Source organism: Vulpes vulpes, chromosome 15 (genome assembly GCF_048418805.1).
Source record: "Vulpes vulpes isolate BD-2025 chromosome 15, VulVul3, whole genome shotgun sequence".
NCBI classification, from domain to species: Eukaryota; Metazoa; Chordata; class Mammalia; order Carnivora; family Canidae; genus Vulpes; species Vulpes vulpes.
This window is the reverse complement of record NC_132794.1, coordinates 23,711,651-23,855,829: the sequence shown is the minus strand read 5'-3', so window position 1 is coordinate 23,855,829 and position 144,179 is coordinate 23,711,651. Positions and strand designations below refer to the sequence as shown.

Here is a 144,179-nt window from a genome sequence, read left to right as displayed (position 1 = left end):
TCATGTATTATTGCATGAGAAATCACCCCAGGTGTAACAGCTTAAAAATATCATATATGTATGTTCTCATAGTTTCAGTGTGTCAAAATATTGGGTATGGGCTTATCTGGGTTCTCTGTTTTAGGGTTTCTTACAGGCTGAAGTCAAGGTACTGGCTAGAGTTGTCATCTCTATCTCTGGGAATAGATCCATCTGAGCTCACTCACATGGTTTTGACGAGAATTAATCCCTCATAGACTGTTGCTCCTCAGTTTCTTACTGATTGCTGGCTATAGTCCATCTTCAATTCCTTACCACATGGGCCTCTCTAACATGGCACCTTGCTTAATCAGAGTAGACAAGGATAGAGTAAAAGAGAGATTGTCCGCAAGAGAGCAAGGGTACAAGCATGAGAGAAGTCACAGTCTTTTATGATCTAATCTCAGATGTTACATCCTATCACTTTTGATGTATTTTATTTGTTTGGAGCAAGTTACTACGTCCAATCCACCCATAAAGTGAGACTATTACTCAAGCAAGAGAATACTATAAGTTGAATGATTGGGAGATGTTTTAAAAGCAGCTGGCCACAATGTTTGTTTCTGATTAACCATTCCATTGAGAACTATTAGAAATGCTAGTCAAATATTAAAACAAAATCCTTTTGAGGGCATTGGAGAACTTTTAAGGCATCAAAGAGTTGTAGAACCAAGATTCCAGATAGTTGAGGTCAATATTTGGCACAATTTTTATCCTCAAGTCTTTTTACTCAAAATGGCAGCTGAGGAAAGAAAAACTAACCAGAGTGAAAGAACTGGAGGAAATATATTGGATTTCAGGCACTGCCTATGAAGAAGGACCTTGTTACATATCCTAGGCTTTTAGTCTGAATATCACAAAACTATATCTTAGGAGTAAGAGATTATCACATTTAGAATGGCTCAACATAATAAAATTAAAGGATTTTAAATGGCATACTAGTAGGGTGGAAAGAAAAGCTCTGCAAGAAAAGTAAAAGCAAATTTGCAAGAGAGAAATAAAATTGGAAAATCAGGTAAAAGCATTTTGATTACAACACAGGTTACTTTTCCTCAGTCAAAATGTTTAACTGCCATTTAGAAGATCTAAACTTACTCTAAAACTTATAAACTGGGAATACAAACGAAATTAATCACCTAAGAAATATAAATGCCAAAAATATAATTAGAATGAAATTCTTCATATAAAAAAATCTGAAGTATAGTAAATCCACAACACATCCTGATAAACTGAGAAATGTATATTATTGTAGTTCATTATGACAGAAATTCACTTACATAATATTTCAGAGTAAATTTTAATTTAATAATTTTCTTCCATAAAGCCCCAATTATTGTTTGAATTGTTTTTTACATTGATGTAAGTTGTGCTTATATATTCAGATTGTAACTGCTTCACCACATAGACCTGCATATATTGCATATCTAAACAAAGTGGAAATACATTATAAAATATGTAATTATGCTACAATATCTTTTGCAAAATACATATGACACTTCCAAAGAAACAGGCTGAGTATATTAGTCAGTGTGCCATTAAACACTTCATACAATTCAAAACTGTGTGAAAATTACATAATTAAACCTATAATTATACCATTCAGGGCCATTCAATATTCATCTTGCCATCTACACTGATGAGAGAGAAGAGGAATATGTTCTGTTCAAATGAAAAACCAGTATCTTAATATTAACATCAATGCTAATTCTCAATGGTATGTTATAGATATTTCTGAATTATCAGTTTATATTTCTTCCACATAGAATAAATCATATATATTAAATTTAAATTTGCACACATAAGGAACAACCACCTGGCAAACATTCATCCATTTTCAAAAGAAATGCAATCTTTTTCAAGTACCTTCTCCAGTGATTTCTTCAATTCTAAAAAAGATCCTTATCTATTTAACATATTATCGCTATTGATTCACATCAACTGAGCTGCAGTGAACTCCACACCAGAGCTATTCTCATCTTCCACTGATTACTTCATGCTACGTTTTAAATTGTCAAGTCTGCCCATTTAGCTCCATGATGCTTTTCTCCAAGACTAGATATAAGCCACTTCTTCCATCCCTTAATTCCTGAAAACTCAGCCAGCAATAGATTGATTATAAATTAAAAACAGATGAGCAAGCAAATGGCCAAAATAATTAGGAATAAATTATAAAATATCATCTTAAGTGAATAAAAAGTAATTAGTGTTGGAGCTATTATGTTATAGTTGACATAACCAATATCAGAGCCAATTGCTGAACTCACCATATGGAGTTTGTGGAGTTCCTCACAAAGCAATGTGGTCCAGGTTACCTGCCTTTTATTTCCAAATAGAGGAGAAAATTCCTCCCTCAACCAAAGACCTGCTGCTTTTCTCTCTCTGAAGTCTGAATCACTGATGGGGGGAACATAAAATTTCTCAGGTAAAAATCACAATACACTCTCTCCCGAACCCTGCCACCTCAGAATGAATCTGATCTGTGTCTCAGACATAATAATTCCTTAGATTGCAGGGCATCTTCCACAAGCTGGTTTATTCATACTTACACAACATTTGCTGAAAACCAGCAATTTAATCCCACACTTCTCCCATTGCAATGTTGTTTCTCATGTCATATGGAGAAAAACTCAGAGTTGCAATCCTTTCTCACATTGAATGGAATCCCAATTTACTGTGAGCAAGCTCTTCTACAACAATGCAAGTCCTTCCCAAGAAACATAACGCTCGCTAGTCTACATCTTCAATTCGGAGGAGTTAGCAAAATACAAAATAAAACAAAACAAAAAACCTTCTTTTTCTCTAACTCACAAAGGAAGTAGTTGGCAATATATCCAATTTAAAATAAAAGCAAAAAAAAAACACTTTTGATTAATCTCCTTATTTTTTGACCTACATTAAATTTTCTTAGCCTTTAATATCTAATAGAGATTATATAAGTTACAAGAGTGCCTCAGTAGCTTCCTGGAACAGGACTGTTTAGAAACAAGGCTACTGGTAAGTCAATATTCCAATTAGCTATGATCCCATTTTGGATAGAGACTCTTAAGAAATTTTAAGGAAGAAGTCATCACTAGAGATTTAATATGTGAATTATCTTTACAGTGTTACACAGTAGATCATTTCTTATTAAATTAGCCTTTGTATTGTTACAAAGGAGAAAGAATATTCCTTAGGTAAAGATCTGAATGATAAACAGGGAGATAAAGGAGGTTGGGCATTTTCTTCATAATGGGAAATAATTTGCCAAGGAAGAAGCTGCGACTATGGAAAGAGGTTATGTTGAATGTGCCTGAATCAGTCAAAATTTTCAAGGTTGTCTTTCAACATGTAGGGGGAAAATGATCCTTGTGAATTTAGGATAAAATGAGAAAATGAGTGCCTCACTTGGAGAAGCTTCATTTTTCATAATTTTTTTCTTCAGCTTTTTAGCTAATGCAGGTTAGCTGCTTTTTCAATATTCTTTGAGTTTAGTATCTATACGTGTCTTTTTTTAAAGATTTTATTTATTTATTCATGAGAGACAGAGAGAGGCAGAGACACAGGCAGAGGGAGAAGCAGGCTCCATGCAGGGAGCCCGAGGTGGGACTTGATCATGGGACTCCAGGATCACATCCTGAGCTGAAGGCAGAAGCTCAACCACTGAGCCACCTTGGTGTCCCGTACATGTGTCTTTAGTAGGAGATTCCCCACTCTGGTGTTCATAAACTAGAGTAGGAATATCCGGTTATTTTACCTATAGGCCATTAATTTATTCTATGCCTTGCTTTCCTTTCTTTTGAGGTTTATGAAATGCTCAGCCAGGGGCTGGAAATCCAGCAATGGGGCTGTTATCCATTCCAGTGTTTGCTTGCCTACCAAATCCCCTATTATAGTATAAAGTCCATTCATAAAAAGTGCAGGGAAAGTGGGTCACAATTGCTTAAGGATAGACTTTTGACTGTTGTCCTCTTAATCTATCCTTAAAATCTCCACTGGTTCCATTCTTTGTTTGCTTAGAATAGGGGTCTTCCAACTACACCCATTGGCTTTCTTTGTGAACAAAGTTTTATAGAGATATGGCCATGCCCAAAACAAATGAATTTGTTTTGTTGGTGTCTGCTTTCTCTCTACCACAGCAGAGTTTAGTAGCTATAACAAAGACCATTTGATCCACAAAGCCTAAATTATTTACAATCTGGCCCCTTATGGAATAAGTTTACTGACTGCTGAGTTACAGAACTGAATTATACACTAACCTAGTTTCACAGAAAAGACCTTAGGTACAGCCTTGAAAAAAATCTTGTCTAACATCTAGGATTTTTCTAAAATCTTCTGGTTTTCTATACAATGCAATGTGAGGTCTCTTGACAAATGATCGAGTTATTCCTACTCTTGTCTTTCTCATTTAATCATTTGTATCTGAGACTCCAATGACATACAAAGTAATGGATCCATAGCTGGAGACCTAGTATTGTATTTCTAGACCATTCTGAATTTCTGTCTTAACTAGTCTTTGGAATGTCTTTCTCAAAGGCTATTAGTTGAGATTAGGGCTTATACTTTCTGAGAGACTTTCCCTGTTCTGGGGGTGTTTTACTTCAATAGATAATGGAGGTTCAGGTCTTTTTGGTCATCCAGGAGAGAACACAGGCAGGCCAAAATGAAAAGAGCAAAGAGAAATAAAGGAGCATCACATGGAGGGATAGAAATAGTAATTTACATTCCTAGTGACTACTTTGAAGAATTTTTGATATTAACATTTTTCCCATTTGAAGGGCTATAGGTTTTTAACATTTTTTATTTGTTTTGGACAATGAATCTTTTAAGAAATCAATTTGGGGGATCTGTAATATTTTTGGAAATTGCTTCATACCAAAGCAGATACAAACACAATTGGCTATTTGGCTCTCTTTTTATTCTAAAATGACCTTCAAATAGGAAAAATGTTAATATCAAAAATTCTTCAAAGCAGTCACTAGGAATGTACATTACCATTGGTGAAATCATGATATATAGAATGAAGAATACAGAAATGTGGATAATAATGTGAATATATATACTGAGCAGAAGCACAAGGCTATACACCCAGAAACTGAATCAAATCTCTGAGAATTTGGCAATAGTTGGTTCCAAGTTTTGTTTATGATTTGGGCTCCCAAACTAACAGCTAGTTGTCTTGAATCCCAAACACAGCAATCTCTGAATTTCAGGAGATGGAAATTATGCAGAAGAGATGTTTCCCAGAATCAGACTCCTACCAACAAGACAATATAACATTGAGGAATATTTTTGTAATTCTGATATGGGATTCAAAGCAAAATGCTGCAGTGATTCTGACCTGAGGGGGTCTCCTGAACACACTGGTCTTTGAAGCTATGCTCTAGATAAATTTCTTACTGTTTTCATCCATCCTGCTTCCGATGAACTTGTTCTGATAGATTCAGGACAAAGATAGCAAGGAAAACACAAAAGCAGGGTTGTGAGCAATGAGACAGGTTTCCATCAAGAATTAAAATAAATAAATTGTTAACATAATAACAGATTTCCTGTAAAGTATTCTTTATTCTTAAAAGTAAAAGTGAACTTTACTTTGGAAGGCCTCAACAAAAAAATGCTAGAGACCAGAGCCAACAATGCAAGATGTTATTTTTTTACTGTGACTAGGAAGATTCCTGAGTGGTAGGTTCAAAAACTTCAAAAGAGTGTGGTGTTTCTGAAATGGAATTTAGGCAAAGAGTTTTCCATTAGTTCTCGCTGGAAATTCAAATTATTGATAACTGTCTCCCTGAAAAGGCTCTTTTATCCCCATCCCCACAGATAATAAACAAAAAAAAAAAAAGAAGAAGAAGAAGAAGAAGAAGAAGAAGAAGAAGAAGAAGAAGAAGAAGAAGAAGAAGACTGTGAACCCATTGGTGTTACTTACTATAGTTAGTATTATCAATATAGTATGTGAGACCACTACCTTGACAGATTCTTAGTAGGATCTTCATAAAGGGAGGTCAAGATTAGGATATTCATAAAGTTTTCAGGATTTACCTTAAAGTGGAGTCTTCCAATGTAGAAGTCTGATTGAGATTTGATATATAAAAGATATAATAGCTTAACAAGGGCAGCCACAGCAAGATAAGCATTTTGAAGTGGAACAAAGAATGAACATTCATTTTTATGAGGTTAGATGGGCACTTCCTCATTTGGAGAAGAGGGCTTTAACCCATATGAGAACTAGGGGGATAATCTAAAGTTCAGATAAAGAGAGTTTCTGGAAGTTCTTGAACCAAATAATAGTTATTTGCAACTTTATTTTCTTGGACATGAAAGTGATATCAAGACTTAGAGTTGAATAGCACTCATATTAATTTGAATGGTGTTAGTTTGTAATTCAATTATGCTATGTGACCAAATATATGTTCTTATGTATCAACTGGACATACATGACTTAACTAAGCAAATACTTAGAAAATATATTTGAAAGATAGAGACATACCTGAACAACAAGGGTAGTTACATCTTTGGCAACAAAGATGGTGATCAGAAGGAAATTGTTTTTATCTTTATTTTTTGAAATATGTACGTTGGTAATATTTATATTTTGAATGTGTAAATATGCAATATATTTTTAAAGGTATATTATTCAAATGTATTATTCCTTTGCAGTGTCCTATAGGAAATTGCAATTCAACTATGCACTTAGATTTTTTAATTAAATAATTTAGTGCTTCGCAGAACTCATTCTCCCCATAAGTTATTTAGAATTAAGATCTAAACTTAATTGTCTAAAATGTATGTGACTAAGACAAAATTTAAAAAATAATAAAGCATATTCAAAATCCAAAAGCAACACAAATGCTGGTGAATGATTAGATATAATATAAACATATTCAAAAACAAAATTTAATGTTTACATACCATGTGGGATATGAATCTGGTTTTTCTTAACCAAGTAGGCAAAATAACGGCACCTTAATTTCTTAATCTCTTTCAGTGACCCAAATGAGTTCAGAGAAATTTTGGGTTGTTTCCTACTATGTTATATTAACAGTATTATATATACCTCTAAATATATGTCTGTGTGTATAATCTGTATGTCTTTATTTTGATATATGTTTTAATATATAAGTGTTTTATATTAATAAAGCTTTATATGTGTAATAGTTTGCTAGGGCTGCCATAACAAATCACCAGACTAAATGGCTTAAACAACAAAAATTTATTTTGGGGATTCTAGAGGATAGAAGTTGAAGACTAAGGTGCTAGAAGGAAGGTTGGTTTCTCTGAGGTCTCACTAGTTGGTATGCAAATGACCACATTCACTCTCTATCTTTTCCTCTCTGTGTACTACTAATTCCTGGTTTACCTTATAATGACAAGATAGCTAAAAAAGCGGCTACCTGTGGTGTAGGCAACTCCTCTTCTTCTCTTCCAATGAAGTGTTTCTAAATTTACAGGTAAAGTACCATAAAGCATGTTGCCCATTATTGACACATTGAGGGTTATTTCCAATGTATAGAAAGTGTAAAGCATACTATGACAAACTCTCATGGATTCATCATCCAGAATTCACACATTTAATGATTTTTTGTCATATTTGCTTTAAATACGTGTTACTTAATTTAACAACAACAAAAAACAAAAACAAAAAAACAGATAGAGCTCAATCTCTAACATTTTATTCCATTCCTTTCACTTCCTGAATATGATAAATAATGTAAACATGGTAAATATTCATCTGGTAAAAATAAAGGTACCAAAGAATGCCAACTGTAGAAACCTATTAGCTAAACACTACTGGACCAGTTCTGTAGTTGAACTAAATTAGCATCTGCAAAAAAGGAGAGTCATCTCACTAGATACCGAATCTGCTTGCTCCTTGATCTTGGACTTCCCAGCCTCCAGAATAGTGAGAAACAAATGTTTGTTGTTAAAACCACCCGTTCCATGGTATTTGATTATAGCAGCCTGACTTATTGAGACAGTGTCTGTATATAATATAGTTTTTAAAATAATGATACCTGAAGTTGGGCTGACATGACTAGAATTACAGTTCCAGCAGGAACTGTTAGAGTTTTTCCTTTTATTTTTTTTTTTTAAGATTTATTCATCTATTTTAGAGATGAAAGAGTTTCTTCTGTAGGCTCTCAAAAAGGAATGTAGTCAAATTCTTAACTTTAACCCATTAAGACTGATTTTGGACTTCTGACCTCCAAAACTATAAGCAAATAAATTTATGTTGCTTTAAGTCACTACGTTTATAGTAATTTATTAGACCAACAGTGGAAATTAATACAATTTTTCTTTTATTTTTCATATTACCTTGAGTACTTGAAATATATTCTTCTCTAATACCAAGCATGCTTATGTACACACATGAGGAAATGAAATACCAAGTGTCATTGCTATGTATTCTTTTCTTTCATTCTTCTCTTACATATAATTTGTTTTGTAAATTTTCTACAACATTTCTGAAAGTAGAATTTTTTTTTCACTATTCCTTTGAAGAAAATCATATGCAGAGGAACACTACAGAGTTGGGGAGTAGAACAAAACATTTTACTGAAACTTAGAAATTGAAAAGTATAATGACCTAAGCTATAATTATTATTTAAAAGGATTGTACTTTCTGTGAAATAGATAAATATTGCAACCAGACACTGGCTCTAAAGCGTAAGTTGGGAAGCTAACAATATTTTTGTTTTTAAAAAGGTTCTTACTTATTAACTGAGGATAGAAACAGTAATTATTTAAAAATTTTATTTATTAATGAGAGACACAGAGAGAGAGAGAGAGAAGAGAGAGAGAGACAGAGACACAGGCAGAGGGAGAAGCAGGCTCCACGCAGGGAGCCTGATGTGGGACTTGATCCAGGGTCTCCAGGATCATGCCCTGGGCAGAATGCAGGTGCTAAATCACTGAGCCACCCAAGGATCCCCAGAAACAGCAAACTTTATATGTAGTTTATACAACTGTTTTTCAATTAAAAGTTTTCTCCTCCAATTTAGATAGTCCTCCCAGTATTAGAAAATAACAAATTTCTAACAATGTTTCTCGACTTAATTATTTGTTTACATAATTCCTAAATAACTTATAAATTTAAAAAAAAAGGAAAACTGAAATTGTTAATTGAAAACACATGCCCTAAAAATAAGATCCTAGCATATTCTCATGATTTCTAGCCTAGTATTTTCAATTCATCAAGCACCAATGGATGACATGAAATTTATGTATATTCACTGATATGCAATCAATATGATCTTGGAGAATTCCAAGAAAGTATATTAGTTTAAATAAATGTTTGAATTACCTGAACTTATCTTCTAGATCACCTATCCCCAAATATATTTCTACAGAAGATTAATCCTTGACATGCTTTTCAAAAAAAGTTTTCCTTGGTCAGTTTAGTTAAGGAAAGGTATATACTGTATGACCTTCCCTACTTACAAAGCAGAGTAACATTTTAAAAGCTCTGATAATACTTTCAATAAGGAAAATTTTTTGGCTTCTTTTTTCAATCAATGTTCCAAAAAATGTACCTAACTACAAAATCTTCTTGCTGTGCAACATTTATTAATATCTTAAACCTAAAACTTTCTGAAAAAGGCTTCCCAAGGTACCATTTACCAAAGACATTCAAATTTAAATAGTACCCTTTGGAAGATGTTTGCCAAAATTCTCTCATATATAAAGAAACAAGTCATTTCTTTGATAGTTTATTAGCACATGGGATATGTAAGGTTTTCTTAGATTTGTGATATTAACTATTGTAAAGTCTTTTATAGAATAACCTACAACAATAATAATAGACAATTTAAAAAAAAACAAAAAAAACAAAAAACAAAAACAAAAAAAAATAATAGACAATTTTGAATTCTTGCAATGTGTCAAGAATTATGTTAAGTTCTTTAAATGAAATAATATATGTGATCCTCATAATACATAGTGCTGAATATCATTATTTCCAAGATGTAGAAGAAAAAAATGAGAAAACAGAAAGGTTAAGTAAATCGACAAGTCATATAACAAGTGTGTAGCACAGCTGAGATTCAAAGCCAGGCAGCCTGCTCCAAAGCCAGTGTTTTTAATCACAGCACGATGCTGGCACTTACCATGAGAGCCTGTGCTAGACCCTCCTGATTTTCCCTCCATCTCTATTCATTTGTAGCTTTAGCTTTCCAGGGGCTTCTAGGATCTCAGTGAAGAGGAAACTTACTTTTGCTTCAAAAGCTTAAGACACTTTGCAAACTTTCTGACATATGCCAGCAACAGGGCAGTAATCAATACAAATTCTTGAGCCAGTCAACAGAATAAATTTTTCAAAGGTTAGGCTAACATTGTTTCCAGAAGTAGTATTCTAGCATTCCAATATTTTATGAACATGGTACCAATAAAAATTTTTCATTTTAGATAAGATGAAATAAGAGAAATATCACACTATTTCATCTGCTTTGATATTTACAGTAACTTTATTTAATCTAGCATATTCCAAATTTATTTGAAGAAAAAATACCTTCTTCATGGCACATCTATTAAAATCTTAAAGAACAGTGTTACAACAACCCTAAGTTTGGTAAAAGTGAGTTATGGCCAGTAATATCCTAGTGTTTAGAAACTGGCTGTCCAAGACAAGAAGGAAAAGAAGGAAGGAAGGAAGGAAGGAAGGAAGGAAGGAAGGAAGGAAGGAAGTCAGGGAGGGAAGGAGTGGGATGCGGAGGGAGTGGAAGAAAGAACGAAAGTAAGTAAAAAAGAAAGAAAGACAGACAGACTCCCAATCTGTGGGATACTAAGTACACAGGAAAAAAAAAAAAAACTTGCCTTGGTAAATGAGGAATAAATATTTAGCTTTAGACCAAACACTGTCTCTGGTCCCACTTAATAATACTTAAAAGCAAGACCAGGAAAAATAAAACTTTCCACATAATTTAATTAGGACTCAGAAGAAAGATCAAAAATGCTTGTGGGAATAAAAATGTATTCTTCATACAACTAAGGAAAATGTCCAATGCCAGGGATCCCATTAAAACCTAAAAGGTTTGCATTAAGGCAGGAAAATATGACCAACCCAGAACTGACAGATGCTAAAATTAGTATAAAAATAAATAAAACAGTAATTATAATTACATTGCATATTTTCAAAAAGTTAAAGAGATAATGGAACATATACTAAAAGACTCATCTCAAACTTCTAGATATAACATATCAAATGAGAAATACACTGAAAGAGTTTAATGACAGATTAAATATTACAGAACAAAAGTTTAGTGAATTTGAAGATAAAGCAATAGGAAATATACAAAATGAAACAGAAAAGGAAGGGGGAAAAATCACAGTAGTGAACATTGGGTCAGCCTCAAGCTTCCCTATGCACCAATAGTTCTAACTTCCAAAAAATAAGTGGAAGGATAGAGGGAGAAATGGAAAATATTGGGAAAAAAAACCTAAACATATATAACTATTATAGAATTATATATTATATTGAGCATGGATATTGCTCAATAAAACCCAAGCACAAGAAACGTTTTAAGAATAAATAAAATGACAGCAATGCACATTATCATGAATTTGTTCAAAACCAGTAATAATGTGAAAATCTTTTATAAAGTTAAAGGAAAAAATATTATGCACAGAGAAACAAATAAGAATGACAGCAAGATTTTTTTTGTAGAAATTAGCAAACTGATTTTAAAATATATTTAGAAAAGCAAAGTATCTTGAAAAGCCAAAACAACTTTGAAATAAAGCATATTTAAGAGATAAACACTACAGTATTTCAAATAAGACAGCGTGGTATTGTCATAAAGGTAGAAAAATAGACTAATGAAACAGAATAAAGATTCTGTCTGTTCAACAAATGTACAGGAGAAATTAACCACAAGGGGAAAACTGAACTTCAAATCTTATAACATGTAAAAAAGAAAAATCAATTCATGGGGCAAATTGTTGGCTCAGTCAGTTAAGCTACTGACTTGATTTCAGCTCGCGTCATGATCTCAGGGTCCTGGGATTGAGCCCCATGTCCTCTGGTTTCATCAGCAGGGAGTCTGTTTCTCTCCAACTCCCTTTCATTATGCCCATCTCCTGACTCACATTTCTCTCTCTCAGATAAATAAATCTCAGAAAGAAAAAAAAGAAAAATTCAAATCAAAAGAACTATGTACCGAAATTTAAAATTGTATCCTATGAAATGTGTAGAAATAAAAGAGAAAATCTTTGCATTCTTGAATTATCAAAGATTAATCAGATATAATACAAAATATGATATCCCTAAGAACTGATAAATTAGAATTCATTAAAATTAAAATCTTCACTTTCTGAAAGATACTCTTAGGACATTGAATACACAAGACAAAGATTATATTTGCAAATAATATATCTGATAAAGGACTTGTATCAAAATGTATATATGACTGTCAAAACTCATTAAGAAAGCACATACCCTATTTAAAAACATGGGCAAATAATTGAACAGTCACTTCACCAAAAAAGATGTGCAGATAACAAATGAGAACATGAATAATACTCATCATCATTTATGAAATAAAATTTAAAACCACAGTGAGACACTACTGCACATTTATTAGAATCAGTAAAATTAAAAAGGCTGGCCATGCCAAGTGTTGATGATGATGATGCCAAGTGAGGAAATAGAATTCTCATAACTGCTGATTAAAGGGTACTGGAAAACACTTGGGTAAATTTTTAAAACATTAATTATACATATGATACAGTCATTCAATTTCCAAATGTTTATTGAAGATAAATGTATACATTTCTTAAATAATGCTCTACAAATGGTCATAGTACCTTTGTTTATAATTGAATAGGTAACCAGTGCATGAACAAACAGAATGAGGCATATCTAAATAATACAATACTCTGTAGCAATTAAAATATATGAACTATTGATACACAAACCACAAAAATACATCTCAAAATAATTGTTGAATGAAAAAAGTCAGACAAAAATAGTTTATACCTACCTTATCATCTTATTTACATAATTTTCTAGAAAATTTAATTTCTAGTGTCAAAAAGTAAAACAATAGCTACCTAGGAATGGCAGGACCATGGAAAGAGGGACTACCAAGAGACATAAAGAAAATTTAAGGGTGATCAATATGTGTACTAACTTTGTTGTGTTGATGATTACACAGCTCTATACATATGCCCAAACTTACAAAACTGTACACTTTAAATATGTGAGGCACATTGTATATTAATTGTACCCCAATAAAGTATTTTCTTATAAGTTATAGATAAATGAAGGTGGGATGATCCCCTCAATTTTTCTACCGGACTTAAATGAAAACAGGTCAGTCAAAATTCTATCATCTAAGACAACATTTATTATCAAACAAGCAAGAAAGAGTCACATACCATCTTTTGTATGTGTAATGTGGATCTAGTGGTCTGTCCATTTATGTCTTCTAAGCACACTGTACAGAAAATGTTCACTTAGGAACAGCAACAAAAGGGTGCCTGGGTATCTCAGTGGTTAAGCATCTGCCTTTGGCTCAGGTTGTGATCCCAGGGTCCTGGGACTGAATACCACATCAAGCTCCCTGCAGGGAGCCTGCTTCTCCCTCTGCCTCTGTCTCCACCTCCTGTGTGTCTCTCATGAATAAACGAATAAAACCTTTAAAAAAAAGAACAACAACAAAAAGCTAATATTCTTGAGACAGAATTCAACTATTTTTCTTGCTATCATCAGACAACCAACTAATCCGAGTCCATGAGTAGGCATGGGAATCTTCAGAGATTATGCCCACTAGAGCCTCAAGTGACAGCTAGAGCCTGAAGGCTTACTAGATTCCTTTCCTCCTCATGCCAAAGAGGAAACTATCCTAAAATAATTCATTTGAATAATCTATTTTACTCAATGCTAATATCAATAGGAGCTCATTTCCTACATCCATTATGTCAGCAAGTCACTATTTTCAGCCATGGAAATTGATTAATAAATTTCATTAAAATATTTAGCAATGTCTCTGGCATTAATGATAAGGGAAGACACCACCACTGGTGTCTGGTCATCTTGATTTCAGTGTTGCTGACATAGATCTGAAGTAGAAATACCCAATCAAGATCACTTCGTACACAGAAAGTAGAGCAAACTATTTTCTTAATCATACCACCAGTCTAAATGAAGGTGTATTCAAATAAAAATAAAATACTTCAGCAGGGATTTGTTTTCAATTATGTAGCACATCACCTTATTCCAATATTTCATTTACCAAATATATATTTGGTACCAATCATATGGCCCTGTGGTACTAACAACTAAAGGCTGAGTAAGATTTGGTTGTAGATAACATAAAGAAAGTAGAAAATACACTCCATAATTTTCACCAAGATTCAATGATGATAAGAATTATCTAGAGTATTTGACAATGTAATTTCCTTACCACCTCCACCTCCTTTTTTAGTCAGTTTGGGAAAGTTCTGGGGAATTTTTATTTTAAAAAATTTTTTAAGTAGGCTCCATGCCCGATTTGGGGCTTCAACTCACCACTCTGAGATCAAGTGTTGCATGTTCTATGCACTTAGCCAGCCACTGGCCCCTGGAGAAGTTTTAAGACGTCTTTTAAATGATTTTTATTATTGGGGAAGTTTAGAAAAAACTGCAGAAGTGTTTGATACCACAAATTCCTCTTCAATAGAAAAACTATAATAATTATTTCTCATGAGAATAAAACCTCAGGCTGGTTACTCATTCTTAGTATTTTAATTTATTGTCTATTTGCTCTGGGTTTTTTTACACGTACTGAAAATAAGGCATACAAAGATAATCACTTTTAACTCTACATTCCATGTACATCATTTTCATGCAACGTTTTACAATGACTCTTGAAGTTATAATTTTCTTTAACCACCAGTCTCACTGAAAAATGTCTCAAGCTAGTTTTCTAAGGAAATCATGTCTGGAGAAAGTACTAAGCATTTGGCTCTCTTAACTTCTATTCCACTTTTTTTTCAAGTCTGGGATTTTAGAAAGATAAAAATTACCTTTCCCAATTTTCCTTTTTCTTGATGTTCTGTACCAAAATTAGGGGTTTTTTGTTTTTTGTTTTTCTATCTTGTATTTTTTCTATCTTCTATTATATTTTTAAACTATTTTCTATCTAAGTTAGAAGTGAAATAAAATCAACCTTCCTCCTATTTTTTATTACTCTCAAGCAATACGTGGAATGAGAGTATTCGTATGAATCTGCGGCACTGAGACTTAGTATTCCAAGTCATGGGCATCAAGTGTCAGTAGTGGTAAACGAGACTGACTGAAACAACAGCTTTTCATCCAGGCATCTGCAGAACCAAGAATTAATAGATTACATTCTTAAACAATTCTCATATCAAGAGGTGGGGTTTGTATTTCCTTCACTTGAATCTGGGATAGCTTGTGCCTTCAACTATTGTGGCAAAAATTATCTCAAAACTGTTGTGAACGTACCATTTAAGGGGACTGGGAGTTGTTGCTACATTCTTTTTTAGAGCGCTAAGTCACAGTAGAGAAAACCCACTCCCTTGCCATACTGTAAGGAAGCACAAAACAATGTGGAGACACAGAAGCAGGTATCTGGGCATTTCCCAACTGTTCCAGCTCCCAGCTTTCATCATACCAGCAGTACCACAGATTCTATGAAGCAGAAATGAGTATTACTTCCTGTTGCTTTTTCTAAATCTCTGTCTCATGGGATTGTGAACTATAATAATATACATTATTGTCATAAGCCACAAAGATTTAGGGTGGTCTGTTATATAGTTTACCATAACATAATTTAGGGCTGGAACTAATGTGATACTATAACACCATCTGAAGTTGTATAGCACTGGTTTTGGAACTGGGTGGTAGGCCCACACAGAAAGTTCTTGAGGAAATTGTTTTTTCAGAAACACGTTGAGACACTTAATGAGAACTTGAAGAATAATGATGAAAATGTTAGCTGAGGCTGTTGAAAAGGCTTTTATTGTGGCAAAAGTTTTGGCAAAAACATTGCTGGTGTTAATATGGAAAATAGCAAACCTAATAAACTCATGGATTTGCATGAGTATATTTCTTTTGTTGTGTTGTGTTTTGTTTTGGGCAATGGGTAAATTTCTAAGCAGAATGTAGAAAAGCCAATTAGCTACTTCATGCTTCCTATGATAAGACACAGGTTGATAAATAGGAACTAAAAAGGACCTCTTCACTTTTTAAGAAAAATCTGGAAGAAATATTTCTGACTCAAGACTTGGTGGGATCAAAACTAAAACCATCCTATTCTTTATTTTCTCTACTTAAAAAAAAACTCTCAAAGAAATAACAGATGGGGGTCCTTAGGACAAATATAAATTGTATGGTATTTCAAGATGTCAGTGTAAAACTCCCAGGGGTATAACAGTAAGACACTCTGTTGATAACTTAGAAAGATTTAAGGCAGTGCTTCATTGAAGCTTTCAGTTACACAAAAGGTATCCTAAGGGTTTTATGAGCACTCTTCATGGACCAGGACTTTCTGGGTACAAAAATAAAACTAGTTTTCATCTCAAGTTTCTTTTAGAGGAATGTTCTCAAAATTAGAAAGACCTTCAAGAAAGAGATGAAATATGAAAAGCTGTCCAAAAAAGGTCTCAGGCTAAAGATAAAGCCAAGGTTATGATTGCAAATTCTTAATTAGGACCTCATAGACAATTTGAGAGAAGAAATCTTTTAAATAGTTTTAGAATGTGTCTCACAGGCATATTTTTAAAATAACAGAGCTTCTAAGAACCGAGAAATGATGTCCTCCAGCAGCCTTAGCCCAAAGTAGAGAAGTATCTGTCTCAGAGATTTGGGAGCATAGTACATTGTAATGCAGTGTAACCAGTAAGTTTCATTAGAAACCTCCAAGATTTTAAGATAATTGTACAGGTGTAGTCTTCCCAGTTGAGAATAAAAAACAGAGACAGTTCAATGAAAAGAAGGCATTGGATCTCCAAAACCTAATGCAGGAAGCAAGCTGAGAAAGCTATTCAGTTGTAAACATAGTGCATTTCTTATGGAAAAGGTAGAATGACCCAGAAGGGAACCAGAAGAACACAGGTGGCAGAGCTAGGAATAACCGATGATCATTCTCAGGAAGCAAGATTGGCCTTAACTAATTAATCAATTATAACATGTGCCTTGCTGGAATTCAGAACTTCCATGATGATTATTATGTGTATCCTCTCTCCTGTGCTGTTGAATAAATTGTCTATGGAAATTGTCTTGTGCTGTCTCAGTATAGTACATTGGAATTATGTATGAGACCAGCAGAGAAAACTTTTCTAGGTGGTGATCTTTAGATTGAGAAGAAATGTAGTTGAAAAGTTGTTGCCATAAAATGCACCCAAGGATCCTTATCTGTACCCGGTTCAGATAGTGACATGCTGGAACTTGAGCCTGTGCCAAATGCTATAATAAGATGAGATAGTGACATGCTGGAACTTGAGCCTGTGCCAAATGCTATAATAAGATGAGATTTTGCATATGTGAAAAATGTAAATAATTTGTGGCTGGGGGTAAATTCTGGTGGATAGATGATTGTTGATATTTATCTAACAGTCCTTCCCTTGGAAGCTGGGGTTTATGCACCATCCCTTTTAATCTAGGCTGTCCTATGATGGCTTTGACCAATAGTGTACGATGAAGTGATGCTATACCTCTTCCAAACAGAGATTTTAAAAGAACATTTTCCCACTTTTTTGGAGCCTTGAGCTGTCATGAAAGATGTATGATTAACCAGAAGGCTTCATAGTCAGAGGAAGCTTAAGGCAGCCACATAAAGCATAAGAAAGTGAGAAATTGAAAAATAGAGATAGATCTAGTAGGTCTCCAGAGTTTCAGCCTTAGACTGTGTGAGTGATCTTACCTGAGACCCCTTCATGAGACGCATGAAATAGAAGCAAGCCATCCTTACTGTGCCCATTCTGAATTCTTGATGCACATCATACTGAGATATAATAATGTTTTTCCCTACTGCAAGGACTGAATATGTGTTTCCCAAAAATTCATTTGTTGAAATCCTGTCAAGGTAATAGTATTAGGAGGTGGGGGTCTTTGGAAGGTGATTAGATCATGAGAGTGGAGCCCTTATGAATGGGATTAGTACTCTTATAAAGGGGAGCCCTAAGAGCTCTCTCCCCCTCTTTCTGCCAGTTGAGAATATAATCAGAAGACAGCAGTCTGCAATCTAGAAGAGAGCTCTGATCAGAACCTGACTATAATGATGACCAGATCTGAAACTTAAAGCCTCCATAACTGTGAGAAACAAATTTCAATTGTTTGTAAGTCACCTGTCTGTGGTGCTTTGTTACAGCTACCCAAACTAAAAGAGTTACTAAGTCTTGAGTTAGTTGCTACATATCAATAGATAATATTGATTCTGATGCCTACCTCCAGTTTAAGTACTGAAGTCCTTTAATTTAATAAATCCCTTAAAATTACAGTATGATTTTAGTTTCCTATGCCACATCCCGACTGAAACAACTTCCCAAATCTTTTCTCACTGAAAATAAAACCTTTTCTAAGTAACAGTAATTTTAATGCCTATTCAGTAATGAGTGTTATTTATATATTGGCTGAGTATCACTAGAAAATCTGTGGCATTGACTGAATTGTGCTCCCCTGCAAAATCATATGTTGCAACCCTAATCCTCAGTACCTCAAAATGTGACTGTAGTTGAAAATAGGGCCAGAGAGGTAATCAAGGTAAAGTGAGATCTTCTGGGTGGACCCTAATCCAATACGACTGTTATCCTTTTAAGAGTTTGGAGAGTGGGATACAAATGCACACAGAGGAAAACTCATGTGAAGACAAAGAGAAAAGACAGCCATCTATAGGCCAAAAAGAGAGACCTCAGAATGAAATCAACCCTGCTGAAACTTTGATCTCAAACTTCTGGTTTCTGGAATTGTGAGAAAATAAATTTGTTGTTCAAGCCACTTAGTCTATGGTATTTATTATGGGAGCCCTAAGTAGGCTAATAAAATCTATTTCTCCAGAAATGAGTAATGCGTATGAACTTTTGTACGGCATTTCATACTGTTTACTTTACTACTTATGCAGATCAAGTATCTCAGGGCCCAATACCCATGATTAGCAATCATTCCAATATCTATTAATTATTAGAACACTAATCTCTTCTCCAGAAGTTTATCTATCTATTATCTATCTATCTATCATCTATCTATCTATCTATCTATCTATCTATCTATCTATCATCATCTACCATCTATCTATCTATCTAATCTCTGTATCAATCTGATCTATGTTGTGTATGTGCATACTTGCGTATATATATATATATATACTTAAGCCAGGATATGAAGAGAAAAAGGCCCTTATTATTTCTCAATCTGTTGTAGTTTCTGCTCTTGTTCTTTCTTTGCCCAGTTCCTTTGAAAGCAGAAAAGTCAACTTCCTTTCTTCTGAGTTAGGACACATTAATCAATGTTGATGCTTCAAAGCTTAGAAACTATAAGATTCCTGAGGTCAATCTTCCCAGGCACCAAATAAAGTTATTCTAATGATGTGTCTAGAGTGGACTCCATTTTCTCTGACCACCAACCTGTCCTTATACCCCATTCCTTGGATGGAAGCTGAGGTGATGGTCTAGTTAGGGGTGATGTTAATATATACAAGAAAACAGATGTAGGTCAAGAGAAAGTCCTTGTTAGCTTCTACTCTCAAGGCACCAAGCCCCTCCCTGACTTCTGGTAGGATTTAGGTTAGGTCCTTACCTTGACCTAACCATAGAAAATAAAGGTATTTTGCTTGCTTTTAGGTTCTGGGAACTTATCTTTTTTTTTTTTTCCACTTGGAAAAACAAATGATCATAACTGTGCCCTCACAGGTAAGTAAAGGAAATGCTTTGTTACAGAAACTATCTAGCCACCATCTTCAAGAAATGATGATAAAGTAGGTACAGGATACAAATTCACCTCTGGCCATTTTAAATCACCTACAAAATCAAACAAATACAAAATAGTTTTTCAAAAGGAATCTCATTATAACAATTATTAAATAAATTAGTATAAAACTGTATTACTCTGGTAGATTTATTTTATTTCAAAACCAAACTGCTTCCTAGTTAATATTGGCCATCACCTCTGTATTCTCTAGCCATACTGTGTAGCTATAGAGCACTCTTTCTGGGAAAGGTTCATCTTTGCATTACTCTGTCCTCTGAATTTCTTCAAAATGTGGTCTTCATCTTTTCAGCTCACAGAATCTATGGAGTTAGTTGCACATGTACTGACCCTTCTCATGCTATATATAGCCTGGAAACTCTCTCAGGGTTGTAATCTGGGACACTTGGGCAGTTTACCTGTTTGTTTGTTTGTTTGTTTGTTTGTTTCTTCTCTCTCAAATATCACTTTTGTTGCTTGATGTCTGCTGTTACGAAGACATCTGTTTTATATATTTTATCTTTGTTATTACTTTAGGCAAGTGAGTACATTAGGTTCTTATTCCTCCATGTTGGTCAGAAACAAAAACTCCCTCTTTTATCACTAAGTAGGAAGACCATCTTGTATAATAATTATGTATACTTGATGTACCATGTGACAGTAAGACGTATATGACACACTTCTGTGATTTAAAAAGAAATTTCAAAAAAAATAAAAATAAAAATAAAAAGAAATTTCATCATCTAAACATGGTGGGATAAACAAAGGGTCATATAAACAAAACTACAAAATATAAAACGAAACTAAATATAAACCTCTTGACTAATATATCTCAGATAAGAAGAACAGTATGGATAAAATATGATATTATTATCATCATTATTTTAGTATCATTTTAGTTTCAATTACTTTCACTCACGTTCTCAAATAAATTTGAAAAAATAAATCAGTGTTTGGGGAAAAACAGGTATTTTAATGTGATCTAATGAAGTGAATGAGGAGGTGAAAGTTTCAATTATGGCTGCTGATTCTGTAGAAGGGCATGTGCTTCCCAGTAACCACCTTATCTGTCTATCCTAGAGAATCACTCCTCCAGATAGTGGCTGAGAAAATTAAACCAGATTATGTAAGGGAGCCACAAGTAACCTATATGGTCTTTGAGATGAACCATTCTAATAATTATTCTAAGCCATGGAAATGTGATTGTCACAATGATGTGGGTGGGTAGGTAGGTGCTGCCAGTATTTAATATCCAGGGTCTTGAGATGGCTAAGCATTCTGCAATTTGCCACAGTCCCACAGAATGCCAGAAGCTTACCTATTAAAAAATTAAAAAGCAAAAGACCACTTTCTTTCTTTCCTTGGTTTAGTTTAGAAGTGTCTAGCCAAACAGGAAGTGTGACACTGAAAACAGCCCTCAGCCACTTCTTCACAGGTTATATTCAGGTATATAATAAATTTTTCTTCTAAGGCTAGGAAGTAAAGAGTGAATGATAAAGCAGATATTCTGTGATGTTCAGGATAAGTAAAGGTTACAAGTAAACAGCCATCATTTGCTATATTGTCTGGCATCCTCCTGATAGACGCTGGGAAAAGAGCAGAAAACCAATGGGTTAGGGATCATGTAAAGAAAGGAAGTCCTGAGTGCCCTGTTAATCTTTTGTTCTTTTAATTTCGGCAACAATATCCTACCTTTTTATTTTCTTTAAATTGAAAGTCAAGGCTGTTTCCTCGTTCACAAAGTGCAATATCTAGGCAGAAGGGAAAATGCTGCTAATTAGCACTAGCACAAGATTTTTATCTCTGTGATTTTTTTAAAAATCATGTTTTTTATTGAGTCTTTCTGAGCTCTGTATCTCTGCATCAAAGAAAAGACCTGCCTCAAGGCTGACTCTCCATTCCCTCTTCACTACTTTATCCTGGGGCCAACTAGCAGAAGAGCTTTCAAAGGTTGTGGATAGCAGGATAAAAGCAAATAGAAGTGGTGCAGCCCTGTCAACCACAGGACTGCAATCTCCTCCAGCCCTCTTACAAAGTGAAGCTGTTAATTGACATCTACCAGCATGATCTGTTTGACTTATTTCCAATAACTTAATGTTACATTTTCAGGAGGAGCTGTAAATTGACCTTCACTGTCTTCCAATTTTTTTTTTTTTGCACCTGGAAGGCATCCTTTCCTTTTATTTTACAATGGTAGTGTATGTTTGCCTCTATTTTTTATATTTCTATGGTTATGTCAATTATGATCATGTGAAGTAAGAGAACAATATACCTATACTCAAGTCCTAAATTTATCATGAGATAAGAAATAGTGCATTTTAGGTGATCATAAAGTAACAAAGAAATGGTGAGAGACGTATCCATCACGTCAAGATTTTACAAGTTTCTAAATATCTACTAACATATGCTCTCTTTCTCGATCTTTCCCCCCCTTTTTTTTCTTTCAAATTTATAATTTCCTTATACATTTGTATATGGGATTTTCTTTAGCATAATTCAGTGGAGAGACATGAGCCATTGCTTCCTGGATCAACAGAAATGTACATCTTATTCTAACAGGGAACAGAATAATTTTCTTAATCATTCTTAAAAACTCAGCCTAAAATTGAACTGAGAATAGACTATGATAAACTACACATATCATATAAACTATATTCTTGGGAAACTTTAACAATTCTAATTTCCCTATCTTTGTATATCCCAAGTGAAAACCAAGGTTTTATTTTTTTCCTCTTTTAAGTAAAGTTGTATTCATTAATCAAAAATATTATATAGGTTTTATTCTGATTCAGTTCAATTTTTCTGAATCTGATTTTATTCTGATTCTGATTCAATCAGTCTCCCAGCCTCTGTGTCTCCTCCTTGAAACTGAGGAAACTTTCAGTTTTGCCTGCCACCAATATTGACAGAGGAAATTAGATTCTCCCTCTGTACCCCTCCCTGTGCTAACCTTGACATACTCTCTCTCTTTCTTGCTCACGCACCAAGTTATACTTGATCACCTAGGAAATGAATAAGTTCTTCTAGATGCAGTTTTTCTCAACTAGGTATGGGAGATAATTAAACACTAATGTCCTAAGGCATACATTGTATGTGCTATCCTTGAGAGAATTGAGTAAATAGTCACGGAAATCATTTCCATCAGACCTTTCAAAATAAAGTACTATATCAACCCCATATATTTGGAAGCTTATCCTTCAAGAGTCTTGTCTTTCAGGTTTCAGCCTTTTGAACACGAACGATTTGCTGAAGCGGGTAGATGATGATGATGACCTTGTCTCTAACTAATCCAAACTATCAGTTCTTTGCTGTTTTTCACTGGGCCCTGTAAGGCTGGACCTTCTCTGCTTCTGATAGAAGGAGATTATTTTTTATTTGATCCTTTTGTACTTTTATTCTAAACTTCAATGTAAAAATTCTATGAGGTATGTCAAATCTTATTCTTGATATGTTAATGAAAACATACAAAAATCTGGGAAAATTTCTCTGAAAATGTATTTCAAGTCAAGATCATCTTCTGGCTCTGGCCTCAAATACTCTGTCACAAGATGAGTACTGGTTCCTTTTTTCTCTTTGCATTTTTGTTCCCACCAATTTTTATCATTCCTGAGGCAGACAGATGTTTCAGGCAAAACAGAAATAGAAGAATGAGAGATAAAAGTATATTGATATTTTTTTCACATCTGAACCCAGTTATTCTCATGTAGAAAAGTCCTTTGTCTTTGAACTATTCATTCATGTGGTACAAATATTGATATATGACCCCATGAATTTGAATATACACCTTTCAGATTACTCAACTGAGCTTCGTTGAATCATCTGTCCAAGATACCAAGGTCCTCAGTTCTGAGGTCATATATAACCCTTAATGCTTGGGAATAAAGAATTTCTAACAGTCATCTTGCTTTCTTTACATATAAAAACTACTATTCCTGCAGGCATTCAAATACGTTTACTCCATTCTCTGGTCCAGGTCATGCAAAACCAGCTATAACACTCTTCAAATCACATTTATAAGCTTTAACTGTGTCCTTCAGGAGCAATTTGGCAATAGCGTTACTTTATCAGTCACTTCTTAAGCTGAGGAGAGTTTAACAAGCAGCTTTGCTTTGCCTAATAAGAAGCTCAGGGCTAAATAAAATATTCAAGAACAACATTCAAATTGTGTAGTTTACTGGTTAATTAAAACTAAAAAGAATTTAGTATTTTACCAACGTGACATAGCCATAGCTTCAATTATAAGTCAGAACACAGTTTTTGTAAGCTAGCAAATTATAAGTCATTAAAAATATAAAGGACAAAAATATAAAGGAAAATCACATGCTGTGTTTTATTGTTAGTTGCCTTCCTACCTGCATTATTCTGTTGTTACTTATTTCTATGCAACAACAGCACTTTATTGGCTGACAATGAAAATGTTTTTTGCTTTTCTTCTAATAATCTCTGAAACCGAAAAAGGTGAGCTCTTATAGGAAAAGTAAATCTTATTTTAGAAACTTCATAAGGATATTTTATGAACAATCCTAAATTCTCAGTGTTTCATGTAGAGAATTAGAAAAAGAATTAGGGTAGAAAGTAGAATAACTTAAACTGAAACTATTAAAAGTAATTTAATTAGAAATTATTTTTTTGGTCCCTGATGTACACTTACATTTCTAATGATGTATGATTTTATAATTCTTATTCATGAAAAATATCCCTATTCCCATTAAGATGCAAGTAAATTCTTGAATAGAGAATTAGACTTGTGGGTTTGTTGTTATAATAAGTAATTTAAATTCTGCAAATCTGTGTGAGTTTCTCTTTTGCCCAGTTCTGCATGGGAAAATTTTCACTTTAAGTCTTGAAATAAAAAATGGGGAAGTTTACCATGATTATGTTTACAAACTACTGGCTTGTTTCTTTCACTCCTTTAGCAACTGTCCAAATACAACATTATAATGCAACAGGTCTGCAATTTTTGATGCTACCAAAGGTCTCCATCATTGGTGACAATCAGATGGAATACCATTTGGTAAAAATATTTTATTGTTGAAAGTATCTTTAATGCCATGCCACACTTTATCTATAAGGTAAATGCATCATCATCCTTTCAGTGCTGTACCTTAAGATGATTACCTTAAACAGTTGAGTATCCTCTCCTAAATTTTATAGTCCCAAACACTATATGTATATAAAAGTACACAAATGGTTAGCTCCATTAGGCATTTTTCTAAAGATTTTATTTATTTATTCATGAGAGACACATAGAAAGGCAGAAACATAGGCAAGGGAGAAGCAGACTCCCTGCAGGGAACCTGATATGGGACTTGATCCCAGGAACCTAGGATCACACCCTCCATGAGCTGAAGGCAGAGGCTCAACCACTGAGCCACCCAAGGGTCCCAATCCATGAGACTTTTAACTCACTTTGTAAACTTATGTTTTCTTCAAGATTGTGTACTACATGATTAGTAACTTAATTATAGGCACCTTGTGTGTAATAAACATTGTCAAAAAAAGGTAAAGGAAATTGATTCTGCCAGGGAGCAGGAATTTCTTTTCTTTTCAAGGTCCTTCTAGTAGGAATAAAAACCAAAATGAAATGACACAGATTAACAGGAAAAATCATACCTATTAGTGTATGTTTGGGGAAGCCACAGACTTGAATATTCCACAATTGGGAAAAATTATATATATATAATTATATATATATATATATATATATCACAATTGGGCAAAATGATATATACATATATATGGGCAAAAGACATGGATAAACATATATATATGTGTATATATATATATCTGATGATATATATGATATATGATATATATCATGTATATATATATGTCATCCTGAACTAAGGATAAGGGGAAAGAGGTCTGGGGCTTTAGAAGAAAGAAATGCAATTTACAGGAAGATGAAAAGTGTAAATTTTTGGTGAATGAATGTTTTCTGGGCCACTAAGAAACATGGGGATGAAGAGAGGACTTTGATCAAAGTGGCCTTGTTAGGTGCCTCTGGTCTACCTACCTAGTTCATATCATAATATAGTTATCTATGGTAATAGCTCTCGTCCTGAAGTAAGTCCTCTATCTAAATTCCTTTTAGTCAGGAGGAGGTGAAAAGTTTTCTTGAATCTACTAGATTTTGACTGCTTTATAACTCACAATAGTCTTTATGCCAAAGTTATCCCTCTTGGGCAGCCCTGGTGGTGCAGTGGTTTAGCATCACCTGCAGCCCAGGGTGTGATCTTGGGGACCCAGGATGAGTCCCACATAGGGCTCCCTGCATGGAGCCTGCTTCTCCCTCTGCCTGTGTCTCTGCCTCTCTCTCTGTGTGTTTCTCTCATGAAGTTATCCCTCTTGAGGCCATCTGACATTGGTCTCTACACTTTCTCACTGGAAGTGGTTACAAATATTATCAAAGATTGTGAAAAAGAAGAATTCAACAAAGTTGCAGGATATAAAATCAATGAACAGAAATGTTATATTTCTATACATTACTATGAAGAAGCAGAAAGACAAATCAAGGACTTGATCTCATTTACAATTGCACCCAAAACCATAAGATATCTAGGAATAAACTTAAGAAGTAAAAGATTGTACCCTAAAGACTATATAGAACACTTTTGATAGAAATTGAAGATGACGAAAAAATGGAAAAACATTACATGCTCAAGGATTGGAAGAACAAAAGGATTATTAAAGTGTCTATACTACTCAAAGCAATCTACACATTTAATGTAAACCTTATCAAAATACCATTGGCATTTTTCACAGAGCTAGAACAAATAGTCCTAAAATTTGTATGGACCTACAAAAGACCCCGAATATCCAAAGCAATCTTGAAAAAGAAAACCAAAGCTGGAGGGATCACAATTCTAGACTTCAAGATTATATTACTTCAAGTTGTAGTCATCCAGACAGTATGGTACTGGCATTAAAACAAACACACAGGTTTACGGAACAGAATAGAGAGCCCGGAAATAGACCCACAACTGTATGGTCAACCAATGTTCAACAAAGCAGGAAAGAATATCCAATGGAAAAAATGGCAGTCTCTTCAATGATGTTGGGAAAACTGGAAAACAACAGGCAAAAGAATTAAACTGGACCACTTTCCTTCACCAGATAGAAAAATAAATTCAAAATAGATGAAAGACCTAAATGTGAGACAGGAAACCAGCAAAACCCTAGAGGAGAAAACAGGCAGCAACCTCTTTGACATCAGCTGTAGCAACTTCTCATCAGAAGCAAGGGAGGGAATAGCAAAAATGAACTACTGGGACTTCATTAAGATAAAAATCTTCTGCACAGTGAAGGAAACAATCAACAAAACTAAAAGGCAGCCTATGGAATGGGAAAAGGTATTTGCAAATGACAAAGCTGAGATGGGGTTAGTATCCAAAATATATAAAGAACTTATCAAACTCAACACCCAAAAACAAATAGCGCAGTTAAGTAATGGGCAAAAGACACGAATAGACATTTTTTTTCAAAGAAGATATCCAGATGGCTAATAGACACATGAAAAGATGCTCAACATCACTCATCATCAGGGAATACAAATCAAAACCATGATGAGATACCACCTCACACGTGTAAGAAAGGCTAAAATAAACAACACGGGAAACAACAGATGTTGGTGAGGCTGTGGAGAAAGGGAAACTCTCTCACACTGTTAGTGGGAATGCAAACTGGTGCAGTCACCCTGGAAAACAGTATGGAGGTTCTTCAAAAAGTTAAAGATTGAACTACCAATCGTCACAATGGGGTGATATTCCAGTGGAGGAGGTAAAGTGCTACTGATGGGGACAGGAACACCAACACAGAAAAGAAGTCCATCCATCTTCCCTTGTCCTATATCCTATTTTCTCCCTACTGCCCTACAGATATAATCTAGCATGAGGCAGGCTGGAAAAGGAATTGGGAAAATGTGCTTTGCAGAGTCCTCTTTCCAGTATCATGGATCGTGATGTAGAAGGATAAATTTGGAGCAGGAAGACCAACACACTGCTGGTTTCCCATTACCGGAAAAAAGCAACAAACTAAACATAGATATAGCAATATGGTTCTAGTTTCATCTGTCTTAATGTATTACTACACTAAGTATTAACTCTATTAATGAATTAATGACACCATTAAAATTATTCTTCCCTTTTCCTCTCCCAATATTATTTCTCTAACACATTTGTCATGGCACTTATTTCAGCTTTTTATCTTTGTTGCTTTTTTTAAATATTGGGACATGTGAATTTTATGTGTATATGACCTGAATGCCCATAAGTTTTCATGGTATATAACAAAAATAAAGTGATGTAACATTAGTCTAGGAATATTAGCATCTCCACATTCCACATGTTCCCTAAGAATTAAAGTTACATACTTAGACTTTTATTCTTTCAAACACTGCAGAAGTTCCTGTGAGGTCCTTTTCATGTGCTAACATGTACTGTTCGTAGCCACTCCAAACTCTTTCTTCACTACATGGTTCTGTGGAGAGGAAAAAGTTTTCCTCAACCCTTTTAGGGTCCCTTACTGGGTCTTAAAATTAAACTGACAAAGACTGATTAACAGGAGAAAAACAAGCAAGTTTATTCAACATAAGTTTTGCATATCACAGAGCCTTCATAAGGAAATGAAGACCCAAAGAAACATATCTGGGTGCTTTTATGCTAGGTTGACCAAGAGTGGACAGTTGTGGAAACATATGACAGTCTAAGGAATTTGAAGTTAAGTGGAGTAAATGGGGGAAAGTTAGCAAAGTCCTGTTCAGATTCTTCCTGGCATCCTTTTGTCTTCAGAGATAAGGATATATCTCTCATTTGAACGTTTTGTGACCTCATTCAGGGAAGAAATTTGCGCTGTTTTCTCAAATTCCCTCAGCTTAAAATATTCAATATGGCAAGATGCCATATTTTGGGGGTGGTGTGTCCTGAACCCCACCAGTTTCAATCTGTTATGTGGTGTCTATAACTCAACATATATCCAGCCACTGGCTTTTGATCAGGGTGCCACTGCAACTGGCAAACTTTTGCCAATGGCCACAAAGGGAATATGTTCACCTCTGTGTTACAGCCAGTAATGGGTGAGGGGGTGGGTGGGCAGGGAAGACCATAGGAGTTTTAGGACTCTGAAGTATAGAATTTAGTGAAATGGTTCCCTCTTGCACTTAGCGGAAGTTAGAAGGTGGTTGAATCAAGCCTGGGTGCATCTAACAACCGTCTCACTTTTACCACTGACTGGTCTCCCTCAAACACATAGGGATATTTGGATCATGTAGCTGAATATGACTGGTTGTATGGATATATTGCCTGTGACTTTCAGGCCAGAGGAATAACAGGGATAAAGCAATTAGCTAACTGTAGGAAGAATCAGACAAATTAGAAAGAAAAAAACTCCACAGAAAAATAGGATCACATTCTTCAGTAAATCAAAGCAACCTGAAGAAAAAAGCCTAAAGAAGATTAAAACAAAGAAATTAAAAAGCCAAAGAACCCAGTCACAAAACCTAGTATGGAATTGTAGTCTAGTTTGAACAAGCTGAAGAAGATAGATATATGGGGAGTCAGTGGAGGAGGAAAAATATAAATGTTGGGAAATATCAGGAAGAGAGACAGAACATAAAGACTCCTAACTCGGGGAAACGAACTAGGGGTGGTGGAAGGGGGGAGGAGGGCGGGTGTTGGAGGGGAATGGGTGACGGGCACTGAGGTGGACACTTGACGGGATGAGCACTGGGTGTTTTTCTGTATGTTGGTAAATAGAACACCAATAAAAATTAATTTAAAAAAAATATATAAATGTAATCCAAATAATACATCTCACTAAGGGATTCTTACTAATGTTATTGGTTTTGAAAATATTTCAGTATGAAAACTATTTTTAAGAAAATAATATTGGAGCATTACTGGAGAAGACTTATTTATAATTTACTTTAAAGTGCTTCACCTTAGAGAGTATGAAATGTAATATTTACTTGACTTAAATGACACCTTTGGTATGATGGATTGTCCCTATCAAGGATACACACTCCAGTTCTGGCACCCTGCAGGGACTGGCTAAGATAGAAACATCTGCTTTCTAAATCTCAGGAAATATAGGAAGCTTACTAATTAACCTTAAAAATTTCAAAAAAATGAGATTTAATTGATCAATGTTGAGGCTTAGCCTTCACAAAATGGATGGTAGAAATGTGTTTTCAACTGAGAAATTTGGAAATATTCAAGATATATTGATTAACAGAAATCTTCTAGATGCCTTTCTCACTCTTTCTCAAAAAAATTAGTAAATTTTGTAGCTTGTATACTCAGCATAGAACCTGAGACTTGATTCCTGAAAAGTCAGTGGCTAACCAATGATTCAGAAGATTCTTGTGCAAGTATGCAGTTATTAAGTCATACATCCTACCACTAGAATGCTGCCTTGATAACTTCGGTGAAACTGTTGTAAGGAAAGTCAGATCATCTAAGTGGACAGAGATTTGAGACTTCCATAACCTTAGCAAACATCATGTAGGAACTACTACTACTGCTTGTAATTGTGTGCCAGATTTTGATCTATAAGCTGCTTTTGTTAAAACTTACTAGTGGATTTATTGGGGGCTGGCTTAACGACTGGCAGCTACTTTTTTTTTTTAAGATTTTATTTATTTATTCATGAGAGACACACACCCAGAGAGAGAGGCAGAGACACAGGCAGAGGGAGAAGCAGGCTCCAGGCAGGGAGCCCGAGGGGACTCGAACCTGGGTCTCCAGGATCACACCCCAGGCTGCAGGCGGCGCTAAACCACTGCGCCACCGGGGCTGCCCTGGCAGCTACTTTTGTATTAAAAAAAAGAACATAAGATGTGCCTGACATAACTGATCAAATTTATTTTGCTTGCATCATAACAGGCATCTCATTTAAATTTAATAACTACTAAAAAAATAAAAATTAAATTAACTTAATAACTACTGTATCTCAGAGCAGTTTTGTATCCTATTATGAATACTGTGTATTCAATTTAAAACATGAATAAACTATTCACTAATGTGTATCCTTTTTTTTCTCTTCTCTTTTCAGATTTCTTACTTCTTTACTTACATTACCTTAATTTTTGTATCTCAGTATAAAATGAACTGATTTTTGCTCCTATCACTGCAAGTAATGCAAACCAATTGTTACTAATGATTTCCTGGTTAACAAAGTCAGCAATATGCTTTTAGTACTTGATTTATCTCACTTTTTAAAAGCACTAATAATTTGATACTTTGATATTTGATTAATACAGTCAGCTTCTTAATTTTTTTTTTCTTTTTTCCCTTAAACTTCCTTCAATCTTTCTTGATCTCTGATTTGTCTTCTAACTAGCTAGGGGCTATTTCTCAATATTTTCCAGTTTTTGCATGATTTTTCATATTCTATTCACACTCCATTGCCAATCTCACCCACCCCAATGACATCAACTACATAATCACAAATGAATTTCAAGTGTACATTTTAAGACTGACCAATTCCTCCTAAACCCAGGTACAGATAGTAAGTTATAACACCCCAAGAGGATATCCACAGATGCCTCAACTACAAAATATTTACAATTGAATTTCCCTTTGCCTTAATACTCATCTTCATTACCTGTAGCACATCTTATGCCAGATGCTGATATCTTATCACTTACTGGTATTTAAAAAATAAAGTACATATGGGGATAAAATATAATAGCATTTGGCATTTAGTTGCTTTATACCATTTCTCTTCAGTCACATAGATGATACATATTTAATATGTGGAAATGTTTTCTTTAAACTTAACAACATAGACAAACTTCTGAAGGAAGAACTCAGCAGACACTTCTTTTTACAGAGTTTTACATACACTTCTAATTTTCTTTTCTTTTTTTAAATTTTAGACTAAATAGCCTCAAGCTATAGATATGCTCCTGGACTAAGGATAGATAATGAGTTTGTTACAATGCTGTTCAACTCTGGAATTATGTGTTCCAAGACACAAAGCAATTTTTTTTCCATATATAAGTGCAAATTACAATATCCACCTAGTGGAGGCTCTAATATAGAACCCAAATAGCCTTTGGGGACTAAAATAATTTTTCCCCTAGCTGCAGAGAATGCTGCTAGCTAAGAACTCTCAGCTGCCATCATTCTTTAGAAATTGCCTTAAGTTAAAGACAGCCATCAGACCTAGGTTCATACCCTTTACATAAGGGCAGCCTGCATCCTCACCCACATTCAGAAAAACTCTGAAGAGCTAGCTCAATTTCTGAGCTTCCTGAAGGATCACCTGAAGCCTCTGTTAAGACTACATCAGACCTCAGTTTCTCCCTCTCCAGATCCTGCTTCCTTCTTTTACCCAAAGGCATGGATCCCAAAATTATTCTAACAAACTTCCTGTATGCTAATCTTCATATAAGATCTGCTTCTTAAGGAAAACCTACCAAGCACTAATTGGTTCTCTGAGCGGTTCAAGAAAGAAGTCCCTAAGATGGGATTTTGAAGCTGGGAGTTGGATCACCAGCTTCTGATCACTTTTAGCTAGAGAACACAGAAGCTGAAAATAATGATGATATAGATAGCTGTTTATTATTGATTTTCTTCATGGCTCACAAAACTTAAAATATTTGCTATCGTCTACTTCTTGCCAGAAAAAAGTTTGCTGATGCCTGTGCTAATGCCAACATCTAGCATTAGGTCACAGTACAACCCAGCACTGGAGCTGCTTAAGGAGAGGAAAGAAGACTATATCCATGTACCAAAGGAGCTGCAGAACTTAGCCACCACATATTTGTAGGAGCTGAGAGCTAGAAGATCCTGGATCAAAGGAGCCTTTGAAAGACTTCCAAACCCTGACAAGGGCTATTAGTCTTTGTGCTCCCTTTGCATTAACTTTCTACTGTTGCTATAACAACTTATCACAAACTTAGGGTGTTAATGCAACAAAAATTTATTATCTTATAGTAAGTCTTACAGACTCAAAATCAAGGAGTTGACTGTGCTACAATACTTTCTGGATGATTAGGGAAGAGTACATGTCCTTTCCTTTTCCAACTTCTAGAGACTGCTCACATTCCTTGGTTCATGGCCTTTTCCCTTCATCTTCCAAGCCAGCCGTGTCACATCTTTCTAACCCTGTAACCTATGACACCTTCTCCAGACCAGGGAAGAGTATTCTGTACTCATGTGTTAAAATTGGGCCCACCAGGATAATCCGAGAAAATTTACCCATCTCAAGGTCCTTAATCACTTCTGCAAAACCCTTTTTGCAAAATATAGCAACATACTCACCAATTCCAGAGATTCGAACATGGACATCTCTGAGGACCCATTTTCTACCTACCACATCCTTCCTCGTGTTAGAAGCTGTAAAATGTAGTCACTTGTCCCTTACCCAGAGATAATATATAGGTATGACTCAGATCACTAAAAAATTTCACTAATGTGGCAGAGCTCTAAATATAATTGGACCAGATATACTCATTTGGTCAAAGTGCCAATGATTTGTGACTCTGATAGGACATATGTACTTTAGAAAATGAGAGGAAAATAAAATGTAGTTTCAAAGGTAGGGTACTGGCAGGGCAGTGCTTTATTATCAATGAACGAAGGAAGATAAATTTATCTTCCAGGCTTGGTTCATTAATGAGAATGGGTGAGTTCGATATTCACATTAGAAAAGTAAGTAGGGACGCCTGGGTGGCTCAGTGGTTGAGCATCTGCCTTCAGCTCAGGGTGTGATCCTGGAGTCCCAGGATCGAGTCCCACATCGGGCTCCCCACAGGGAGACTGCTTCTCCTCCCTCTTTCTATGTCTCTGCTTCTCTCTCTGTATCTTTCATAAATAAATAAAATATTTTTTTAAAAATTAGGAAAGTAAGTAAAACGAGGCTGTTGTATAGCCTCATTCAGCTGTGGTCATAAAGAAAGCAGTGAGGAAGGGGAGGGTTTCTCTCAATAGGCAAAGCATTTGGTGGTATACATGACAATCTAATCTGGGTTGAAAGAAAGGTGGCCAGGTGCTGGTCCTGCTATAGCTGGAAAAGCCTGCTGTGTTGCAGCCTATGACTCCTGCTGAATAAAAATAAAACTATGTAAATTAACTGAGGACTCTGAAAAGTTTAAGTAAAATTGGGCAGATTATGAACGGGGTGAATTTCCAGATATATATATTTCCCATTTTAGCTTTCATAACTTTGTTGTAAGAGTGGGCTCCAGTCATATTGGTGCTTAGGGAAGCAGCAATATAGAGGGCTAAAACACTACAGTTCTGAACTGGATAAGAAAAAGAGTTCCCTGTTGGCTAAAGAGTAAAAGGGCAGGGATCCTAGAGGGGCAAGATGGAGAAGGGAGTTCCTTAATTCTGATACAAACCCACATGTCAAGTACATCCCTGAACAGTGCAACAGACAGACACCAAAACAACAGGGTCAAATCTTGGAGAATTGAACTAATATATAATCACTATCCAAGTCTCAGACTTATCTCTGAGTGGCACACATAGAAGACCAACACAAATCAAAATAGTAAAGGCTTGGGGTGCCTGAGTGGCACAGTAGGTTAGGTATCTGACTCTTGGTTACAGCTCAGGTCATTTTCTCCGGGTCCTGGGAAGGAGGACCTGGGAACATTCCCCCCCCCCCCCACCGCCCCCAACTCCCCTCTAAAATCAATCAACCAACCAATCAACCAATCAATCTTAAAACAAAATAGCAAAGTCTCAGGGAATTAAATATGATTTAAACAATGGCCAAAGTTACAATTAATCCCTGAATAACACATGCACACGAGCGATCTAAAGCAGCATAGCTAAGATTCTGAAAACAGAACTGATAATGGAACTATCACTCATAGAAGACAAGATAGAACTTGTGGTCAAATTCTAACTGGATTCATAGAGTAAAAAGAACAAAAATGGGGCAGCGTGGGTGGCTCAGCGGTTTAGTGCTGCCTTCAGCCCAGGGCCTGATCCTGGAGACCCCGAATTGAGTCCCACGTAGTGCTCCGTGCATGGAGCCTGCTTCTCCCTCTGCCTGTGTCTCTGCCTCTCTCTCTGTGTGTGTCTCTCTTGAATAAATAAATAAATAAAATCTTAAAAAAAAAAAAAGAACAGAAACAACAATAAACATTCTTCAGGCTATTGTGACAGGACCCAGAATGTACACAAAATAATATTCAAAATGTTTAAAATATCTAAAATTCAATCCTAAAACATTAGACAAAGAACCAGAAAAATTTGATCAAAGCTATAAGAAATGACAACTGACGTAGGTCAAACACAAGATGGCTCAGCTATTGGAATTATCTGATAAATTCTTTAAAGCAACTGTTATATTTTGTCACATATAAAGTTAAACATACTTGGAATTTTGGAACTGAAAAAAAATACAATAGTTGAAACTAAAAAAAATGAAATGGGCTCATTACAAAAAATTAGAGGAAAAGAAATAAATGGGTTATTTGAAAATAGATAAATAGCATTATCTAAACCGAGGAACAGTTTGATATTGATATATGGGACAGTATCAAATGGTCTAACATAAGTGTGTCATTGGCAACCAGGAAAGAAGAAAGTGACTGAGCCAGGAACAAATGTTTGAAGAAATAGTTGCCAAAAACTTGAAAATTTGGCTTCATGACCATATCTTCTCATGTAAATTAGTGATTTACTTAAATGAAAAAATGGAAATTACTAGAAACATGTTCTTTTTTAAAATTATTACCATGTATTCATGCATTGAACTGAATTGTCTTAGCATCCTGGACAAAATCAATTGACTGTAAATGTGAGAGTTTATTTCTTTATTTTCAATCTATTCCAGTGATCTACATTTCTGTCCTTAGGCCACTAACACATTGTCTTATTTTCATATCATTGTATTAAATTTTGAAATCAAGAAGTATGAGTCCTTCAACTTTGTTCTCTTTTGAAGTTGTTTTAGTCATTCTGGGTCCCTTGGATATTCATATGAATATTAGGATCAAATTGTCAATTTCTGTAAAGAAGTCAGCAGATATTTTGATAGGGGACTGTGTATTGTATATTAAATTGGAAAATACTGCCATCTTAACAGCATTAAGCTTTCTTAGCAATTAACGTGGCATATTTTTCCATTTAATTAGGTCATGTTTAATTTAATAATGGTTTGTAGTTTTCAGAATACAAGTTTTGCACTTCTTTTACAAATTTATTCCTAGGTATTTTATTCTTATTGATGATATTGAAAATGGAATTGTTTAGCTAATTTCATTTTTAGTCTGTATAGTACCAGTATATAGAAATACAAGTGAATGTTGTAAATTAATAATGCATTTTGCAATTTCAGTGAACTAATTAATTCTAATAGCTTTTGAGTGGATTCTTTATGATTTGATATGAACATATCATCAGCAAATAGGGATAGTTCTATTTCTTTCTAATTTGGAAACTTACTAATATCATTTTCTTGCTTCTTTTACTTTGTCATACAATAATATCCATTGTCTACATATACCATAGTTTATCCATTTATTACCCACTAAAGGATTATTGGTTGCTCCCAAGTTTTGGAAAATATGAAGAAAGCTTCTGTAAACATCCATGTGCAAGTTTTTATGTAGACCTAACTTTTCAGCTCTGAGTAAATACCAAGGAACACGATTGCTGTATATATGGCAAGAGCATTTTCAATCTTTTAAGAAACTGCCAAATAGACTTCTAAGTAACTGCACCATTTTTCATTCCTTTCAGTAATGAATGGGAGTTCCTATTGCTTCTCATCCTTTTGCTATTCTAATATGTGTGTGCAGATATCTCATTTTTTCTTTAATTGGCATTTCTCTAATAACACATGACATGAAGCATTTTTTCTAGTGTTTATTTACCATTTGTGTATCTTCTTTGGTAAGGTCTCTGCTAAGGCCTTTGGGCCATTTTTTAATCTGGGATTGCATATTTTCTTATTGCTGTATTTTAAAAGTTTTTGTTCTTTTGGAAAAGGAATTCTTGGCCAGAGTTTTTGCAAATATTTTCTCTCAATCTGTGACAAGTTCTTCTCATTCTCTTGACATTGTTTTCACAGGACAAAGGTTTTAATTTTGCTAATGTTTATTTACCTTATCAAGTATTTTTCATGGGTCATGAGGTTGCATCTAAAAATTGCCTAAAGTCATCTAAATTTTCTCCTATGTTGTTACCTAAAATAAAAGTTTACCTTAAAGATAAAAGTATGTTATCTTCTAAAACTTAAAAAAGAATTTTTTATCTTATATTTATGTCTGTGATTCTTTTGAGTTAATTTTTGTGATGGCTGTAAGATCTGTGTCTAGATTTATTTTCTTGCACGTGGATGTCCAGTTGTTCCAGCACTGTTTGTTGAAGAATCTGTACTTTCTCCATTGTAAAATAGGCTTTGTTCCTTTGTCAGAGAACAGTTGATTAAATTCACATGGATCTATTTCTGGGTTCTCTGCTCTGTTCTATTGATCTATTCTTTCACCAAAACCACATGGACTTGATTAATATAATTTTATATTGTCTTGAAGTTGACAGTCCTCCACCTTTCTTCTCCTTTAATATATGTTGGCTATTTGGGTCTTTTTCTTCTCTATATAAACTCCAGAATCAGTTTTTAATATATACAAAATACTTGCTGGGATTTTGATTGGGACTGCATTAATATATAGATCAGTTTCAGAAAAACTGAAATCTTGAAAATATTGAGTCTTCCTATCCATAAACATGGACTATGTCTTCATTTACTTAGTTCTTTCATTTCATTCATTAGAGTTTTGTACTTTTCTTCAGATAGATCTTGTATATATTTTTATTACATCTATATCTCAGTATTTCTACGTCAATGGTGCCAATGTATACGATATTGTGTTTTAATCTCAAATGCTACTTGCTCATTGCTAGTATGTAGGAAAGTGGTTGACTTTTGTACATTACCATGTATACTACAATTTTTTTTTTATAATCACTTACTAGTTCCAGGAGATTTTAGGTGATTATTTCAGATTTTGTACATATATGATTATGTGATCTGTGGACAAAGAGTTTTATTTTGTCTCCATTAACCTTTACGTTTTAAAATATTCTTTTCTTGACTAATTGTATTAGTTAGGACTCAGAGTATGTAGCTAAAAGAGAGTGGTGAAGGGCACCTGGGTGGCTCAGCTGATTAAGCAGCTATCTTTGGCTCAGGTCATGATCCCAGTGTCCTGGGATTGAGCTCCACAGGGGGCTCCCTGTGAGTGAGGAGTCTGCTTCTCCCTCTCCTTCTTCCCCTCCCCCCTGCTTGTGCTCTCTCTCTCTCTCTCTCTCAAAAAGTGAGAAAATTGAAACCTTTTCACTAAGATCAGGAACAAATGTCCCCTCTCACCATTCCTTTTCTTTCTTTCATTTTTTATAGATTTTATTTAAGTGTGATGTTACCTATAGGTTTTATACAGATATTCTTTATCAAAATGGCAAAATCTTCTATTGCTAGTTTACTGAGAGTTTTTATCATGAATGGGTGTCAAAATCATAATCTTTTGTCTGGGGGCATTTTCACAATATGCTTAAAGTGCTATTACAACGAAAAAGCAGAAAATGAATGTTGGAATACCAGCAGACTGTGGTATCTATCACAGAACTCAAAATTGGTCATCATTTCTGTTCTATTTTACATTTCATAAGTACTTTTATTTATGGTATTTTTTTGAATATAGGGTAAATTTGAGAAATTATTACTGTGTAAAGACTAATTTATTAAACTTCAAAAAGACAATGACCTGCAAAAGGTCCACATATATGCTCTAGTCCTTTGATCTTTTAAAATGTGTTACTTCCCTCTTAGTTAATTAAAATACATATTAAGAAATTCCATAAATGCTATATGAAGTTTGAAACCAAATAATGAATGTGGATAATATAAAAGTTCATTGTTTGCCCTTAATCTACCACAGTGTCATTTACTGAGCAAGCACTAAGTATTAGCAAACACTAAATTCCCAGTATTGTAGGAATGAATGAGTCAGAATTATTTCTTTGATCTAGGTCTTTTTCATCAGGAATCTTATGAAATTCAGGGCTCCTGTAATAATAACAACAGTATATCCTGAATAGTATGTCCTATTTTTTTTAAGATTTTATTTATTTATTCATGAAAGACACAGAGAGAGCGCAGAGACATAGGCAGAGGGAGAAGCAGGCCCCTCCCAGGAAGCCCGATGCAGGACTTCATCCACGGACCTGAGATTACACCCTGAGCCAAAGGCAGATGCTCAACCACTGAGTCAGCTACTGATCAATCTATAATGAAGATAAAAACTATTATTTTTCCCAATATTTTATATAAAAATATATATAAATATGCCTCAGGTAAATGAAACTTAACTGACTTTTCTAAGATTACACAGAAAGTGAGGCTTAGATCCCTAATTGGAATCTTTAATGTGCAATGGACTATTGGTACTATGCCCCAAAATCATTTTGAAACTTAGAGACTCAGATAGCTTAGTGTGAATTCCAGAAAAAATAAGGTTATTATTTATTGGACTGGCCGGAGACTAGGATGGACCAGATAATCACAAATTGTTTAAAAATGGCATAAGTTCCAAGCAACATGCAAATAATAGCTGGTCTTAAAGAATTAGTTATATATGTGTGTATTAAAGCAAAGAAAATTTCATCTTTTAAGAACAAAAAGCACTATGGTCTATCAGAACTATTCAAAAAAACAGATGAAAATTGGTAATCACTACATTTTATTTTGCAGACTTTATGGTGTGGGAATCGATAGAGGGTAAATTTAAAATATATGGTAAAAGTTGTTAAATGTGTTTCAGTTTAATGTTTGACAACATTTACCAACCCTCTAGTAACTATAATCAATGTTTGCTTTTTCACTCTTTTTTATTCTCCTTCAAGAATATATCTTTTGAAGAAAACCCAGCAATAGTATAAACACTTGACTTGAATACTTTTCTCCTTACATTTACAGATGCCCTACTGGGAAAGCAGATTAAAAATGAGATCATACATAATACATAGATCCTAGAGCATAATCCTGATAATGCTAAATAAATCACAAAACTAAAAAAATCTATTCAATTTTTTTTTGTCATCCATAATATCAAAAAATTCTAGGTCACATTGACCTTAAGGTTATTTCCATAAATTATTTTAATTTTTCCATCAATATATTTCATTCATAAACTCTCCTATAATAGATAAATGGAAAACATGCTAATATCTGGAGGAAGAATACATATCCTGTACTTGTGTTTTGTTTTTGTTTGACTTCCTTTGTTTAAACTTTTGGATATTAGATTTAAAAATATCTTATTCTCTTACTTTAGGATACTATATTTTCATAGCACCTATTTTTTGTAGACTTATTACTACTTGCTTGATATGTAGGAGGCATTTTTTAACATCACAAATATGATCCATAAAATGAATATCCTGGAATATATGCTTATTTTTATAACATTGAAATTACACCTGTGTGATGACACAAAAAATAATATAGTTCTTTATTAATAGTGCTTCATTTTTTAAAGTCTTTTACTTTTTGGTAAGAAATTATTTAATTCTTTCTCATTTTCCTCTGGCAGTGAAAAGATGTCCTTTGTTCACTTATGCTCTGTGCAACTTCCAGATAAATATTTTTTTAGGAGGTGGAGATTTCTGCTATTGCTGATAACCAGGCACTAACTACAGTGAGGAATAGAGCCCATGAGTGGAAAACTGTGAAAGCTTGATATAATTTCACAGAAAATATTGTTATCAAAAGAACTAAGTTATCCACATGTGATCAGCTGCCTAGGCACTTACTGGGGGGGGGGGGGGGGGGTAAGAGGAACAATAAAAGAAAGGGGTCATTCATAGCAACAAAAATGTCTTATGGTCATAAGTTCTAAGGACAGAGGGAAAATGAATGTATATAAAGTGCAATTTTCAAAGATTATCACATTAACATATACACACACATCACCTAAAATTACTTCATTACTGCATTTGAGTCTGAACTCTGGTCTATAAGTGTTTCTGGTAGAGTTGATTTCAACCATATATGCTTTGGTAATCTAGCACTTTGATAAAATAAAAGTGTTCCCCTTGTATGGACTAAAAATCTAAGAAAACTCCAAATTAAATCTAGATGTAAGATTATAAATCATACCCATGTTCTCACAGATTTGTGTGAATTTGGATACTGCCTGTGAATATTTGTTTTTAAAGTGTTTGTAATATCTATCAAAATTTAAGATTTGGTCTGATTGCATTTTAAATTAAATTGAGTAATTGTTTTGGATTTGGGATTTTACATTGAAAGACATAACAGCTTTAAATTTACTATATTACCATGTTTAAGAGAATTGAATTTGCATTTACAAAATGGATAAGTTTAGTTGATTACATTGAAATTGGTTGTTTAAATGCTTGAGAAGGATTGATTTGTTAGTTTCTGGCACTGAAAGTTTTAAGATTATTAAATTCATTACATTTAAAATATAACTTAAATCTCTTAAAGAAACATTAATTATGTTCATTTCTAATTTAGCTCTTTTTTGATTCTTGAGTTGATCCTTGAAATAGATTAACAGCTAAAGCCAAATATGACTAGCATGGGGTTTGAGGGTTTTTTTTTTTTCCTTTAATATGTTAATTCAATAAAATAATATTAACAAACACCCACATAAGGGCATGAAGTTTCTTTTTGAGATGTTCTAAACTTTTCTGTGATGATGGCTGCACATATCTGCAAATATTCTTTAAAACATTAATTATACATTTTAAGTGTGTGAATTTTTGTCTCAATAAGACTGCTAAAAAAACAAGTTGACATAGTCTTTTTTGCTCAAGATTCATCTCTCAGTCACTAAAATTTTTCATCTCATGTGACTAACCATGAATTTTTCTTTTGAGAAATTATCAGTGATAGAAATGTAGGCAGTTCTCACTTTCCCATTTTAAAAATGTATTTAATTTTCAAAAAAGTTTTAAATGCCACGTTGTACATAAATTATTGCACCATCTCATTATCCCTCAGAATAAATTCCAATAATTATTTAAGTGCTTGAAAATTTTTAAGAATTTAAGCTTTTGATTGCTTTCTTAAATTTCCCGTAGCAACTCATACTTTTATCTTTAGTGTATTATAGTCCACATCTTACCATACCCAGCTACACAAAGGGGTTTAATTATTAAAAAAAAAAACTATACTAATTTCATTGTGAAGATTTAATATCTCATTATCACTATTGTTTTAATATAGATTGATTGAGAACCTGTAAGGATAGCAATTTTTTTTTATGTATAACTGTATCAGTCAATCTAGTTCCAGTCAAGAAAAGGAAACCATGGAGCAATATGATCAGAAAAAAATTAATAAAGAATTACTAACTATAATAGGTGATTAGCATAATGAGGGTTTAACTTCCACAAAGTAAGACTTCTAAATACAGGATAGCAGATACAAGAAGAACCATTTCCTCTTGGGCTGAGATAAAGCACTCCCTCACTCAGTCCCACTCACAACACAGGGCTGAGATCTAGACTTAGAGAGGGCCTTGTCATGGCAACAAGTGCATTACTGATGGAGCTTGCTGGAAATCTGCCCTTCAGGGAGCCAAGGAGACCTGTTCTCTGGCAGATTCCACTAGAGGCACTCTGATACAAATCTGCCCTAAGGATTCTGAAAAAAAGATACTGGCTCCTTAGTGCTTCTGGTCACTGAGGACTATAGGAATTAGGTACTAGAAATCTTATAAGTGCTGCAGGATGAGTGCTGAGTATGCCATGTGTGCCAGCAGAGCCCAACAAGCAATCATACCACAACCAGGAAGCAAAATGTTTTTTCCTGCAATGTTGCTCCAATACCCTCTACTGGCAAAGCTTTAATGGAAGATGGCAAAAGGAAAACATCAAAAACAGTCCAGATCCATTTTCACAGAGCAGGTACAGAAGGTGAATTTGGAGTTAAGAAGAAAGAGATGGACAAACACTACAGTGTCTTTAATGTTTATATTGAGAATTGTACATTCATTTACATTTAAAATGTTTCTATCAGAAGGTGAATTTTGTACTGATTTTAAGATATTTCATCATAATTGTTGAAAATGATTAGAATTTGTAATATACCTTTCCATTTGTGTTGAATTTTTATTTACTTCCTATCTTAACTTTTATGCAAGAAACTTATTCATGTTTTTCTCTGTTATACTATTAAAACATTTCACCATATTGAATGGCTTATATATTTATCTGTTTATTTTTACAATATTTTGTTATTTTACACTTAGTAATTTTAATCCCTTTGGAAATTATTTTATCATATCATATTGGGATATTTTATTGCTGGCATCCATTGAGGCCCTAAAGCCAGTTGCATCAATGTGGGCTGTACTTTGTTCCACTAAACATCTTGTTTTAAATTTCTCTCAGGAAGAGAGATTCATTCAATAGAATTCATAAAGAGGGATTCCAAGAATCACATGAAGAAATGGAAGTAAGGAGAAAAACTGAACTGAAGATATAGTGATATGTAGTGCAAATCTCCCTGCAAAAAGAAAGGATTTCCTTCTTCATTCTAGAGCAGCTGAAATACTATCCCAGACAGTCCTCAGGTGTCAGGATTCTTCAGAAAATCCTGCAGCTTTATACAGCCATCTCACTCAATTCAGAGATGACTACTTGTATCAGGACTCCTTTGCCCAAGGCAGTCCTAGAAGCAACTGACCAGTACTTATCTTTTCCAAACAGTTGTTACCTTCTCCACTTCTTAATATAATGGAGAATATAACCAACATTAGTTAGCTAAAAAAAGACCTTTAACTTTACAATTATTATATCAATAATCGCTGAAATATTTATAGACACATTGATAAATTTAGCCAATGCAAGTCCCCTTAAAATGTCCATTAGAGAGTGAGAGTAAGAAATCTCAGAATCTATACATTCCATACCCCGCCAATACAAGAACTGGCTTTGTTCATGAATCCTTATGTTTTGTTTGTTTGTTTCTTGACAATCAGTTCTTTGAAATGTGGAATAATCCATCACAGAATTTCTACTATGGTAAATTCATGAATATCATGTTATTTGAGAAAACATAATCAGAAGGATTATGTTTTTGTTTGTGTGTTTTTCTTGTAACATATAGATTTAAAATTCAATAGAAAACCAATTTATCAATATTAAATTATCAAAAAAATTAAATGTTCTATTACACAAAAAGTAAATATATGAAGAGATAGATGTTCTAACTTGATGGGCAGAATCAATCTTTCCACAATATATATGTATACCAAATCATCACATTGTACACTTTTATAATTTTGTCAACTATACCTCAAAAAAGCTGAAAAAAAGGAAGTCAGAACTTCACAAATATAGCATTTGGAAGGCTCCCCATCCTCATAAAGACGTCTCATAACTGTAGCAGTTTGTGTTTAAATGCTTAAATATCAAGTTGATATCTTTGCACATTCACAACCCCAGTGGGATAGGGCTTGGCACATAGAAAAACAAAGTTGTAACATGAAATCTTCCAATAAAAATTTTCTATCATTGTGCTAGAAAATAATGCTATGACTTAATAATATTATGTCAGCAATGAGCATCTCAATTATTATTGAGATAATTATATAATATAATTATAATTATTTATAAATTATAATTATAAATAATTGGATAATTATTTCAAAATAAATATATCTGTGATCTTTTTCCCAGAGATTCTAATTTAGTTTTCTGGTTCTCTAGCAATGAGGAGCTACTCCACCAATTGTAAAGACTAGCTCATTGAATAAAAAGATACTAGGAAGCTACAAATGGATAACCTTCATTTAATGTAAATTTTCTGATTATTACCTATACTGAACAATGTTCTATTAGCTAATCGTCTGAAGTCATTAGAACATTTCATCCTTTGCCTATTTCCTTCTCCTCTCCCTCCTTTAAAAAAAAAAAAAGATTTTGTTTATTTATTTATTTACTTATTTACTTATTTGAGAAAGGGAAAGAGAGCACTCGAGGGGGTGGGAGGTGGCAGACAGAGAATCTTAAACAGGCTCCATGTCCAGTGCAGAACGTGATGTGGGCTTGATCTCACAACCCTGAGATCATGACCTGAGCTGAAACTGAGAGTCAGATGCTTAACTGACTGAGCCACCCAGGTGCCCCTCCTCCTTATCCTTAAACATTCATCCCAAACACTGCTTTTTTCTGCAGCTTTCCCCTAATCTCTGGAAGGTAGCATCCTTCCTCATTGTGCTCCAAAATACATTACTAACAATTCTATTATAGCACTTAAAACATTATGTGGCAATGATTTGTTTACAGTATGTCTAACCCACTGGATTATCAGTTTTCAGGGCAGTAATCAAGTTTGTAAACATATCACTAAGCAATAGCAATAGAAATTGCATTATAAAATTGGTTAAAATAAATATTGGTGATGACATCCAAGCTGCAATAGGATCACAGCAATTCAATGTCATGGCACTCTGATTTTCAGATAATACCAGTTTCACTTCCTTGTGTTGGTTTTTGGCAGCAATAGCACTTGAAGGGCAATTTGAGAAAACTCAACTAATATTCTTGGCAGATATTTAACCTTATGAAAGGAAATCACTTACCCAGGGCTTTAGTATTTTTATTTCAGTGACATTTAAAATGGAAATGAGTCCATTTTCTTTTCAGATTTTAAAATATGTTTTGGTTCAAAATTAAACCCATTCAGTGAATTAATCAACTAGCATAAAATCAGAATATAAGAGAATTGTAAAAGCAGAGGCTTTTTTTTTTTCAGTGAGGCTCTTGTATTTGATACATTCTATATTTTATATTGATTATACCAATAGGTAAAAACATTGCAATTGATATTCAATAAAATCATTATTTCTAGTACATAGTGAACATTTAACTTTATTTCTCTATGCATAAAATATAATTTAGATTCAATATATATTTTTACTTTTAATCATTCCAGGAAAATTAGTTATTCAAAAATATTTTTAAATTTTATTTATAGATTTTGGCATTAATAATAACTTTTAAATCTTACTGTATTTTTGTGTTATTATGATACTGAAAACGTTTATAGGAATGCAATGAAAATAAACTGTAAAAAGAATTAATCTCTAAAGTATCTATAGCTACTTTTTTTTTTTTTTTGGTTTGTTTAAAAAGCCTTTGGGGTACCTTGTGGCTCAACTGGTTAGGCATCAGACTTGGTTTCAGCCCACCTCATGATCTAGGAGTCCTGGGACTGAGCTCCATGTAGGGCTCCTCACTCAGCAAGGAGTCTGCTTAGGATTCTCCCTCTCTCCCTCTGCCCCTCCTGCTTATTCTCTCTCTCTCTCTCATTCCAAAATAAAAATAAAACATAAAAAAAAGGTTTTGTTCATCTTGATCAGGTAAAGGATAAACTCTCTCTCTCTTTTTTTTTTTTTTAAGATTTTATTTATTTATTCATGAGAGACCAAGAGAGAAAGGTAGAGACATAGGCGGAGGGAGAAGCAGACTGCCCATGGGGAGCCTGATGTGGGACTTGATCCAGGACCCCAGGATCACACCCTGAGCCAAAGGCAGATGCTCAACCACTGAGCCCCCCAGACACCCCAGGTAAAGGATAATCTCAATGTCAATTTGCTACCTAATCATCAATTTCAACTTAACAGATTCACTACCCTAAATACACTGCAACTACAGACTTGACAACTTAAAATGAAAATCTCCCTTGTTCTATAAGATTGTATGCTGAAAGAATAAATAGTTCCCTGAAATAACCAACATTAGTACCTGGTATAGGTTTTAGGTCAAATAACAAAACCAGGAACAAAACAAGGCCAACTACTTGTAACTTGATAGCCAGTAAGTACAAACATTGAAAGATCCAGGCACCAAATGTGAGCATGTATGCCAATCCTAGAGACTAATGTCTAACCACAGAAACAAAACCTAAAAACGTTAAATCCATCATGTACACTTAACGTAAAATTCAAAGCTTGAATTTACCCAGGAAATTCTCCAATATCTAGAGCTGAAACTGCTCTTTGATGCACCAGGAAGATCTGTTGTAATGACTCAGTCACTTAGATTTGTGTTAATATGCATAAAATTTAAAGTATACTTTTTTCCTGCTACTCCCTCCTATGTCTGAATATGTGTATGCTTCACTACTCAGCTCATGCACTAATGCATCAAAAATGATGAAATCTACTACTATGACTTTTTCTAAGAACTCACACTAATGTTGGAAGCAAAGGCAAAAGAAAAATTAAATTCCCTTACTACTTACAGCCTATTCACAAGTCCTTGAAACAGGCAGAATGACCTTCCTCTAGGGACTCAAGTGCCTCGATGTTAATACTTTGCTAAGGGCAAAAGGCAATCTTAGCTCAACTCCCAGGATCCTGTACATGTACTTTAACATATAAAAATTTCTTTGGATGCTTCCTTTATCTCCCCCTCACCCCAGATACATGTTGGCAGTCATCCTCCATGCATATGACCCACCAATATACGTCTGAAGGGTCTCATGACTAAGATTTTATTAGACAGTGATAAAAGGCCTTTTTCTAAGAATAGCTAGCTCCCTCAAGGTCCTGGAAACCTTGCTTTCAAAATTCCTTCCAGACTTACACTATCCTTAACCCCCTCCCAACTTGAAAGTATATAATGGGCCACCCCTCATGACCCCAGTGCAGGTTTTTCTGCCCATGCCTGTCACATGCTTTAACAAAATCACCTTTTTGCACCAAAGATGTCTTAATTCTTTCTTGGCCCTTGGGTCTGAACCCCACCACTTCAAAACACATTAATAATTAGCACCCAAGATACCTTCCTATGAATGTCCCAATAGAAAACATTTTGTTTAGCTTGGTGTTTGCTGTACCATAATACCAACAGAATACAACTAATTTCCTCAGCCACTGCTTCAAATATCTGTATCTAATTTTTGCTCAAATTTTAACAACCTCATACCTATCTGTCAAAATCCTTGTTAAAATGTAACTATTTTTGGTACCCTTAATCTGTAACTCCTACACACACTTTAATAGTGCCTTTTCCTTGAGAATATCTGGACATTTTTATCAAGAGAACAATTAAAGCCATGGTATTATGATTAGCCAAAGCTCTTTCTAGCAGACCACTGATTAAGTCTGATTTAGCATATCATAACAAATGGCTTTCCAGAGACAGGAACAAAGTAGTATTTTCTATTCATGAAAGGAGCTAACAACATTCTTTGTGCTAAAAAGGTTCACTACAAAATATAATCCAGAAGATTCGAAGTCTGCTAGAAACCTTTCACTAATGACAACACTATGACAAGGTCTCCAGATACACAGAGAAGAAACACTAAAGGTATGGTGGACACCTCAGTTAACAGAACACATCTAACAAAAATGGGCAACAGGGTGATGCTGTAGCTAGTTATTTATAAAGGGCTATAGTTTCTCCATATGGGTCCATACTCCCTACAAAATAAAATTTGCCTTAGATATTGCTTATTTAAAATTACATTTTTATAGGGGAGCCTGAGTGGCTCAGTCAGTTAAGTATCTGCCTTCAGCTCAGGTCATGATCCCAGGGTCCTGGGATTGCATCCCACATGGAGCCTCGCATTAGGCTCCCTGCTCAGTAGGGAGTCTGTTCCTTTCTCTCTCCTTCTGCCCCTTCCCCGACTCATGCTTGCTCTCCCTCTCCTTTCATAAATAAATAAAAGTTTTGTAAATAAATAAATAAATAAAATTCTATTTTTACAGAAGTATTTAGTACCTGATGCAGAAAAATGCTCATATAAGGAAGCATTTATTTGAGGTTTAACATGAAATCATACAAACAAAATTTGTATAAACAAATCCAAATTGAGTCATAACACAGATAACTAAAGACAAAGTAAAAACAAAGACCACTAATGGACCATTAGATACAGCTGTGTCTTTGGGTTTTTTTTTAAGATTTTATTTATTTATTCATGAGAGACACACAGAAAGAAGCAGAGACATAGAGGAGGGAGTAGCAGGCTCCCTGTGGAGAGCCTGATGCAGGACTGGATCCCAGGACTCTGAGGTCAAGACCTGTGCCAAAGGCAAATGCTCAACCGTTGAACTACCCAGGTGCCCCACAGCTGTGTCTTGTACACTACAAAGTCTTTTACAAAATAATCATGTTACATCAACAAAAGACCAACCTTCAATGTCATCCTGCAAGATGGGAGACTTTAGAAGTCTCCTCCTGTTTTCTCCAAAGTCCTCCTGGTAATTGTTTTGAGTGATTTCCACCCTCTCAAGATACCCTGACGTAAGTGTTCTGTTGGCCACTGGAGTCTACGTATCTCTGTCCATATTCATAGTTCCTGTAGTTTTATGCAGTAGAATCACAGCCGTCATAGCCACTATAGTTCTGATCACCATCATAACCACTATTGCAATTTCCATATTCTTGGTCATAATAGTTTTTAAATCCTTTGTTCCAGTTTTGGCCCTGAACTGTTTTGGTCTACAGCCTCTGGTATCACCCTGTCCACCAACTGCAGTACTTCTTCCACCTTCTTATTGTTGCTGTTGCTGCCTATATACCTCTTTGGGTTGTGAAACTTTGATTTCACACTTCATAGGACCAATTTTATGAGATCTGCATTTATTTATTTATTTATTTATTTATTTATTTATTTATTTTTATTTCCAGTTTTTATTTAAAGTCTAGTTATTCAACATATAGTGTAATATTGTTTCACAAGTAGAATTTGGTAATTCATCACATACATATAATATCCAGTGGTCAGAAGATATCTCCTAACAATATCTTTACGGGCTCTTCATTTGTACATGTGATAAAACAAAATTATCTTCTCTTGTTTTTGTATCCAAGGAAAGTTCAATATTTCAATCTCTCCAAAGTCTCCTCAATATTCTTTAATTGTTCTTTAGAACAATTGTGGGTTCAATCTACCCACAAAAACCTCTTTTTGGGGGGTTCTTTCCTTTTTAAAGCTTTGGCCTTTTGGGGGGTGTCTATCAATTTCCCATCTAGTTTGTGTTGTTTCCATTCCAAAATCTTATCAACATAAACAGCATCTTTGCAAAGCATAAATCCAAATTCTCTTGATCTTCCAGTCCTTGGATCTATTTTAATTGTACAGCTTACAAATTCCCAGATCAAAACAAATATTCAGTCAGATCTTTCTTGCTTGTATCCCAGCTCAAGTCTCCAATAAATATTAACCTGGCTCAAGCAGCTGTTCTACATTTCTCATAACACTGCACTGAAAACTCAGAAAACCAAAGGTAGCAACATTTTCAAGCAAAAGAAACAAAGCAAAACGAGTCATTTTTCCCAACTTAGGTTTTTCCTCAAGTACATTCTTTGGGATTTTCAGTTTATCCCTCTATCTCCAGAGAACTGCGATGTGAAATCTCAAAGTATATAATACATATTTCTAGAGAGTAATATACATTAAGTTGATAAATGTTTAACAATAAGCTTGGTAAACAACAACAACAACAAAAAACCCTGATTGTACCATTTGCCCATTGCTATGGTCTGAATATCAATCCTCCCCACCACCATGATCACTTTTAAACTAATAATGTGATGTTAAACTGAGTGCAAAGTTCGGAAGAGGTGTGTTGTAGCACACTATTATTTATTTCTCCCATATAGATGAAATAGATAAAATAGCATCAAGAGCATGTATGATAACACAGTAAAATAATTATGATGTAGTTTTTAACATTTATTAACCTTTAAAAATAATTCATGCAAGTTTATGTAATTTAACTTTCAAGAACAGCTGTATTTTACAACCAACTTGTAAGACTAGCTCTCATTATCCAGCACATGCTGGATCTAGCATACCGCTGGTAGTAGATGTCTTTCATATCTTTTGCTAGTTGACATTAAATATCTGAAATAACATAGATTATTCTCAGTTTTAGTGATTGAGAGTTTTGAAAACAAATGAAAATTGGTTTAAATATTTATTACTTTTCTTTAAATTGACAAAAGAAAAAGCAGTGTCTAAAAAAAAAAACAGTATCTAGAATTATATGACCCTTCCTCTACATTGTCCATTTCATTTATGTTACTTTTATGTAAACCTCTTTATGAATTCCTTTTCTTAAATGTACAATTTATGAAATGAAAAGATAATGGGAGCAGGGGATTCCACTGCTAATTTTAACCACTAATTTTAGCTCAGATAAAACTTGCCTTGGCAGTTGCCTCTCACCTGTCTCATTTGTGGATATGGAAATGAGGAGGCCAAAAGTCAGGGGCCTTTCTTGGAGAAAATACATTGTTGAGTTCAAGACCAAAGACACAGTGATGTAAGTACTCAAAGTTTTAAAACTTTGACAGTGGAGTGATATTTCTTGATTCATTTAACATCACTTTTTTTTTTAAAGGTTTTATTTATTTGAAAGAGAGAGACAGAGATAAGGAGAGAGAGTTTGAGCTGGAAAGAGAGAGAGAGCAGACTCCTTACTGAACAGGGAGCCTGACTCAGGGCTCAGCCTCAGGTCCCTGGGATCATGATCTGAGCTGAAGGCAGACACTTAACTGACTGAGCCACCCAGGTGCCCCTAAGGTCACATTCTAAGATTCATTCTAAGATTACAGTATAGTCGGTCTGCTTCTTTCTTTGGAAATTTCCTATGAGCCCTTATGTTCCACCTTGGCTCATTCTCTTGGCCATCTCTGGTCAAACCAGCAATGGACACCTTTCCAACTTGGTTCACTGTCCTATATTTCCCTGAGTTTGCAATCAGAATCAATTAGCCAGTTAAACAAGGCTGGAATTATAACGCATAATCTCAGTATTGATATAGACAAATATATTTGTGATGGGGCCTAGAGAAGCAAAGAAAATTATTTTTTCTTTCTTTCTTTCTTTCTTTCTTTCTTTCTTTCTTTCTTTCTTTCTTTCTTTTTCTTTCTTTCTTTCTTCTTTCTTTTTTTTTTATATATTTTATCTATTTATTCATGAGAGACACAGAGAGAAGGCAGAGACATAGGCAGAGGGAGAAGCAGGCTCCGTGCAGGGAGCCCAATGTGGGACTCAATCCCCAAACTGTGGGATCGTGTCCTGAACAGAAGGCAGACACTCAATCACTGAGCCACCCAGGTGTCCCGCAAAGAAAATTCTAGAAGAGAAAATAAATAAAGAAATAAGTAGGAAAACAGGGAGAAAAGAGAAAGGTCAAGTGTTTTAGAGTGCTCGGTTCCAGTTTTTTCCCTAAATTACCAAGTATTCCTGCTTTAAGCTTCTATGAAGCATATTAAGTTGGTTCTGTTATATAATTTTAAAAGCATTAAATAGCATATAAGGTTTAAGAGTATCTGTATTTCAGGGTCCATTCATGTCAAAATGAACTACAATATCATGGATCTCTACAGATCCATTATACTACTCACATGTATGCATTTCAGCATACTTCCCCTACCCAGGTACAAGAATTTTTAAACAAGGGAGTACCCTGTGTATACTCTAGAAATAAATACTTCCCTGCGCTCAAGATTACTCCTTGTGCTTTCCAGTCAGTATTTAGCAAGTGAGTCAGTTAATTAACACTTATCAATTATAGGCTGACAGGTAATGCAGAGGAGTCAGAATGCAGAACATCATCCCTACCCTGTATGCAATCAGTTAAGTCTTGGGAGAGAGTCACAAACACATGAAAAAAGAGTTTATAGTAATAATAAACATAGCTCTTGACTCTTATTCTCCATGGGTCATGCTATTCTTTTCCATTTTCAAATCCATTATTCTTTTCTATTTAAGGTATCTGTGCATTAAGGCTAATATCCTTGAGGAGATAAAAGCCAAATGCCAAAGCAGATTTGATCATAAGTTAGGCAGATGGTGGTGATTTGATTAGGAATTTGTGCACTGAGTTGTCACCTGCGATCTCTGCAGGACTTTTTTTCTTTCCTCTTGTGCAGTTTCACCAGTTGTGTTAAATGGTAATTTGAAAAATATAGTTTGGTCAATACTGTAGTATTATAGAACTTCTGATTTTTAAAATTCAATCTTCATTTTTCTTGTTTTCTCAACAAAATTATTAGTCACTTTCTTTCTTTCTTAGTTTCCACCACAGTATAATTCTTATACAATAATTTACAATTATCTACCATGCTGCCATCTGCCATTGTAGAGGAAAACCCTTTAATGCTTATCTGCTGAGAGTTATGAAATTACGCCGATGATAACATGTACATCAATCTATTATCTGTAGGTATTCTCTATAAAGGAGAAAGTGAAAATAAAATAATGAAGAAAATGATATATTGTACCTTACGTACTTGAGATTTCCATAAAGAAATGTGTTAAATAAGAACCTAGTAAGTTAAAAGGCAATATAGAAAATTCTTATTTTTATACAATTGCTTACTGAATCCTTAACCTGACTTAAAAAAATCATATTAGCATATATTTGAGAAAGCATATTTGTAATTGATTCTACATTCTAGAAAATAATTTGCAGATACTGTAACTTAAATGGAACAAATAAATTACAGCAACAATTCAAAAAATTTATAATGGATAAATGTATGATAAATTAATGTTCATTTTCTTATATATCTATAGCTTAATTATTATACCCTATATTTTAATAATTTCCAAATAAGAATTTTCATTGTTACAATTGGCATAGCTGGTGCTTGCCTCCAATCTAAGATTATGATATTAATTATACTTTTGGAACATATTCTTGCTCATATGACTATCTGTGTTTCAAGGTGCTGTCTTCTAAAACTAATGTGGCCTCTTAGTTAGAGGGACAATGCTCATTGGATTCCTAAAATATCTTAGCATCCTACAAAAATGTTGCATTCATAATCTCTACAGAGCGCAGGAATACTTCCTAAGCATTTTCTCCATCCTTGATGTATTATCAAATTGAACTGGGATGCCTGGGTGGCTTAAGCGGTTGAGCACTTGCCTTGGGCCCAGGACGTGATCCTGTGTTTTGCCTTTCTTTATTGAGAAGGAATATCTTATGAAGTGTAGAGTCAAAAAGCGGTGTATTAGCTCTGCATTGCAACGTAATAATACTGCCATAAATTTAGAAGCTTAAAATAACACCTGTTTTTTGTTTCATGCTTTCTGCAGGTCAGGAGTCTTATCTTTTTTTAGATATATACTCTGCATTAGGACCTTAAACAGGCAGTCACGGTGATGGCCAAGGCTGCAATCTGCAGTCTCTTATAAGTTCTGATTGGGGAGAAACCTACTTCTAAACACATGTGATTGTTTACAGAATTTACTTCTTTTTGAGCTAGTGGACTGAGATCCAACTTTTCTTGCTGATTTTTGGCCACCCTCAGTTCCTTGCCTTTTTTTTTTTTAAGATTTTATTTATTTATTCATTAGAATACACAGAGAGGGGGGGGAGAGAGAGAGAGAGAGAGAGAGAGAGAGAGAGAGAAGCAGGCTCCATGCAGGGAGCCCCATGTAGGACTCTATCCCGGGTCCCCAGGATCACGCCCTGGGCTGAAGGCGGTACTAAACCCCTGAGCCACCAGGCTGCCCAGTTCCTTGCCTTTTGATATGGATATAGCAACTTGCTTCTTCCAGGCCAGCAAGGAAGAGTTTCTTCCCAGTATGGGTATTGCAGTTACATGCAACATAATCATGTACATGTAATAACATATACGCTATCGCCTTTGCCATATTCTATTGTATTGAAGCAAGTCACAACCCTGCCACACTCAAGAGGAAGTGGTAGCATAAAGATGTGACTACCAGGAGGCAGGAATCATAGGTTCCACCTTAGACTCTGTCTCTTAAAGAACTTCATTCCCAAAAAGCTAGTTGAAAATCTCTTTGTCCATATCACCTCCTCCTCAAATTTGTCAACCTCTTCTTCTAGGGTTCTTAGCAGGCTTCAGTCTAGGAAGTTCCCATGCATGTTTGGACAAGATGGCATTGCCTGAAAGTTCACACATCTGACCTCTGGAACATCTTACAAATTGGGTTAATTCCTGTGAAGATATTGTTCTACAGATGTACTTATTTTTATTCTAGTTACTCTCTGAATGGAAGGATATCAGAACCTATCTACGGTGACAGAACCAAACTATATTGAGTATATCTTCCTCATCAGATATTACTTCAGTGACTTACACTTTTCAGCTAAAATGCTTTTTTTTTTTTTCTTTCCATTTGGGGAACAGATGTGAACCATCTGTTTTTAATCAAAAATCCATATTAAATTACACCTTTAATTCTAGTGATAAGTAGGAAAACATCTTAAATGTAATTTGACTTGTGTATATGATTTCTTCATTAGATTTACCTCCTTTTAAATATGTCAAAACCTCATTATCTTGAATGCTGATGATGTAATGAAGAGATTAAGACTCTGTATGCTGTATAAACTATGAAGAGCTACCGGAGCAAATCTGAATTACACAAGCATGTGTTGAGAGGATCATTAAGTAATTTGGTCCATTTAACATTATATCCCCATGCGACTGTTCCATATTTTGATACTTTGAAGCTTTGAAGCAACTTTTGAGTTTATTATTCATTGATCTCACTTTTGTCTGCATATCTCCCTCAAGAGCCAGGGGTAAAAGCTCAGAAGTCTTTTCTAATCCATGTAATCTTTAAACAAAGATTTAAAAGATAAAAAACAAAGATAAAGGTAACGCTTTTGTATGATGTAGAGAGTCTTATATTCTTTCCTATTTTTATGGGCAAATTCATGGCCATGGAGAGAGAATTTATCCTAAATGATTGAAAGCTTTTCCGTCAAGGAGGTAATTTACCTTCTATTATCAGACAGCCTAGACTTGTACAGCCCCTTATCACAAAAATGTCTTCATCATTTAAGACCTAATGGAGGGAGATTCCTCTCCCCTCTCATTGGATGTAATGTCAGCAAAGCTCTGCACTAGCATAATTCCAGGAGACACAGAGAGAAAAAAAATATAGAGAAAGCAGATTAGTGCAGCTGTGATAATCCTCCTTTTGGTAGTATATGCTTCCCTCTGGGGAAAACACTATTGTCCTTTCAACGTTACCTCTATATTCTGGCTTTTTGGAGATATCCACAGTCTATATCACAGCCCTGATCTTGGCCTCAGAGACTCAGATCTTTCCAAATCACAGTCAAAGATTCTTAGCAGGGTTTTATCCATAAGAGATGCAAACTTAAATTCTATCAAAACACATATTTTTTTCTTTTGCTTTCATTTAAAAAATCATGTTAACAACACAGCATATTCTAAAATGTTCAAAGCACTGATTTTAGATAAAAACCTAAGTTGAAAGAGGTGACTTTAGGATTGGAGCAGCAAAAACTGTAACAGTTTCAGATGTGTAGCTAGTCAGGATCCAGCCCAATTTGTTCACTATCAGGCATCAGATGCAGTACCAGAAGAAACCCTGCATGGTGTCACGGCCCAACAAAGCAGGCAGACACTAAATTGACTTCCTTTATAGGCAAGAAAATCGGGATGCCAATGCCCAAGGATCAGACAGGCAGACTAACAACATTAGTTATGATGAGTGGGGGATTAAGAGTGGTGTCGGTTATGGAATTGTTGCTCCTCGTGCTGCCAAATATGAGAGAAGTTGTCAGACAATGAGCCCACAGGCCAGAGAATATCAGACTTCCAAATGCTTCCTAAATAGATAAAGGCTACTTGAAATCTTGTCAAATCTGACATGTGTTCCTATCTGATGCAGCTTTTGGAGAACTGGATAACACACAACTCACTGAAAGATAAGAAATAACAATGTAAATGGCAGGAAAAAGTCCCAGAAGATAATACTAAAACAATACAATATAAACAGTGTTAGTTACATGTTTATTGAATAGAAACTATGTGACCTGACTTCTCCGCACACTGGGGACACCTCCAAGTCCCGGCTTCTCACACTACGTTGGAAAAAGAGAGACCATAAACAGAACAAATAAGTCAGTTATGTTTTATGTTAGAAGGGAATGCATTTTAGAAGAAAATTAAAGTAGATAAAGATAATAGCTAGATAATTTGTATTTGTAGGGCATAGAGATGGGACTGAAATTTTAAATAGAGCTGTAGGCTTGGCTTTCTTGACAAAGTAACATTTGAGTACCTTGGTATAAAGACAGTGACAGAATGATCAAAACAGCCAGGTTTCTGGGAGTAGAGTGTAACAGGTCAAAGGAGCAGCACTTACAAATGTCCTGAGATGAGCACATGCCTGGAGAGGGAATATTAAGTACAGAGTCTCTGCAGTGAGATCCCACGTGGTGGAAGAGCCCAGTGTGGTTGGGGGAGAATGAGCAAGCTGATGAGTTAGAGGAATAAGGGCAGAGATACAAGAGAGAGAATAGATCATCGTGGCCCTCTTAAGCCATTGTCAGAACTGAGTGCTTATTGTCTGAGAAATGAGAAAACACTGAAGCACTCCAGAAGAAAAGTGAAATGATGTGACTTATGTTTTAACAATCTCACTCCAGCTGCTATATGGGGTGATTTTTTTTTTCTTTTCAGAGCCTCTCTAAACTTTCTACATTTTTCATATTACAGTTTATAGCTGAAATTAAACTTTTTTTTTTTTTTTCCTTAGGACTACTGTCAGGGGCTGAAACAAAAATCTCATCATTTGGTGGTGGGGGGTGAGGGTGGGGGGAACAACAGTGCTCTGATAGAAAGATGTGACCATAGTAAAGCATTATCATTATTAAGTAACAGCAGCACTCCTACAAAAAGATAGGGTCTATGGCCGGGGTCAAGTAAATGTTACCTAAGTTGGGGGGGGGGGGGGCGGGATATATTATACACCGCCTGCTGGCAGCAGTGTGGTAGTAATTATTCAAATTATAAATAATCTTTTGCAGAGAAGATAAAGAACAGGATATGGCCTCCACCTACTGCCTGAAAAAGGAAAATTTTCAGAGATACTCATCACACTCCTCCAACAGTTTTGAAAATCAGAATACCCCCTCAAGTAATTGTTTTGCTTCTTTTATTGTTTTTGTTCTGGAAAGCAGATGGAAGTCATAGACTGTGACCAGTCCATTGTTCTGAAGCAAGATCCTTCAGAAACTTTCATATCCCTACCCAGAATGCAGTTTATATATAACAATAAAACAGGACTGCCTGGGATGTTTGCAAATTACCTAGGAGAAGTCTCCCTCCAACTAAAATTATCTTTGCTTTCTTTTAAGGTTTCCATACTAACAAAAATAAATCCAGTACTTCATTGCCTCATATTAGTTTGAATATCTTGGCAAAGCCATGATTTCTGTCCTACCCAAGTTGTCAATGTTCTTGTTGGATAGTAAGCCCATCTGTGGGTCATTATATAACTAAAAATAAATCAACCAACCACCTGGTAAGTAAAAGGGGCTCCAATTGAAATAGTAATGACAGTATGCATGAACTAAAAATCATAATTAATTCTCTTCTGTGTAACTGAGGTCTATTCAAGAAAAAATGTAAAAACATTAAAAGTTAATAAAATCCATTTGATTGGCCTCAGCTATTTGGTGTACTGGACCTTCTTCATTATCATGATTAAAGGAATCTAAAAGAGCCCCAGCCAGTATTCGTTAATTAAGAAAAAAGGAAAAGGGCAGCCCCCGTGGCTCAGCGGTTTAGCGCCGCCTGCAGCCCAGGGCGTGATCTTGGAGACCCTGGATCGAGTCCCACGTCAGGCTCCCTGTATGGTGCCTGCTTCTCCCTCTGCCTGTGTCTGTGCCTCTCTCTCTCTCTTTCTCTGTCTCTATGAATAAATAAAAATAAAAAAATCTTTAAAAAAAAGAAAAAAGGAAAAATCTTAATTACAATAAAATTCATTTTGAAAATCAAGTTTTTTATTCTAAAGGTTTATTAGAATGTTTTCAAAGATGGCAGAGAGTTCCTGACAAAATGAAAGCAATCACTTGTTTTTCAGGATTATATTCTCCCTGGATATGCTAATTTTTAAAGTCAGTCAAGAATTAGGTAGCCCTGGTTTTCAATAAATAAGAAATTCAAACCTGTCAAAGACAGTTATAAATTGTTAATTAATGTTAATTGAGTAAATTGACTAGCATTAATTGACTAAATTAAGTGTGAGCTTTTGAAATAATAAAGATTATACTTTTTCATCTCCACTCCAATCCTATATGGGTGTAGTTATAGAGTCTAATCAAGTTTCACATGTCACCCTCATTGGGGATTTCTGAAAAAATTGCATGTCTGGGAAAGTTATAACTTGTGTGATTAAGAATGGAAAATGAGTAACCAGTTTGTGATTTTAAGGGCACTGTCATGAGAGAGTAAAGTAACATATTTCCAGTAGTTAGCAAGTTAATTCCCTCAAGATTTTACTCATCTGCTGGTATTACAAAACACTTTCCTGTTCAGAAAACTAAAGCACTTGAGGCAAAACGAATGAAGTCCCTATTTTCATCAGAGAAAGGCTCACAAGCAAATCTCATGTGGCCTATTGCTTCTGATTTAATAACCCTGTGGGTGATGGGCAATGTTGCCAGGCCTCCCATGGAAGGTTATGAGAACAGAAAGGGAATCCCTCTAAAAGGATTTGTTTCTTCATAGACTGCCCTGCTTTGGTATGCAGTCAACATGTTCTAAAGATGCTTTAAAGTTTTAATTAAAGAATGAATAACTGAAAATGGAGTCCAATGAACATGCAAATCATGTTCTGACACCAGTCGGTAATGCTTGCCAATTGTCAGCTGCTACATTTTTTTTTCCAACTTTACTGAAGCTGAGGAAGATTCTAAGATATTTAAGTGATGATTTGACAAACGCCTACTTTGTGAAAGGACTCCTGCCACCGAGATAACATATCCATCACCTCACATATTTTTCCTTCCTTTTTCTTTGTTGTTGTTATTGAGAAGATTTAAGCACTAACTCTTAGCAAATTTCAATTATATGAAATTTATGCTATGAACAGCGTTACCAACTAGAGTCATCATGTTATAGATTAAACCCTCAGGCCTAGTTTATTTTATAACTAAAAGTTGATGCCCTTTCTCCAACTTTTCCTTTTGTCCCCTACACCCAGCCCCTTGGCAACCACTTCTACCCATCCCTCTGTCAGCATCACTGGAAAAATGCATAGATTGTAAAATGATGCTTCCTTCATGAAAAAAGGTGGCAAATTGGGTAATGGAGTAAGTGTTGTTACTTCTCATTTACTATATATTTATTTTAAAAAAAAAACAGAACTCATTTGTTTATTTTTTGATGGATATTAGGTCTTAAGTGTCCATGTACCTTAAACCCATATGAGGAGAGTGTGGAAGAGTGGCATAAACTGTCATTTCAGCCTCATTTCTCTAACCACTATCTCTTAGCCTTCCACTCTTTAAATAACGTTTTTTAAATTATTTTTTTCAGAAATATTAACAGTGAAGAAGCTTTTCCTCCCTCAGTAATTCCACCTCCTCCTAATCTTTGAAGACACACCCCCAGAGAGGTTCATTCACAGTTGAACACAGAAGACATTGCCTATTACTGTTTAGCCTCAGGCCCAGTGAACAGCTGCACTTCTCTATACCTGACATGACTGACACTGAGGATTTCATCCCTAGCATTATTTTCTTTTTCAGAGCACTGATAATCAGCATCTTTTATTTCTCTAATCAAAACCTTTGTAAATAACAAGCATACAAAACTTTATTATAATATGGGATAAGATGTAAAAACTAAAAAAAAAAAAATCTCACGATTTTATTTCTTCCCATTGATGTAACATACTTAAATAATTTCTTGAGAATGACTTAGGTGTTGCATATTATGCTACTCTAGGGACAGTCATTAAGTCCATCACTTTTCCTTTTTTTTTTTTTTTTAAAGATTTTATTTATTTATTCATGAAAGACACAGAGAGGCAGAGACATAGGCAGAGGGAGAAGCAGACTCCTTGCAGGAAGCCCCATATGGGACTTGATCCCAGGACCCCAGGATCATGCTCTGACCCAAAGGGAGATGCTCAACCTCAACCTCTGAGCCACCCAGGAGTCCCATGTCCATCACTTTTCCTGATGAAGGAAGGATCCTCACAGAGCAGAGGGCAGTACAGCCTTAATCAGTAAAACAAGGTTTTCCAAAGGTCTTTTACTATCTCCTCCCCTTACATCCTCCTTACTCTTTAAACCATGTATTTTCATTCAAATTGTTTTAATTTAAAAATGCCTAAGTCAGATATTAAGCAATGACAAAGCACAATTACCCTTTTTGCTTATTTTTCTATAATGATCCCATGATCCTAATTATTTTTCTTCAGTCTTGAAAGGGTCACCTCTATTTCTGCTACTGTAAACATGGACGTGTTATGGTGCCCTAGACTTTTGAGTTATAACTTACTTTTATGTGATTTCCAAATTGACCTAAATGCTTTCTGGGGTGAATTCTTTAGAACGATGTGAAAACAAGAAGGTACGTGCTTTGTCGAAAGTGTTTGAGTAGGAAAATATAAGAAAATTCAATGATGTTTAAAGATGAGGATGCAAATAACCTACTCAACATTTTCCTCTGAGTATCAGGTTCTAAAATGAAAATAGATACTTAAGAAATGTTATTAATAACAAGGACATCAAAACATAGTATATTTAAGCATGTATCAGTAGTTTATTACTTTTTTTGGAAAAATATATCCAAAATATAGTATTTTTTAGATGAAATAGCACTTGATATATCTTTCTCAGATTGAGTTGGTTTCTAGATTTACTAGTACATCAACTGTAGTCAGTGATTAAAAGGAAGAAGCTAAAATTAAGTGCATTCAGGTCTAAAGGGAGTCATGTAACATTAACCCTTCAGTAGGTGGATAAAATTACAAATTATAGTCTTCAAGGGAGGAGTTGTCTTTGTATTTAATTTGAGCAAATGCTTATATCTAGAGTGTCTACTGGAAACAGTGTCTTATGTTACCATTCATTGCTAAGCAGAATATTCTACAAGTCAACAGATGACAGAATCATGGGTCCCAGTGGTTCAACCCATAAAAGTCAAAAATACTATCAAAACCAAAGTTGAGGGGATCCCTGGGTGGCTCAGTGGTTTAGCACCTGCCTTTGGCCCAGGGCGTGATCCTGGAGTCTGGGGATCGAGTCCCAAGTCAGGCTCCCTACATGGAGCCTGCTTCTCCCTCTGCCTGTATGTCTGCCCCCCTCTCTCTCTCTCCCTCTCTCTTTGTCTCTCTCAAATAAAATCTTAAAAACAAACAAACAAACAAACAAACAAACAAAAACAAATTGACAGGCAGCCTGGGTGGCTCAGCGGTTTAGCATCGCCTTCAGCCCAGGGTGTGGTCCTGGAGATCCGGGATCAAGTCCCATGTTAGGCTCCCTACATGGAGCCCGCTTCTCTTTCTCTCTCTCTCTCTCATGAATAAATAAATAAAATCTTAAAAAAAAAAGTTGACAAGGAACAGGATTCAGTTTTTTTAAAGAGGAGGCTGGAAACAACTTGCCCATCTTATGAGATGCCTTATGAGAGATCTGGCCAACCTTGTGCTTGAGTAGCATGTACTGCAAAGTAGGAAGAATAAAAGAAATGGAAGCCTAGCCTGATGGCATACCAGGGGGATGAAAAACATCAAACCTTGGAGATGTCAGAGGAATGATGACAATCAAGACATGGCTATGGGAATGTACTGTATCTAGAAGTCATTTGGATATCATTTTATTTATTTTTTATTCCTTTATTTTTAATCTTTTTTTTTTTTTTTTTTTTTGAGAGAGAGAGAGAGCATGCACACATGTGGGGGGAAGGGCAGAGGGAGAGAGAGAATACAGACTGGCCCAGGGCTGGATCCACCTAGGGCTGGATCCCATTACTCTGAGATCATGACCTAAGCCAAAATTAAGAGTCAGGTGCATAACCGACTAAGCCACTCAGGTGCCCTTGGATATTATTTAACTATCCATTGAAGTTTATATCCATGAGTATGAAAAAAAAATGCAAAGTTTTCTTCGGATAGGAAAAATACCTTTATATATTTTAAAAGCCAAGAAAATGCAATATCCAATTGTGTGTTCAACCTTCAAGTTGCAAATAAGTTAGAAGAAAGAATTAGGGGTCCCTGGGTGGCTCAATTGGTTAAACGTTGGACTCTTGATTTCAGCTCAGGTCATGATCTCAAGGTTGTGAGATCAATCCATGTCATTCTCTACACGCAGCAGGGAGTCTGCTTGAGATTGTCTCTCTCTCCCTCTCCCTCTTCTCTTCCTGCTGCTTGCTCTCTCTCTAAAATAAATAAATAAATCTTTAAAAAAAAAAGAAGAAGAAAGAGAATTGGAAAATCTAAGCCTTAAGAACAATTATCTTTCAAAGTCTTAAACCTATTCAGAAAAGTCTCAGTAAGAGATCCTGGGAAGACGAAAAACACTCTGGGTGTCTGTTGCTCTGGTTTCAGAGCTGGTCAAAATCTCTGCTTGTAATATCTTGTTAAATTGGATAGGAATTGCCTTCCTTGAATGAGTAAGGCTCTTTCAACATTGGGATGATTTAGAATTAAGTTTGTACATCATTAACAAATAAAAATCATTGTATTCATATTTGTAAGTTAGAAAACTGTGCATATTTGATATTTTATAGTCCTTTAATGTTTAAAAGAATTATGCCTATTAAAGAATCAACCATGTAGCTCCAATTTTTTTCAAAGAATTGATTTAAACTCCTATCATCAATGAAAAGATAATGCACCAAGGTAACAATTTGGTGTATGTTTCTGGGGTGAAGGTATATCTGAAAAACAAATATGTTTCTGGCATCTAGCTGGAGGGCTAGATCAGTTTTCTCATAATTTTCTGATAGCTTTTGGCATCATATAATAGTAGAAATTAATCTGCTGTTATGAAAATATATCAAGGCCTGGAAAAGGCAAATTTCTAACACCCCCCCCCACACACACACACATTTAAACACTGTCTTCATGTGTCTCTTCAAAATCTGTCTTTAGTTCAATGAAATGAAAAAAGCCTAGCATCCCATATAAATCTCTCAATTATTATTTCTGGTTAGATTAAAGTGAAATACAAACTAGAGAAAGAATTCCTATAAATAAAATAGCTCTGAGTGATTTTTGGATTTTTATCTATATAATTTATAACCCTTTTTAAAATGTCTATTTAATGCTCTTGAGTTGATTTCTCTTGTTTTTTGCATCAGTCTACCTTCTTTTAGCTTAGTATGCTAATATATTCTTTCTTACTTTTTCAAAACTCTTTGAAGTATGTTGTATCTTGCACTGCTAATTTGATAAATAGAATGATTGAAAAATTAATTTATTAGTTATGCAAATTATTAGTAATAAGTGGCTGATAATTACTGTCTTTCCCCTAAATTCATTTTCTTGAATTTTTCATTCACACACAAATAGAGGGAGAACAGGAAAGAGACAGAGATTTCTCTTTAGGTTCTTCTATCAAACACAGAAATCAGTGTTCATGATTCCAAGTAGTAAGCTAGTCAAATAGTAAGAGCCTAGATGTCATTCCAAATTTCTCTCTTTTTTCCATCCTTTTGATAATTTTTTCATGTTAAATCAACAAAATACAACTCAACACAATGAAAATGAAAAAAAAGCACACTTGATATACAAATAGAAGCCATAATTACTCATTTGCTACATATACCAGTCAGTTGTAAAATCTCACTGTAAAGAAATTATTTTTAAACTAATATATAAGCTGGTATTTATCAACATTAGAATGTTCAGTAGGAATAATACTTATGAAACTCAGAAGACTACATAGGCTTTATCTCATTTTTTGATGACATAACTGTGATATATGAAAAACAAGTGTTTTCTCCATACCAATGATAAGAAAACAAAGGTACAAAACCAGAATGTTTTGTCCAAGTGACTAATGAAATAATTACACAATGAGAAATTCTCATCATAACTTGTTCCCTCTGTATACTTCATCTAAATAAAATAATATTTACAAGTACCATTTATGGATTATTTTTTCTACCCTGCCCTGCACAGTGCACTTTATATGAACCATCTTATTAAATTTTCACAAAAACTGTATAAGAGAATTACTGCTCCCATCTTCATTTTATTGATGATAAACCGAGTACTGAAGAATGATATATGTCATGCGAAGTCAATAGCAGTCATAAGTGCAAAGCCATCAGTCAAGCCAGGCATTCCAATGTCAAAACCTCTTGATTTTATATACTGAATTGTGTTGCCCTCCAAATACAGATGTTGATACCCTAAGCTCCAATGTAACTATATTTGGAGAAATGACCTTTAAGGAGACAATTAATGTTAAATAAAGTCATAAGGGTGGGTACCTAATTCAAGAGGATGGTGTCTTTGTAAGAAGAGGAAGAAACATAGGAGGGCAGGTGCATGGAAGGTACCTATGCATGTGAGACACAATGAAAAGCTGGTCTTACCAGAAACCAACCCGTTGGCACCCTGATCTTGGACTTGCAGCCTGCAGAGCTGTGAAAAAAATAAATTTCTTTTTTTAAAAGACATCCAGTCTGTAGTATTCTTTTAGGGCAGCATGAACAGACTCATACAATGGCATCTGGTTTGATGATTTGGTGCCACGTCTTCTGATTTTGGTCCTTCTTGGGCTAAATTTAAGATATATATTCTTATCAGTAAGCAGTTACCTTCACACTACTGATTCTTCTTCTTCCTCTTTTTCTTTCTTTTTTTTTAAATTTTTATTATTGTAAGCTAATGGAAGACTTGAAGGTTATTGGTGATTTGTGCTGTTGTAATGAGTTGGGAAGAAATTCTTATTTTTTGTTTATTGAACCTAAAAGAAATTATGTTATGAAAGACATGCTTTCCTTTGGTTATCTGTGTTTCTACTCTGGTATTATATATTAAGGGTCTTCCCTACCATTGGTCATACCTCAAAGAGCAGTATTAGCTGCAGCAAATGTCACAAGAGACGTACTGACAATGAAACAGACAGTCAGAATGTAATGGCTCAAACCAGAGAATGCTAATGGCTAAACTGTTACTATTAATTGTGTAAATGCTTCATTTGCCCAAAATTTCAAATAATATTTATGTTTCTACTCCTCTGCCCAGCCATATGCGTATATAACTGTACATATGTGTGTTTGGGGGCATAAGCATTCTGGATTTCCATTACTATCACTAAATATTTCTTTGGGGGGCTGTGAGGGCAAAAACATGAGCTTGATTTCTTTAGACCCTCAAAAGGCCATTCTCAATTTTATATCTCTGAGTGGTCCAATGCACAGTCATAAGATTAATGTGCTGCAGTTCTCAGGATCCTTCTAGTGAAACTGACTCTCTGGATGCGTATTATTTATGGATTTTATGTTACCTCCTTAAATGAGAAAGAGAAAGAAAGGACTTGAGAACTTGTAAACTAAAATCAATAGAGATAATAGCCTCTCACACTGAGAAGGTTGGGATGTCTCTGTTTATTTCATAAATGTTCTTGTGGATTAGACATACTCTTTTCTCACTAAATGACTTCATGCTTTCCTCGCGTTTCTTCCTTCTTTTTCTTTTTCTGCTCCACCATATTTCATTTTCTTTCTCTGCTTTTTTATCTCCCACACAGAAAATCATTTTGGATTTCATGATTACTTGACTAAATAAAGTCACTGACACAGGCCACAGGAGGAAGCAGGAACCCATTTATTTCACAGTATGATAGTGATAGTTCAATATTCAGAAGAGAGCAATAAGAGCGTGTATGGAAGTTTTTTTCATGCATGATCATTATTTGAAAGATTTTGTCCCTAATGGCATCGTGTTTTAGGGCTTTGTAAAATAGTATTACATAAACTGATGTCTAGAGATATGTCTGTAAAATATATACATATATTTTAAAAAACTGATTATTTATATGGAGCAGAGTTCAATATAATCAGCAATTTAAAAAAAAATCCAAAAGGATTGGATAACTGAGGGTAGTTCCTTGGCCTATTCCTGTGTCTATGTTAAAGTTAGACTATATTCTTAAAGATGTATTTAACTATTATAAATGTTCTCTATAAATTATGACTTTGCTTTAAGATATGATATAAAAGAAACCTTGATGCTTCTTTTTCCTTTAGGGTCAAAGCCATAAAGAACATAAAATTCATTCTGACACTTTTATTGGCCACATATTTTTTTCTCCTATCAAATTAAATAGTTTTATTAAATCTGTACAAAATCTCAATGTTTTTATATTTATTTATTCAGACTTTTCTACAGCATTTTAAGTTCTCAGGACACTTCACTGGTGTAGGGATCAGAGAAATATTGTTTTCAGGAAATATTGGCAACTTATAATTTAATCTAAATTTTCTAATGAGCATGGATTGAGGGTAATGACTAGTGGCGATTGTGACCTCTCATACTATGTAACTACCTCAAGACCAATGATAAATATTCATCCAATCCACTTTTTGGAGATGTTCAACATGTTGCTAATTATTCTGAAAAATTAAGCAATGGAAACTTTTATGCTTGTATTGTCCTTTATGCTGGTGATCATGAATATCTTAGTAGGAATGGAAATTTCATTGTATAGTCACATTCAACTTACAGTATATAATGCAGAACTATTCATTGATCAGGACAAAGAAATTAGCAAATATTATTTCACACTATAGAGAAGAAAATAACCATTGCATTCTTGAATTTTCCATCTTTGTAACTACTAGTATTAGCATAGAATATTTAACCACCAGCGATCCATTAATTAGATACTACACAACATGCTTTGCATTATTGATCCCCATTGTGTCAAAGAAAACTACAGTACAAACATAATTTTAAAATCCTCTAAATGCACAGATCATCTCCACTTTCTTCAAAATAATGCTGGTTCTATCAGTATCAGTGAGTTGAGTATTAAACAAGAGGATACAAATCTCCAGTTGTTGTCTTTTCTGTTAATCATTATTTAAATTTAACTTCTGCATTTCATTTTCATTATCACAATAAAAGGATTTTTTTTTTTTAAGATATATTTTTATTTATTTATGATAGTCACAGAGAGAGAGAGGCAGAGACACAGGCAGAGGAAGAAGCAGGCCCCATGCACCGGGAGCCGGACGTGGGACTCGATCCCGGGTCTCCAGGATCGCGCCCTGGGCCAAAGGCAGGCGCCAAACCGCTGCGCCACCCAGGGATCCCCAATAAAAGGATTTTATTTGACTTATTCTTACCATGAGTTTCAGATTAAATTAATTTTGTCTGTGAGTTCCAATTTACATGATTTTAGTTAAATATATACTATTTTAATAGATGTAACTATTTTGGTTAGTTTTTTACTAATATAGGAAAATAATGATTTTCATTTGTGACATAAAATATGATATTAAAGATAATTTTATACTTAATATGTGATACATGTCCTAAATTATAGTTTTTGGCTATCCTATGGAAGTCCTTTGAATATCTGCCACTTATACCTGAAGTTGTCCCAATGTGCTCCATCAAAAGATTACTGTTGGGGTGGGGAGCAGGCATATATTCATAAACATATTCATTGCTAAAATAATAGCAATGTTGTATTGTATAAAATTGGAGGGGTCCAGATTTTTCCTAGTTTAACCTATTGATATATAAAATATCAAAAACTTTTTCATCTCATTTCATTTTTAGGGACAAAACATGGTTCTCTTCCATTCATTAAGAATTCTAATTTGTGGCAGAAAGGGAAAATTCTTTAATGTGAGTACGTCTCAGGTAACTAATGAGATAATTGTAGTACCATTAATAACCAAAGTGCTGGTGAAACATGGTTTCATTATTTTTTTTCTTTACGGTATAGAGACTGATAAAGCAGGGATAACAATTGACATGCAAAAGAAGGAATTCTGCAATAGAGTGAAGTTGACCAAGGGGAGTAAAAGGTCAAATTTGACCTAAGAAAAACTTAGGTCAAATGATTGAAGTGTTAAAAATCGTGAACATAAAATTACTTTTTCCCATTGACATAGTAGAAAGGCTTGATGAGAAAAAGCAAAAAATATGAAAAAAAAAAAAAAAAACCTACATGATGAAAGGTAATGTCCTTAGGATTATCTTTGTTATTGACCTATAAATGTGCTAACCAAGTTGTTTTTCAGTGTTAAGCTGCCATTCTATGCCCTGGACTGAAGGAGCCTTTTTGGTGCTGAAGCCAGGACTCTGCAATCCTGTTTCTACTTTGCCTGTAGCCTTTCTATTAGTTTCTGCCAAGAAGGAGCGCCAGAGGAAGATTTAAGGACAGAAGATGATGGAACTAACTTAATGTTCATTAACTTAGATGTTGACTTTTTTCTTATATCTTCCATAACCGCCATACATGGCTGAGGTAGCTCCACATCCATTTGCCATGGTACCTACTGAACACTTAATATAATACTTATCATTCTGTGTAGAGGTACCTATTTACTTACTTGTCTTTCTCTTCAGAACAGTAAGTTCTTTGAAGTTCTTTGAAGAACTGGACCAACTCTTACTCATTGGAATTTGTACATTAGTATTACTGTCATATACTAGGTGCTCAATAAATAAGTATTGCATAAATAAATAAATGAAGATTTTTGAGGTGGGTTTTTTCAGAATCATGGTTGTTAGATTTAACAAATAAAAATGATATATCTCTCATTTAAATTTTATTTTCAGTAAAATAATGGATAATTAAATTAGTATACTATGTCTCAAATATTGCATTGCTAAAATAATATTCATTGTTTATCTGGAATTCATATTTAACTGGGTGTCCCATATTTTTGGGGCTACTGTAGTCTGAATGAAATATTTCCATTTCAACAATGACTACTGATTGAATGAATTCTGGAGAAAACAATCTTATGGCTGCATATAGAACAGCATTTTTCTGTGTAACTTTGGTTTGAATATTCAGACAGTATTTTTCAGGACAAGATGTAGATAAAGATCTGTGATATTGGTCCATTTTATCATACAATGAGTTGTTGATTAAATGGACAAAAGTGACTTTTAGATGGTTTTTACAATAGTATGTATACACTGAAATAGTATGTTTACATAAGATGTATTCATTTACATTTGTGCTGGCTATGAAAATCATGAGACTGTTTATTATGTTATTTGATGGATGGAGCATGCCAATTGCCATAATAGGTAGACTTAATTCCTTAGATTCGAGATTAATGCTTTCCTAATAACAATGAAACATACTTCATCTCCCAGCAGGACATGTCTGGATGTCTATTGACAGGCCCTATAGTATGACTACCTAGGCAAATACCACTCTGAAGGTCATCGTTTGAAAATTATACTGTTCCAGGCAGATCAATGTCAATCCATCCTGAACTAGTCATCAAGCTTCTAACACACTGTGGTCTTGGAATATAAATATCCCAAACACAGTTTTTGACAGCTAATAATTGCTTAATAAATGATGGTTTCCCAGTATATGTGAATCCATCTCATAAAAAAAAAAAAATGAAAAGATTGTTTCAGAAGAAACTTCTGGGTTCTGGAAGGCCAGACTTTTAGTATCACATCCTCTGCAATTAACCTAATATGTTATGGGGATTTGATAGGATGCTGAAGCACACACTGTTTTTTTTTCTTAAAACAAAAATGCAGCTATCCCAAACCCTCAATATATACTCTGGAAAGTTTTGGTACATCAATGTTTTTTATTAAACTTGTTTCACTTAGGAGCTTGAGTAAGCCCATAAATTAAATTGTCTATGTTGTTTACAATTTTAAGACTCATTATTATGACTACAAATGCTCATGTATTCTGACTTCAAGTTTTGTGGCCTGAGAAACTGAATGAATAGAGCTACCATTGGATGAGATACATGGGAAGAGGCAAAGATGGAGCAGATTTTGACAGGAGGTGGGGTAAGAAGGAGATTAGGAATTTAGTTCTGAACATTTTAACTTTGATATGTCCATCAGCGATCCAAAAGGAGATGTTAAATAGGCAGCCAAAAATCAGTCTGGAATGCATAACAGAAAGTGGGACTAGAATTACATCTGAGAATCATCTCAATATAGATGTTATTTAAAGTCATACAACTTGAGGAAATCCCCAAGAGGAAAGAGGTAAATAAAAAAGATGATGGGACCTAGGACTGAGCTTTGAGTCATTCATCCGAACTTCCACCCCAGCTTTATTGAGGAATAATTGACAAATATAATTGCATATGTCGAAAGTGTACAATATGATGATTTGATACACACATAAATTGTGAAATGATTACCAAGATCAAGATAATTAATATATCCATCAACTCACATCATTAACACTTTTTTGTCACTTAATCAAATTTAAAAGTAAGGGAGAAAAAGAGAAAACAGCAAATGTGACTGAGAAACAGTCAAAGTGAAATAATAAGAGTAAAAAGTACAGTATTTTAGAATATAACAGACCAGAGTCTAATTATATGATAAGCACCAGATATACCTAATTTGAGAAGCATTCTACACAATATTGACAAAATATGCCTCAAAATCTCAATCTCATGAAAAATAAGAAAAGATTTGAAAAACTGTCATAAACTAGATGAGAGTAAAGGGACAGTACAATTAAATGCAAATATTCTGGACTGGCTTTGACAGCAGATAAAGGACATTAATGGAAAAACTGGTGAAATCTGAATAAATTATGGGGTCTAGTCTAAAAATTATTCTTAAAGATGAATACTAGAATAATATAACAAATTGATGATCTGAGTAATATATCAATTCTTGGATTGTCATGGTAGGTACATTGGTTTCAACTAACTATAAGAATATTGATGTAGGACATGTCTGTATTACTTGGCAAACACCAAATGACACGTATACCATTTTTTACCAATGGCTTGGGATGAAGGTCTTTGTTCTAGTCTTTAATAGTCAGTTATAGAAATATAAATATATCCCAAGGCTCTCACTGTCAAGCCAGATGTGCGTTCACTTTCTCTCTGTATTTTTAGTTAGTTTTAATTGTCCTAAAGTGATCATAGAAGTGATGAAAGTGTAAATATTCTACTGGTTTTCAATTTTACATCTAATTATACCTCAGATTTTTTAATATACATATTGTACCCAGAGCCCTGTGTGGTTAGAAGGTATCTCCTGATTACATGCAGAAAGATTATGAATTGCCTATGTCTTTATTTGGCAATGAAGCAAACCCTTTTTAATATTTTTAGAAATTATAGATATGTAAAGTTCACACACTATATTTTATATACTTATATTTACAGAGATAGTGTATAAATGAATAAAAACAAAAAGTGCTTTATCTGTATTCGTGTGTTTAAGCCTTTTTGAAAAAACCTTTTTGATTCAAGTTAGCATAATATGTGAAATGCTCCAGTGCACTTTTTCACTTTATTCTTCTACAGAGTTATTTTTATGATAGGATTCTATTAAATAGTTATAAATCTTTTCCCTTTGGCTTGGGTATGGTTGACTACTCTTTGCCAATCACATGTCAAGAGTAGGCAGTCTGGTCAAAGGGGCAGTCAAGAGGCAAGAGATTTAAATATATGTAGGTTCAACTGGCATTTATTAGTAACTCCTTTTGAGACTTGAGAAAAGGCAAAAAAGCATTTGCTTTCTTTTAAACACACACACACACACACAACACACATACACATTCTCTTATGTATATTGCTGTCATTTTTGTACGCCTTGGATAAAAAAAAAGTTTAGAATATCATTTCTCCCCCTCTAGTAATACAAATCTTGAAGCACATTTACAGTTGAGACCATGAAAGTAATAGCTGTTTCAGAAGAGATTACACAAGCCTTCTGGAGATTGAAACTCTCTTGTCATGAAGTAAAAAGGAGGGGGGTGGAATAAATAAAGGCTGAGGAATTTTGTTTTGTTTTGCTTCTGGAATTCTGAATTGTAGACCAAATTTAATTACTGTAAACCAGCCTTGGCATTAGATCATTCTGTTCTGTGGGTATGGCATGTCAGGTTCCTAACCTCAGTCCATGGCTTGAATAATCATTTTACTTGTTCAGAAAGTTTATTTATTTATTTTCTACAATGCCCAGATGGCCAGAATGTGGTTTGGTATGCTGTTGTGTCTACCATATTTTCAGCAAGTCACCCTCTACCAAAGCATTCACATAGAGGTGTTTTCTTTTGTTGTATATCACTTCCCACCTGGTGGCTAGACATTCATGTCAAAAGTATTCTGAGCTATAAAGAGAGGAAACACAGAAAGTAGTCCCAAGCCTGTTAGCTGCCAAGATAATCCAATTTCTTTGATAGACTCTTAAGGAAATCTGAGTCTCCAAAATTGGTGTAGAGTAAAAAAGACAAGTAAAAGGCAGTCTGTGGCAAAACAAGGTTTATAACAAAACATAATGGAGTAATTCAGAGTTAGAACACAGTTAAAAAGAACATAGTCTAATTCCTTTTTACCTCATTTCAAACTGCAGTCTTGCATCTGTTGCTTGTTAGAAAATAAAACAATCTATAGCTAGTATTTTAGGAAGGTGTGAATCAAATGAATCTGTACTTTAGTGGAGCTCTAGTACCTTGTTAATCACAAAAAGAAACAGATACAATATGTTTTCTTTCATTTTTGATTAAGAAATAACAAATAGGCTTACATTTCAAAAAACTTCTTTAAATCCCAAAGAGGAAGATTACATCTGAGTTTTGATATTTAATATGGGTTAGGCTCTAGGAAGAATGCATTAAGTTTAAAAAAAGTTAAGCTTCTAAAAATTTCAAAACACTTTATAGGGATTATCAGATCAGAACAATTACTACATGGTACAAAAACATAAATAATGTCCAGGCACATAAATGATTTAAATTATAGGGCTTTTTGCATAAATACACTGAATTATATATAATATTTAGTCTGCTGGTACTTTAAGAACATGGTAGGGATTATTGTGCTATGTTCTAATGCCACTTATCTCTTTTATTCATGCTGAGTGTAAAACCAGCTTAGACAACACTCTTCATTATTGTTAAAGCATAATTGTTAATGAAATTGGATGTTTTCTGTATAAAGGAAGGTTAACATATTTTCTTGGTTGTGGAATATTTAGATTAACAACAGATTTGTAATTATATTAAATTAAGTGGATGATTTATCCAATGAATTATCTGCATAGATAGCCATAGGAGCTTAAGTAGTAAATTTAGACACAGTCATAAGAGTTGCCAGCTGAGATCACTGGATGTAGTGTTAGCCACTAATTTTTGTCATTTTGCTGGCTCTTTTATCTGTAACTACATTACATCAATTACGAGTGACCTTGGAAATATATTCATTTAATTATAATGTGTGTTCTTCCAGAAATCTTAAGCATTTTCTCAAGTTTGTCATGTCCGTAGGCATAGTTTATATTAAAAGTATCATCAATAAACTGGAGAACACTGCATCTCTGTTCATTATTTCCTGCTATTCAGTGCTTAAAGCATAGATGATAGATGATAGATAGATAGATAGATAGATAGATAGATAGATAGATCGATAGATGATAGATAGATAGATAGCTTTAATCCGCATTGTACTATGATCTAATTTGTTCATTTTAAGAGATCATTATATTCTATCAGGGCGCAGGGCTCCCCTTTCCCTAATAAGTAACTCCAACTTAAACGCAGAAATGTTTTAGTGCTCTCTAGAAAATATTAATTATTCATAACATTGTTCTAGCAGGGCATTTTGGTAGGCTATTACAGCAAATCTATGGCTCACCATTCAGAGAAAATCCAGAAATACGAACAATTCTTTCTATCTCTGTAAAAACAGTGCACTAGAACATGGGTGCATTCTATTTCAATCCTGATTGATTAAACTATTGAATTTGCCTCTCTTTTGTAAAATGTACAGGCTTCTCAACCTCTACTTGGCTTAGTTTCTTTACTTATAGGAAGGGAATAAAAACTATAAGAAAAAAAAAACTACCGCAAGGGCAGAATGAAATTTTAAATTTTAAAAAGTCCTTACTATAGAGTATAGGCTCAATTAACACTAATCTCTATTAAATTTATATTTTGGAGCTACTTCAGCATATTGAAAAGTTATTTTAACTAGATATGAAGCATTCTCCTGCATTCTTACTTTAAATATATCATTTAAATTCTTACAGTCTGAGTTTCATCACTTGAGGAACTATAAAGTTTAAACTCTAGGTTAGACTAGAAATAAAAGAATAGGGCCTGTTGTAAATTCTCACATTTTGTAAATAAAAAATAAAGTCAGCACTGAGAAATCCCAAAGTAATGGTCATTTTCTTTTCATAATCTTAAAGTCTGGTGTTTGTTTGTTGGACAAGTGCTTTTGTTACGACTGCTAAAGCTAAAGAGAGAATTTTTAAAATATTCTTGTGCCTCATATCCCAAGATGATGAGGTCCACTGTCTTCTAGTTAATAATTGAATCTCATTTCTGGCTTACATCTCTGTTGTGAAAAGTATGTCTACATTATATTTCTCTAGTTTCTCACTCTAGAATGTTCTCTTTCTTTTGTGACTAATTTTAAGCAGAAAATTCTTGGTTGATATCACATTCCCCAGTGTCTAATAAAGTATCAAGACTACTTGTGGACTTATTGATCAAATACTCTTAATTCAATCAGCTCTGAATATATTTAGAGTTTTACTTCTGTTCTAATTCCCTACAATAAGCTCTAGTTTCCACTCTCCAGTTAATCTAGTACATTGGGTCAGTCAACATATTTCTATTTCTATATATCACTAAATTTTGGTAATTTGGGAATATTTTAAAATACATCATTACATGCAAAAAATATGATGTTTGACAACGAAATAGAAACGTAGATAAAGACAATATGTATTTCATTTAACAAATGTTTTGGACACCAAAAAGAAATTAAGAGAACCATATATCATACAGATGACAAATATTTATAAATTCTGAGATTAAAAAATACTTGTTGAAATACAGTAGACATCTCAGTAATTTATTTGTTATGTGGAAAATAGGCCTAACATTCACTCATCTGTCTAATGTCTATTTTATTAATAGCACAGTAGGTTGGGACAGGCTCTCATTCTGGGTTGGTTTCATATTACATAAATATAAATCCAACTCATCTTAATCAGCCTTGCCTGTGTTGACATGGTGTTTAATAACTCAAGCAAGAAGAAAGCAATTTATATATTATTTTTTTGAAAATTAATTTCTCATTCTTTTAGGGCCAAAAATGAAGTCTCACTTCTAATCCTGCTGGCGTACTCATCTAAATATTATAAAATAAGAAACACTTTGTATTATCAAAGGTTAGAAATTGCTTCATAACTGAATCACATGTTCATTCAATAAGAAGTGTTTTTTTTTATTTTTTTTAATTTTTATTTATGATAGTCACAGAGAGAGAGAGAGAGAGAGAGAGAGAGGCAGAGACACAGGCAGAGACACAGGCAGAGGGAGAAGCAGGCTCCATGCACCAGGAGCCCGACATGGGATTCAATCCCGGGTCTCCAGGATCGCGCCCTGGGCCAAAGGCAGGTGCCAAACTGCTGTGCCACCCAGGGATCCCAATAAGAAGTTTTAATCCAGAGCATATGGTTCTGGGTAGTAGTAAGTATGAAATAAAAGAAAAAGAATCTGCATTGTGTGTGCTTATTCCAGTTTGAGTATTTTTACAGAGAATGCTCTATTATGGTTTCTCTGATTAGGAAGCCTGTCTTTTCGGTTCAAAAGCCCCCTGTGAATTGAGAGTGCAAGAAAAGCATATACTGGTGAAGTGACTTGCTGGACCATTGAAGTTCAATTTAAGCATGGAAAGCATCTCTGGGGAGAGCAGGGCTGCTCTAGTCTGTGAAGATATCTATATATGCTGAGCTGGTAGGAGGTACCAGGAAGTGATGGCGGAACCACAGGGTATCTTTGATTCACAATAAGATACTGCTTCTTTTAGAATGAAAAGTCACCTGTTGTTTGTCAAAAGGTACTACTTACTGATTACTGCTTTACATATTAATGCAAAGAACCCTCGGATGTAGTCTCCTGTGCAGCTGCTGAAAGTCAGTCTTTCACCTGTCTCCAATAGGGCAAACTTTAAAAAAATGTTTTGTACAGCCAGGAGAGAATGCTTCTTTCTTTAAAGAAATCAGAGCCGTCTGCTGGGGGCAATAAAGAGGGAGGGTATAGGCAGTATTGAGTTGCTTATTGCCAAGCACAGAAAAATGCTAATAAGATCCATGCTGAGAAAAGCTCTCACTCATCAGGGTGCATCATTGCAGACATTAAGCTGAGGCTGTGAATTGCTGTTAGCCAAAACTGGAGAAAGGCTAAGGAGAACTGTGCCAAGAAGTGTCTCCAGTCACCGTGTGAATTGCTGTCTGGGGGCATGAGGTTTACTATATTGTTTTTGAAATAATTTGCATAGCAAAAATTATCTGGCTAACTTGTTAAATATATCAGTACATAGTCAATATATATGACATATATTTGCTAAGTTATTTGCTGAGAAATATAAAATGGTAAAAAAATAATTACATACTTTAATTAATAATAAAATGGATAAGTGCAGACACATTAAATACATACATCATAATCTAGTGTTTGCTCTGTTAGGTTCTGAATCTCAATAAATGAGATTAATATGAGACCAAAGAAAATCTGAACAGAGCCATTAATTGACTTTTCAAAGGAAATTTTATGTAAGAACATAAAAAAATTTCATCCCCCCTCATTGTTTGACAGTATGGCAACATATATCAGGCAAAACTGTGGCAATTTACAAACAGATAAACCCTCAATCTTTCTTATGAGAAATGAAACAATAAAATGGAGCATTCCATTCAAAAGTGATGACTGAATACTGATAATTGTGTGATTCTTCCTATTTTAACACTGCCGCTTGGCTTATGCATTTCTGCTTAAGTGCGCGTGTAAGAGAGCACAAGAGGATCAATGAAAAGTTGGAGGAAGTTCAGCACAGGGATTTCCTGATGTTGCTTAAGAAGCACAGGTTAAGATTTGCTAATGAGCACAGTTCATTTTAATTGCCAATAACTATTGGGGTTATCTGATAAACATGAAAAATATTTTCCCCATTCTACATAAAATCTTGATGTAACATATTCCTACTAGTGCAGTTGAGGAAGTTTTGGAATATAGGTGAGGTCCAGAGCCTACAACCAAGAAAGAATTCTTGAGACCTCTTTGGTGCAAAATGGTGGTTTTATTAAAGTGCAGGGACAGGACCCATGGGCAGGAAGAGCTGCTGCCTCCGGCCTGTGAGGGGTGGCTGATTATATGCTCAGGAGTTGGCAGATGCAAACAAAAGGGAGATTTCAAAAGGATTTTCACATGCTAAGGAGGACCTACAAGATACTGGAGGCCTTGCCATTGTTAAATTAAAGATTGCTTTTCCCTCTAGCAAGTCATTAACATTAAGACAATTGGAAACTTCCTGAAGAATATCACACATATCCCACCCTGGGTGGGATCATTTGTGGGATATCAGCTGTGCTTTGTGGAGCTAGCACTGTTCTGTCATCATAGTCAGGTATAAATTTAGGGTAGTAAAACTTCAGGAAATTTGAATTCTATTCTCTGTTCTTTTGCTAATTAGCTTCCCTTGGGACAATGACTTCATTTGCATGCATCTCACTTTAAAAATATATATATAAGGGTTTGTACCATTCATAAAAATTTCAGACCTATATGTGGACTCTATGCATAGTCAGGGAATTAAGTTTCTCTCTCACTCATTTGATAGTTCAGAAATAAAAAGAGCCCTCTAAGATTTTTCAGTGTGCATGCATGTGTGTAAGACAGAGAAAGAGAGAGAGAGAGAGAGAGAGAGAGAGAGAGAGAGATCTGGATACATCTTATGTATGAGCATTTCCTGTTATTGTTGAGTTTTTTAGTTCTCAGTTACATTCCTTTCCTTTGTGTTTTCCATTACGATTTAAAAACCTGCCCAGGAGTTAGACAGGAAATGCGTTTTGTTTTTTTTTTCAGGGACAAATTTTAACTTCTAGTACTCCATCTGAAATTTAACTAATCTACTCAAAACCATAGGTCTGCATGCTTACAAAAGAAAAACTTCACTGGGCACATTGTTAAACATGGCAAATGAGACCTTACAGAGGACTACTGCACTAGGGCAGAGAGAATGAAGTCAACTTCACTGAAGTAAAAGGCTGGGTTTTTATAAAAGTCTGGGATGACCAAACAGATAGGCAAAGGGGGAAAAATAAAAGAGAGAGAGAGAGAGGTAAACCAAGAAACAGATTCTTAACTATAAAGAACAAATGGATGGTTATCAGAGGGGAGTTGTGCAAGGGGATGCAGATTAAGGCAGGCACTTGATGTGAGGAACACCCAGTGTTGCATGGAGGTGTTGAATCACTATATAGTACGCATGAAACTAACATTACATTGTATGTTAACAAACTGAAAATTTAAATAAAAGATTAAAAGGATAAATTTGTGGTTTCTAACCTGCAAAAAATAAAAATAAAAAAATTAAAACCTGGGATGAGCTAATGGAGAAGTAGTAGACAACTTCATGAAGGTGGATGGTCATATGATTAGCCATCTATGTTTGCTAATTGTCACATATTTAGTGAGGTTCCTACCCTCCCACAGAGGCTAGGGAAGCGGGGGTTCTATCTTTCTCAATGGCCACATTTCAAGGGGATTGCCCTTGGGTCACTGAGAAAAATGTTCCTATGATGAAGAAGATTTGCATCTCAGAAGGGCAGAGAAAGAATATACAACTGTATGTTTTCTACAGTAAATGTTCTAAGAAAAGGGAGTCCAGAGGCCTAAAGTGAGGAAGAAGCCTATCTAAGTTTAATCAAGCTGAGGGGAACATCTTGGTCACATCACAGGTAGGAACCTGGCTTAAATGGTAATTAAACTCAGGTAACAAAGGAAAAAACCAATCCAATCCCCCCACCCCACCCCCTCACAGGCTGATTACGGTAAGTGAGGGAGACCAGAAGACAATAGCTACCACACTGAGAGTTCTTCTATCAAATCTCTTAACATAAAAATCACTCTTTCTCTTGTGGAGAGATCTATGTGAAAGAATATGGAAAGAAAAGAGATAAAAGGTGTTCTTCTGAAAAACTGCTTTAATTTGAGAAACATACAAAGTCCCCATAGCATTAAAAAATACATAAAAACTTGGGCACTACCATTTATTTTTAGTTTCTAACCATAATCAAAGAACATACAGGATCTATATAAAATAGATGTTCAGCATCTTTGGTTCTTAATCATATTTCTATATCTGTTTCTATTGAGTTTTTACTTCATTGTGGATATTTTTTTTTCTTCTTTGTATATTGGGTGATTATTTTATTGGATGCTGGACTCTTTTGTATACATTTAAATATTTTGGGATAATATCTGGGACACAATTACATTTATTGGAAATAGTGCAATCAATTTGAAATTTGCTTTTGAAGGTTTTCTAAGATGGCACCACAAAAGCCTTGAATTTAAGGCTAATTTGGTACTTTACTGAGGCAATATTTTTCTGAGGGTTCACCTGGTTACTTGAAGAGATCCTTTTATATGAGTGTGGTCTTTAGTGATTTTTACACCTAATCCTCTGTGGTCCTTCTTTTTTCTGTTAAGTATCTATCTATCTATCTATCTATCTATCTATCTATCTATCTATCATCTATCTATCTATTTATTTATGAGAGACACAGAGATAGGCAAAGACATAGGCAGAAAGGGAGGCAGGTTCCCTGTGGTGAACGCAAGACTCGATCCCAGGATTCCAGGATCCCAGGATCATGAGCTGAGTTGAAGGCAGACGCTCAGCCATTGAGCCACCCAGGTGCTCCCTATGTGGTCCTACTTACGATTCCACGCAGACAAAGACTCAAGGGACATTTGTACAGATCTAAAAATTCTTTTTCTTTGTGCAATTCTTCCTTCCAGGTAGTTGCTTCCCTGTACTCTGAAGTCTGTGTCCTCACCTCACCGAGATCCCTGTGATGATTCTCGAGTTTCCTCTCCTGTGCTGTAGCTGAGAAACTCTTCATGTAGTGAATTGGACATGTGCATTCACTTGGTTTATTTCTCTTCTCTCAGAGATCATTGTCTTGAGCTGTCTCTAACCCAATGATTGAAAGCTACTTTTTGATGGATTTTGTAGGTTGCTTTAGTTATTTAATATGGAAAGGTAAATCTTGTCCTGTTACTTTGTCATGACTCTAAACCTCATCATTAGCATTTCATGTAGCATGTGTGAGTTTATATAGAGAGTGGGATGTGAATGCAAAGTTAGTAAGAGTGAATCTAGTACAGCAATAAAGACAGTCTGTCAGGCGGTTCCCCTATGATTTGACTTGGATTGATGAAACATTTGAACTATACAAAATAACACTGGCCACACTGTTACACAGAACATGTGCCTTGAGAAACTTTCGATGTTTAGGTGGAGACCAGATTTTCAAATAAGCATAGGAAATGATGCCTTCTAAATTTCATTTTTGAGAAATCATAGGCACTTGGGTCTTTACTATCTATGTGACCTATATCATTTAATCTATCTCTATTCAGAGGCTCATATTTTAAATAGCAATGATAATTGTACCTTCTTCATCAAGTTGCTCTAAAGATTAATTTCACAAATATAAAAATCTTAGAACTTTCCATGGCACACAGTAAGTGCTATATAGTGTTAGCGATATTTAGTAATCTGGTAGGTCCTGCAGTAAACTCATATAAACACATATAGCTGTTTAGACTATTGTAATAGTCAAATGTACCGATGAATGAAAAGATTTTCCCCTCAGAATATGTACTATCAATTAAAAAATTAAAAAATAATATATATTATCAATTGTCTTCTAAAACCATCTGCCTTGAGGAGCATTGATACCAAGGAAAAGAAAGACTGCAATATTTGTCTGGTTATTCTATATAAATATTACTTTTCACAGCCACATTTTTGTTAAGTGTGAATAAAGGTTTTATTCTCAATGAGATATCAATACGGAGTTCTCTGAAAGTCTCTATGAGGCCTGGACAGGACTCATGTATTTGACACTTCAACTTTGGAGTGTTTTGTAACCTCATATTTAATGGTATCCTAGTAGGCAAATTTCTACTGGTATAGATATTTGATTAAGTGTCATTCTGCAAAAGTTTTCCTCTTAACAAAAGACAAAATGTAGATATCTTTGTCGTTGCCTCAAAGTTGATGTGGTGCATCAGCTATGTGTTCCATGATTTCAAGTAAATGTGTGAGTTAGATCCATGCCAGATGGATTATGGTTAGAATATTTCTTCTTGATGTGGTGAATTTTGCTGGGCTTTAACTATTAGAAGATGTCAGGGCTTACAGTTTGACTGTATCAAGACACAGATGATCATTTAATAGTCAGGACACAGAAGGGATATGGCCCAATAGATGTTTGAATTGTATTTAGGACAATTCAGCAGGGACTTTTGCTTCATCTGGTCAACATGTGGACAGATGATTGAGATATTTCTAATTACTAAGCTCAGTGAAGACATTCTGCTACAGAGAGAAAGGAGTGATGTGAAGACAGAACTTAGGACTTAACTCTGAGCTATTGTGACTGGGAATAACTGTAATTCCCACTAACTGTTCTGCATGAGACCTAGAATCACATGGAACTTTGCATTTTTGTTTTACTCTGTACAATAAGGCCATCCAAGGGCACCAAAAAAAAAAAAGAGTTTATAATGTAGGTTAATATTAATAATTATGTTGGGGTGTTGGAATATTCCTTTTCACTTAACTGAATTGAGTTTTCTGGTACTTTCTGGTACTTTGAATTATAAAAATCAGTCTATATTTAAAGAAACATCACTGGAAATTTTTTAATGTTGAGGAAAATGGCGATTTAATTTTTAGTCAGAGAGCACCAGCTTCACACATAACCTCCAAACAAATCTGTATACATTTGCACTGAGAAACTTAATATGTTCACTTAGATTAGTCTGAGTTCTTAAATTACTTTTGACATTCTATATTAATTTTAATCATTTTCCTCAGTGATTGAAATGCAATCATTTAATCTTATGTAATTTCCATGCTTATGAGGTCTTTGGGGAAATTTTGTATATGAATATCAGTCATTTCATTAGAAACACACACCTAAAATGTTAGTTGTGAGCTCCTAGCAGTACTTTACCTTTTCTTTTCCGTGGTCTTAAAGAAACTATGTAGTTCTACTAGAGTATTAAACATGCAGTTAAGTTGGTATATAACTTCTACTCTCTGTGTGCTATTATTGATATTAACATAATTTCAAAACTGTCTGTAGTGGGCTCCCTAAAGAAATATCTCCAGGCCTTTCTAGAAGACCTCCTAAGTTGCAGTGATCATCTTGCTGCAGTGGTAACTAGTTATGTAGCATATAGTAGAGGACAACTATGGAATGCACTAAGCTACTATGAATACATAATAACTTAAAATATGAAAGAAAGGGAAAAAGTAACCAATTATTTTTAATTGTATTCGATTTTTAGATTGACAAAAACAAACAAAAGTTTGCTTTATTTTTAATGCTACAAGATAGCCATAATGTCAGGAAATGCAGATATTTATATATATAAACAAATATATTTTATTAGTATATAAATTTATCACATAATTATCATTAAATATGAAATGTGAATTCAATATATACATATAAATAGTGTCTATACTGATTTATATATTACCTTTAAATATTAGAAAATATGGTTTATCGATATTATAACACAGTACATCAATATGTTATATATTCTGTAATGTTATTAGTAACACATAATTCAATGCATGTATTGCATCTGAGCAATACAGTGTATGCATTTGTGATGTGTACCCTTAGATAATTTATGTATCTGATTTTCATTGTATAAACATGTGCCTGCCTCATAACTCAGAAGACATAAACAAGGGATTTCAAGTTAACTACAAAAATCCTAGTATGTTTTTAGAATTTAAGCTAATCATTATTTTTAACTTACTTTTTAAAAAAGCTTTAAAAAATACGTTGAAACAATTACTAGGTCAATTTCATAGATGAAATTTAAAGCCTATTTTAAAACATTTTGGTAATTTTCAGCAAATTACTAAGATTTCTATGATAGTAACATTATAAACATTAAATTCATTATTCACTATGAGATTAATAATCCTGTCCTTGCCAAAAGGAATTCAGTGTTTAAATACTCTGTGTCAGAGCAATAAAAAATCCTTATTTATAATATTTAATTTTATGAATTACCTATAATAGTTATCTTCTAGATAAAACCAAGTTTTTCCAGTATAACATATCTTTATTGCTTTTTGGCCATCCAATACGTGGTTCCCTCACCTCTACTTTTGCTAATAGGAATTTAGAAATCTTACTTTCTCCATATTTAATCCATAAATTTTAGGTGGGGATCTTTCTCTCAATTCCTGACAGATAGGATTTTCTTTTTAATCCCATGACCACAGTGATTATGGCCTGTTTTTTGATTCAATCAGAACAAAAGGATTCAGTAAGATTCTTGATGAAAACTCTGGACAAGAGACCCTTTTTGTTTTCTCTAATATACTACATATAAACGTTGTAAGGGCTGAAGCTGAGTAGACTATTTTTACCTGATAACAAAACTACAAGAGTAGAAGGCAATGCTGAGAGATAGAAACTGACTCATGGTCTCAAAATTGAGCCATGAATACAGCTATGATTTTTGTCAACCTAGCCAATAAAATGTTTAATTTATGTGAAAAGAACTTTCATTTTTGTCCAGGCCAATTTATATTAGTTTTTGTTTGGTAAGCAAAAAGTGGAATCTAACACCTTGGTTGGACTTACCATCCCTTTATACAACTCCCAGCTCAGGGCATCACACCTGGGATTAGCTGCTATTGGAAGAAAGATCAATATCTACTGTGAGTTGGGCCCCTAAGTAGAGTGGTCAATAATTATGGGTTGAAAACTAGAGCTTAGACAATTAGCTTCCATAGATTGTTGAATTGATACTTAAAAGTAAAAAAATACCACTTGAAGTGTGAGTCAGAGAACAAGTCCATACACATATTCTAAGTAACAGTAATTATGGAGTGTGAGAATTGAAATCTTTCAACTTGGTAAATATGCCATGTCCTGCTTTCCTGTGATCTCTGTATGGCAACATAAACTTCCATTTATTAAGGTAATTTAAACAACTTTCTTCAGGGGACAAAAACAGCCTGATGATTATATTTTATCTTGTTTGATTCCATAAGGATTTATAATTTCCAGACATATTTTATCATTGAAATAATATCTGTACCTTTATTACTGAAATAATATTTATACCTTTATTTTTCATCATTTTATTGCTCCAACTCTAAGATTATTTGGGCATGTGGTGATAGTTACATGAATGTCAGTCTTTTGTCAAAACTCATGAACATATATACTAAAAAGGGAAAAATTAGTTTTAATGAGTGTAAGTTATCCCTAAACAGAATATCTATGTCTGTAAAAATTGCACAGATAGCCATAATCATCATGGTCATCATCATCATCATCTTCCTATTTCCCCCCCAGTTATAGCATGAAGTGTGGATGTAGATAGGTATCAATGATGCAAAAATAAGCACAATACTCAATTGTTGAAGCTGGGTGATGGGAACACAGAGGCTTATTATAATGCTAATTAAATTTGTATGTAAATTTTTCTATAATAAACGTAAAAAAAAAAAAACCCTTAGGTGTGTGCGTGCACATACACACACACACACACACACACACACACAGTCACCAAATGAAAATACTTGGACTTTGCATGAGAAAAAAAAAAGCTAGAAAGATGCCAATCCTGAGTATTTGCTTAATATCCTCTAGATTATGTGTCTAAGCTAAATTAGTCTAAAATACGCCAATCTCAAGTAATATACCTATGAGGGATGATGCAAGCTTATATTTTAAGCAATGGCATAAAAATATCTAAAAAGAAACTACTTTTATGTGTCTAAGGAAAAAGTAGAAACATAACAGAGGGGTGAAAGTTCATGAGAATTTAGAAGTCAAATTTCTGTGACTGGGGCCTAATTCTATCACTTCTCAGCTGTGAGAGCTTATGGAAGTAATTTAACCTCTCTGAGGCTGGTTTCTTCAGTAAAATGTCAATGAAAGCACTTGCCTCATTAGACTGAGGAACAATTGGAATAATGCATGTGCAAGCTATTTGTAAAACTGAAATTGTGGTTATTATTCACTCCTATTTTGTGTCTTAGAAACTTTTTTTTGAAAAGAAATGCATAAGCAGCAACTCACTTATTCTGCAATTTGTAAAGAATTCAAAATGTTGGAAAGTGTCATCTCTTTCATGAGTATTTTTCTTTTTGATTTTATAGTTCACAGACAGCAGCAGTCAGTTACTACCCTAGTTCCAAATGCTTTAATAAAGTCATTCCGTATGCTCAGAACAAATAACAACCGGAATTGAGAAATAAATTGTTGAATAAAATATGGCAGAGCACAAAGTATTTCATAAAGGTACATAGACTGCATTCTCCAATACATCAATCTATTTATTTCGCTGAGAATGCATAAGAGAATAGTTTCCTTTATAAAACATGCACATACATCATTGATTTTGTAAATTGTATTTCTTAGTAAGGAATAGATTATAGATAGCTTTGAGGGAGGTAGCTGTGATGTTAAAAGACAGATGAACTTGGCATTACAACACTTAGGCCAAGATCTTTAATTTTCTATTTGCTAAGTATTTGACCTTGAATATTCACCTATTTCTCAGAGCATTGGCTCCCTGATATTCAGAACAGTAATTATAGTTGCTACTTTAACACCTGTTACTCCAAAAGTTGTGATGAACATTTCATTAATAAATGTATCTCTTCTATATTATATTGAATTTAATAAATACTAAATGCATTAATAAAAAGCTCAGTTTCGTTTTCATCTTCTTTAGAAATGACTTCATTTTAATCTGAAAATAATCAAATATTTTGATAAATTATATCAAGTTCTATCAAAGACATTGTTTATCACAAAGGATAGATAAATTGAATCGTGGTTAAGTCTCCATCATCTGTGCCTGTAAAACTTAAATTTTTTTCTAGTTTTAAAATAAAAGTATCTTTATTGAGCAAACTTTTGTTGAAAAATGACTTTAATTTCTATTCAACATTCAGCCCATATTTCAACAAACCCCAAGCTATAGTGTTTGTAAAATTAAAATGCATATAAAAAAAGTATATATAGGGGTGCCTGGGTGGCTCAGTGGTTGAGTGTCTACCTTCAGCTCAGGTCGTGATCCCAGGGTCCTGGGATCGAGTTCCACATCAGGTTCCCAGCAGGGAGCCTGCTTCTCCCTCTGCCTATGTCTCTGCCTCTCTCTCTGTGTCTTTCATGAATAAATAAATAAAATATTTTTTTAAAAAGTATATATAAATGTATGTGTTTATATGTACTTATACATATATAATAGGTATGTATAAATGGCTTTGTCTGACATTATTATATAGTTTCTCATATGTAAACAAGTCACTTGACCTATGTGATATTAAAAGGGACCTTCAGGAAATATATTCTCTCTCTTTTTTTTATTGTAGTCATATAATAATCTACTTTTATTTTATTTTTTTAAAGATTTTCTTTATTCATGAGCGACACAGAGAGAGAGAGAGAGGCAGAGACACAAGCAGAGGGAGAAGCAGGCTCCATGCAGGAAGCCCAATGTGGAACTTGATCCTGGGAACTTGATCCTAGGATGACAACCTGAGCCAAAGGCAGAAGCTTAACCACTGAGCCACCAAGGTGCCCATAATCTACTACTTTTAACCCTATTCCAACTTATCCAATAAAATCTATAACCTTAATTTTTAAGGTAAATTATGTTTTATTTCAAATTAATACTAGTATCAGAAATGTAAAATCATGTTACCACAAAATGTGTAGTATAAAGCTGCTAGTGTAGAAGTGGCATGAAAGCTACCTACCACTCATTCCATCTATATCTGCCCCTCTCAGTTTGGTGTTTCCCTGTAGATTGAGAAGCTGACACCATGCTGATCTTATTTATTTCCCCTATACAACAAATCATATTGGTAATAAAAATAGAAATAGATATATAATTTTTTGATAAGTAGCCATAAAGACACAAGATGGCAGTACTAGTCTTTATTAGTTCTGGAAATATGACAATACATTTGAAATTTTAATACATTTCCCCTGTTTTTAGTCTCAGTATTTGTAAAGAAGCTTTTGCCTACATATATAAACTTTCATCAGTTTTATGGAATTAAAAAATAATTAGAAGGGGAGGATACTATCTATCATCTATCTGTATCTGCTGGCAGCTACTGCATTTAGTAGAAGTACTTTGTCTTTAAAAACTTCAGTTTCCTCATCCATATAATGAACATGTTGATCCTGATAACCTTTAAGTTTCTTCCACCTTAGAGGCACTTTTAAGAGAACCCAAATGTCAATCACAAGGGCTCCACTTTTATAATCTTATCACTTCCCAAAGGTCCTATCTCCAAATAAACATCTCATTGGAGATTAGGATTTTACATACGAATTTTGAGGGGATATTAACATTCAGTTTCTAACGTTTTCCATTCCTATGTTTTTAATCTCAGTTAAAAATTGAGATCCCTCCTCCTTTTCTGTAACCTAGCAAATCACTATAGGAAAACTCCCCTATGGTACCATGGCTACAATGCATGTATCCACCTAAGCCAAGCAGATAAGGCTGAGGGACAGTCTGACCCTAGTCTTTGTGTAAGACCTGCAATCCACCCAGGAATATGGTAAAATAGCTAGCTTTGTGAAGAGTCATCACAAGGCCGTTTCCCATTCACTTAATCTTGTGGGAAGCTCCTTCAAAGTGGTTTCTCATTCACCTCCTGGTTCCCATGAGCCATGAAACCTCACCTCATCCTCCTTAGGGTAAAGCTGATAACCTGCAGTGTAGAAGCAGCATGACAGCTACCAGCATTCATTCCAGCTATATTTGTCCCTCCCAGTTTGGTGTTGCCTTGTGAATTCAGAAAGCTGATACCATGTCAATCTGACTTATTTCCTCTCAATCTCTTTGAGCTCATTGTGTTCTTACTGGCCAAATCTATGTAAATATGACAAGCCACCCTCAAAGCTCCAGTATTTTCTACTTTTTAGGGACTACTTGACTACTTCCAAATATCGTATTAAGGAATCCAAACACTTTAAGGACTCCATGAGATTTTATATAATAGAAAAAAAAACTAAAAATTTAGTAACATACACTCTTATTTTTATTTTCTCTTTAAATCATCCATGATAATGATTCTGTGGCATTTTCCTCTTTGGAGAAGACAAAATCCTGTACCATATTAAAACTTTTATTTGATCTTCTTGTTACTGCTAGATGACATTGTATTTTCTGTCTTCATTTTACTAGAATGCTTTTGAAACCATAGCAGCCACCGTTTTCATGATCTCTTTGCCTACTTCTACCATTAAACCCTTCACCATAAATTCTGTAGCTACATTTTGATGAAAACATATTTTTTTATAATTTCAGGAGTTCTGTCACAAATGAGTTATCTCAGTATTCATACTATATAAACTGCAGTGTATTTTACTTGGTCCAGATTTATAAAAGCTCCTTATATGTATTTAATGACATTCTAATTGCCTTAAAATCTTCTCCTACTTTCCAGTAGTTTCTTTTCCTTTTTAAATTTCTTAAGTGTTGTAAGATTTAATTCTTAGTCTTTCAGTTTCTTTTTCATGCACTACACTTCAAAGATATTCCTATCTTCCAAAATCACTTCCAGAAGTGTATAATATGTACCTTGCTGCAACATAGTACATCAAGTATATGTAATTATTGTGCAAAGTGGTCTTTGTAGTTGACTGCAAAAATCGCTTCTGGCCAAGAGAGGAACAGGAACAAAACTTACCCACTTGCCTGAAATAACGACAAAGACAAAATACATAAAACAGATGTCTACACAATTCCAGATATTAAGCAAGAAGACCGTGATATTTGAGAAACTGAGAAAAAAACAAACATATACTGCATGATTGTCCCAGATTATAATCTTTTTTTTTCCAGATTATAATCTTGAGAGAATTTACAGGCTATAGCATGAGGAGGGTGAATGCAAGTAAAACCCCATAGATCCTCTGAATTGAGAAGATGGAGATCACATTTTGAGAACAAGAAAACTATCAGAGGATAGAGAAATTCAGACTTTTACAGAAGAAGCTCTATAGCTATGTAGAGGCTGATCCTCAAGAGTTCACAAAAATACTCACTAATCAGTAAATATGTGTGAAGGAACTACCTGAGGGTAAAAAAGCAACAATCAGAAAGGATTAAAGAAATATTACCTGAAACACAGCTCTGGGAACAATGTCAGTTGCAATGGCATGGAAAATCCTCTTAATTTATGGGCATTTGGGTAGAATAGTCTGATATATCTTGTTTTAGGAATAGGGGAAAAATAGTCCTACACTAAATGCAATTCTAGTCTTGCCTAACAAATTTTAAATGTAACACCTAATTAGACAAAGCTATCTCTAAAAGCATTAACTGTAGCCAAAGCTCATGTAGGGATACAAAAATATCTGGCATTCAAAGGCAAAATTCACAATATCTAGCATTGGTAAAAAATTAGCAGGCATGAAAAGAAGCTGAAAAATATGACTCATAATTTTGAGGAAAATAAGCAATTAAGTCTGAGAACTGACACAAGGTTAAAATTAGTAGAACAATCATTAAGATGGTTATTGTAAATGTATTCTATATGTTCCAAAGCTAGAAAGAGATGAAAAAAGTGCAAAAAGAAAAGGAAAAGAAAGACAGTCAAAATTGAATTTATAGAGATGAAAACTACAATGTCTAAGATGAAACATGCACGGGATAGATATAATGGCATATTCTACACTGAAGAAGTAAAGATTAGTTAAGAACTAAAGATTAGTGAACTTGAAATCACATCAACACTATTCAAAATGAAATATAAGAGAAATAGATATTAAAAAAGAAAATCTTTAAGCTTGTATGAAAATTTCAAGGATCCAAATATGCATGTAATGGAGTCAGTGAAGGAAAGAGGACAGAAACAATATTTAATGAAATTGTGACCGAAAACTTTTCATAATTACCTATATTACTATCCATAATAAACTCGTAAATCTAAAAAGGCTAATGAAAACCATTTAATATTTTAAAAGGGCAAAATAGTTGAATAGAAACTTCATGAAAGGCAGTATATGGAATGCAAATAGACACATGAAAAATGCTAAGTATCACTAGTCTTTAAGAAAATGCAAATCAAAATCAAAATGTGATAACACTAGACATCTATTCAATTGATTAAAATGAAAAGATCTGACCATATTACATGATGCAGAGATTGTGGAGCAACTGAATTCTCTCATACCCCTGGTAAACAATAAAATGATATATCCACTTCAGAAAACAGTGTGGTAATTTCTTTAAAAAGTCAATATTCATATACTGCATGCTCCTGGCATTCTACTACTATGTATTTATCCAAGAGAAGTGATAACCTATGTCCATACAAGATTTCTTCACAAACGTTCATGTTTACAGAAGCTTTATTTTTTATGGCCAAAAGCAAAAATAATCCAAAGGTACATTATTGGGTGAATGGATAAACATATTTTGGTGCATTGGTACAATATGATTCCACTTGGTAATCATAAGAAATCAGCTTGATCTAAGTGCAAGTATGGCTGATTTTTTTTTTTAAGATTTTTTATTTATTTAAAAGAGACTCAGAGAGAGAGGCAGAGATATAGACAGAAGGAGAAGCAGGCTCCATTCAAGGAGTCCGATGTGGGACTTGATCCTGGGTCCCAGGATCACTCCCTGAGCTGAAGGCAGAAGCTCAACCGCTGAGCCACCCACGCGGCCCAACAAATATGGATGAATCTTAAAATAATTATGTTGAGTGAAAAAAGATTTAAAAAGAATATAGATCATATGATTACATTTATATAACTTCTGGATAATTTTATTTAATGATTCCTGCAGAAATAGATCAGTGTTCACTTGAGGAGTGAAGGGGATGGGATTAGGAACAGAAGAGAGAAAATGCAAGAGGAATGAGAAAGCTTATGAAATCGATGGATATGTTTACCAACCAGACTTGTACTGGTTTCAACTGTCAAAATTTAGAAATTACATATTTTAAAGATGAGAGGTTTTATGTTAATTATACCTCAACACAGCTATAAAAAAGAGTTTAAAATCTCCTTTTCGTCCTCTGACTGAAAAATTACTTTTAAAATTTCTGGAGGGAAATAGCACAGATAATGGCAAAAAATAGCACAGAAACTCACTGCCAGGTTTTCTTTCAATTGACAATCATTGGCATTGACTTCACATAACTTGAAATACTCACAACCGTTAATGAGCACATTTATTCAACCATACTAAGAAACAGATTCTTAACTATAGTGACCAAACTTAATAATTAAGTTACTGAAAAATGTCATATTCTTTACATTTTAATAAAATGGCATTATAGTTAAAGTCGTGAAATAATTTAAATATTTCAAAAGTATGGTTTTAAGTTGGTCAGAGAAAGACAAATACCAGGTGATTTCACCCATATGTGGAATTTAAGAAACCAAACAAGCAAAAGGAAAGAAAAGAGAGAGAGGGAGGCAAACCAAGAAACATCTTAATAGAGAACAAACTGATGGTTACCCGGGGGAAGGTGAGGGGTGGGGAATGGTTTGAAACAGGTGATGGGGATAAAGGAGGGCACTTGTTCTATGAGCACTGAATGTTATATGGAAGTGTTTGACTCACTATATTGTACACCGGAAACTAATATTACACTGTATGTTAACTAAATGGAATTTAAATAAAAACTTAAAACTCAAAATGTATCGCAAATATACCATGTGCCACGTAGGGATAACAAGAAAAAACAAAATGCAGTGCAGTAGTCCCCCCTTATTGCTATTTCATTTCCCACAGTTTGTTACCCATGGTCAATCACAGTCCTGGAGCAGATGATTCTCCATCTGATGTATTCTCAGAAGTCAGTAGTTGTTTAACGCTACGTCACAGTACCTACATCATTTGCCTCACTTCATCTCATCACATAGATATTTTAGCACCTCACATCACCATAAGAAAGGTGACATCCATACAATAAGGTATTTTGAGAGAAGGAAAGAGACCATATTCACGTAACTATTATTATAGTAATATTGTAATTCTTATTTTTAAAATTATTGATATTAATTTCTACTGTGCTTAATTTATAAATTAAATTTTATCATTGGTAGGTATGCATAAGAAAAATCATAGTATATCTAGGATTAGGTACTATCTGTGGCTTCAGGCATCTATTTGGGGCCTTGAAATATATCCCTCCAGAAAAGCAGGGACTGCTGAAAAGATTATTCTTTTTTTTTTTTTTTTTGGAAAAGATTATTCTAAGAGAGCTCATCACCACATTGTTTCACCAGAGCCAGGTCATTGCTACTCAGAGTTCTTTTCCTTCTTCCTTTCCGTTATATACCTACTAATACTCTTCTTTTTCTTGCCATTTAGCCATGCCATTTTCACCTTTGATTTTCTTCTTTTCCTTGTGATTTATTTGTGAGCCCAACTAATTAATTCTTGCTACTACTCTGCTTCCCAGAGTCTAAATTCAAGATCCTGCTTAGGAAAGATGGGGTTAGTTAACGATGATTTGTGATTTTCAAATTACACATTGACCAAGTCAAATTCAAGTTAGAGAAATAAAGAAATCATAAGCTATATTTCACTCTCCTTTCCTTTTTTAAAAGATTTTATTTTTATTCATAAGAGACACAGGGAGAGGCAGAGACATAATGTGGCAGTGGGAGAAGGAGATTCTGATATGCGATTCGATCCCAAGATCCAGGGATCATAAGCCAAAGGCAAGACGCTCAACCACTAAGCTACCCAGGTGCCCCTCACTCTGCTTTCCTTTATCCAAAACTTCATTCCTAACAATTTGGGTCATTTTAAACTACACTAACTTGTACTTTTAGGGCGCATGAAGAATAGAAAATATTTTATACCTATACAGTGTGTGTGTGTCTGAGAAAGAGAGAGAGACAGAGACAGAGAGAAAAAGAGACAGAGATACTGTCCTAAACCATCCTCAAAAACTTTATCAGGTAAGAACGATTATTTTTCCCATTTTACACAGGAAGAAATTGAGGCATGGGGAGGTTAAGTAAATTACCTAGACTGAAGAGATCCAGGCCGTCTGGCTTCAGAGTATGTACATTTGTGGAAAGTACAGAGAAGAAAAGACCTAATGTACAATAATCCAGAAATTCAGAACCGTGGAAACAGATCTGTAGGACACCCCTTATTTTCTTATGTCCTGGACCTAAGGACTCTACTTAAAGAATTATTTTCCAGATCGGTTTGGTATTTGCAGTTCCACCATCTAGGAGAAAGAAGAATGAGAAGAGTAACTGAGAGGAAAACAAGCCAGTGTTAATTTCTGAAATTGTTATTTAATTCCAAATGTTAATTTTAAAGATGATTAAAGATAATAGGACAAAAAATATGTGTTTGAGTGCAAACGGCTGCTTATGTATTCTTCAAACACAAAAGCAAAAGAACAGTGATTTTCAGAAAGCCAACAAACAAATTTGGTTTCTGGCCAATTTAGAAATAAACAGAGAACACTGATGTGAAAAATCCTTGCCCCTTTCAGAAAGAAGTACCCCTTTGTTTTAGGAAGTATCATTATTGAGCAAAATAAGATAATAAACAGCCCTGCCCAGAACCTGGGAGAAATAATTAAAATTTCTGATTAGCATGGGGTTTTTTTGTATGAAGGTTGTTAAAGTCAATTAAGTGGTGAGTAGAGCTAAATGACCCTGATTGAATGGAAACCTTGAAAAAGTATGAATTATTTTTTTAAGAAAGTCATCATAATTCTCTGACTTGCAGGTACTTTCTCTTTAGGCAGCCTGCCAAAGCTCTCCCCTGCCAATGAAAGTAAGCTGTGTGTGCTACTTTTTGATGGTATTGCCCATGATAAACCTTAAATGGTACAGGAGTTCATTTCAGATAGAGATCTGGAGCTAACTTATCCAACTTATCTGGTCAGAAAATCTTGCTGTAAATCTTTCAAAAACAAGATGACTTGTGAGATTTTTAGTAATCCTGGATTGTGTCTGGGGAGAAAATGTGACAGGAGTAGTTGTCTCTACGGCTTCAGTTAAGACCAGGAAATACATGACCCAGGCAAATTTAAACCCACGTTTAGAATAAGAATCCCAAATTTCCCCCAGAGTCCACAGTGGAAGGAAGAATTAAAAATGTGCATGCTTAGTAAAATTAAATTTTATTTACCTCTAGGAGTTTCCAAATTTATCAAATTCACTGCATCTGGTATTAGAATTTAAAGACTAAAACAGAAATAATTAATATACAATATGACATTTTCAAAATCAAAATCTGATAGCCAGTCTTGCTTTCTGGAGGAGATAAATAAATGGTAGTGTATATCTCAAAAGTGTTATCTGACCATTCTAGCTATCTAGATGAGCTAAAACTGTTTAAAAAAAAAGAGGAGGGGGGCGTCCAGATGGCTCATCGGTTGAGTGTCTGTCTTTGGCTCAAGGCATGAACCCAGGGTTCTGGGCTCATGTCCCGCATCAGGCTCCCTGCGAGGAGCTTGCTTCTCCCTCTGCCTGTGTCTCTGCCTGTCTCACTCTGTGTCTCTTGTGAATAAATAAATTAAAAAAAAAAAAAGCGGTATTCTCAAAAACTAATGCTGAGGTAAAAATGTTTTAATAAATTGGACTTAGTTTGCATTCTTTTTTTTTCTTTTGCATAACAGTCACTGGGCATGGCAGACTTTTAAAGGAGATTTAAGGGAGATATTAAAAAATTGGGCATTTTAGAAATACTGAATAATGTTAATAGTTGGCTATAAAATTTTTAAATTCCTTGGAGATAATATTAAAAGATACCAAAACACAGCCTTGCTAACATAGACGGCCTCCCATACCCAGAGAAAAGCAAAAAACTTCCAAGTACCTTTTTCAGCCCTTAGATTTATTATATAATTATGAAGAAGTAATCCTCCTCCTGCCACTCTCATCTTGAGAGATTTCAGGCAAAACACTAAATCTCTCTTGACCTCAATTTAGCCATCTATAAAATGAGGGGGCAGGAGCAGATTATCTCTGTGTCTTGTAACTATAAAATTATACGTTCTATATTATTTCTCCATTTTTTTTCTTTCAGTTCCCCCTACTGAAGTGAAGACCTTAAAAAAATGTGTAGTACTTAACTATATGCCAGGCCACTTAAAATTATTCGTGGAAGTAGACACAATAAAGTTCTGAGCTATTTTAAAATTCAATTTTATAGATAAGGATACTGAAGTCCAATACGTTTAATATCTAGCCCAGCTTAATGCAGATTAATAAGGATATAACAGCAATTTAGTCTTAAGTTGCCTTGAATGCAAATCTCATATACTTCCACTGACTATACCATACACAACCTAGTACATAACATTTAACGTATTTGGTGGGTTTTTTTGTTTTGTTTTGGTTTGGTTTGGTTTTTTTTTTTTTTTTTTTTTTTTGCTTGTTTTAAAGATTTATTCATTTATTCATGAGAGACAAAGAGGCAGAGACATAGGCAGACGGAGAAGCAGGCTCCTCGCGGGGAGCCTGATGCGGGACTCGAGCCCAGATCCCGGGATCACACCTCAGCCAAGGCAGATGCCTAACTGCTAAGCCACCTAGGCATCCCTATATTTGTTATTTTAAATGTGCTTTTCAACTATTGATCAAATGTGCTTTATAATTATGTCCTTTGAGTCAAATATACTAGAGAATTTTTTTTAACAAGTTTCAATGATGTTTATTTGATACACATTTACCACCACAATTTGATACTTTATAGTTGGAAGAAAGGACTAGAGAATTTTTTTTAGAGATTTTATTTATTTATTCATGAGAGACACAGAGAGAGAGACGCAGAGACACAGGCAGAGGCAGAAGCAGGCTCCATGCAAGGAGCCTGACGCGGGACTTGATCCTGGGTCTCCAGGATCGCGCCCTGGGCCAAAGGTAGGCGCTAAACCACTGAGCCACCCAGGGACTTCGTGTATGACTATTAAAGAACATAAGGTTTGTTTACAGAAAAAAAATATATATATATGTGTATATATATATATGATATATATATATATATATGATAAAGGAGACCATGCCTCTGATAAATCGAGAAGAAATAATTGAAAATAGTAGATTTAGCAGCCCAATCCAATCATACCCTCCAAAGCACAAAGGTTTACTTCTGAAAGAAGCTAAGTGTCAAGTTTCAAGAAAAATGATGGGGTAAAAACTATAACTCTTCATATTATCTAAGAGCATAAACTTGTTAAAGGTCTTAAAGAGAAAGTTCAAAAATATTGAAATGAGGGCTGCATGGCTGGCTCAGTCCATAGAGCATGTGATTTTTCATCTCAGGGGTTGTGAGTTCAAGCCCCATGTTGAGTGTAGAGATTACTTAAAAAAAATTTTAAGTTGAAATTTAAAAATAATTGTACAATAATAATAGCATTATATTGAAACATAAGAAAATGGTGCTTTTGTCCCATAGTGACAATAGAAAATCAGGTGATGGATGAATTAAATTAAATTATCATTATCCAATATTATTGGTGTCCTGGGAAGAAATCTTTTTGGTGAGATAAGGAGAACAGATAGATACTAATGTTATTTTTTTTTTAAGGAAGAAGAGATTGAATATACGTATTATATACATTTAGCATTTTATTTTATTTTTTTTAGTATTTTATTTTATTTTTATTTTTTTTAATTTATTTTTTATTGGTGTTCAATTTACCAACATACAGAATAAGTTTGTTTCCCAGTTAGGAGTCTTTATGTTCTGTCTCCCTTTCTGATATTTCCCACACATTTCTTCTCCCTTCCCTATATTCCCTTTCACTATTATTTATATTCCCCAAATGAATGAGAACATATAATGTTTGTCCTTCTCCAATTGACGTACTTCACTCAGCATAATACCCTCCAGTTCCATCCATGTTGAAGCAAATGGTGGGTATTTGTCATTTCTAATGGCTGAGGAATATTCCATTGTATACATAGACCACAGCTTCTTTATCCATTCATCTTTTGATGAACACCGAGGCTCAGTTTGGCTATTGTGGCCATTGCTGCTATAAACATCGGGGTGCAGGTGTCCCAGAGTTTCATTGCATCTGTATCTTTGGGGTAGGTCTATTTTTAACTCTTTGAGGAACCTCCACACAGTTTTCCAGAGTGGCTGCACCAGTTCACATTCCCACCTACAGTGTAAGAGGGTTCCCTTTTCTCTGCATCCTCTCCAACATTTGTGGTTTCCTGCCTTGTTAATTTTCCGAGTTCTCACTGGTGTGAGGTGGTATCTCATTGTGGTTTTGATTTGTATTTCCCTGATGGCAAGTGATGCAGAGCATTTTCTCATGTGCATGTTGGCCATGTCTATGTCTCCGTCTGTGAGATTTCTGTTCATGTCTTTTGTCCATTTCATGATTGGATTATTTGTTTCTTTGGTGTTGAGTTTAATAAGTTCTTTATAGATCTTGGAAACTAGCCCTTTATCTGATATGTCATTTGCAAATATCTTCTCCCATTCTGTTGTCTTTTAGGCTTATTGACTGTATCCTTTGCTGTGCAAAAGCTTCTTATCTTGATGAAGTCCCAATAGTTCATTTTTGCTTTTGTTTCTTTTGCCTTCGTGGATGTATCTTACAAGAAGTTACTGTGGCCGAGTTCAAAAAGGGTGTTGCCTGTGTTCTCCTCTAGGATTTTGATGGAATCTTGTCTTCCATTTAGATTTTTCATCCATTTTGAGTTGATCTTTGTGTATGGTGCAAGAGAGTGGTCTAGTTTCATTCTTCTGCATGTGGATGTCAAATTTTCCCAGCACCATTTATTGAAGAGACTGTCTTTCTTCCAGTGGATAGTCTTTCCTCCTTTATCGAATATTAGTTGACCATAAGGTTGAGGGTCCACTTCTGGATTCTCTATTCTGTTCCACTGATCTATGTGTCTGTTGAAGCAAATGGTGGGTATTTGTCATTTCTAATGGCTGAGGAATATTCCATTGTATACATAGACCACATCTTCTTTATCCATTCATCTTTCTATGGACACCGAGGCTCCTTCCAGTTTGGCTATTGTGGACATTGCTGCTATAAACATCGGGGTGCAGGTGTCCCAGCTTTTCATTGCATCTGTATCTTTGGGGTAAATCCCCAGCAGTGCAATTGCTGGGGCATAGGGCAGGTCTATTTTTAACTCTTTGAGGAATCTCCACACAGATTTCCAGAGTGGCTGCACCATTTCACATTCCCACCAACAGTGCAAGAGCGTTCCTTTCTGGCCTGCCAGGTCTCTGTGGAGAGATCTGCTGTTACCCTAATACTCCTCCCCATAAAAGTCAGGGATTTCTTGTCCCTTGCTACTTTAAGGATCTTCTCTTTATCTTTGGAATTTGCAAGCTTCACTATTAAATGTCCAGGTGTTGAACGGTTTTTATTGATTTTAGGGGGGGATCTCTCTATTTCCTGGATCTGAATGCCTGTTTCCCTTCCCAGATTAGGAAAGTTTTCAGCTAGGATTTGTTCAAATACATATTCTGGCCCTCTGGCCCTTTCGGTGCCCTCGGGAACCCCAATTAAACGTAGTTTTTTCTTCCTCTGGCTGTCGTTTATTTCCCTTAACCTAACCTCATGGTCTTTTAATTGTTTGTCTCTTTTTTCCTCAGTTTCCCTCTTTGCCATCAACTTGTCTTCTAAGTCACTCACTTGTTCTTCCACCTCGTTAACCCTCGTGTTAGGACTTCTAGTTTGGATTGCATCTCTTTCAATTGATTTTTAATTTCTGTCTGATTGGATCTAAATTCTGCAGTCATGAAGTCTCTTGAGTCCTTTATGCTTTTTTCTAGAGCCACCAGTAGCTGTATAATAGTGCTTCTGAATTGGCTTTCTGACATTGAATTGTAATCCAGATTTTGTAACTCTGTGGGAGAGAGGGCTGTTTCTGATTCTTTCTTTTGAGGTGAGGTTTTCCTTCTAGTCATTTTGCTCAGTGCAGAGTGGCCAAAAGCAAGTATTGGGAAAAGGAGAAAAAGAGAGGAGAGAAAGAAGGAAAGAAAAGAGAAAAAGAAAAATGAAAAAAGGAAGAAAAAAAGAAGAAAAAGAGGAAGAAAAAGAAAGAAAGGGAAAAGGGTGGGGGAAGGAAACAAATCAAAAAGCAAAAACAAAACAAAACAAAAACAATAAAACACGGGGGAGTATCTTCCGATTCTGTATACTTTAAATCCCTTGACTTCCCCTGGAACTGGTCCATCTGGCTGGTCTTCTGGGGGAGGGGCCTGCTGTGCTGATTTTCAGGTGTTAGCACTTGGGGGAGCTGCTCAACCCCCTGCCTGGTGCAGGGCTCAGTGAGTGATGTTTATCCTGTTTATCCAGTGAGGCCACTGTGAGGCTCAGTCGGGTTGTTCACCCCGTGAGGCCCCAGGAGGAACAACCGCAGTGGCGGGGCCAGCTCTGCAGCCCTGGAGTCAGCTCCCGCAGTAGCTCCGGGGCTCTCAGTCTGCAGGGCCTGGAGGCTCGGGCGGGGCCGCTGATCTGCTCAGCTCGGTTCAGGAGCGTCCTCGCTGTCCTGGGCCCTCCCGGCCCCTGCCTGTCCTGGGGGAGGCCGGATCCTGGGCTGTGTCCCGGCGCCCTGTGCTCCGGGGCCTGTGCTGTTGGATTCGCGCTCCCGCCCCGCAGCTCCCTCCGCGGAGCCGCCGCCCGAGCCCCTCCGAGCTGCTCCGGGTCCCGCCGAGCGCTGCAGCCCTTAGGGAGCTCGGCGCACTCTCCGGGGCGCAGGTGCCTGTTACTGTCCCCGGGAGCCCGAGGGCATCCCCACCCTCCTGGGTCCTGCTCCACCTCCCTGCGAGCCCCTTTCCACCCAGGAAGGTCGGTGCAGCTCCTGCTCCTCCGGGACGGGGCTCTCCTGTCCTGGGGACACTCGCCCCGGCCTCAGCCCGGCTCCTCATGGGGCCCCTCCCTCTTGGAGGCCTTTTGTGTCTTTATTTCTTTTTCCCCGTCTTCCTACCTTGATAGAAGCGCGAACTCTTCTCACTGTAGCGTTCCAGCTGGTCTCTCTTTAAATCTCAGGTCAAGGATCCCTGGGTGGCGCAGCGGTTTGGCGCCTGCCTTTGGCCCAGGGCGCGATCCTGGAGACTCAGGATCGAATCCCACGTCAGGCTCCCGGTGCATGGAGCCTGCTTCTCCCTCTGCCTGTGTCTCTGCCTCTCTCTCTCTCTCACTGTGTGCCTATCATAAATAAATAAAATAAAATAAAAAAATAATAATAAATAAAATAAATCTCAGGCCGAATTTGTAGGTTTTCAGGATGATTTGAAGGTTCTCTAGGTAATTTGGTGGGGACAGGTGACTTGGGGACCCTCCTCTTCCGCCATCTCGCCCCTCCTCCACATTTAGCATTTTATTTTTTTATTATTTTTTTTTCACATTTAGCATTTTAAATAAGATTTCTTAGGGAATATAAACTATCTCTTGCCTTCCTATACATTTATCTGTCCACGTGGCATACTTTAAATTCACACATATATACATATACATATACATTTTAGTAATCATTATTAGACACTTTTAGAGAGAGTTTATTTTGTCCTAAAACTTTAATTTACATTTAATTTCTATACATTCAATTAATGATTTAACAATTATTTTTGATTAAAAATTACACATGCTCACTGTAGAAGATAGACTGCAGACTGGAAGTTACCATTGTTAATATTTCTTTTCCAACCACATCTATCAATTAACTCCTGAAACAATTGTGTTAGTAGGAAACGATTCTGAATCTCAGTGGTTTAAAACAAAAACTCATTTGGTTATTTTTCTTCAGGTCAGCTGAACCTAGCTGCTCTAGACTGAGCAGAGACAGACTCAATTATAATTAACTATAGGTCTGGTTTAGCTGATGTGTCTCTCATCCCACTTGGTCTATCTGATTATACAATGCATGTCCTCATCATTGTGGCAGAAGCATAAGATGAACTGAAGGGAAACATAGGATTCCTTTAAGGAAATTGCACATTATCATTTCTATGCATAATCTATTGAGCAAAATAAGACTAAGCCCTACATCTATTTTTCCCAATATAAATCTTAGAAAGTTAGTTTAGTAAGAGCTTCATTTTATCAAGATTAATGGAGCTAAAATTTCTAAGCAAAAATTTTTATTGAATTCAAGGAAAATGTTTTACAGTTCCCATTTATAAATCTTTTGATTGTAAGATAAACTAGTTTGCATTTATATTTTGCTACTCAGTAGACAAAACTTAATAAATTATTTCAATAGTCTGCCCTTTCATTGTAAAGAGACTGTCATACATGTAATTAAATATGAGTATGAGATATCATCACCTTACAAAATTTAATAATTAAATCATCTTTCTATGGAAGCAAGTATCATAAGCGGTTTGGTTTTATTAGTAGTAATGTTAACTTTAAATATGTGAAGTCATTTGTGCTTGTCTCCATGATACAAAATATAGCTCTTACGGGTCTTCAAAATTTATCTCTTAGCTCATATATATATATATCCTTTAGGTTTTTTAGAGTTTGACTGACTGAAATAAATAACTTTGATATGACTAGAAATTCAGTTCTGCATGTAGTTATCAACTAAGATTTTTAAGACAGTACTTTGTATTGTAGGACAAATGAAAAGTTACCTAGATGGAAATTTCTATATATTGAAAATGTATGTGGGGGTGATTATTCCTTCATTTTCAAATAACTTGGACTTTATATCCTATGATCAAATATTTTACTGTTTGCTTTACTAACAGGTCTAGAGGTTGGAAGCCCAAGATCAAGATGCCAGCATAGTCAGGTGAGGGCCTTTTTGTGAATCTCAGACTTTTTAGTTATAACCTCACATGGCAATAGGAGGGCTAGGGAGTTCTGAAGGGTCTTTTTACAAGAGCATTAATCTCATTCATGAAGACTTCACACTCATGACCTCCCCCCCCCCCCCTTAATGATTTGTTTATTTACTTGAGAGAGAGTGAGCGAGTAGGGGAAGGAAGAGGGAGGGACTCTTAAGCAGACTCCCTGCTGAGTGTGGTGCCAGAAGCAGATTGCTAACTCCTAACTGTGAGATCATGAACCAGTTTAAACCAAAAATCTGATGATCAACCAGCTAAGCCACCCAAGTGCCCCATTAAAGGCCCTATTTTCCATAGGCATCAGGATTTCAACATTACATTGGCACCAGAATTTCAACATACTAATTTGGGAGGACACAAACTTTTGGACCATAGCAAATGTATACTTAAAATCTCTTATTGGTGACACTTTTCACTGCAGTCTTCCACTGTAGGACAGAAAGCTTGCTCAGATATATTTCTTCATCCTTTGCTGGGCAGTGCAACTCACAGAAAATCGTTTAGTGGGAGAAAAAAAGTGAGCTCTGAGTTATACGAGAAAAAGTAAAGTAGACCGGGAAAATCTTATAAATTGTTTATAATCAATAAAAGTAATGGCCTATATTAATCCATTCTTGAGTTAGACAATCTATGTGACAACTGGTGGTTTTATCAGGAGAAAGCCATATGTATATTAAACTCTGAAGCTTTATTACACTAATGTCATAGATTATGGATTCCATAATTCCAATTATGGAATTGCTTTGATACAAGTCTAGTCTTAATGATGTCTAAGTTCACACTGATATCTACCTGATGTCACAACTACCTGAAATTTCTTTTTAAGATTTTATTTATTTATTCATGAGAGACACAGAGAGATAGAGAGAGAGAGGCGGAGACACAGGCAGAGGCAGAAGCAGGCTCCATGCAGGGAACCTGACATGGGACTTGATCCTGGGGTCCCCAGGATCAGGCCTTGGGCTGAAGGTGGTGCTAAGCTACTGAGCCACCCGGGCTGCCCAACTACCTGAAATTTTAATGTCAGCTCATGATCTATGTGCTTTCTTGTGGTGTGTGCAAGTTTCTGTAATATTTTTTATTAATTTTTTTAAATTTAAATTTTGTTAGTTAACATAGGGTACTGGAGTAGAATTCAGTGATTCATCACTGACATACAACACCCAGGGCTCATCACAATAGCCCTCCTTAATACCCATTTAGCCCATCCCCCACCCACCTCTGTCTATCATCCTTCAGTTTGTTCTCTATCTTAAGAGTCACTTGTGGCTGTTTTTATCTCTCTCTTTTTTTCTTTTCCCCCTTTCCATATGTTCATCTGTTTTCTTCCTGGCATTATACTTATGAGTGAGATTGTATGGTATTTGTCTCTTTCTGACTTATTTCACTTAGCATAATACACTGTAGCTCCATCCATGTCTTTGCAAATGGCAAGATTCATTCTTTTTGATGGCTGAGTAATATTCCAGTGTGTGTGTGTGTGTGTGTGTGTGTGTGTGTGTGTGTGTATCACATCTTCTTTATCCATTCATCAGTTGATGGATATTTGGGCTCTCTCTATAATTTGGCTCTCCTTGATAATGCTGCTATAAACATCGTGGTGCATATATGCCTTCAAATCTGTATTTTTGTATCTTTGGGCGAATACCTAGCAATGCAATTACTGGATCATATAGTAGTTCTATTTTTAATATTTTGAGGATTCTCTATATACTGTTCTCCAGAGTAACCACTATGGTGCACCAGTTTGCATTCCCACCAACTTCACAAGATAGTTTCCTTTTCTCCACATCCTCACAAACACCTATTGTTTCCTGTGTAGTTAACGTTAGCCACTCTGAGAGGTGTGAGGTGATATATTCTTGTAGTTTTGATTTCTATTTCCCTGATGATGAGTGATGTTGAGCGTCTTTGCATGCTTCTGTTAGCCATCTGGATGGCTTCTTTGGAAAAATATCTATTCATGTCTTCTGCTCACTTCTTAACTGGGTTATTTGCTTTTTGGGTATTGAGTTTGATAAATTTTTTGTAGATTTTGGATACCAACCCTTTATATGCCATTTGTATATTTCTTTTAAGATTCTTTTGTCAGAGGAATCAAATAAGGTTATTGTGATTTTTAGTCTAGTTGAATTGGTTCATTAGCTGTATGATATATTTAAATGGGAGTTATAAAAAGTTGTATTTCAAATGAAATATTCAATGCAAAGATGTGCTTTTACTATCAATTAGGAGACAACCTAATATGTTTCCAATTTCTATTTCATATGTTCTGAATGATGAATGTCTTTTTCTGCTTAATTTAATGTCTTTTAGACAGTGCTTTGCAAAATTTCTTTAAGGAAATCAAAACAATTATCCAAATCTATATGAAAGGTTTCTGAGGCTTTTCTTTTGTCAGTCTGATATTCTCATTTTCACTATAATTTTGCTTCAAACCACTAAATATTTTCCCCAAATATATCCTTCATTTTATCTCTTTTTATATGAAAAATTCTTATCCATGCTAGTATTGTCAAATAAAAAAAAAAATGGTAAGAAAGCAAAATGCTCTAAAATTACTTCATTATTCTTTTAACTCTTCTGTTTACTGTGCCAAAGTGATAAACATAGTCATTTTTTTAACCTAGCATATATTTCTAGAAGCATGAGATCTTTCAAATTTGACCAGCTCCTCTTAAAATGGTTTGACCCGTCTTAAAATTTGAACAGTGCTGCTTTCTGCCAAGACCTTGATTGAGCAATGAGCCCTGCAGGTTTTTGGTTATGTTGTGGGTTTGCTCTGGCCCTTGAATCAGCAGAATCAGGCCCCTCATTTACTTAATTTTCATACACCCATTGTGAGAAGTGATGATTAGTTTTCAACTCTTGTCAAGATAATATAATTTAGAAATTTACCTTTAAGTTTATTGACAACTATTTTTAGTTTCCATTGGCTGTAGGATCAGTATGAACATTAATATTTTAAAGACAATAAATGTAGGGAGGATAGATATTTTATTTATTTATTTATTTATTTATTTATTTATTTATTTATTTTTAGGATAGATATTTTTAAAGTTTTCGTTTTTTTGGGTTTTTGTTTTGTTTTTTTAAGAGATAGTGAGAGTATGAGCAGTGGGAGGGGCAGAGGGAGAGGAAGCAAGAGAATCTCAAACAGGCTCCAGGCTCATCACAGACTGGATGTGGGGCTCAATCTCACAACCCTGAGATCATGATGTGAGCTTAAATCAAATGTCGCACCCTTACTAGATTGAGCCACCCAGGTGCCCCAGGATGATAGATATTTTTAGCCTAAAGGTGACACAGAAAGACATACAATCTCCATCATTCCCTTCTCAAATTTTAAATTCCTTATTCCCTTTAAAAGTATAGTTATGTTTCTTAAGGCAAGTAAATAGCAGTCAATTATAATCTTTTAATAAAATTATGCCTAAATTAAATGTAAAAAACATAGCTTCTCATACTTTAAATGACACTAATCTCATATATTATATACAACCCTTTGTGTCTTACATAAATACATATGATGTCCTCCATTGATCTCCAAGTCCTAGGATTAATGCCTTTTGCAATCCCTTCTTTAATACGGGCTAAAGCTAGTAGTTTGCTTCTGGTCAGTATATCACAGCAGAAATGAAAGGTTACCACTTCCATGATCAGGCTGTACAGGAATGAATTTCTCTTGCGGTGTATGCTATTTGATCCTAGGGATGTATGCTCAAAGATATTTGCTGGCTCATTCCCATGAACATTATTTCCCTGCTCCTATTAGGGGATGGTTATATACAATTTAATAGTGAAACTAAGAAGAATGAATAGATGCTTACTCATGCTACTATAAAATAGAATCCTAGTTTGTCAATAACTCGCAGACCTGAGTCTGTCCACAGTCCAAGAGATTATCATAGAGGAAGGTTTTCTTAAATGTAGTCTTCCTATAAGAAACTGAAACAATTTCTTAGTTTGCTATCAGTAAAGGAAAATATTCAGACATGCAGTGATCTTTAGAATAGTAGTTGTTTATTATTATGATAGATTCTAGGGGTCCCCATCTGTTAGTGAAGATGTAAATGATAATTGGTATGTTATCCATATCTGCTTCATGGTGGGCCCAGGGTACCTAAAACTAAAATAATCCCCTGATATTTTCTCTAACCTGGAGGGTATTTGGAATGGATAATTTTGCAACAGGACACCACTCCTCCCCGCTCTCCACCCCCCCCCCCCCACAGTGGTGCCCTGACTTTTGTAGTGTGTATTTTATGGTGGGGGGGGGGGGAAAGGACCAAAGCCCAGTAAATTCCCTTCCTCTAAAAAGTAATCAATAAAAATAATTGTCTCTTGTAGAGGATTAAAGAGATTATCAACTCAAACACTTGCAAGAAGTACTGATATGGATTTCTATTTCCTCCTCTTATTTTTGAATTTGTCAGTTTGCTCAGGAAGCTGACCCATTCTAGTCCTCATCTTAGCTGACCTTTCAGCAGTTTTTATCATAGTTCATATTCCTTCATCCTTGAAACTGTATTTTCTTATGTTTTCCCAAATCCTGTACTTCTTTTTCCTTCTACATCCTACATTGTTCCCTCTTATCTTTTTCTGTTTCCTCATCGCTTCTCAATCCTCTGATTTTTTTTTATAAATTTATTTTTTATTGGTGTTCAATTTGTCAACATACAGAATAACACCCAGTCCTCATCCTGTCAAGTGCCCACCTCAGTGCCTCTGATTTTTGACTAGGCTTTGTTCTACCACTTCCTGCTTCCTCCAACAAAACTCCAAGTTCTGATGTTTCATCCCACTTGATGGCTTTAATTGCCATCCACATGTTGATGACTCCCAAATTTATAACTTCAGGCCACCCCTTTCCTCTAAATTCTAGGGGGGTATGCTTGCTTGCCTACTACACACCTTCACTTAGACATCCAATTTGCAACTCAAAATTCTCATGCCCAACAGTGAACTCTTGATCTTCACTATCACCACTCCAAACCTGTGCTTTCTCAGTGTTCTCTCCAGTTAAGGATGACAAATTCATCCTTCCCCTTTACTCATTTACTCATGGAAATACCTTGGAATTCTTGGCTTCATTTTTCCTCTCATATATTATATCCAAAGAGTCAGTTAATATCTTGGCTCTGACCTAAATACACCAAAGTATTTTCTGAATCTAGCTGCCTTTCTCTGCTCCACTATCACCCTGATCCCAGATCACCCAGAAAGATGATCTTCATCTTTCAGCTGGAGTTACTGAGACTTCTAACTGGTTTCACTGTTTCTAATCTTTCTTACCCCTCTTCAGCCTCTAAAGTCTATTTGGAACAGAGAAGTGAGAATAATCTTTTTTCAAAAAATCCAGCAGATTTTGCCTTCCACTTCAGGGTCTTATTTATTGATTGTCTATCTCCTCCACACAACTCTCCTGCTTACATTTTTTAGTCCGTTGGTCACTTTCTCTAAAATAGCCATTCCCACTCCAATATTGCCTGCCTTCCCACTCTACATTTTTCCCTAGCAATGATTAACATCTGTCACACAGTATGTTTTATTTATTCTATTTTCTATGTTCCTATGCTAGAATGAGTAAGAACCATATCCTTCTGTGATTATAATGCAGAAATGTCTATGAAAAAAATACATAACTTTTTCGACAAATGCCTAGGAAAGGATGGTGTCAGCCAAGTTCATCCAAAGGTGTTAAGTAGCAGCATCTATGTAGCCAGGCCGTGGTCAGTGTTTGGGGACAGGGGTAAATATTATTTTTAAGTATTATAGGTAATACTAAGTATTATATTTGTATTATTTAGTTGTTTAAAACCCATACTTAGGGGCACCTATGTGGCTCAGTCGGTTAAACATCTGCTGTGGCTCAGATCATGATCTCGGGGTCCTGAGACTGAGCCCTGCATCAGGCTCCCTGCTTGGTGGGGAGTCTGCTTCTCTCATCCCCTCTACCCCTCCTCCTGCTCATACTCTCTCCTGTGGAAGTTCTCTCTCTAATAAATAAATAAAATCTTAAAAAAAAAAAAAAAAAACCCATACTTAGAACTCTGGTTAGCATAGAATACAACAATTTTGTTGAACACATTATTACAATTTAAAATAATTTGAGGGTAGCCCGGGTGGCTCAGCGTTTTAGCGCCGCCTTCAGCCCAAGGGTATGATCCTGGAGACCTGAGATGGAGTCCCACGTCAGGCTCCTGCATGGAGCCTGCTTCTCCCTCTGCCTGTGTCTCTGCCTCTCTCTCTCTCTCTCTCTCTGTCTCTCTCTATGTCTCTCATGAATAAATAAATTGAAAAAAATCTTTAAATAAAAAAAATAAAATAATTTGAATTTTAAAAATTAATTTATAATGATGAATTTCCCAAAAAAGAGCAGAAATATTGCTGATTTATTTTAATCTTCCTTGATTTCTGAGGAATATGAGTGTTATATGCCCTGTTATAAAATTTCAGTCTGTATCTTGTAAAGAAAAAAATGTATATTAACAACATAGTTATTTTTGAAGATTTTATACTGTATAGTTTTCTTTATTTCCTAGTGCTCAACTCTGCTCCTTTTTTCCCTCTTGGATCAACTATTACAATTGTTTTTAAAGCAATGTTGAAAACCTGTGGAGTACTAAGCGTTTTTCTCAAGTTAGAGGTAAGATTGTCTATTTTATCAGCCAGTGCCAGTCCCAGTTGCTATGAGATATATTTCAAAGCTGATGTAAGCCTATGTATATGCTAACTGAAAAACTGTATTTGCCTTTTTCTCAAATGGAATTTTTCTGAGTTTAAAATGAACTAATTTTAAATATCCTGCCTAGATACAATTTCAAAGATGCATACTTATTACCCTCATGTGAAAACGGAAAGCAAAAGCATGCAGAGTATACAAAAGTGTTATCTTTTAAGTTACTTTTTCATTCTTCTTTTTACCTTTTTAAGAAATGATTCCCTGTGGTTATACAGAAAAAAGTGAATATCCAAACACAGTAAGATTCAGTAAGATGCAAAAAATGATTCTAGGCATTCAACATCTGTCTCTTTGTAGGCTTTCAAAATAATTATGTAGGTATCTGCAGCATTGCTTTTCATTTGGTAGGTTTTCTTCAAATTTGGCTACGGTGCACTGAGTTTTTTTTACCAGATGGCCATTTGTTAGTGACTTAGTAAAATGTTGATTTAGAAAAAATGTTTGTCAGTGCATAGTTAATGCCAGAAATACAAATTTCAGTGTTGAATAACATGTGATATAAGCTGAAATTTGTATATGATATAGAATTTTAAAAATAATCAGCAATTCTTAATTTTTTATTATTCTGTTGGGAAAGTTAAATGTTATATAGACATAAATTAGGATAATTCTGTTAACTGTGAAACAAATTGGACCTTGTAATTTAGAAGAAGAGTCAATGTATAAATTCAAATATACTATAATCTATGTATCTGTATCTATATCCATATGAATTGTTTATCTAAATATTCTATGACCCGAATTGAATATAATTATCCCTCCTTTGGTGCAAATAGACGTTTGACTTCAGGTAGATATACCAGTTGAAATTAGCTAGGCTTTACTGTAAAAATCTCATTTAAATCTCATGATTTAAATAAGTTTATTTTTTTGCTCATTCTACATGTCTTGTATGTGTCATCAAGGATTCTTCATTAATGTGGCTAGATTTAGCAAATAAAAATAAAGGGTACTCAGATGTTAAATTTCAGATGAACAATGAATGCCTTTCATTGAATGCCATGAAATAGGATCTATTTCTATAGGATCCCAAATTGTATAAATACATGATATACTTCTAACTTTGTCATTGATGTTATCTAAAAATCAAATTTTACTAGGCATTCAGCATTTTATCTGACAACTCTACCTTGAGAATCAGGCTAACACAACAGCAACAATCCCAGATATTGCTAGTTTTAGCAGGGGAAAGGGAATCTTGGAGTTTCCAGATTGGAAGGCAAATGTCAGATCTCTCAATCTCATCACATTTTCTTTTTCTTGTGCCATTACGGGCTATCCAGGAGAGTGTTAATATTTTTTCCCATCTCTTATTTTACATAAATTAATTCAATTTCCAGGAGTCTTCCACAGGTTTACAACCAGTATGTGATAATAGTCTTTGGGAGAGTACATTGAGAAGAACATGCTTCAATATAATTATATTTTATTTATTTTTTATTAAAAATGAAAAAGTATTTTTTTTTTCTATCTCAGTAAGTATGGTTAAGAAAGATATAAAGCTTTTGGTCATATCTATGTGATTATATGCTATATTAGTTAAAGGGAATTTTTTAAATTACATAATTATACCAAATGTCTATTAAGTTTAAGAATGAAAGAAAATAAAATAGGATGGATAGACATCTTGGCTAATAAGAAGAAACACTGCTGGAATAATTCAATTGTGCATACTTTTTAAAACTGTTACTGAAAACTATTTTTTTAAAAAAGCAGTGTCCCTATGTCTATTTTTATTTAGAACAAGTCTTGGGTTAGAAAGATTTAGAGCATCTGTTGTTTCATTATTTCAACATTTCTTAAGAAATATAGCTTGATATTGAATATATATTGTCACTCTCTCCCATAAGGGAAATATCAAATTATGAATTTATAATAAATAGCTACTTGAAGTTAATAACATACACTATCTATACATTCTAATAGTAGAGCAGATTAGGCTAATTTCAATAATGGATATTTTGATTGAATATGGGAGACTGTATTAAAGAAATTTTTAAAAATATTCAAATGTAATTAAATCTGAATGTGTTTTTTAGTTTGGGATGTTGAAATACTGGTGTGCATGAAGAATACAAGTGATGTAGATAAACAGGATGAGTTAACCAACATTCCAAGAATGTTTTAAACTATGTCTGTAATTTGTTCTTTCATTGGAAACACATCCGTTGATGTTTCTATTTACTTGTTTTTGCATGGAAATCGAGAATTTATCATATGGCTCAAGAACTTTCTATCCCTGAATTTGGAACTTCTATCATATGGCTCAAGAACTTTCTATCCCTGAACTTGGAACTTCTTCTCCTTTTTCGTTTTCAGGGTGCTTTGGCATTATTGAGTATTACTAAGTGGGGTGATAAGGATTTGAGACTTTGCTATAGGATCTAAAGATATCTGTTATCTTTGTGGGTAGTAATTTTTGTATTATTAATTTTGTTGGAAAAAAAAGAAGAGACGATTGTGGAACATATGCTTAGTCCATTTGTACTGCTATAACAAAATGCCACAGACTGGATCGCCTATAAACAAAAGAAATTTCTCTCTCACACTTCTAGAGGCTAGAAAATCCAAGATCAAGGCAGCTGCAGATGTGGCATATGGTCAGGGCCTGCTTCCTGATTCATAGACAGTGTCTTTTTGCTGTGTCCTCACATGACAGAAGGGGAGATAGACATCTCTTGGGCCTCTTTCATAAGGGCATTAATCCCATTTATACATTTTTAGGACTCAATCTCCTTAAAAACCCCACCTCCAAATACCATCCCACTGGGTATTAGGTTTCAACATGTGAATTCTGGGGAGTTAAAAACATTCAGTTTATAGCAATCTCTTACGTAAAGATACCAGTATTGTTAATAGCAATTATTTACATATTAGGGCTATGTTTGACTTTCAAAACCTTATTGTTAGTATTAAAACATCTTTAAATCAAATGCAAGCTTTAATATATATATATATATTATATATATATATTCTTTGATTTCTTAACATCATATTATGCTTATCATAAAATAAAACAATTTACCAGAAACTATGTGATTTGATTATATTCTTATTGTAGTATATAATCTCTTATTATTATCATTATTGACATCATCAACATTGTGGGAATCAAGGCTGTGGAAAATCAAGAAAAAGCTGCACAGTAGAAGTTCTACCAATGAAAGAACTCTCTCTATAGCTACATCCCCGTCTTATACAAACCATGAGCAGTTGTTAAGATTAAATTGTTAAGGGTAGCAATTAAATATACATAACATCAAATAAGTACTAACTAGTATTTTCCCCTTCCATCCTAGCATTTTACTGGCAACCATAGAAAGGATTTGTGCCATATTAGACTTAAGAAAAGAGGAAGGATAATTTACACAAACTTGAGATGCCATCTAGAATAATTACACTTACTTTATTAAAACAGAGAATAAAAGTATTTAAATAAATATATTTTATCAATTCATTTGACATGTGTATTTCTATGGTTAATATTGTAATGTACTGGCAGCTGATGACAGCTTAAAAGTGTTCTAGAATGCCATTCTAGCTTGCATAATTTTGTACATGTTTTATAACAGCATTCCAAAATGCTCCCCACCAGAAGAAATGGCATTAAAAATTTAAAAACTTAGCATAATACCCTCCAGTTCCATCCACGTTGAAGCAAATGGTGGGTATTTGTCTTTTCTAATGGCTGAGTAATATTCCATTGTATACATAAACCACATCTTCTTTATCCATTCATCTTTCGATGGACACCGAGGCTCCTTCCACAGTTTGGCTATTGTGGCCATTGCTGATAGAAACATCGGGGTGCAGGTGTCCAGTGTATGTTCTCATTCATTTGGGGAATATGAATAATAGTGAAAGGGAATATAAAGGAAGGGAAAAGAAATGTTGGGAAATATCAGGAAGGGAGACAGAACATAAAGACTCCTAACTCGGGGAAACGAACTAGGGGTGGTGGAAGGGGAGGAGGGCGGGTGTTGGAGGGGAATGGGTGACGGGCACTGAGGTGGACACTTGATGGGATGAGCACTGGGTGTTTTTCTGTATGTTGGTAAATTGAACACCAATAAAAATTAATTAAAAAAAATTTAAAAACTTTGCCACCCATAATCTTTACCACAAATCTGAGAAATACAAATCATAAAAGGATGTGGTCTCTATTTATAGGTTAGTAAATCAAAACCAAGAGACAGGCTGGAAGGCTTGTTAAAAAAAGTAACATTATTTAATAAGAGAATGATCATTAAAATAGTCGTGTCTAATGTGATTTCCACTTAAATAAATTATACCTTTACATTTCTCAGGTAAAAGATAAATCTTTGACTTCAATTTGTTTCATCTTTCAGCCACTTTTCATGGAAACTCAGTTTGGGCCTGTCAATAAGTAAGCCAAGATTTAAGGTTCTAAATACTCAACAGAGATGTAATGTCTGTGACTAGGGATGACAAAACCTCCCCAAAGGCTCAGGTCTTATCATCTCCAAGCAATCACCTGGAATAAAAGGCATTATACACACCCCTTGAAGCTGTGACAATTTGTTTAAATCACAGAATGTGTTATCATCAAAGAACAGTTCAAGAAAAAATATGAGTAATGCCTTAAAAAATTCTAGTTATACAAAATATAAAAATAGACAATAATTTTCAAATGCTGAGAACTTAATCCAAGTAATATTTCTTAATGTGCCTTTCCTTTCTTATTCATTTCCTTTATGCCTTTTACCTCCTCAAGGTATTTCTCCTTCCTAAATATCATGAACATGTAACTACTGCCGTAGTTCCCCCTTATCTGTGAGGAATATGTCCCAGGACCCCAGGGGATGCTAGAAACCGTGGATAGTACTGTACCCAATATATGCCATGTTTTTCCTAGACATACATACCTGTGATAAAGTTTAGTTTATAAATTAAGCACAATGAGAGATGAACTAATTAAAAAAATACAACATACTGTAATAAAAGCTGCATAATGTGGTCTCTCTCTAAATATCCTACTGTACTGTACTCATCCTTCTTCTTGTGATGATGTGAGATAATAAAATGCCTACATGATGAGACTAAGTGAGATGAATGACATAGGCATTGTAATGCAGCATTCTGGCACTATATCAGGAGGATCATCTGCTTCCGGACCACAGCTGACTATGGGAAACTGAAGTCATGGAAAGTGAAATGTTAGATATGAGAGAACAACTGTACTTCTTAATCCTATGCCTTTTATCATTTAATGACTGTTTCTACCTGAAGTTTTGTTTGCTTTGCTATAGTCCCCTGATTCTCCTGTATTAAAACCTGCCAACCATTATTGGAAATGAAAGACCTATCTTGGAAGCACCTGGGAGCAGCTAAGGAATGGAAATGAGCAGGTAAATAGAAACCCCAAATAGAATTCAGACAGTATGAAGGGAGAAACAGGAGCAGTGGAAGGAGAATCACTAGAATTTTCATGCATTAGTAGTTAATACCTTTTATCTTGTTCATGATTATTTATGCTCCTCGTCTTTCAAATTTATATGTTTAGTTCAGATTACCATTTCTCTGCCACAATGTCAATCTATTTATTTTTCCATTGGGGTATAATAAAATGTTCAAAGTGAACATCATGAAATACTCCTTCAACACCAATCTGATCTTCTCATCACTTTCTATTTTCCATGGAAACCACCAGTGACATCCTGTTGTACAATCCAGATTGCAATATTCACTTTTGATATCTCACCAACTCCAACACCCATGTTTATCTCCCCTCATGTCCTGTCAATTTAATGTCCATATCTCTTCAGGACATCCATTTTCTCAATATTTACCATTACCACCCTAAGTACCACCATCTCATTTAAATTATACATTAGCTTCCCAGTTGATTTTTTTTTCTGAATTACTATTAGCTCCTCCTAGTATATTATCCATGTTTCTTCAAAGGTGAACTTCTTTAAAAGAATAAGATATTTCAATGGTTTCTCATTTTATTAGGATAAATAATTTTAACAAGGTCTCCAGTGCCAAGTGATCTAATTCTTGTCCACCTCTGCCACATGATTCTGTGCTTCCTCTACCTTTTGATCCCTACAATATAGTAAGGAATAAGGTTCTTTGGAGTTACAAGCCCTCTTTTTTCATTTTTCTAGAAGGCATTTTAATTCCTTCTGTTACAGGATCATTATCTACTAGGTTTCTTCTGTCAGGAATGCTCTCACTTATTCATTCTCATTATAATTAAGAAATCTAAAGGAAGAAAGAGTTAGTTGAGCCAGATGAAGTAGTTAAACATATGCTCAAGTTATTAACTGAATGGAACTAGTGGCTTTGAGACTTTCTTAACCTAGAATTATGATAAGAGCAATTTTCATATAAATGGAGACTGTTGTATTTAAGTATAATGGATTCTCAACAAATAATTTTTCTGATGCTCTAAAAATGAGAAAATAGAGGAAAGAGGCTCAATTTGAGAGAGAAAATATTTAATTTGTAGAAAATGCTTTTAAAAGCCATTTCATTTGTTAAAATAAAAATATCAAATGAACTATCCATATAATTCAGGCAATGTATATTCTTTCATTTGCCCAGAAAATTATTGTAAACTATTCTCTGCTAAAACAATTACCTGAAACATAATTTCAGTTATATTTTAGAGTTCATATGAAAACTCTTGGAGTTATTCTACAAGGACATATTCAAATTTAGTTCCAGGGATGAGGATATTTGGTTTCAGTTGTATTTTAGAAAAAGGGGATTGGTTAGATGACCTATGGAGACCCTTCAAGCTCTATAATTTTATGAGTTAGTTTCTTCCTTCTTCATGAAATTCAATCAATTTAACTTACAGTTCTAGTCACAGGAATAAGAAACATGAAGTCTAGGGTCTTTGGAAAGGGCTTTGCTATTGACCAAATTTTTGACCCTTGGCAAATTGTTAAGTTCTCTTTCTCTGTTTTCTTTAAATAGCACTTCCCAAAAGTACTCTTTAGGGCTGTTTGACATATTAATTAGATAACATATAAAAGTCACTATAGTAATGTTAATTGTCTTCTAATGAGTGAAGGAAAGTTTGTGTTTCCCTCTTCCAAAGCACGACTATTTTTTTCTTTATTTTGCAAAAGCACAATAAAACATATATATAAGTTTAAATAAGAGTTCATTCAAGAAAAGTGTAACTACTGTCAATATATGCAAAGCACTATGCTAGATACTAGGGGCCTTGTTTCAAACAAGTATTCTGATTGACTGTCATTTGGGTTTACATCTCAGTGGAGGATATTACAATTTGGGTTCCATAAAGGACAATGTGAATGAAAGGCTTCAGGTAGCAAAGAATATGTTCAAATAAAAGAAGACTCTGTGACTAAAATACAAACAGAAAAGAGAGAAGAACAGATGTGGGATGAAAAGTGGTCTTCAATTTTTCTTTGAATGCACACATCTTTTAAAACTATTAAGTATCCATCCATATTACATAAATATTTACTTACTTAAACTGGTTACTGTCTAAGTACAAGCACTAGTAGTGTAAGTTATCAAAATATACTCACATAATAAAATTTAATACAATGAAACAAAATAAAGGAGACAGTAGGAACTTGTGTGTTAAATGTGCATAACACTAAATTTAATATATTTTTCAATTTAAAAAATATAGAGAAGCTTAATCTTTTTCTTCCAGCCCTAGATGGATTATCTTTGTTCCCTTTTGTAGCATATACTCTACTAGAGAGATCAGCGGGAAAGAGCAAGGGGGAGAGATCATGCAGATCTTTCTAATCCAAGGAACAATTGTAGCTTTATTTCATTTGCAATAGAAACCTCAGTGAAAGTTTTAAAACACTGAAATAAGGAAATTGATTTGCATTTTCAAAGTTAAAATGCTGATTCCTATGAATGAAACAAAAATTAAGTTTAAGACCGAAGAAAGGAAAACAGTTTGATAGCTATTGCAGAAGTTTAGTTAAAATAAGAAGGAAACTTCAAGTAGGATGTTGCCATAAAAATGGAGAGAAGTAAAAAAAAAAGTCACCAATAGAGAAGGTAAAAGAGTCAGGAATTGATGATATATGTGATGTTCATGATATATGGGAAGAAGTAAAATGGGTTTGAAAATTGTTGAATATTTGTGCTGTTGCTTAATTTTTTTAAAAAGCAGGAAATACTAGGCCAGAGTCACTTTCCTAGAATAAGATACAGTGAAGAGAGAATATTAGCTCTGTTTTGCACATGTTAATTTTTGGGATGCTAATTAAAAATCCTCATGCAGCTCTCCAGCATAAATAGATAAATGGATCTGAAGATGCAAATTTGAACCAACAGGGCTTCTGGACAAAGATGAAAATGCACATCAAAACTAAAATGAGACACCACCTCACAGCTGTTAGGATGGCTGATATCAGAAAGACAAGAGATAACAGATGCTGGCAAGGATGTGGATACAAGGAATCCTTGCACACACTTAGTGGGATGCAAACTGGTACACATCTTTTTCATTTTTACCCAAATTTTTTTGAAAGTTATTGTTTTTGGGTTTTTATCATATATGTGATTGGATCTGAAAGATTTAGATTAATGTTATATTTTTATATTTAAGGATAAAGTATAAATGTTAAGGCCCCAATAGTTCAGAGGTGCTGTGCGTTAAATCCAACCCCAAAGTCTTAGAAACTGCAAGGAATACTATAATCCATGTCCCTAAACTGTCTCATGCTGACCTAATTTTTCCTTGTGCATTCTGTATGATAAAGCATGTGAGTAATTACTCCTTTTTAATTAGTATTTTATAGTTAATATAAGTCTTACAATATAAGCTATATAAGTTTGTAGTAAAAATAGGAGAAATTTGAATAAGTATAAATAGATATATAAAAATATAGAACATATATTTATATAAATAAATAATTATAAATGATTAAAATATTTACAAAAATTAATCCATGATTTTTCCCAGGACTGAATCCATTAGTTTTTGCATTTACTTAAATAACCACAGAGGAGGCAATCTCCTAGTATTACATCTCAGTAATTGACAGATCAAAGTTTGACTTCTCTGTCTCCAAGGTAGACCGATATCCTATTCTCCTTTTTCTCCTTGGTCCATGTGGAATACTGTGTGACTCATCTGGTCGATATAATATGGTAAGCGGTATGTGACATTTCAACATCTCAGGCGGAAAAGGAAGCTTCGTGATTCTTCAGTCTGTTTCCTCAGGTAGAGGCATTGTGTTGAGAATAAACAGCCATGATATTAAGGCCCCCATGTTCACTGAGTCACTGCATGCAAGATTGGTGTTCTAGAGAATTGGCATGAGTCAGAAACTAATTTTACAGTATTAATCCAGGTTAGTCAGAAGATTGATGCCTCTCCTGGGATTGAGACATTTTCTGAATCAATATCCTTCTCATCTTAGTGGTATTTCTCTTTAGCCTCTAATACAATTGAATGCATCTGTACTTTTTAAAAGAATGTTTTCCAGATTCACTCTTGTACAATTCACAAATAGAAAATGTAAACATTTACAGTGTACAATGTGATGTTTTGGCATACATATACACTGTGAAATCATTGCCACAATAAAACTATTTAACATATCCATCACTTCATAGAGTTATATGTGTGTGTATGGGGGGGTGGTACTATATGACCTATTCTCTCAGCACATTTCAAAGTCAGTATTATTACCTATTACCACTATGTTGTACACTGAATCCCCAGAACTTACTCATCATTTCCTATAATTTCATTCTTTGACTAAAATCTCATTTCTTCCTCCTTCCAGTCCTTGGCAACCACCATTCTACTCTGCTTCTGTGAGTTTGACTTTCTTAGATTCCACTTATAAGTTAGATCATGCAATATTTGTCTTTCTGTGTTTTATTTATTTCACTTAGCATAACGTCCTCCAGCTTCTTCCATGTTGTTGCAAATGGTAAGATTTCTTTCTTTTCAAAGGCTGAATAATAATTCCAAAAATTAAATTCCCTTAACTTACTTCTATTTGATGATAATGCTATTTCATGGTGAGATAATGGAAACATGTAAAGAAGAGAACTTTCTTGCACTCAGGTGTAGAAAGAACCAATGGTCCCCAGATGCCACTAATCAAGGGACTATAGAACTGGGTTCTTCTGTTTTTTTCTGCCATAGCACTAAAAACATAAACAGGTAGCAGGCCTCTGCATAGGATTCCTCAGCAGTGACTTTTGTGGAATGTGGTGTGAGGCTGATTACCTGACAGAACAGGTTTTACTGGTTGTGGGTTCACCATTGGATAGTGGCAGACTGTAACCCTGTATCAGCCCAGATGATTGGAATAGCAGCCATACCTATGATGACAAAGAAGTACTTCAGCCTGTTACAGAGGGGATAGGAAACAGGGATGTCTCCCCAAAGGGTTTTTTTTTTTCACCAAGTATTTGTATACTTGAGAGAGGAAATTTAATCTACAGTAAATGCCATTATGAATATGGTATTAGGTATAAAAATTAATTAGGATGAGAAACATTTAAATATTACCAATTGTTTTAGAAAAGTGACAAATACTATAAACATCACAATCCATGAAAATAAAACTTTTATTAACTGCCTACAGTATTTTTTCTACTTTTTTGATATATATTCATTCATGGATTACCAACAATCATGCAATAATTTTAAAATATATTCTATAGAAAGGATAGGTCACTCATGGTTGACCAAATTATACTTTTAATTTATCACTTGTAAAAGGCAACTTCAGATTTATTTATTATTCCGATTTTCCCCTTCATATATATTCATCCAAATTTTAGGATTATTTTAAAAATATATTTTTAGAAGGTCTTCAAGTTTTATTTTGTTTTGTTTTAGTTTTTTTTTTAATTTAGTAATCTCTACACCCACATAGGGTTCAAACTCATGACCGCGAGAGCAAGAGTCACATGATCTTCTGAGTGAGCCAGTAAGGTACCCCTGGTATTATTTTTTTTTAAAATAAAGAAAATAAAGAAAACCTCTGTCAAAATAATGCTTTATGGGATCTGTAAGACGTGTAAGAATTTTCCAAATACTAGTTTTTTGTGTCATTCTTTCAAATTATTTTTTCTCCTCTACTACTATAGATGTGGTTATCATTACATTCTAGGGAAAGGTTCTGGAGGGCATGTTCACACTGTGTTATCATCTCTAGTCCTGCACATTTATCAGCACAGAAGACCGAAAAGTATTTTTGGAGGATATTATAATGGTATGGCTACAGTCTGAGAGAGCAAACAAGTATAAAGAAGAGAAATCTAGAGGGAAGTCACTGCAAAATCATATATGTATATCTCACCAAACTCAACTAAATATATCTTTCCCTCAGCCAGATCCCAACAATCACCTTGACCAGCATAAGCACCACTACATAGAATGGAGAGGAGACAATAGGGGCCGAGAGAAGGGAAGGAGGGGGAGAAAAGAAAGATATGATTACATTAGTCAAGTTCTCCAGAGAAACAGAACCAACAGACGACACACACACACACACACACACACACACACACACACACACACAGGTGAGTAGTATTTAAGAGATTTATTTTAAGGAACTGGCTCACATGTTTGTGGGGCTGGTAAGTCTGAAATTTGTAAGACAGTCCAGTAGGCTGGGAAGGGTTTAATGCTGCGGTCTTGAGGCAGAATTTCTTCTGGAAACCTCAGTTTTCATTCATAAGGCCTTCAACTGACTGAATAAGTCCCATCTATATTCTGGAGGACAATCTCTTTACTTAAAGTGAACTGACTGTAGATGATAACCACATATATGAAATAGCTTCATGTCATACCTGGAATACTGTTTGATTAAGTAAAGGGGTACTGTAGCCTAGACAGGTGGACACATTAAAGTAATTTATGTGTGCGAAATTCACAAAAGTGAGTAACAACACGAACACATTGCTAGTACCTTAACAATAAATCCATGACTATCTCATAAATTTTTCAGAATAGAAAATGCAGAAAAGTAGTGGTTACTATTTTACTGGGAATCACTTGGAGATAAAGTTTCAGAACATATCTCATGATGTGCTTTTGTAAGAGGGCCTGACAGTGAAATGACTTGTTGGGAAAACAGGTGCCTTTGCAGAGGATGATTCTAGACTTAATCCTTTATCTTTTAGAAGCTGAAACTATATTCACCTTAAGAGCAGCATTTATGCAGGGCATTGATCTTAGAAATGACTTGGTAGTGACTTAGTTAAGGAGTCTCTTTATTTGGAAAAGCTTCTGCAAATAACCATTGGAAAAAATGTGGCTTAGTTAAGGAGCCCCTCATTTGAAAAGGCCTCTATGAATAGCCATTGGAAAAATAACCAAAGACATGGCCATAAGACCTTGAGTCACTGGAAATGACAGCATTCTGACACCTGGCATTGTGTCTCATCTTCTATTTGTTCAATGCCAAAGTCATTTTACAGCTTAAACCTTCAATTAAAAATAAAAATTATTTTCTAAAAATAGTTGAGATTCTGGAAAGATGACTGTAATGAGAAGATTGAATGCATCATTATGATACTGAAGAATCCATGGGAGTGCAGAGAGGCTCAGTGAGAAAAAGGTAGGAGAGAGAACCAATAACAGCAGAAGTGAGGGAGAAAATACATATTTTAGCAAAAACAAAATTTGTAGTAGGCAAACTAACTTTAGGGCTGTTAAAAGAGGAATTGATTTTTTTAAGGCACAAAATCCTCACAGAGAAGAGAAAAAGTTGTTAAATATCAATTTACATTAGATAAGAGTTTTGCAATATAGTACAAAAAAAGAACTCTGAGACTTTATTCTGTTACTGTAGCTAGCTTATGCTGTAGAAGAAAGAAAAAGAAATCAAATGTATTTATTTAATCCTTTTTGTCAGTAATACCCAGGGTGAAGAATTCATTTGTAGCTTTTTTTGGTGCTGAGTTGCATCTTAGAACTTCACATATATTAAAATGAAATGTAATGCCTTTTGATCCTAAGACTTCAGGATATAGTTCACTTCTACTTATGAAAAAGGATGGTTTCTGCATAATTAAAATGTCATAGAAATTGTCTAAGAATCTATCAGTTATCAAAATTAAGATTTTTTTACTATTTTGTTCATAGAACATATCTAGTTACATTTTTAAAATTTTTATGTGATTCATGTTTCCTTTCACATTGAGATACAGAAGGTAGATAAGTCCTCATAATTCCAATATATTTTTAGAAACATTTAGGAGATTGTATTATATCCGCAAAAGAAAATACTTTCCTTTAAGCTGTCATTGGGCTAATAACTTTTTAGTCAGGTAATGATTAGCTATAGAATCAAATATATTGTTTATATTGTGCCTTTAAACTTTTCTACTCTTGAAGAGGTAGATAAGAGAGTATAAAATGGAAGAAAACTTACTGAAAAGATATAGCATATTAATAATTGCATCATTTATACTCAATAAAAATTTCAGAAACCTGGATCATTAATGGAGACTCAAAAAGGATGAGTGAAGAATACACTACAATATGGATGAACCTTAAAAACACTAAAGAAAAGAAGCCAGACATAAATGGCTACATATTGTATGGTTCACTTTCTTTTTTTTTTTTTTTTTTAAGGTTTTATTTATTAATTTGACCAAGAGGGGGAGAGAGAGCACAAGCAGGGGGAACAGCAGAGGAAGTAGGAGAAGCAGACTCCCTGCTGAGCAGGGAGCCCACCATGGGGCTGGATCCCAGGACCCCAGGATCTTGACCTGAGCAGAAGGCAAATGTTCCTACCAGACTGAATCATCCAGAAGTCCCTGTGTGGTTCAATTTCTACGCAAAGTATAGAATAGGAAACTCTATACAGACAAAAAGATTGTTTCCACTATCTTTGTTGCAAGAGAAGAGAGACATGAAAGACCAATGCCAGCAAGTACATGCTTCTTCATGGAAGTGACACATATATGTACTCATATCTGCATATAAGGTCTATTTCATAGCAAGTAACACAGACATGCCTACACTTGAGGAGTTGAGACAGTGCAGGTCCCCCATATTCTCAGAAGGAGACCCAGATATCTTGATGAAAGGTACTAGGTTCTAAAACAATGTACTTTAAAAAAGGTTACATTTTAAACTATGATCATGTGTTACTTAATCAAAGTTTTATTTAAAAATACAGTTCTATCAAGAAAGAAAAAAGAAAAAAATTAGTGATAATCAGATTATATAACATCTTAAGAATAAAAAACAATTTTTTTAAGTCTCTCAATCATCTAACTCTACATTTATCATGATTTGTAGCATGCAGTGAAAAAGGCTGGAAAATAAACATAAATATAGTCAAATTGGTTATTTCCCAGTTACAAATAACACTCTATTCATATACTTTTCTAGACTCTTTCCATACATTTACCAAAATATATATTTATGATAAGCAATTAAACACTGTTAATTTTAATGTGATTAGTGTTTCTGAATTGTATATTATTTTTTTGGCTCTTTATTTACTCTCCTAGTATTTTGATCCCATAAATGATATTTTGTTATCAATATTAATGATAATAAAGGACAGAATTACCATAGTGTCTTCTTAAATAATATACATGAAATTGTAGTAATAATAGAGTGAAAAATTTTTATGGCCAAATAACAGTGAGGTTCAGTGTAGATACATATGTTATCTATGTCTTAAATATAATGGATACTTGTGTTCCTTCACCTAATTTGAAATAATGTTATTTTCCGATACAAAGCAGCAAATAGCAGAGGACAGAGCAGTAAACAGGATTAGAAGAGGAAAGGACCTATGCCAGAACCTAGAAGGAGAGAGTTCTATGGAAGAGATCACCTTGAGAAATGTAGTGTTAATTCAGTCTAGAGAGAGTCAGTCCATCATTGTGTTGGGTCATGGATCGACTCAGAAGAATAAGTACACTTACATTACCATGCTCCCTTGTCCTATCTCCTTCTGGAATTTCCATTGGCTGAAACCTTCTGGTAGCAAAAGCTCATGGGTGCCTTTTGAAGTTGTCACATGGGTCAGGCTTCAAGACTTTGATAAGAGGGTAAGATGGGGAAGTGAATCAGGAAGGCAAACAGAAGTTATCAGGAAAATGTAGAATCACCAACTTATACTTGGAGGAAACCTATTGCAAACATTTCTTAAATTTCTTGGTTTTATTTTTTTTAACATAAGGAAAAAGGAATAAGTAATTTTTTAAGGCAATAGTGGCTAGAAAATCTAGTTAAAATGATAATGTATTAGTAAGGAATTATAAATTTTCTTCTATGAAAAATTATTTTGGAATGAAAAATATGAAAAGTGATGACAGATGCATCATGCATACAAATATTTACAGAATAACTCCATAATTTTTCTTTTTTGCCTGTAAACTCAAAGTGTGGGAAGAACAAATCTAATCTGTACATTGAAAAGAGATAAACGTGAAAAGACAAATAATCCTTTTCCTCTGATAAATTACAAGCAATTAAAACTTTTAGAGACAATTTCTTTATATATAGAAGATGTGCAAAATTTACTTTGTCCAATTAAATAAATAGGCACAATTTAAGGGATGACTTTAGAGAACAGAAGACATAGATTAACTAACCATTTAGATAGTTTAAATGTGGAAAACAATGCACTTACTTTGCATGTAGATTGTAATTTGCTTCATTGCATGCATTAATTGTGGCAAAGATTGCTTGCTGAACTGCACAGATTTATGTCCCCTTTCTGTTGTGCACAGTTGAGGGAGCTGTCCACCTGCCAGGCACTGCATTTCCCAGCTCCCAGTGACATGATGATATCACTGTACACTGGGTAGTAGACAGGAATGCTGTGCATGTCATTGAGGGACTCAGGGGGGACTGCACAATTCTCCAAAATTTCACTTTTTCTAGTCAAACAACTAAATGCAGGGGACTATGAGGACCTGGGCCATTGTGGGGCCACTAAATGGTAAAAACTTCAGTCCAGAGCTCTCACTTAGTGAAGAGGTGTCCAGGAGGGCCACTTGATGAGAAATATTAGCGTTTTACTAATCACGGGAAAGAAAAAAAATTCTGTGTTAACGCACTGAGACTTTAGAGTTGTTTGTTTCAGTAGCCAATGCCAATTACCCAGCCTAAAAATGTAAGTGATATTAATCAAAAGAGGAAAATGAAAATGAAAATAAATCAAAATGAAAATGAAAGTAAAAAAGGGGTTAGAAGCAATTCTGGACATAATCAGTGTGTTATGTTAGTGTTAATGTTTATAATATATGCCATATATAATATTTACATTTATATAATACAAGGTATGTATACTTTATATATAATAAAATGCACAACAAATCTTGTCTTCTGTGCACAGTCTGTTAAAAATCATTCAACAAGTTTGATTTCTTTCTTTCAGCAATTGTATTTTATACTCTAAAATGTACATATGATTCTATTTTTATAGATTAAATTTTTCTATTAAAATTTCCAGCTTTCCATCATTTTTGACTACCCTATATTATATGTAGCAAATTAATAAGATCTTGTTTGTACTCATGTCACTGTTAGGATTATTATTCTGTTTGTGTTCATCACTGGTCACCTTTTACTTGCCTTTCTGCATGTCTGTTTATTTTTTTAAAAGAACCACAGTGCCTTCACAAAGTCTATTTTGCCAAAGAGGGCTTTCCCTTTCCCTTAGAGGAAGACGGTGTAAAGAGTTGATCTCAAATTAGACAGAGATTGAATTGGTTCATCTCTGTAATCATTTAGATGGTTTAAAAGTACAGTCTCCATAAGATTCAATCTAGTCCTGGTCCATCTCTGTTCTTGAGGTATGTTCTTAGGACATTTCAGTCTTTGGATTGAGACCCTGGCAGATCTTTCTTTCCTTAGCCCTGAAAACATGGGAGGTTTTGACCTGCAGAAATTTTATGTTTAGCGCTCCAGTCCTGATTCCTCTTGCTTCTAAGTATTTCAGATATGTGGAAAAGAAAATTCACTATGTTTTGAGGCAGGCTCCATTTCTCTGGTGAGACTCGTGCTAAGTACGACGTAATCATTGGAGTTATTACTTGGCTTACTCGTAAATAAAACCACCAGCTAGCAGACTGAGATTCAGAATTTGTGCTTAGGGGAAAACTGGCTGGACTGGGGTATTTTCAAGTTATCTGTTCCTTACATCAGCCCTGTAAAGTTTCAAGAGAATGACAGTTTTTACTTTCAGTCGAGTTCCTCAGCATGGGCCAAGTCTGACATAGAGCCAAGCCCCTCTTTGGTCCCAGCTTATAATTAGCAAATGTCACCAAGAAGAAAATAGTCAGTGATAGGATAGTCAGCTCACCTGCAAAGAGTCTCCCCATTTCTGGAATTCCAATTCTATTCATTATTGCTTCCACTGCTCCTTTGTATCTATAAAATGATGATTCTTACAATAGACCGAGCTTTTCTAATTGTTACAGTGGAACTGTTAAAGTTGTCATGTTCTTCCCAATATGAATATGAATATATGAATTAAATGCGTTATGAAGTTCATGTCCATGAATTAAATGTATTCTGAAGGTCAGAGAAATATTAATAGAAATTATATGACTATAATAGCTTCTGATGTGTCTCATTGATTCTAATCTTAATGAACCCCATGTTAGAGTTACACTTTCCCAGAAAAAGAAGGGATGGTCCTTTAATATATAAATACATTTATGGTGTATCTCCAACCTTTCTAATGGTTTCTGTGCACATTTAAATAAACCCAAGTCTCTTAGGAGACGTTACACTGTGTGATTCCTGACTGGTATTCTGACTTTTTAATTTCTAGAGGTTCGAACAGGAATGTCATATCTTTAAAATAGGTTCCCATCTTTAGGTTTTCCTATTATGACACCTATTACCCATGATTATGATGCCTCACCCACTCTCTCCAACCTTGCTGAACGCATAAAGACCATATTTCTTATGTTTGAAAATCTCAAGCTTATTTTCATCTTAATTCTTTATCACTTGCTCATACTTTGCCTAGAACTGTTGAACTGGTAAGCTAATTCCTCACCATTTAAGAATTCAGTCAAATGCCACTTCCACAGAGAAGCCTCCCCTGAATACCTTACTTAAATTAGCCTCTTCCATCATGCTCAACTACATATTATTTTATTTCCTTTATAAAACTCAACCCTATATGAAATTATCTTTTGCATTTGTCCATTCTCTACAGCATACTTCCAAAATGTAAGGAAGGCTATAATAAACTTTATTGTACCATTTTATTTTGTCATTTGTCAAATTATTTTGATATGTATTTAAGGCAGATCAACTTTATATCAAAGTTCATTTTGTCTTTGTCTTTGACTCATTTTTAGGGAAATATTTTTACCGAGAACCTCTATACTGTGTTCCATAGTGGCTGTACCTCTCTGCATTGTCCCCAACAGTGCAAGGGGGTTCCCCCTTTCTCCAGATCCTTGCCAATATCTGTTGTTTCTTGTATTATTGATTTTGGCCATTCTGACAGGTATGAGGTGTTTTGATTTGTATTTTCCTGGTAATCAGTGATGTTGAGCAACCTTTCATATGTCTGTGGGCCATCTGGATGCCTTCTTTGGAAAAATACATATTCATGTCTTCTGCTCATTTTTTAAATTTGATTATTTGTGCTTTGGGTGTTGGGTTCTTAAGTTCTTTATGTTTTTTAGATATTAATTCTTTATCAGATACATCATTTGCAAAGATCTTCTCCCATTCTGTAGGTTGCCTTTTAGTTTTGTTCACTGTTTCCTTCACTGTGCAGAAGCTTTTTATTTTGATGAAGTCCCAATAGTTCATTTTTGCTTTTGTTTACCTTTCCTCAGGGGACATATCTAGAAGGAAGGTGCTACCGCCAATGTCAAAAGGATTGTGTCCTCCTTTAGGATTTTAATGGCTTCCTGTCTCACATTTAGGTCTTCAATCCATTTTGAGCTTTTGTGTATGGTATAAGAAAGTGGTCCAGTTACATTCTTTTACATGTTGTTTTTCAGTTTTTCCAACCACCATTTGTTGAAGAGACTTTTTTCCACGGGAAATTTTTTTGCTTTGTTGAAGATTAATTGATGATATAGCTGTGGATTCATATCTGGGTTTTCTGTTCCATTGATCTTATATGTCTGTCTTTGTGTCACTACCATACTCTTTTGATCACTACAGCTTTGTAAAATAAGTTGAAGTCGGTAATTGTTATGCTTCCAACTTTGCATTTATTTTTCAAGATTGCTTTGGCTATCTGAGGTCTTTTGTGGTTCCATATAAATTTTAGGGTTGTCTGTTCTAGTCTGTGAAAAATGCTGTCAGTGTTTTGATAGGCATTACATTAAATGTGTAGACTGTTTAGAAATGAATTATTTCCTTAGCAGATTAGATGAATACCAAAAAGTTGATTTCATTTTAATTGTATTTATTACCAAGGTTTATTATTCATTAGTAAGACCAAAAATTGACATATGCAGGCTTTTTTAATATTTTATTTATTTATTCGTGAGAGACACACACAGAGAGATAGAGAGAGAGGCAGAGACACAGGCAGAGGGAGAAGCAGGCTCCATGCAGGGAGCCTGATGTGGGACTCGATCCTGGCACTCGAGGATCATGCCCAGAGCCGAAGGCAGTTGCTCAACCACTGAGCCACTCAGGCGTCCTGACATATGCAGTTTTTATCCAAAAGTTGATTTATGAGTGATACATATATAATATTTCTCCTCGCTTTTTTCTTTCTTACTTCACGTCATCATTATGACTTCTAAGAAATTCCCTAACGGGGCAGAAATTTGTGTGTGTTCTGTCAATATGAAAAGTACTCATCACAAAATTTTAAAAAAATTCTAACTTTACCCCTGTCCAACTTTCACATCTTCTAGATAGAAATTTGATGCAATTGATGTATTTGCATTAATAACATCTGCTGATTTCATCATTAAATTCCACCCACTGCTTAATGCCTGGAGCTTCAAAAAGGAGAATTAGCTAAAAGAGTATCAAATTAAAGAGAGAGAAAAAAATAAAGCTTTGAAAACATGTGTTACCACCTATAATCTTACATAGTGGGAAAAATCACAGCCCCTAGCCATACATGGAATACATCACATTCCTTAATGGTGGAGGAAATTTAAATCAAAGGAAATTATTGGAGGAAAGTTAAGTCTATGCTGTGTTGTTGGGTCAAATGAAGACTAAGAGAATGAAGTAATCAGTATCATAAATGTGATGTTGAAGGTCTGAAAAGAGGTCTCATTTCAAAATAATTATACGTTCAACTATGCATAACATAAGGTAATTTGTAAGTAAGGAATATGCATTTAAACAGTAAATGCAGGTAATATAATTAAACATATATATCACACATATATGGAAATGAGTCTTTTAGCATACTTTTAGTATGTGAAGATTAAAACAAAAAGTACAATAGGACTGATATAAATAGGTAATCATAGACATTTTATTGTAAGGATATCCACACATATTCCTGTGATGAGAACTTTTAAGATCCACTCTCTTTTTTTTCCACTTTATAATACAAGTTAATATGCATTAGATGAAGAGCCACCTCTATTTAGATGTCAAGGTTTTGGTTTAGGGATTTTCTAAGTGAGATTCTTTTGCTATATGCTTGGCCAAATCTCTGCTTTTTCCTCATTTACAGGTTACTAAGATTCCTTTTGTCCAGTAAGATATTATCTTCACTTTCAGAATTCATAGCTCCATTTTGTTGATTTCTACATTTCCTCCCCACCATTCTGCCCAGTAGCATCCTTCATAACACTACTTAAACCTTACTGGTTAAGTGGCACATAGCTCCTCCTCATTAAGAGTTTGAAACTTTCTCCAGAATTTGAAAATGTTTAATAAGTATAAAATAAGTCACAGATTATTTTTATACTCCAAAAAATGCTAAGATGCTAAATTTCTAATTTTCCAACTGTAAATTAAAATTATTAGGTGATAACTTCATCAGAATGAAATATATATATGTATGTGTGTGTGTGTATTATTGTATTAGGACCCTAATTTCTAATAATGCTATTGAATTTTTAAAAATGACTTTTTATCTGAATACTATGTAATTTAAATTGTTGTCTGATACATATAGGCTTCATAGAGTGTTAAGACACATATCCTGATTCATCAACCAAAATTTTATTCAGGATCTGAAATCAATGGCAGGCTTAATGCTTTTTAAAATAGATAGCACTGTTTTAATTAAAAATGTCAGCAATGTAATTACTCCTTAAGCAAAAGGCCACAGAGAGGAAAATTGGATGATACTTAAATTGAGCATATGAGAAAATTAATTTGCGTTAAAAAAGTAGCAATTAGACATTTCCATGGGAGCATGAGAGATCACAATTTTGTCTTTTACTCCTTTGCAAAGTAGAATTTTTTGAATTTGTTTATTTTTAAAGGGAAATCAAACCTACAGAAGTATGGAAAATAGTACTAGTTGCAAAACCCAAAAATGCATGCTATCTTAAAATATTTCTAGGATATTTCATATTGCACTTAACCCTTTCAGTCTTTTGTTTGTTTACTCCCAAAATAAATTACTGAAACTAAAATTTTAAATCCCCTTCAAGTCTAAAATGCTGAAATATCAATACAGATTTTGTGAAATATCTATATATATTTTTGCTAACATATGTACTGCTTGGTATCTAAGCAGATTGATCATTTGTTTAGTCAGCAAGAAGAAACCGTTGTCTTTCCTCTAATACTTCCTCTAAATACAAATAGTTTGTACACAGATTTTTCATTCTCAGTATCCTTTTATAATTCATATTTTTAAAAATCTCAAAATAAATAATTGTCTATTTACATACAATCCTGACTTTAAAACCTCAAAGAAGGCGTATTGAAATTTACTTAATTGAAGTACTTTGGTTAATCGTAATTGTTGCATTATAATTTTATAAATACAAAGGAGGTAGGCCTTATTCTCTACTTAGATACAGTCTGCAGTGAGTTTTTATATTTACTAGGATTATTCTCTATCTTGTCTTTCAATGCTTATTTTGTTTCTCTTTTCCAGTTAAAACTGTTCCTATAACTGGTAGATGGATGATACACATGGGTATCCAGCAGATTTAAAGCACTCTGTCATCTTACTGACTGTAGGTCATAATCACGATCACCTTTTCTTATCCTTCACCTGGGCTGGATTTCATACCACAAGGAAGAAAGTAACGATATCTATTTTCTACTTATTTAGTTATCAAGGATTGCTCACACTCTTTCCAAAATCTTATTTTATTCCATCACTTCTAAAGAAAAGTAGGACTATACCATGTAAGCTAAAATGTTCATGTGCCAGTTGTGCCAAATTTTACTAAATATATGTAAAGAATTATGTTATAGAACATTAAAATAATGAAATAAAACCTTTCTCCATAATATGGAATATCCATACACATTTAATGGGATCTGACTGAAGCCATTATATTCTTATTGCAGAAGTACAAAGTTTAAGTGTCATTAATCATTCAGGTATTTTTTTTTTTATCTTCATATCTTAATACATTTCTTGGTTTTAGCATCCCTAAATTTTCTACTGTTTCAAATCAGTCTAACCCCATCAAAAAGCTATTTTTCTTCCAAAAATACTCCATTCTTCTAAGTATTTATGATATAGTATTATTTTGAAACTCATTTTTTAAAAAAGATATTCTCAGATGATATTTTTTCTTTATTCAAGTTTTTATTTAAATTCCAGTTAATTAATATATAGTGTAATATTAGTTTCAAGTGTAGAATTTAGTGATTCATCATTTACAAAAACACCTAGTGCTCATCACAAGTGGCCTCCTTAATACCCATCACCTATTTAAGGCATTCCCCCCAAACACCTCCCCTCCAGCAACCCTATAGTTAAGAGTCTCTTTTCTGGTTTGCCTCTCTTTTCCCTCTATGTATTTTTTTTTTCTTAAATACCATATATAATGAAATCATGTGGTATTTGTCTTTCTCTGACTTATTTCACTTAACATAATACTCTGTAGCTCCATCCACATCATTGCAAATGGTAAGATTTCATTCTTTTTTATGGCTGAGTAATATTCCATTGTATATATAAGTTATATATACAATGTTATATATACAATGTTATATATACAATGTTTATATATATATATATATACACTATATATATATATATATATATATATATGTATTCCTTTCTTCAGATATTATTCAACTATAATATCTCCTCCTGGAATCAAATGAATTAAATTTTAAGGGGATAAGAGTGATAATATGATGATATCTTGTTAGTATAAGAGTATTTCTATACTATATTTCCTTTCCATGGCAGCCCTGTTTATGGATTTTCCAGATGGCATTCATCCTCTTCCACCAGCAATTAAATCTTAAAGGAAATGCATAACAAATATAGGTTTTTTCTCAAATTTTTTAGTGTTGTTTTTCATTTGAAATACCTTTAAATTTAATTCCTTAAATTATTTACTTTTAAAAATATGACTTAATTCCTTTTTTTTTTTCCTAGAAGAGAGAGAATGAAGTACTGAGATATTATGGTTTCTTTCTTATTTGTTTTTGCATTAGGTCAAATGTGAATGTCTGAAGAATCTCTCAGCGGGGCCAATAAGTATATGGCTGACATAGAAATATATGTCTGTAACTGATAAAAGTGGCATAAACTGAAGTTTAGGATTGATAATTAAAAGAATATATGGGAGAAATGAAAAAAAAAGTAATTGGGAGTGAATATGTAGTGTGGTCATAGAGAACTTGAAGAGGTACAATTGATAACGGGACTCACCAGTGAGAGGATAGTCAGAGAAAGATGATTCAGTGAAGCACTGGAGAAAGAATGATCAGAAAAATTGAAGTAAAACCTTGATGCCTTGGAGTCATAAAAAGAAAGATGACAAAATCACAATGTAGAAAGACATGTCAATGGTATAAAATGCTTCAGAGATTAAATAATAATTAAAATGTATCCATTTGATTGAGCAATCAGTAGGTTTACGGGGGTCACATTTATGAGTCATTCAATGGAAAGGTAAAAAAATGGATGCTAAAATGCAGTAAGTGAAGAAAGCTGATGAGGTGAGAACTGATTATAAATTATACTTTGGATTATAAATTATACTTTGGATAACCTCCCCTGGCAAACTAAATGGAGGCAAGGAAATAGCAGAGTAAGTACTAGAGGAAGGAGGGGGTATACTGAGGGTGGTTGTTTTTTTTTTTTTTTCAGCCTCACGGCAACTATACTTTATCTATTCAGGAGGAAACATCATCCCTGACAAAGAAAAGTAGGTCTTTGCCTGCAAAGGCAATCATGTAAGATGAGTAGGTCAAAGTTTTGACATAGTTACCTAGGTAAAATTATGACCTAAAATAAATTACACAGAACTGATAGCAAGAATAAAGTATAAAATAAATTGTGTACAAGACTCATGTCTGGACTCTGACCTGATACATTTCCCTGTGTATACTTGCATACTAAATTTTACAACTCTAAATAAAATGCAAATGTCATCCCTCAGCTGTGCTGAAGCCTCCTCAGTAGGGTGCCTGTGCCATAGTGGTGGCCAAAACCCAAAGTCATACTGGAGTTGCATCATTTTAGCATCCCCTCGGGGAGGAGGCAGTCTCAACATTTGCACTTGGTACTGGATGAACAATAAAGTGACATGAAAGCCTGGGGTTCTTTGACTACAAAAGACCATGTATTTATTCCAACTCAGAGTGACCTTGTTGTCTTGAAGAATGGTTGCAGTAGGCTGGACTGATATCCATGAGAGAAAGGCCATTAAGACTATGAGACTTGAAGCACAAGGATTTGCCATGCCACTGCTGGCATAAAAACAGAAGCAGCCACATTATGTGGAATATAGAAATTGTAGAGACAGAAAATTTTGTTGCTTATATTTACAATGGCTAGTTAGTGACTATTTTAGAAGCTCTTCATGTACAAGTAAGTGATTTTTTTTCATACTTTATAAACAAAAGACTAAATCTTCATGGGAAAATTGGGTGATTGTTAAACTGCTCTGGATCTACAATTATGGTCATTCATGCTTCAAAGGAAGAAAGGATAGAAACTTTTAAAACATGTATCACAAGCTAGTTGACTTGGATTTGGTGTTTTCTTGAAGCATTTGTGGTCACTGTGACTTTGATAGTAATCTTTGTGGTAGTACTTCCTCTAAATGTATGGATGTTTATATAACAATATGCTTACTCATAATTGGAGCATTTTCAGAATCCCATTTTAAAGGTATGGATAGTGTTATTAAATACATTTTTTGTGGGAAAGTTTGCATGGGACATCCCTTGGCTCAGATTCTTCTGCTTAGCTTTATAGTCTATGTAAGCACAAAGGTTAATTATATCTAAATAGGGCCCTGAATATAGTCAACCCTTCTATAGTGATTCTATTATATTAGGTATTCTTTATAACTTCAGTTTTAACTAGTTTAGCTCTTCTTTCCAAGGACTGTTAAGATTGTGCCTGTTAATGGTACTTTTAGTGCTTATCTCATCATTTCATGGGAAAACAATATAATATTTTTGTGCCTCTTTTTAAATATTTTATTTATTTATTCATGACCGATGCAGAAAGAGAGGCAGAGACACAGGCAGAGGGAGAAGCAGGCTCCCCGTGGAGAGCCTGATCCTGGGACTCAGGGAACAGGACCTGAGCTAAAGCCAGATGCTCAACCACTGAGCCACTCAGGTGCCCCTATAATGTGTCTTTAAAGATGTCGGCTTTTCTCTACCAAATCAGCCTATGTCTTTTCAAAAAGATAAAAAAAATAATGAATGACAATCTCTTAATACGTATGCAATTCTTCATAATAATGAAGAAAACTTAACTGGTGTAATTTAATAGCAAACTGGAAAAAATCCCCTAGAGAAATGGAAATCTGATAGCTTCATGAGAAAAAAAAATATTTAAAAGGCTAATCTGTAATTCTGCTACTAAATGAATTTGAATATCAAATGTGTCTGAAAAAGGATTTTCCTTGTGTTAAGCAGAATTTTAAGATGTCCCTCATGACCTTTACCTCTAGGTGTTAGTCCCATGATTATGTCATGTTACACGGCAAAAGATGTTGCAGATGTAGGTAAGATTACTAAGGAGTTCACTATAAAATAGGGAAATTATTCAAGTGGTGCTAATCTCATCACATGACCGCTTTGCAAGCAGAATGTTTTCTCACTGCTGGAAGAAGATGAAGTCAGAGGTCTGAAGAACAAGAAAGATTTACCCTGCTATTTCCAGCTTCAAAATGGAGGGAGCATATTAAAAGAAATGCAGGTGACATTTAGAAACTGAAAGCAGATCCTGGCTGACAGCCTGACATGGAACAGGGGCTTCAATCCTAAAATGACAAGAAACTGAATTCAGCCAACAACCCAAGTAAGATTGAAAGATAATTCTGCCTCAGAGTCTCCAGATAAGAATTCAGCATCTTGACTCAACATTTTGACTTTGGTCTTGGGATGACTAATCAGAGACCCAGCTGAGCATGTCTGTACTTCTTCTCATCAACAGAAACTGTGAGATAATAAAACGATGTTGTTTCAGGCCATGAAGTTTAAGGTAATTTGTTACTCAGCAATAAAAATAAAAAAACAAACAAACAAAAAAACCTGAAACAGTCCCCAACAACATTTTCTAAAGACAATTATCTTATTTTCTAATTTAAAACAAAAACAGGGCAGCCCCGGTGGCTCAGCAGTTTAGTGCCGCCTTCAACCCAGGGCCTGATCCTGGAGACCCGGGATTGAGTCCCACATTGGGCTCCTTGCAGGGAGCCTGCTTCTCCCTCTGCCTGTGTCTCTGCCTCTCTCTCTCTCTCTCTCTCTCTCTCTGTGTGTCATGAATAAGTGAATAAAATCTTTAAAAAAATTAAAAAATAAAACAAAAACAATTGCCTCTTTTATAATTACCTATTATGGTCACAAAAATGACCTAAGGGTATGATTAATTTCTGTATCTTTTAGCATTCTATTCTAGAGATATTTTAAATGTTGACTCCTTTACCAAGAAATAAACACACTAATGACAATTTAAAGGATGAACAAATACTTGATTTCCTCATCAGTGAAATAACAATTGTGTAAGATAGAAATGCACTAGTATGCTAGACCTCTTCACCAGAGAATTTGCATTTTATCTGCTATTAAGACTGAAGGAAAAAAATGAATATCCATTGCTATATGTGATAGACTGTATTATTTCTCCAAATTATTTCTATTCTGCCCAACCTTGTCATGGTTTCCTTGTGGGTTCATTACACTTACATACACCTCATTGACTAAACATGAGACTTACTTTGGCAGATGGAAATAAATCAGAAGTAACAGTGGATCAAGTTGTGAAAAAAAGCCGTAAGAGGCATGACCAGTTTCCCTCATCCTTTTAGAGCTTTCACCACCTGCTATGATGAAGCAGGCCCCAGGTGAATATGGCAACTTCAGCCTGGATTTTACTTTCAGCAGCGGTCCAACAATGAAGGTATATGGAGGTGACTTGGACTCACACCAAAGTTTGGCGTTCAGCCTAGCCTAGAAGTACCTAGTTGACTGCAAGATAAGATAAACTTCATCTCAACCAACATGCAAACTTCTAAGTATGATATAAATGCTTGCTCCTTTGGTGAGTTTCTGTAATACAGAATTATGTTTTTTGTTTGTTTGTTTGTTTAGATTCCACTTATAAGTAGAATCATATGGTATTTGTCTTTCTCAGTCTCACTTATTTCACTTAGCATAATACCCTCTAGGTCCATCCATGTTTTTTTATTTTTTTAAAGATTTTATTTATTTATTTGTTCATGAGAGACACACAGAGTGGCAGAGATATAGGCCGAGGGAGAAGCAGGCTTCCCCTGTGGAAATCCCGATGCAAGACTTGATCCCTGGACCTGGGTTCACTCCCTGAGCTGAAGGCAGACACTCAACCAATGAGCCACGCAGCCACCCTAGGTCCGTTCATCTTGTTGAAAATGGCACAATCTCATCATTTTTACAGCTGTATAATATTCCATTTTACATATATAAATATAAATATACGTATGTCACATACCTCATTTCTTCCTTATCCATTTATCTATTGATGGACACTAACATACAAAAAGCAGAATCAGACCTATAAATACAAAGAACAAGCTGATGTTCACCAGATGGGAGAAAGGTGGGAGGTTGGGCAACTGCTGAAGGAGAGAGGGAGATTCAGATTTTCAGTTATGGAATGAATACATCTCAGGAATAAAAAGCACAGCAAAAGGATCACAGACAGTGATACTGTAATAGCAATATAACAGGATAGGTAGCAGCCATACTTGTGGTGAATATATTATGTGTAAATTTGTCAAGTCACTAAATTGTACACATGAAACTGTGTAACATCATGTGCCAAATATACTCATAAGAAAATATAATAAAAAATTTGAGCAGTACAGTCTAATACCGGATATAATTTATGAAAAATATAATGGTTTGGGTATGGGAGAAGTATTATCAATTTTCTGATTGTAACAATAGGAATTATACTACTTTTTGAGTTTAAACCTGACTTAAAGGGAGAACGTTAACAACTGAAGGCCCCATTTTAGTTTCCATTTTGATACTAACTCCCTTTGATTTAGTTTCCTTTCAATAATGTATAATAGAAGTATAACCTTAGAGATAATTATTAGTCCAGAATGTTTTATAAGTGTTACAACATTATTCATATTGAAAACATAAATTTATTTTCTCTTCTTTGAGGTTGATGGTTTTAGTCATTATCACTTTCTTTAAGGGAAAAGATATCTGTTTTGTCCTCAAAATAATCACGGTAAACAATTATGTTATATATTAAATTATCCATAAATACTGAGTGACTGAAACAAATACAACTCAGTCACTCAGCAAGTAAGTACATTTCTTGGCCACTAAAAACCATTCTTGAAGATTGACGGTAATTATAATACATTACTATTTTAATAATAATAATGATATACAAAATTACTTTTTTAATGATAAATATATTTGAATTCAAATAACAAATCATTTTTTCCTATTTTGACTATGCAGCATTATGAAAAAATAGAAAGGAACTTTAGTAATAAAGCTATCTTGTGCCAACACAGAGAATTATCTTTAAAAATCAAAGCTTATGCTCTGCCTCATTGCCCAAGTAATCAATTTCATAGTGTGACTATTTAGTCATCTTTATAGATGAAGGTAATACAGGGGAAAGGTTTAGAAATATATTATTAAGTCTACTTAAGAAAAATACATTTTAGAGTTTAGCACTTAAGCTAAAAATTTTATAATGCCTAATGGGAAACAAAGTGCACTAAGGACTAAGTGGAGAGAATGGATGTTCAATTTTGGCTATAGAGAAAAAATAGATAAGCATATTTAAGGAAAACTAAAGTCCAGCCAAAAAAGTCATACTTATTTCATACTCCAGTCTTTCTGTGAAACTTTTCTGTGATGGTAAATAAGTCCATGACATGCTGCTCTTAAACATAGCAAACAAAAAGAGTTTACTGTAATATTTAAGATATGTGGCACTAATTGGAACTATTTTGTAATATTGAGCATATACAAATATAAAAGTATAAACTTTTCACATATCACTGAAAATAAAAAATAGAAGAACTCATGAAAATACATGAGGAGAGTGGAAAATTCTTATAGTATATAAAATGTAATGAAGTAATGAAGCAGTAAAGTTATTCTAGAGGTATTTCAGAAAAACATTTTAAATATATCATGTGATTGATATTAAATTTTTAAGATTAAGAGAAAAAATGCTTTATTTTTTTAAGGTTTTTTTTTTAATTTATTCATTTGAGAGAGAGAGAGCTTGACCAAGCGCATGAGCAGAAAGGAGGGTTAGAGGGAGAGGAAGAAGCAGACTCTTTGGTGAGCAGGGTGCCTGACATGGAGCTGGATTCTAGACCCTAGGAATATGATCTGAGCCAAAGACAGATTGCTTAACAGATCACAGTGACTGTGCACTCAGGTGCCCCAATGCTTTCCTTTAAAATAGCATAAAACGTAAATGATTTTGTGAAAAGATCTTTTTGAAACGCTAGTTTCTATAAATTCGCAAAAAATTGAGAAGGAATACAGATTTACTTATACAATTTAAAATATTTAATCTTTCAATGTTCACACTATTAGAGAAAAGTTTCAAAGGAATTATATATGTGCAAATATTTATGTATGTAAACACATACTTATCTGTCCAGTTAAAAAATCTTTAAGCATTTTAACCAATATTTTCATTGACCAAAATTAAATCAATAATTCAAAGTTTTTCTTATTTAGTTATTAAAGTCATAACAGAATATTCTAAAATGTAATCAGTTTTCTTTTATCCTTTTGATCCAAAAATCATGGTTGACTTTTTATATTTAATAGAATTTAGAGAATTCAAGAAGACAACTTCATAAGCAAACTAAGATTTTTATTTACAAGTACTATATAAAGTCCTACCTCAGAGAAATTTCTTGGGTCATAAATAAAAACATGTTCTCAAAATGTGAAAAATCACAACCTTAGCATTTCTCTTATAGGTATAGAACAATTTTTAACCTCCTATTTTTTATTCTTTCTTTAATTATACATTTATTATTTTGCCTGCACCTTTCTTTGACTCCAGAGTGCAAAATCTGTCTCTAGCTCCTCTAATCACATTGTACTAGTATAAACTAACTGGATAATCAATATATCATGCCATCTAATAAAAGCTTCCAAATTTCAGAAAAGTTGTGAGTAGCATCTCTCAGATGTCTCATTATACATGATGTAACAGAAAGCTTAGGGTATGAATGAGGAAAACAAGTTGGCATACTTCTTCTCAGCCTTTTTTAAAAAAAAATAGTCTTCAGGGATTTCAGAAAATGTCAAAAATGATTTTGTTTCATTTATTCACAAATTGTAGAAATCCAGAAACCATTATATTTAAAATTTTTGACCCAAGGATTAGGAGCTTTAATTTAAGGTAGGCTTAACATTTTAGAAAGGAAAAAGTTTTGTTATCTCTTAACTCACTTAATTAGGCCCACTTTCATCTAATTGATAGTTAGTTTTCTCTAGACAAATATGCTCTAAATCAACAAATTTCTAAGGCCCTTTTATGTATATTTCAAATTCCAATACGATAAAAAAAATCTTTTAGAAAATATCCTGGGATGTTTGTTGTGATGAGATAGAGAGACACAGGTAGCTCTAAGTTCCCTAGCAGAATAAGTTAATTTTATTTTGTGTAATTTTTAAAAAAGATTTTATTTAATAATTCATGAGAGACACAAAGAGAGAAAGAGAAATAGAGAGACAGAGACATAGGTAGAGGGAGAAGCAGGCTCCATGCAGGGAGCCTGATGTGGGACTCAGTCTCAGGACCCCGGGACCACGCCCTGAGCTAAAGGCAGATGCTCAACCACTGAGCCATCCAGGCATCCCTATTTTGTATAATGAAGAGTAAATCACTTTAGGGGCTTAATAGTCATATCTAATGCTCCGTTGCAGGGCAGACATAGCTTTGCATGTGTTTGCATATATTTGGGGTAGCACTCCATTTAGAAAGCCATTTGTAACTAAGAAATGGTTTTTTGAGAACCATAAGAAAACCATTATTTCTCTAATATGCAAGCACATTCCAGGAGATACGTTATTGTTTAAGGTTTTATTGGCATTAGGCATTACCAATGTAATATAGTAAAACAATTAGGAGCAATATTAAATACCATAAAGCATTTTATGGTACTGGAGATTATTTTTAAGGTAGAAAAGATTTCATATAGGGTATAAATATAAATATAAATATTTATATATTTTATATAAATATAAAATATTTATATAAATATTTTTAATAAATAAAATTTATTTATTTTATTTTTATTTATTTAATAAATAAAAATATATTTATAAATAAATATAATAGGGTATAAATATAAATTGAACCATAATTTCATAGATAAGAGGGATTTGGAAAAGTGAAGAAGATAAAGAACATTCTAGATAACAGCATACTCTAGTATAAATGGAAAAAGGTTTGATATGTGAATAAAATGACATGAATAAAAATTTGAAAGTCCTAATACCACCAAAGCAAAGAAAATACATTATATTGGCTGGTAGTAAGTTCTAGTGGAAAGTGGTAGATTTGTAATTTGTACTTACCATTCTTCCTTTTTTCTGGTAATAATACCCTTTTGTGGGAAGAGTTAGTACATTGTCTCTACTTGATACAAGGAAGAAGTGAGCCAGATCTAGCCAAATATCCTAGTTGTCTGGACAGAGTGATTTATTCATAGAAAAGTGAACACAAATATGTCAATCAGATTCCCTGGTATGGTTTTTGAATCTCAGAAAGAAAGAATTGGTGAGATTTCTCGAGATAGATACAGTTTTGGAAAGATCAATTTGCCACCCAGCTTGGCCTTATTTGGCACCTTTAATATTTCCATCTAAATTTGTTTAAATCTAGACCATTGCATGAAAAAAGAACTAAAATCAAAGAAAATGGAGTCTAGAGGTAGAGAAAAGGAGAAAACAATGGATTTTCATTTTAGCATTTGAACTTATCCTTGCCTGACTTTTCAATTATATAAGACAAAAAAAATTTCCTTCTTACTTTTTTTCCCCTTATTTCTTTAACAAGCAATTAAAAGAAGTAGGTTTTAAACTGGGAATGGTTATAAATATAGCCAAAAATTTGGTCATGAAGGTGAGAAGGTGTTTACTGTATTTAATCAGTGATAATGATAAATATCTTTTTGACCATTTTACAGTATTATAGTGTACATACTCAGGAAATGCTTTCTTTGTACTCAAGAAGGTGCCTGGCCAAGTGTCTTTCTAGCATACAGAAAGTGGAAAATTAATATTTGTGGACTAAATGAGGAGTTGAATGGCCATGCTAGAAAAACAAATGAAATACATCTTAATCCCCTTGCTCAGTGAAAGTATTTGTATGTTCTTTTTCTTCCCTTAATTCTATCTGCTGTGTTCTTAGTTATTTCTATCCTAGTATAGAAGGTTTAGTTTATCTACTAATACAAAGTCTATAACAAGGGAAATACTACCGTTGTGTAGACAAAAAAATAATAGAATGGATAGAATAGAAAGATCATCCATTCTCTAAAATTGCACTAAAGGAAAAAAAAACACCAATATTGTTTGGTTGATAGTCTGATATAGATCTGAGTGCTTAATTATCAGAACAATGAATAAACTTTTATTTTGTAGAAAACAGAAAGTAAATGCAAGACAATTAATGACATCGTAAAATGAACAGAATGTTGGCATCATCAAAGTTTTAAGAAGATCAGCCTTGCAGCTTTTGCTAGAGGACGGAGAGAGAGAGAGAGAGAGTGTGTGTGTGTGTGTGTGTGTGTATGCATGCGTATGTGCTCAAATGTTGAAAAGGCACTTCCTAGGTTTGGGAGGGAGTAACTTAAATATATGTTATTGTTAGCATTTCTCTGCTAGGTTAGTCTAGGTTCAAGAGTTATGTGTTCTCTTTTTCTTCTAAGTTATCTAATGCAACATCAAAGTAAGAGTGTAACCAACAAAGCTAATAGATCCACCTATAAAAGTCTTGAAAAATCTGTAGATTAGAAGTCTGGTCAGGCTTATCCTCAACCTCTGCAAAGGGCCTTACAAAGCCTAAGCAAGGAGTCCACTGGGCTCTTACCTGAGGGGATCTGCTTTCAATCTCATTCACATTGTTGGCAGAATTCAGGTCTTTTTGCTTGTAGGTGTGAGGTTCTGGTTTCCTTTTGGTTGTCAGCCAGAACCACTTTCGGATTTTATGCATCCATTGCATTTCTAGACACATAGCCACTTCCATCTTCCAGCCAGCAATGGTGGACTGAATCATCTTCATGCTTCAAATCTCCCTGACTCCTACTGCTACCAGCCTGAGAAAACTTCCCGCTTTGTAAAGATGGAATTAGATTATGCCTATTCAGACAATATCTCTACCTAAAGTCACCAAATTAGTAACTACATCTGCAAAATCTCCTTTGCCATACAATATAAAATAATCACTGGTGTAATGCCAGAGGCAAAGGTTACAAAGGCCATCAATTATTTTTTTAATTATGGTAAGAACATTTAACATAAGATCTACACTCTTAAATACTTAAGCAAAGAATACAGTATGGTTAACTATAGGGACAATGTTGTACCACAGATTTCTAGAACTTAATCATCTTGCAGAACTGAGTTTTATTCCTATTGACCAATAATCTCCCATTTTGTTGGCAACCATCATTCTACTCCCTGCTTCTTTGGATTTGACTATTTTATTTTATTTTTTAATATTTTATTTATTTATTAATGAGAGACACACAGAGAAAGAGAGGCAGAGACACAGGCAGATGGAGAAGCAGGTTCCATGCAGGGAGCCTGAGGTGGGACTGGATCCCGGGTCTCCAGGATCAGGCCCTGGGTTGAAGGCAGCAGTAAACCACTGAGCCACCTGAGCTGCCCAAGGATTTGTCTATTTTAGATAACTTATGTAAGTGGATTCATGTAGTAGTTGTCCTTCTGTGACTAGTTTATTTCACTTAGCATAAGGTCCTCTTAATTCACCTATGTTGCTTATGACAGGATTTTCTTATTTTTAAAAGCTGAACAATATTCCACTGAATATATATGTACCATGTTTTCTTTATCCATTCATCCATAAGTTGTTTCCATACCTTGGCAACCGAGAGTAATGCTACAGTGAACATGGGCATGCAGATAATTCTTCGAGGTCCTGATTTCAATTCTTTTGGAATATACCCAGAAA

General features: G+C 34.5%; 1 pseudogene; it reads right to left on the bottom strand.

The window, feature by feature from the left end:
* Nucleotides 1–49,013: 49,013 nt before the first annotated feature.
* On the bottom strand, nucleotides 49,014–143,267 carry LOC112917717 (heterogeneous nuclear ribonucleoprotein D-like; annotated as a pseudogene).
* Between the last annotated feature and the right edge of the window lie 912 nt (nucleotides 143,268–144,179).